Genomic DNA, 144,179 nt, shown 5'->3' with positions numbered 1-144,179 from the left:
TAATAAAAAAAAATATTTAAGGCAACATGACTTCAAATCTGTTAAGGCACTTATGCCTTCTTTTAGAAATGTGTTATTATAACTAAAACTTTTTTTTTCATCAGCTTTTATGGTAGAGTTACTTTATTGCTATACACTAGTGTGTTATTTTGGCATAAGATGTAAATTAGTATATTTTGCCTTGCAAGAGGATTCATATATGTTATGTTAAATGTCCAACAGGCAGATAAATAGTGCTACATTTTAGTATTCAAAGTTTAAATTAATTGAAAAAGGTAAGAAAAATATCCTGAACTTACTGAAACATTAATTCATCTTTTTTTTTTTTTTTTTTTTTTTTTTTTGAGACGGAGTCTCGCTCTGTCACCCAGGCTGGGGTGCAGTGGCCGGATCTCAGCTCACTGCAAGCCCCACCTCCCCGGGTTCACGCCATTCTCCTGCCTCACCCTCCCGAGTAGCTGGGACTACAGGCGCCCGCCACCTCGCCTGGCTAGTTTTTTGTATTTTTTAGTAGAGACGGGGTTTCACTGTGTTAGCCAGGATGGTCTCGATCTCCTGACCTCGTGATCCGCCCATCTCGGCCTCCCAAAGTGCTGGGATTACAGGCTTAGCCACCGCGCCCGGCCATTAATTCATCTTAAATAAATTCTAGATTTCTTTAACATTTTCTTACTGTTGGTTGACTTGGATATTATACAGCAATGTAAGTTGAAATGGTTAGGTATCATTAAGTAATTTAATCACACAATGATGCTATATTTCTTTTGCCAATATAAGGTGGAAATATTTTTAAAAGGTGCAGACAGGAATATTATTTATCTATCTATATTTTTATTTTAAAGTTTAGTTTTTGTTTATTTTAGTCTCTGATGTCTGGAAATGTATTCTCAAGAATCTTCTTCTACTCTTCCAAATATCTTCTTTTCATAATCCCATACCAGGTGGTCAGATCTAGCACCAGCCGGTTCATGGTTAGAGATATTAGTGATGGGGACAGGGGCAACATGTATCATGTTGAAGAAGATGCATTAGCTAAATCCTCAGTTTTACTTCACTGTACCATTTTCTTCCTAATTTTTAGTGAGGACTATGACTAGACAATGGTTTGTATAAAAAGACAATTAAATGTAATCACCAGAATAATTATTTTAAGTCTCATTTTATTATTATTATTTTAGAAATTAAGCCCTTAAATTACTGTCAGGATTTTAATTAGTCATTTTAATTTTTCCCATTTAGAGTGACAATGATCTCTCCCAGATAATTTGCCAGAATATTAATGATCCTCTAAAATTTTATGCATTGAATTTCTTCTTATATTTTGTTCCAAACGACCAGCCAAAATTCGGACCTGTGATACTGAATGTGAATGACAACTCCTGGAGATTTTATCAGCAAAGTGTAATCATACCATGCAAAGCGACTTTAACTTTCACCTGTAGGAGGTGTTACCTCATTAGGCTTTCTTTCATTAAAGGGGATCAGTACCATCTTACACATATTGGAGCAGTCACATCTCAAATAAATCTTTATAGTAACAGGAATTAACTTTAAAAGAAAGTTTTTTTTGGTTAAAGGTTTAACGCTTCTTCTTTTAGCAATTAGAGAGCTCCTTAAAAGGTTTCATTAAAGGAGCATCAGACATAATATGATAATATCATACACAATTAAATGAGAAATTAATCTATTATGTGTTAATCTTACAATACTTAAATAGCCACAGCATGTTCTTCTTTGAGTAAAGGTAGAACCATGTTCTAATTTATGCTCTTAAATCTGCTTATGCACTAAACTCTCCTATTGAATTAAAATAAAAATGTTTTTCAGGACTCATGACCAGAGATTCTGATTCAGTAATCAGGTAATGGAGACAAGGACTCTGGCCTTTTAACTGTCATTTTCCAGGAAAATGGAAGTGCAGGTTCAAGATTTGAAGGCTCTTTTCATCTTCAGTCCTTAAAATGAAAGATAAAATATAGATGGATAAATTTTGAAAGCCATAACCATATGCAATCAAGAGGGAAACATTTAATTGTTTGATAAACAGAGTGAAAACAAGGTAGTAAGCTGGAAAGAAGCGGTAGGGGTGCTGGGCTCTGGATCTTTAAACAGAATTGCTGACCAGGATCACATAAGGCAATAATGTTCATTGGAATAAGCAGGGATATTACACAAGTCTCATTGCAATTAACCTGGTACTGAAGTGGAACCCCCCATTCAAGAAAAGAAGGTGAAAAACAGTTGCTGTGAATAGTTCTCTGCTGCTACAGTTAATGGGAAAGTGCAGACTCAGGAAAGTGGAGAAAATAAACTCAGCCCCTCATCTAGGACCTGAAGCAAGTCACGTATTGGAAGAGAGACTTACTTGTTCAGGAATATCCCTACCGACACTATGAGGCAAGTTTTGGAGCCATCAAAGTATACTTGGGACTAGAGACCCAGTGAAAGATTGGGGCCAAAGGAAAGAATCACACAATCACAATTCATAGAAAAAAAAGAAGCAAAAACAGCAACGACCACAATAATGCAGTACTCAGGCTGACATACAACCCGAAATTCCAAATCATATGAAAAAAATCAGTAATAAGATAGGCTTTTGGGTGGATGTTGGTGTTGGTTGGGGGTGTGTGGTCTTTTGGAGGTGCCCTCTGCCATCTTCAGTACGTGGTTCCAAGTTCTGCCTATGCGTTGGCATTGCAGCCAGCAATAAGGAGGGGAGAGTGTGAGGGCATGGGTGCCAGGTGGCATGCATCAGTCCCATCCCCTAGACACCAGGGAAGATTTAGGTTCCTGATACATTTTACTGCAATGCATTCTGGGTGAGAAAAGGAATGAAGAACAAGTTGTGCTGGCTAGTCAGGGTTTTCTGCCAATATATGCCTTTCTATATGTTTGAAGATTATTATAACAGTATGGAGAAAATATGGAAAATATGGAGTGATTTAGACTAGGTTGATGATATGGTTTATGGGAGAGATACGAGCATTTTAAAATGATTTTGATTAAACGAAACAACACAAAAATCAATGTGCATGAATATGTGTAATATGATCACATATATGCATTTATATAACATAACAAAGTATACATATATACTTATGTTTAAATATTAAATATAAAACACACTAAAAATGTCATACTGATTTCAACATTGTATCAGATATAGTACCAATGGAGAAAAGGTATAAGAATTGAAAAGGGATAATCAAAGTTGTGGTATTTGCAGAAAAGTCATCTTCGTAAATATTCCAAGTTTACCCACAAACAAAGTATTAGTATGAATAAGAGAAATTAGCAAAACTTCTGGATACAAGATCATCTTATGAAAATTAATGATTAGCATTCCTAAACATAAGTGATGAATAATTTAAAAAATTATTAGTTCACGGTACCCTAATCACAACGGAAACAAACTCTGTTACAAAGAATAAATGTATGTAAATATTGATGACATTTTCATGTAAAAAATAATGAAAAAAATTTTGAAATCCATTTTTTAAAGGCTTGAATAAGTGAAGCAATATTTTCTTTTCCTATCTGGAAGTGATCATTTCCCTCTAAAGTAACATATAGATTCATATAAAAAATATCAACAGTATTTTTAGAGTGGAAAAAAGTTTTCTTAGATGTCTTTAAATTTGAAAGGACAAAAATAAGAAAATACTTTTCTGAAAAATAAAAAGGTGTAATTGCCTGACCAAATAAAGTTATTTTTTATAGAATTGCTTTGATTAAAATGATACGGAAATAGTACGGGTATAGTAAAGCACACTGAGAGAATATAGCAGTGAGCCCAGAAATGAAACCCTAAATGTAAGACAATACATTAGACGATAAATGTATCATTGAGAAAATAAATGGAAAACCACACTTGCTTCTCATGTAGGAAAAATTTTAAATTCCTCTCTCATATTTGTGCAAAAAGAAATTTAAGACATCTTCAAGACTTGATGGTAGAAGACAAACTTCAAACATTCAGGAAAATAGAGGAGAAAATATATTTAGCTTTTGGTTACAGTAGAATTTCTTAAGGCACAAAGAGAGGAAATCCAGAAGAGGAAGATTAGCCACACATTGGAAAAGTATATTGCAATGCATATAACGAACAAAGAAAAATAACCGATATTTTAAACATCTGCAGATTGTATTTTTAAAAGGAAAGCAAGCACTTGAAATTTAAAGTTTGCCAGTTTCTATTTATTTCAAAAATAGCTAATTGAACAAATGACCAAATAATAAACTTATGATCACTGAAAAATGTGGGTGATATTTGTAATCAGTACTTCTTAGTTAATTTATAGTGTGGACTAACAATTTGTTTCTATGACACAGTTCAGTTCAAACAGATGATAGAGAAACAATAGCTGAAATCTCTCTAAACTACATAAGGTTTTTATAGGACATTTATGTAAACCAAATATTAATAATAGGTATATGTCTATAAGAAAATTTAGGTGACGTTAAGAGAAATATTAATATACTCAGAATTCAATGTCATGGACTTGATAATATCTTGAAAAGTTAAAATACATTTCAAAATTGCTTCAACATGTTAGAAGCCAGATTCAATCAAAATGAGATGCTACACTGAGGTGAGATAGAACTTTGAGATGGGATACTAGAAAAGAACATGCTTAGAATATGAGACTATACATCTGGTTTACACCATGCTGAATTTGAGGTATTGTTAGGACACTCTAATAGAAATTTAGAACTGGAAGCTGGCTATCTGGGTGCATCAGAAAAAATATTTGGGTTGGAGATACACTTGTGAGCCTGTATTCTGAATTTGAAGATGTGGGCATGCCATGCATAGGTGAGATTTCTTATGGAAAGAGCCAAGAGTAAGAGAAATAAAGTTAGTAGAGAATAAAGTTAAGTCTCAAAATTGAGGAACCCTAAACCTTCTTCTTAACATGAGTACAACCAACAAACTTGAATTCCAATACTAGTAATCACTCTCTCTGCTATTTATTTTACAGAAATTGGTAATTTTGCACGTTCGGCTGTCACTAGTTTTTGTGACTCATTGCAAAGGTCCAATGTTGGTTCTATAAACACTATTTTAATATTGATTAATTCAGATACAAACCTGCAGGGGAAAACTCCATGATTTATTGAAGGAGTATGTGTTGTGTCATCTGCTTTTTTGAGAAAGTATCAAGACAGTTGGTCTCAGAGACTTACCCCAAAAGGCACCTTTCAAAATAAGTTGATTCAACATATGCCATAGCAACTTAACCAATGTTTTTGTCTTGCTACATCTAGAGACCACAGATATTCCAGTGTCCAGTGATTAACATAAAAAGCTTGAATTTTGTCCCAAAAATTCCAATTTCAAAGTCTTTAGTGTTCTGATTCTGTTTAAACTGATATAACAGGGATTTATTTTGTCTTTTGAAAATGATAACTCTAAGAAGATTCAATTAATCTATATATATTTTATCTACCACTCTAGATTTTTAAAATGTTCCAATAGTATTGCAATTCACATATGTTGTCTTCACTCATGCCATTGCCATCCTCTATAAAATATTAGAACTTACGGGAAAACATTTTCATAGTCTAATACTGGGTCTAGAATATTTGGTTTAGTAATCAACATTACTATTTTAATTTTTCTGTCTTTTTTCTGAGTTTTTTGGTGCCTAGTCTCTAATACAAATTCTTAGCGCAATTTAATTCTGCCCTGAAGTATTTTAAGGAGAAATATTACGACTGTCATGTTAACAGTGAAGAAACTGATGCCCAAAGACCAAATGGTTGTCTAAGATTTTTATGCTGAATTAGCTACTTAGTACCAGACTTAATAACCACTAAAAATAATCTTATTTTTCTTTTTTTTTCAATATTGGAATATATTAGCAAAACTTATCATAACTCATTGTCAAAATTTTTGTCTTTGTAATAATTTTATTGTGTTTGCTAGGAATGGAGGAAGGTTACAGATAATCTGTTAATTAAAAAAAGACCCATCAAGATTCTAAAGAATAAAATCTTAGAAGATGCCTTTAAAATCCATGATGACTCATTTTCTGAAGCATTGTGAAAGTGAAAGGTGGACCCATAACAGTAGCACTTTCACTTTAGGCAGGAATTTCCAGGCTGACACATTTCTTGTTATGTCCCTTATGCCAAAATGCCAAGTTGATAGGCTGGAAATAGGTCATGTATTATTTTCAAAAGTAGTTGAGGGGGCCAGGATTTTCTCTGCAAGCACTGGCTTTACAAAAGTACACTGAGAATTTTTACTTTCTTCATCCAAAATGTTAATATAAACAACAATGTGTGTACAGCTGTGTGTATGTGAAATACATGTGCAAGTCTAAGCGTAGAGCTCCAATATTCCTTCCTTGGTATTTTTTAAATGTCAGCCCTCATTAAAAAGGCAGAATTGAATGAAAGAATGGGTCACTATCTCACTGCAACCCTTCTTATCACTCCAAGCTATTTTATGCATATGTTCTAATATGTTTCTCTCCTTGAAGGGATTTTTTTTTTTTTTTTAAGAGATGAGGTCTTGCTATGCTGCTCAAGCTGGCCTCAAACTCCTGGGCTCAAGAGATCCTCCTCCCTCAGCCTCCTGAGTACCTGTAATTGTAAGCATGCACCACACACCTGGCTTCTGTCCATTAACATTTTAAAAAATATATTATTTCTACTGTAAGTCATCTATTATTTTTACATTTTTGAACAAGATATAAGACGATTCATACTTAAACCTATGACCTTCTATCTACTTAATTTATTATTCTTCAAATTCAAGAAAATCAATACTGGTACCCAGAAAAACAAGCAAGAGTCTAGTGACTTCCCCTCAGTAAAGGAAAACTAAGGAATGCCTGCTTATTTACCTTGATAAGAGACTTTTGCACAACTTTCTGAACTCATTGAATGGTTTAAAGTCAGCAGGCTCATTAGTTGAAATATTTCCAACCTGCCATCTGCCATCTTCAAATAACAACACAGGACCTGGTTCTGACAATTTCTGCGGGACCTACAAATGCATGCAGCCACCTCCAATTATATCTTACCTATTTAAATGCCCACTCTTCACATTGGGAAGCTTCAGAGAAGGAAAGAATAATGAGGCACATATAAGTAGGCATAAAAGAAAGAACAGATAAAAGCAGAGTGACACTATCAGAAGTGTGGTACATTGCATTTAGCATATACAAAAGACAAAAGACCATGAAAATGAAATGATGACAGAATAAGGCAGGGACAATGTATGCATTTATTCTGTGCTGCAAAGAGAGAATACCCTGTGGCCCATTTTGTGTTTCTAATGTCCACTCAGCAAAGTTTTCCTGTGAGCATCAAACTCCTATGGGAATGTTGCCAAGGAAGGATTGCAGAATCAGGACTCAGGCATAAAACATCGAGTCATGACTTAAGCGCCTGCATTACAAACTGGAGTCATTTTAGACCTACACCTACAGAAACTTATCAAGCACAATTGTTTTTGTTTTGTTTCTGTTGTTGACTCAATGGGTCTGAGAGGTGTGTGAGAGAGACAGAGACAGACACAGAGACAGAGAACATGTGTGTGTGGAGGTGTGCTTGTGTGTGTGCCTATGTGTTATGGAAAAAGCACTGATGTTGGTAGTCTGAGGCTTTTGCTTCCTGAAATAACTAGCAATAAATAAATTAGTTCATGTAGCCACTCTGAATAGTTTTACCAGGCAGACAAATTAAATATAAATATCTGAAGATAATGTGCACCAAGGTTCAATGTCTGGTGTGTCAGTTCTAATGTGTTTTTCCACACATGTAAGTGTTTTGGATTGTGAGACAGGGATTCTGCTTCATATTTTGATTTAAACACTCTAAAAAGGAAGTTAGCATTTTGATTTTCCTGTCATTTTGAAACAGCATTTTAATTTAGTTACATATCCATAACAATTTTTGAGTGTTCACATAATGTTCTATGGCTGTTCTAGGCAGTGAGGTTCCAAAGATGAAAAGACAAATTTCCTGTCTTCAAAGATCTCACAAGACAGTGAAAAAAGAGCTGGGACAGGGGAAAAGTGAAGTGTTCGCCAATGCTCACTTCAGTAAGGCAGGCCAAATTTTCATCCAATCAATGGAGATCTGTTATTTCAGTATTAGTACTTGAATGCTCAGGAAATATTTGTTCTAATTCTAATTCTAGCCACAAATTCCTGAGATAATTGTAATGTTCCCGTTTCAAAAGGCAAGAAAATGGAAATTTGGAGAGTTTCAGAGACCACATATTAGATTACTTGGTTGAAAAGGAAATAAATTTCAAACTGAGGAATTGTTTGCTTGGTTAGCTTTTGCCTGTTTGTTTGTTTTCCTTCAACTGCAGTGGCAAAAATGATCTCTGCAACTCCTTGACATGAATGAGGTTGAACTATCACTTGAGAATATCATCACCTTGCTTCTTTATTATGCATGGAAGGATTCCTCAATTCATGAGCAAAGATGATACTAATTTAGAAAGATAATCAGGAAAAATGGGAGCATAGAGAATGCATGAAGTGTCAAGACCATATGGATGTGGCTAAATAAGAGAAAGGAAAATGTTAAACAGTCAGTAGAATATTGAAGTAAAGAAATGTACAGCCAGATAAGATGAAAAGCTGTTAGTAGCAGACGTTGGGTGTTGGTTCGCTGTGTGACCTCACCCAAAGTTAGAACAATTTCTTCTTTTGACAATCTATGAAGTGAAGAAGTTCAAAATCAAACTCAAAGGCAGTCATATCTTGTCTTTTTCGCAGTTACATTTATCTGGACCACAAAGCAATGTGTCTGCAGCAGAAGAAATCAGATACCATCTAGAATAGCAGACTGAATCTTTGCAAAATAAGCTTTCCTCTTAAGACTTATTTAGGGAGGGTTATTCCATATCTGAAGTATTGAAGTCAAGCTATTTGGAGTGACAGTATTTCTATATTCCATGAAATACTTTCTCATGCAGAAAACAAAATGTGGAAGAGTGTGAGTGTGTGTGTGCAGGCACACGGACATTGCATCACATTTTCTTTTAAATAATATAGTTAGGACAACAACAAAGTTGTGAAATTGCGTGTCTTTGTGTGTAGTAGTTGTGTGGTAGTAGTAATAATAGTAGTAATGGCAAGTGTAGTAGTAGTAGCAGGTTTTCATCAAAGTCGAAATATTCAGTAGATTCTGAATAAAAAAGGTTCAAATGATGGAAAAGCCATGGATTTGGAATAAATGTATTAATGTTGCTTGTAATAAATAAATTTTTTTATTTTAAAATACATATTGTATTTAAAATTGTGTTATAAAAGTGTGAGAAAAGTAGTTTAAAATATTAATGAAATGATTGACATCCACTGTTTGCTCTGTACCTGGCACCATTCTAAGTACTTCACGTGTAGTGTTTAATTTTCACAGCAATCCTGTTTTCATTAACGTGAAAATGGAAGCACTGAGAGTTACTTGCCCAGGTCACACAGTTGCCATCTAGAACTGGTGTCTGGCAGTCTGATTTTAGACCTATGTCCTTAGCCACCATGTTTTCCAAACCCCCTCGTACTAAAACTCACCTATGGTTGACCAGTGATAACACTGCTAATGTTCCTTTATATATTTTACAGGAGTAGGTTTTGTGAACTGCTTTTAAAGATAACATCATCCCATGTCATTAAATATTGAATACTACTCCAGGAGTGCGTGAGAGAGTTATTCATTTTCTATCAGTGCTCAGACTACTTAGTTTTACCAGCTCAACATAGGAAACTATATAATATGATTTATGATTTAAAGACTGGCTTGCAAAAAGTAGAAACCTCTGTGACTATATTGTATATGTTCATTATAATCCCAATGACTATTAGTAATTTGTGTAGATAATACAACATAGATAATATAGACAGACTACTTATAAGAAGTAGAATGTGGTGTGCTACATAGTTTTCATGTATTCAGTGCTTCAAAGCTTTCAATTCTATCTGTAGCAACTTTAGTTATAGAAGTGTGTTTAAGAGCTTAAAACTTTGCAAACAGAATTCGAATCCCAGTTCTGTCACTTACTAGGGATAAACATATTATTAAGTATATTTACATGTTATTAAACATATTATTAAGTCTCAGTATTGCTATCTGTAAATTGAGTCTAATAATAACATTTACCACATAGAAGTAGTATGTAAGGATTGTGTAATTTGTCCATTTTTTCAACAAATATTTGTTGATCTCTCTTTGGTGCAAAGAACAGTCTAAGCACTGTCATGTATTAGGGAAAATAAAAATTCATCCCAGGACTCATTAAGTTTATACGCTATTGGGGTTAGAGAGCTAATAAACAAATGAATGTTTAATATTATATAAATAAAATATAGATGACATATATAATATACTTACCTTAGAGATTACCATGTGGCAAATGCAAAGTGTCATTGGTGCAAAATAATAATTATTATTACTTTATTTTATTGCACATGTAAGATATCTATGTGCTAAAGAAGCAACTGTGATAATAACAAAATAAAGTGAGAAAAAAATCAATGATATTTAGCTTTTGCCTTGCAAAGCACTTAAAATAGAGGCATTCTGAAAAGAATGCAGATTCTTGGGATTTATATATTGAATAAATTTGTTTCTTTTCATTTTATGAAGACAAAGCAGAGACTCCTAAACAGAGTTGGTCTCCACTGCTGCCCTTCCGACTTAAGCACTTGCATGCTGAAGTTTTGGTTTGCTTATTCTACTAAAAAACACTATTGATAGCATTGAAAAATCACTAATGAAGCTCCCTTCCCCAGGCCCATTAGCAAGTTACATTTCACAAATGAAATCAACAGCCTGGAAAAGGCAGTGCTGCATAGGAAATGCAGGCTGCCTGCCTCAACAACTTAGCATGGGGACTTCTTGGTTCCATATTTCTGCAATGCTTGTACGTGTAGCCCAAAATGAAAGGCTTCAGTGGCAAATGTTTATAGAAATTAGATATTTTATTATTCTACAATAGTAATTAGTGGTAGAAAAAAATTAAACAGTGAAGAAGGAATGAAAAATAAATGCTTGCCTGCCGCCTCTCTGAACTCACAGTCCCAATGGCCGGTATTAATTAACAACTGTCCTTAGTTTCCAGAAGCATCTTATTATAACTTTTTATTGAGCTTCATATATAGACAAAGTTTATATATATACACACATATGTAAATATATATATAGTTGTTTTTATATGGCTTGATATAAATCCTGGTTAGAAACTTCAATCTCATATGGCTCAAAAAATACTTTACTGTCAGTAGAAATACCATCTACAAAATAAGTGCACTGAGTTCTTAAAAATCGAGTAGCCTAATAAAAGAGTTGTTCAACTTAGAAAATGCATTGCCTGTTTCTCACATATCAACTCCTGCCTCGAATATTCAAGGGTAAAGTCCCAATTCTGTTTTAAAAAAAGAAGATTACTTTGAAAGATCATACAATTTGAGTTTATGAGCATAATTTAAAAATAGCTAAGCTCTTTATATACATCATTCCTAACTCTCACATCAATTTTGCAACATTATTTTCTCCACTTTAGCAATGACAGAATAAAGACTTGGGTTTTATGTAATGCCCAAGGTCACAGAACTTAGGAAATGGGCTTGCTTTTAAAATCAGATTATAGAACCCAAAAACTGACTCTTCATACACCAGAAGAACTTATCCTAAGGTCATCTTTAGCATTACTGTTCACATAACACTAAAGCCAGTAATTCTATTCTAGAAAGAGGGCCCACAGCCACACGTTAGATAGCACCTTAGCATTACTGTTCACATAACACTAAAGCCAGTAATTCTATTCTAGAAAGAGGGCCCACAGCCACACGTTAGATAGCACCTTTTCATAAGAGTGCTTACAAAATTCTGTGTACAAGACCGAAGTTGGTTCTGCTTGTATTGTATCCATAGTTGATAAAAATATACTCCACAATTTTTATGTTTTCCAAAAGATCGTTTGACACACGTTAAGTCTGAGAAGATTTCAAGATTGCAATAACAATGTGATTGAGAGGAGTGAGAGCCATGTGCAGAGTGGGAAGCAAGGCTGTTTCAAATAGATACCTATTCTTGATGAGCAAAATGCTAATGAACTGTGTCCTTGGAAGAAAAGATTTAAATTTGCGGGAATTTGTTTCTAAGAAATCCAAATATTCAAAATTAGCCATACTTCAGAAACAGAACTAAGAAGGAGACCAATATCATTCTATCCAGACCTTGGGATATGACCCGGGTGAAGGGAAATAGGTTGGGAAAATGGAATCATAGTTCTGCCACTTAGCAGCTGAATGAACTGTAAGCTTCAGTCACTTCTTCTCTACCAAATGGGGATTAAAATAGCATGTACTTCATAAAATAATGGAATAACGCAAGTTAACAATTGACCAGCACTTGAGCCATAATAAGTACTCCAGAAAAAATAATTCTCATTACTAGAATTGTGCTACTTTGCTTGAAAGTTTAAACTGTACTGTTGACCTAGCATAGATACAATAAAGACAGAACTGTTGGAGAAAATAAAAGTTGTTTCCTTTCCAAAGAAGCCAAAATCTCATCAGAACTCACCATCAAAAGAGAGAATTGTGTTATTGTAGACTAAGTAGGAATTAACTTTAGCCTAAACTGACTGAGACAAAACATAGCATCAGAAAACCCAACAATTGAAGATATCATTGAATTACTGGAGGCCATATTTGCTATCGTTGGAAACATAAAGACATCACTTATTTTTTTAAGTTTCTAAAATAAAATGTAAATGCAACAGCTATGCGACATTGAACTTTTATCTCTAGTTCTAGAGGCACAAGATGAATCAATTTCTTCTAGGACTGTGGATACCCAACAGGGAGCCTTTAGTCTTTCTATATATTCTATTTATTTCACTCATTCATTCCTTCAACAATATTCGTTGACCATATACCACATGTCAGATATTTCACCCAGTGCTGATATTTGAGTAATAAAACACAGTTCTTGCACTAATGAAGCTTAAAATCTAAAGAGTGGTTACAGACAATAACAAAATTTTCTATAATACTGTGGCACATAGAAAACATTAAAATAGGGTATATCTACCAAGCTAAGTGAATGTGTCACAAAAAGGGGAGAAATATGTGCCAAAGAGTGTCAGAGTGCATTAATAGCACCAATACTACTTGCATTCTGTACTTGCATACCGAGTGCTTTCAAGTATTATAGGGAGTAGGGTGTAAAAGCCTATGACATTATTTATTATATACAATTCTGCAGTTAAACAAATTAGTTTTTTAAATTATAGCTACAGATAATGAGACATGGCTAGGCTAAAACCCAAATAAAGCTGGTAGCATTATCCCTTATTCATAGTTTATGCTCATAGATATTTGAACTACTAGGTCAGTTTTTCTGCTGTTTGAAGGGAGGAAAACTATAATGTACCAGAACTCTTCCATTAATCGAAAGAAGACTCTGTACCAAGAACAGATAACTATAAAGCCTAAGCAAAGTTGGTTAAATAAGAGGATAGACTGCCAACATGAAAATATAGGCAAGTATCTTATTGATTAGGGTGGGGCTATAAATATTACTTGAATAGTTTAAAGAAGCTATGAATTTATTTTATACTGGTGTTTTTAGAATGCAGAATTTCTGGACAAAAGACACTGTCCCAAGACAATAAGAGAACAAGATACTTCACTGATTGTTTATATTATTATATTAAATTTAAGTAAAATTGATTTATTTTATAAAATTAATACTAATAGAAATACTAGGAAAACAATAATTATATTAACCACCAGGTGGAGCCCCATGAATTAAATGTATAGTAGTCAAAAAAAATTACTTAAGTTGGTCAAATTAGGAAAATTGATGACATTTTTCTTCTGAGCAATTTTTATTAATTTTTAAATTTGCAATATTTGGAGAAAGCATAAATTGTAAGTCCTGGCTTTTACTAAAGACAAGAAGCCAAATTGCTTGATTAGCATGAAACATTTTTGCAAACTGGATATTAAAATCAAAATATTTTTGCTTAAGTTACTTTATAATTTATCAAAGATACCTATTCCATTAATATTTTGATAACAGTATATAACTATAATTGAAATTGAGAACAGACAAGAAAAATCAGTGAAGCCTACCTATTAATCCACTTTGTACTGATTATTTTTCAAATGTTATTTTTTTCCCCTTTTGTTTGTACATGTTTATGTGTATGTTTTACCACAGAACCTGAAACTAAAAAAGATGAAAAGATGTCCAAAGCAGGTAAGAGTATTTTGTAAGATTTACATACAAGGAGATGTTCTGTTTGGTTGGAACAAAGCTAGTTTTACAGTTTTACAATCACGGCTGGATAAAACATTTAGACATCCAAAACATTAAAAAAAAAAAAAAAAAGTGATGCTACGTGCTGTATATTTTACAAGTAATAAGCAATAAAATTAAATGTATGCTAAAGTTAACAAAAATTCCTTGCTTTCTGGTAGCAGATTTTGGGTAAGTTTATCAAAGCGCTAGAACCATTAGCACATACACTGCTCTTTGTTTATTTACTGGGCAATTGAACACTGTTTAAGAAATGCTAAGAGGGCACCTTAAATGTCAGAGGCTCCATACAGAGTGTGACAAATGCCCACAATTTATTATTATCATGCATTGATTTTTATGAACCTATATTTACCTACTTTCAACCATTTTTGATCTCCAAAAAAGGAGTCCCACGCGGTCCAGCCTAACAAATTAAACACTTTTCTTTCCCACAATTAAATGTGCAAATATTTTATGGAGACGTAATCCATTGACCTATTGGCTATTAATTTGAAAGTTGAAGTACTTTTAAAATAGACTTTCTAAAAACAGGTTTGGCAAGGGAAGAAGTCAAGAGATGAGCAGGGCACTCAAGGCAAGTGATGAAGTTTGAGTGGAAGAGTAGCATAGAATAGGGGAAAATGTAAAAAAGGAAGACAGTAAATCCTAAGGAAAATTTCCATTATAGTCTTTCTATGGCTAATCCTAATTCAAGTATTTTATATCTATATAAGGAGATTTATATGTTTATATCTATCTGTATCTATATCTCTCTGTATAGTGAAAGTGATACTACATAAAAGCAGACATTCACGCTGTTGGTCTAAAAATTTTTGCATGTATTCATTTGCACAAATCTGAGTCTATATTTAAGCAATTGTTGTAATTAACCCATCTATGTATATGTTAAATATTAAATTATTAAAGTAACTTCTCTTAAGAGCACTGCCATTAGACCAAAATAAATTGTTTACGTTATTTTCTTATTTTTAATGAGTGAGCATACCCATTTGAAGTAATTTTATGTAATTTTAAAATATGCATTCCTTGGAAGATCAATGAAATGTTGAACAATTTTGAGGCCAGGCGTGGTGGCTCACACCTATAATCCCAGCACTTTGGGAGGCCGAGGCGGGTGGATCACAAGGTCAGGAGATTGAGACCATCCTGGCTAACATGGTGAAATCCTGTCTCTACTAAAAATACAAAAAAATTAGCTGGGTGTGGTGGCGGGCGCCTGTAGTCCCAGCTACTGGGGAAGCTGAGATAGGAGAATGGTGTGAACCCAGGAGGCGGAGCTTGAGTGAGCCGACATTGCGTTACTGCACTGCAGTCTGGGCAACACAGCAAAACTCCGTCTCAAAAAAAAAAAAAGAAAAAAGAAACAGAAAAGTTGAACAACTTTAAACTGCAGAAAGAAAACATAATAGACATAAAATGGTATATTGAGTGTTTACATCAAAAGTTACCACTGAACTTTAGATATATCTTCAGAAAAGGAAAAACTGTGTACAAAATAAGTGCATTACGTTGTCCTTTCCTATTTGCGTAACATTGTACTTATGCTTTATTTTACTGATGATATATAATAGAAAAAGTAACATGCACTAACAATTTCTTATTAATAGTTTACATTAAGTATTTATGTCTATTTTATTATTACTTAAAATTTATTTTAAGTTCAGGTGTACATGTGCAGGATGTGCAGGTTTGTTACATGGGCAAACGTGTGTAATGGGTTTTGTTGTAACAATTATTTCATCACCCAGGCATTAAGCCTAATATCCATTAGTTATTTTTTCTGATCCTCTTCCTCCTCCCACCCTCCACCCTCCAGTTGACCCCAGTGTGTGTTATTCTCCTCTATGTGTTCATATGTTCCCATCAATTAGTTCCCACTTATAAGTTTATCCTTAGTTTCCTAAGGATAATGGCCCCCCATTCCATCCATGTCACTGCAAACGATCTTATTCTTTTTCATGACTGCATAGTATTCCATGGTGTATGTGTACCAGATTTTATTTATCCAGTCTATCATTGATGGGCATTTGACTTGACTCTATGTCTTTGCTATTGTAGATAGTGTTGCAATGAACACATGTGTATATGTGTCTTTATAACAGAAGGATTTATATTGCTCTGTTAATTTTTTATTTTTTTTAATTATACTTTAAGTTCTAGGGTACATGTGCATAACGTGCAGGTTTGTTACATATGTATATTTGTGCCATGTTGGTGTGCTGCACCCATCAACTCGTCAGCACCCATCAATTCATCATTTATGTCATGTATAACTCCCCAGTGCAATCCCTCCCCCCTCCCCCCTCCCCATGATGGGCCCCAGTGTGTGATGTTCCCCTTCCTGAGTCCAAGTGATCTCATTGTTCAGTTCCCACCTATGAGTGAGAACATGCGGTGTTTGGTTTTCTCTTCTTGTGATAGTTTGCTAACAATGATGGTTTCCAGCTGCATCCATGTCCCTACAAAGGACTCAAACTCATCCTTTTTTATGGCTGCATAGTATTCCATGGTGTATATGTGCCACATTTTCTTAATCCAGTCTGTCACAGATGGACATTTGGGTTGATTCCAAGTCTTTGCTATTGTGAATAGTGCTGCAATAGACATACGTGTGCATGTGTCTTTGTAGTAGAATAATTTATAATCCTTTGGGTATATACCCAGTAGTGGGATGGCTGGGTCATATGGTACATCTAGTTCTAGATCCTTGAGGAATTGCCATACTGTTTTCCATAATGGTTGAACTAGTTTACAATCCCACCAACAGTGTAAAAGTGTTCCTATTTCTCCACATCCTCTCCAACACCTGTTGTTTCCTGACTTTTTAATGATTTCCATTCTAACTGGTGTGAGATGGTATCTCATTGTGGTTTTGATTTGCATTTCTCTGATGGCCAGTGATGATGAGCATTTTTTCATGTGTCTGTTGGCTGTATGAATGTCTTCTTTTGAGAAATGTCTGTTCATATCCTTTCCCCACTTTTTGATGGGGTTGTTTTTTTCTTGTATATTTGTTTGAGTTCTTTGTAGATTCTGGATATTAGCCCTTTGTCTGATGAGTAGATTGCAAAAATTTTCTCCCATTCTGTAGGTTGCCTGTTCACTCTGATGGTAGTTTCTTTTGCTGTGCAGAAGCTCTTTAGTTTAATTAGATCCCATTTGTCAATTTTGGCTTTTGCTGCCGTTGCTTTTGGTGTTTTAGACATGAAGTCCTTGCCCATGCCTATGTCCTGAATGGTACTACCTAGGTTTTCTTCTAGGGTTTTTATGGTATTAGGTCTAACATTTAAGTCTGTAACCCATCTTGAATTAATCTTCGTATAAGGAGTAAGGAAAGGATCCAGTTTCAGCTTTCTACTTATGGCTAGCCAAATTTTCCCAGCACCATTTATTAAATAGGGAATCCTTTCCCCATTTCTTGTTTCTCTCAGGTTTGTCAAAGATCAGATGGCTGTAGATGTGTGGTATTATTTCTGAGGACTCTGTTCTGTTCCATTGGTCTATATCTCTGTTTTGGTACCAGTACCATGCTGTTTTGGTGACTGTAGCCTTGTAGTATAGTTTGAAGTCAGATAGCGTGACGCCTCCAGCTTTGTCCTTTTGACTTAGGATTGTCTTGGCAATGCGGGCTCTTTTTTGCTTCCATATGAACTTTAAAGCTGTTTTTTCCAATTCTGTGAAGAAACTCATTGGTAGCTTGATGGGGATGGCATTGAATCTATAAATAACCTTGGGCAGTATGGCCATTTTCACGATATTGATTCTTCCTATCCATGAGCATGGTATGTTCTTCCATTTGTTTGTGTCCTCTTTTATTTCACTGAGCAGTGGTTTGTAGTTCTCCTTGAAGAGGTCCTTTACATCCCTTGGAAGTTGGATTCCTAGGTGTTTTATTCTCTTTGAAGCAATTGTGTATGGAAGTTCATTCCTGATTTGGCTCTCTGCTTGTCTGTTACTGGTGTATAAGAATGCTTGTGATTTTTGCACATTAATTTTGTATCCTGAGACTTTGCTGAAGTTTCTTATCAGCTTAAGGAGATTTTGGGCTGAGATGATGGGGTTTTCTAAATATACAATCATGTCATCTGCAAACAGGGACAATTTGACTTCTTCTTTTCCTAACTGAATACCCTTGATTTCTTTCTCTTGCCTGATTGCCCTAGCCAGAACTTTCAACACTATGTTGAATAGGAGTGGTGAGAGAGGGCATCCCTGTCTTGTGCCAGTTTTCAAAGGGAATTTTTCCAGTTTTTGCCCATTCAGTATGATATTAGCTGTGGGTTTGTCATAAATAGCTCTTATTATTTTGAGGTACGTTCCATCAATACCGAATTTATTGAGCGTTTTTAGCATGAAGGGCTGTTGAATTTTGTCAAAAGCCTTTTCTGCATCTATTGAGATAATCATGTGGTTCTTGTCTTTGGTTCTGTTTATATGCTGGATTATGTTTATTGATTTGCGAATGTTGAACCAGCCTTGCATCCCAGGGATGAAGCCCACTTGATCATGGTGGATAAGCTTTTTGATGTGCTGCTGAATCCGGTTTGCCAGTATTTTATTGAGGATTTTTGCATCGATGTTCATCAGGGATATTGGTCTAAAATTCTCTTTTTTTGTTGTGTCTCTGCCAGGCTTTGGTATCAAGATGATGTTGGCCTCATAAAATGAGTTAGGGAGGATTCCCTCTTTTTCTATTGATTGGAATAGTTTCAGAAGGAATGGTACCAGCTCCTCCTTGTACCTCTGGTAGAATTCAGCTGTGAATCCATCTGGTCCTGGACTTTTTTTGGTGGGTAGGCTATTAATTGTTGCCTCAATTTCAGAGCCTGCTATTGGTTTATTCAGGGATTCAACTTCTTCCTGGTTTAGTCTTGGGAGAGTGTAAGTGTCCAGGAAATTATCCATTTCTTCTAGATTTTCTAGTTGATTTGCGTAGAGGTGTTTATAGTGTTCTCTGATGGTAGTTTGCTCTGTTTATATATCCAGTAATGAGATTGCTGTGTTAAATGGTATGCCACGCTGGTCTTTGATGAATCAACACACTGTTTTCCACAATGGTTGAACTAACTTACAGTCCCACTAACTTTGTATACACGTTCCTTTTTCTCCACAACCTCACCAGCCTCTGTTATTTTTAGACTTTATTAAAGTCTTGGTTGGTGTAAGATGGTCTCACTGGAGTTTTGATTTGCGTTTCTTTAATAATCACTGATATTAAGCCTTTTTTCATATGTTTATTATTTGTTCATATGTTTCATTATTTGTTCATTATTTGTTCATATGTTTCACTATGTTTCATATGAACAAATAATGTTTCATATGTTTCATATGTTCATATGTTTCATATGTTTCATGTTTATGTCTTCTATTAAAAAGTGTGTTTTCATGTCATTTGCCCACTTTTTAATGAGGTTGTTTGTTTCTTGTAAATTTGTTTAAGTTCCTTATAGATGCTGGATGTTAGACCTATGTCAGACACATGGTTTGCAAAAATTTTCTTCCATTCTGTAGGTTGTCTGTTTACTCTGTTGATAGCTTCTTTTGCTGTGCAGAAGCTTGTTGGTTTAATTAGATCCCGTTTGTCAATTTTCGCTTTTGTTGCAATTGCTTTTGGCATCCTCATCATGAAATCTTTGCCAATGCCTATGTCCTGAATGGTATTGCCTGTGTTGTCTTCCAGGCTTTTTATAGTTTTAAGTTTTACATTTAAGTATTTAATCCATCTTGAGTTAACTTGCGCATATGGTCTAAGGAAGTGGTCCAGTTTCAATTTTCTGCGTATGGCTAGCCAGTTATCCCAGCACCATTTATTGAATAGGGAATCCTGTGAGTTTTGTCGATCAGATAGTTGTAGGTGTGGAGTCTTATTTTTGGGTTCTCTAATCTATTGGCTTATGTGTCTGTTCTTGTACTCTGGGACGCAGCTGCCAGAGGAAGGGGCAGGCAGTCGTCTTTGCCGTTTTGCGGTCTTCACTGGTGATACCTCCAGGTACTGGAAAATTTGAGGTGACTAGGGATTGGAGTGGACACCCAGCAAACTACAGAAACACTATGGCAAGGAAACCAGACTGTTAAAAGAAAAACAAAAACAAACAAACAAACAAACAATCTCCATTCAAAGGGCAGCAACCTCAAAGATTGAAGGTAGATAAGCCCACAAAGATGAGAAAGAATCAGTGCAAGAATGCTGAAAACTCAAAAAGTCAGAGTACCATCTTCCCTTAAGATGACTATATCACCTCTCCAGCAAGTGTTCAGAACTGAGCAGGGTCTGAGATGGCTGAAATGACAGAAGTAAACTTCAGAATGTGGATAAAATTGATCTTCACTAATCTAAAGGAGCACATTCTACTGCAATGCAAGGAAGCTAAAAATTATGGCAAAACATTGTAGGAGCTGACAGACAAAATAGCTAGTAGAGAGAATAACGTAAGTGACCTGATAGAACTGAAAAACACAATACAAGAATCTAAATGCAATCATAAGTATTAATAGCAGAATAGACTAAGCGGAGGAAAGAATATGTCTACTTTTATGTGATATTTGTTTTTAATTTACTATTAGGAAAGATAAATCAGCATTAAGGCATCTTTTATTATAAAATATGATCAATCAACTTATTGAAAACATGTATCATGCTAATGTCACTACCACATGTCTGGAGTTGTGCTCAGTGATGCAAAGTTTACAAACAAGGGGTAAGATATTATATCCATTCTCAAAGAGTGTCATCAGGGACATAGACATGAGCTATTGAAAGATGGCTACAAGGAAATGATGTTAGTGAAAAATTCCCTAGGAAGTTAGAGAGAGGAGCCATTCGTATATCCATTCCTAAGTAGCAGTAAGTGAAAAGTTAATGGAGATTATATATTTAAACTAGAAATTCAGGAATATACAGTTTACTCTTGAACAATGTGGTAATTAGGTGCATTAACTCCCCATGCAGTTGAAAATCCACATGTAACTTTTGACCTCTCTAGAACTCAACTACTAATAGCCTCCTGTTGACCAGAAGCCTTCCTGGTAATATAAACTTGATGCACAACTATTTTGTAGGTTATATGTATTATGTGCTATATTCCTACAATAAAGTGAACTAGAGAAGAGAAAATATTATTTAAAATATCATAAGGAAGATAAAATACATTTACTATTCATCAAGTGGAAGTGTATCATCATAAAGGTCTTCATCCATGTCTTCATGTTGAGTAGGCTGAAGAGGAGGAGGAAAAGGACGGGTTGCTCTTGCTGTCTCAGGGGTGGCAGAAGTCGAAGAGGTGGAATAAATGCAAATGGATCAGGAGAAGTGTAACTTTACATAAATGGATTGTAATTTCTATCTGTTTTGCTTTTTCATTTCTACAAAAACGTTTCTGGATAGTACCAATCCTTCTTCCAGTATTTACTGAAGCAGTGCTTCGTGTAAGGGTCCATGTTGTAAAATAAGTTAAAGCAGTCTTGAGTAACTGGAACCCCTCTGCCAGATTCTCTAATGTCAATGTGTTTCTGGTACTGTTTCTTCCAAATCTTCTACCTCTTTTTCTGGTACTAATTCAGAAGTAATCATCTTCATTAGATTATCTTCTATTAATTCCTCTGGCATGCTGTGTATTAGTGCTTTAATTTGTCCAAGACCTGAATGTTGAAATCCTTTACCTTCCACCTTTTTTGCCATATCTATTGTCTATTTCATGATTTTTTTGATTGACTCTGTCATAAATCCTGTGAAGTCGTGCACAACATCTAGATACAGTTTCCTCCAACAGAAACATTCTGATTCAAGCTTGATGACTTTCATAGCTTTTTCCTCTAACAAAGATGACATCTTCAATAATACAGTTCTTCCAGACTTTCATGATGTTCTCTCTTGTCAAGTTTCTCTTCTATAGCTGACAATCCTTTCCATAAAGAACCACGTATAATGAGCCTTAAAAGTTCTTATGACCTCCTGATCTAGAGACCGAATTAGAGACGTTCTGTTTGGGGGCAAGTATACCACTTCAACACCTTTGGTGTAGAACTCAGAGAGTTGTGGGTGGCCAATGGCATTATTCAATTATCAAGAGAACGTTAATAGGCAGTCTTTTACTGGTAAGGTACTTCCTGACTTCAGGGACAAAGAATTGATGGAGCCACTCCAGAAAAAAATGTTTCTGATATGACTTGGCTCTGTATCACCAACCAAATCTCATCTCAAATTGCAATCCTCATAATCCTCATGTGTTGAGGGAGGGACTGAAAGGGAGGTAATTGGATCATGGGGGCAATTTCCCCCATGCTACTCTAATGATAGTAAATAAGTTCTCATGATATCTGATGGTTTTATAAGTGTCTGGCAGTTCCTTTTTCACACTTGCTCTCTCTTGTCTGCTGTCATGTAAAATGTTCCTGCTTTCCTTTCTGCCATGATTGTCAGTTTCCTGAGGTCTCCCCAGCCATGCAAACTATGAGTCAATTAAACCTCTTTTCTTTATAAAATTACCCTGTCTCAGGTATTTATTTTAGCAGTATGAAAACAGACTAAAACAAGTTCTCATTGTCCAAGTCTTCTTTTTGTACAATCAAAAGATTTGGAACTGGTGTTTATGTTTTCCCTTCAGAACTTGGGAGTTAACATCTTTCTAGATAAGGTCAGTCCTGGTCGTAAACCCAACTGCATTTGCACAGAATAGTAGAGTTAACTTGTCCCTTTCTGCTTACATTCTGGGGCTCAATTCTCTTTCTTACTAATGAATGTCCTTTGTAGTATTATTCTTTTTCCAAAATGCATCACTTTCCTTCGTATTAAAAACCTGTTCAGGCAGAAATGCTTTCTTCTCAATGATTTTCTTAATGGTGTCTGTGAACTTTGCTGCCTTCTCTTGGTTGGCTGAACCTTCTTCTCCTTTTGTTGTGACATTTTAAAAGCCAAATCTCTTTCTAAAATTATCAAACCACCCATTGCTGGTATTAAATTATCCAACTTTACGTTCTTCACCTTTCTTTTTCTTTAAGTTGTCATATAATGACTTCATTTTTTCTTCAAATATGTTAGAGTCTATAGGAAAAACTTTCTTATAGCAATCCTGCACTCACATAAAAGCTGCATTTTCGAAATGAGATAAAAAAAGTATTTTGCAATAAATACAAGGTTTTCACTCCTGCTGGTGTAGTTGCAATGATGATTTCACAAATTTCCTTTTCTTTTTGAATAATTACCCTTATGCTGGATTTATGTACCTTGAAATGGTGGACAACCACAGCTGCAGACCTCAATCTACAGTACCTATCAAGCAATTCAAATTTTCCGGTAATGTTGTGACTTTTTATGCTTCTTTGGAGCATTTCCAGCATCACTAGTGGCACTTCATATCATATTGGTCCCATCATTTTAGTCAAGGTTTATGGTATTGCACTGAAAATGATAAATAAGAACTACAAAAAAATCACCTTTTACTGAAATATGCAATGTACTGGACAGACGAACTGCTCATGCAGAGATTAATGTCACACAGCATTTTAAGCAGATACTCACAAAACCTCAGTTCATCACAATAGTAGCAAGAGAGGCTACAAAATCACTACAGTAGTACAGTATGTATTATAGTTAATTTTATGCAGTTATCATTTAATACTGCATCTTTACATTTGTTTACCTTTCTCTTGACTGTGCATGGCACCTTGTATGATCTGGAAGTGTTTATAGTGGAAGTTTAGACAAATTTTATCTTTTTATAATTGATTTATATATTCTTATATTTTATGGTAACAAATGACAAAACAGACTAGCACCTACATGTATTTTATGCAGTTATGATAGACCTCTTTTTTATGTATTTTTATACAACACAGTTCATGTGTGTTTTTTTCAAATTGTTGCAAATCTCCCCCAAAACTTTTCAATGTATTTATTGGAAAAAAGAAAACAAAAAACTAGGTATAAGTGAACCTGCCCAGTTCAAACTTGTGTTGTTCAAGAGTCAACTGTGTAAGAGCAGCCGATATAAGATTACATTACTATAAAGTATGATGGAAACGGTGTTGTCTTTATACTAGTGATACATGAATTTGACTCCCTTTGCCCCTTGTTTAGGGGTGAAACTTTACTTAAATTACTTAATGTTTCTGAACATTAATTTTCTTATCTATTTAGTGAAGCTCATCATACTCACCTAGCATATGTGTTACATGATACAGAAGTGATGCTTTCTACTTAGTCCAGTTTCAGTATGATAGCTATATTTATGAGCTAGCCCAGAGACAGGAATAAGCACAGCATTGGTGGGAAAGGTGAGGACATTCCAGGAGTCACATGGCTAGCAGAAGGTGGCAAAGCGGCAGTAGTAGGATACAGCCAAAAGAAGGTGACTTTTTAAATTCAGGAATGGGGGCTTAGAAGACTAAAGTGAAATTTGGATTCCTGAGGCTGTAATTGAGAAGAAGGTGGAATTGTTAGTCTTATAATGGCATGCAGAGTGAAATTACATAGAAATAAATTAGAATCAGGAGTTAGAACCAAAATCTTTTATAAAAATCTATGTATTATAAAATAAAAGTAGGAGCAGCATAAAAGTGGCATAAAGAGAAAGTAATGACCTTGTGATATTTACATTAAATAAATGAACATTGATTACTTTCCAAAGTATTTAGAGCCATGACTAATGTTCAGTAAATTATTTTTTAAGTTTTAAAAAATCACTCAGCTTTGAAACCTATGTTCTCACTCATAGGTGGGAACTGAACAATGAGATCACTTGGACTCAGGAAGGGGAACATCACACATCGGGGCCTATCATGGGGAGGGGGGAGGGGGGAGGGATTGCATTGGGAGTTATACCTGATATAAATGACGAATTGATGGGTGCTGACGAGTTGATGGGTGCAGCACACAAACATGGCACAAGTATACATATGTAACAAACCTGCACGTTATGCACATGTACCCTAGAACTTAAAGTATAATAAAAAAAAAAAAAAAAGAGAGAGAGAAAAAAAAAGAAAACTACTAATGACATTTTGTTACATATTCCTTCAGGCCTGTGAGTACTTATGCTTTAAAAAGACAATCATTCTCTCTGTACTGTATTATAAAGCCTTTTGTAATCATAAAACTGTTTCATATGAAAATAGTAGATATTGATGACATTAGTTCTGTATAACTACAAGGTCTGAAGCATGAGAGGATGGAGGTGATTAACTGGAAGCTGCAAAGAGAATTCATGTAGGGTGAGTGCTCATGGAGTCCCTACATAGGGATTTTCTATAGATACTTGTAAGTTGGGAACATTCACTTTGAATTTCAGGCTGGGTTTTGTATTTATGAAGTGAGAGGTTTACAGTAGAAGACAAAGGAAAGAAAGAGTTCTTCAAAGCTGAGAAAAAGTAAAACTTACACACTGTTGATGGGAATGTAAACTAGCTCAGCCACTGTGGAAACTAGTTTAGAAATTTCTCAAAGAACTTGAAACAGAACTACCATTCAACCCAGCAATCCCATTACTGGGTATTTATCCAAAAGAAAATAAATCATTCTAAAAAAACAACACACATGCACTCATATGTTCATCACAGCACTATTCACAATAGCAAAGACATGGAAGCAAGCTAGGTGCCCATCCGTGGTGGATTGGATAAAGAAAATATGGTACAGCTACATGATGGAATACTATGCAACCATAAAAAGAATAAAATTATGTCCTTTGAAGCAGCATTGATACAGCTGGAGGTCATTATCCTAAGCAAATCAGTGGAGGAACAGAAAAGCAAATACTGCAAGTTCTCAGTTATAAGTGGGAGCTAAACATTAGATACTCATGGACATAAAGATGGCAAAAATACTTGTGACTACTACAGAGGGGAGAGAGAGGGGGGATAAAGGATTGAGAAACAAACTATTGGGTGCTATGCTCACTACCTTGGTGATGGGATCGTTTGTACCCCAAACCTCAGTATCATACAATATACCCAGATAACAACCCTGCACATGTACCCTTTAAATCTAAAATAAAAGTTGAAATTGCTTTTTAAAAAATGAGCATAAGAAAAGAGAAAATAACTGAGAACAACTTCTTGGAAAAGCAAAAGAGCTAGTGAAGAGAAGAAAGGTGTTACCAGAAAGATCAGGCAGTACAGTGTGCCAGCCTCCCAAAGCGTAGACACTTTCAGGAAAAAGTGGGAATGTCAGAAGTCAGCATCAATGTCTCAGAAAGGTCATGGGGGTATGATGAGTGAGACAAAGCCAATACATATGACCAAAAACCCTGTCATCCTGTTAATGTTTGGAGAGCATTTTCAGTAGAGTGGTGGAAACAGAAATTAGTTTATAGGAATTTTTAAAAAGTATAAATCATAAGTGAAGAAAATGCACAAACTACTTTTGTGAGGAGTTTGTTGTCAAAGGGAGGCCAAAAATGATATTCTTGTATGTAGAATCAAAGAAATATTTTTACTGTCTTCATGTTTATGATAGGGTGAAGTATTCCATGAAGAGGAGGAGCAAGGAGCCAACACATAGAGATATTAATTAAGAAAGAACTGTCCCAGTTATAAGAAGTGTTGGAATACATACTCTAGGTGGAGGACATTTTTTTAATTAAGAGGAAGAAAAAATTTCCCCAGAGTTTTGTGGAAATAATGAAAAGATAAATTAAATTATAGCTGAGTATTTATGAAGAAGTACTGCTTGGTAATCTTTTCTTCTAAATCCTCTCCTGTAAAGGTGACCAATAACATATTTGCTGCCAAATCCGGAGTGTGGTTTTCTTGCTTTTTATGATCTCTCAGCGATATTAGACAATGTTTATCACCTCTTATTTCTCAGAAAAAGAAAAAATCCTTTCTTTGGCAAAGCTAAATCATTTAACCTATAACTGTTAAAAATAAAACAACAAGAAATGACTATGCTTTTAAATACTGGAGCAACAGTACAACATTTATTTATTTTTAGTATAGCATATTATTGGACACTAAATTTCTTTTTTTCTTTACCCCTTTATAAAAATAATGGCAAACATGAAATGCATTTGAAGTATAAATACAGATATAAAGACAAATTTCTAAATTTCATGTTTTCTTTGGGAAGAAAGAATTGCAATTCATGGCATACTTGCAGACTCAGTGGTCTTTGATTATGTCCAAAGAACAAAGACAAGATTAGAGGATTTATTAAGAAAAGAGAAATTTTATGTATTGCTTTTTGAGAAAGTTTTGCTAGCTCCCATGGGTGAGTGACACATGTGAACAAAATTCATTCTAGAGTTGCAGCAAGTTATCTCAGAAGCTATAGATAAAACTGGTTTCAGGTTACAACAAGCAATTCCAGTAGTCAAGTATGTGCAGAGAATTACATTCTTGGAGCCCTGTTTTGTGCCCTAAGTGTTTTCTCCCCTTGGCTTTTCTAGACTTTGTTCCAGTTGATTATGACAAGAATGTCCCAATTTAGAATATCAGCTTTCACATTTCCCCCCTTTGATCAACATCCTTATCTGAAAGCATCACTAATCAATTATTTTACAGTTAGGCTTAATTGTCCCTTGGTGCCAAGATGAACCTGTCCCACTTGTCTCTGTCCCATGTCTGGGGAAATGTTTGGAGTCATCAGAGACTCAGACCACATTAAAGTAACAAATGGGCCAGAAAGAAAATTGTTCTCAGGGCAGATTTGGCTGGAGCCCAGCATCATATTCCATTTTATCTGTCCATAGGCAGACATCAACAATCATCTTGAGATATTGCACTAATATTATACTGTTGGAAGAGTGGCTTTACAAAGGTTTGACAGGCAATAGGAACAAAGCTGAAAAATTATCATAGAAAAAAACAATCAGCAACATATAATAAATCCGGCTTGAATAATAGCTTGAAAGCTTAAACCTAATTCTGAACCAGCAAAACATATCTAAAAGTCTAACATATTCTGGTCAGACTTGTTATAGCCACTGAGTAATAGTTTATGACTGGGTTGAATTGAAACAGAGAATACCAACTTTACCAAAAAGATTGCCAGTACAATTTGAACAGAAAGTTGTGAAAGGGATATTGTCAGAGCTGCTCACAATATGGATTAAAAGGATTTTTAGGTCAAGATATATCAAGTTACCAACAGAATCTACTGACTGAAATTTTAATTATGCCATTATCTAGTCAAATGAAAAAGGCAGTCTTGAGAGGTGTAAGAGTCTCATAATAATATGGAATCTTGTTTCAAAATCTCGAGGAAGGTTGTTTCATGTGGAAAAGAGCAACTTTTTGTCCTAGGTTGTAGTTGGAATGTCTTTGGTCATGGCATCAGGTGGTTTTGTGAACTTTCTGGGTTTCATATACCAGACATGAGAGTTGTTCTTTAAAACTTGCCTAGCATTACTTTATAGGGCTTTAAGGACAGAGCAGATTTCATTTTGCCACTTTTATGGAAGAAAGTTGAATTGGAGGAACCTAGAACAATTTAAGACCTAGTCTAGCCTATAGATAGATAACAATATCTCAAAAATGATATATATATATATATAGTTATAATCTAATAACAGGTATACTGTAGCTTTTCTTTGTAAATGTATTTTTAATTGATCATATAGAAACCCTGGATTTAAAAATCTCTTGAAGCTAGGAAGCCAAACCAAGGCCGACTTTAGCGTTTACTTACTGTGTTGGGGTCTGCATGTTTCCTAAACAAAGGAATGAACACACAAGACAACACAGGACAAGACAAACATGGCGGCCGCCCCGAACGGCATGCTGTGCTTTATTTTATATAGTCGTTTGTGGAATGTTGCCAAGTCACAAGACACATCGTTGTTTTTCTGACCTTTTCCTGACTTTCTGGATTTTCAAGATGTTTATACATAAACCAGTCCCCAGGGTCTGCTGTTTGCAGCTGGCTCCTTTGTCCTCCCTATTTGCAGGGAAGGACCACCCTGCTTCGTTTGCAAGAGCAGGACTTATCGGGAACGTCTCGTTTGCGAGCACGTAGTCCTCTACATACTGTCTTAAGGTTCCTGGGCCTTCCAGGAAGTGACAGTTTTTATTTACTTATTGTAAGAACGAGAACTCTTGAGGTCGGGAATTTTAGGCATATTTTCAAATGTGACATTTTAATCGAAGCCTTGGCACCTTGGTAGTATAAGCAATGTTTTCAATTGTGTTTTGCTGTAAAGAGAGAGCAGATTTTATTGGACTTTTGTAAATAACCATATTGCCATAAAAATATTTGCAAATAGTTTTTAAATTTTTGGAGAAATTAAATAAGAAGAAATATGTTTTTATCTTTGTTTACATAACTCTGTTTTACCAAATTGCTTAAGAAAGACTTTTTTTGAAATCTGGAAAACAAAGCATTTAAGTAAAGGACCAATAATATTTTAAATAACAGTCATAAAATCTTTATCTCTACCAGTTATTTAATCTTATGTAATCAGCTTATTTTCAGCTTGATCTCTATTAGCATTTTCATGGATCCATCGGTTTCTTCATGGACAATTTTATTTGGTCCATTGATTTAAAATTATCAGAAACCTGTGTTTAATGCTGTGCACCAAAAACACAGTTTGTTTGTTTGTTTGTTTGTTTTTGTCAAACAATCTTCAAATAAACTAAAAAAGTTAACACAAGAGAAAAAAATATGTTTATAAAAAAGACTTCCACAAGTAATATGCCATCATTTATCTAACTTATATCTTAAGAAAATTAGGCCTGGCGCGGTGGCTCACACCTTTAATCCCAGCACTTTGGGAGGTCAAGGCTGGTGGATCAGGAGGTCAGGAGATCGAGACCATACTGGTCAACATGGTAAAACCCTGTCTCTACTAAAATACAAAAAAAATTAGCCGGGCATGGTGGAGCATGCCTGTAGTCCCAGCTACTCGGGAGGCTGAGGGAGGGGAATCCCTTGAACTCAGGAAGTGGAGATTGCAGTGAGCTGCGATTGTGCCACTGCACTCCAGTCTGACAACAGAGCAAGACTATGTCTCAAAAAAAAAAAAAAAAAAAAAAGAAAGAAAAGAAAATTAATATTCATATACAAAATTTTCACAGTTCTGTAACTGCATTTCTAACTTCCTAATCAACTTCTTTATATGGTTATTCTGTCTGCAAAACACTTTCCTTAAAATTGAACTCAACATCTCTTCCATTATCTTTTTCTTTTACTCCTTATTTCATGGAAGTCATGACTTGCCATTCAGTTACATTGGCTTAAACTTCTGAGTCATTTACACCTCTTCTTTCTGTTTTGGAACCCAGGATCCAAATAGGCATGAAGTTATGTGTCTCCCGGATTTGGTTCTCTCCATTTTTTCTCTCTTCTAGTTAAAACCTGTATTTTTCTGATTATTATTTATCTCTTCCCTGAATAAATATAAAAACTCATTAACTTATCTTGTTTCCATTTTCTCTTTAAAGATCCACCACAAGCCTATGCTACTTATCTTTACAAAATGGACATCTGTAGGGAACAGTGCTAGGTTACTGTCATTCATTGTCGTTATATTATACTACCCTCACATATTTATTTCCATAGTTTCTACTTGTCTAATCCACCACAACCATCACCAGAAGCCCACATAGACGTTTAAAAACCATCACCAGTTCTGTGAATTTTTCTCTTCTCAATGTCTTTTGAATCTTCCCCTTTCACTTAATTGCTCACTAAAAACATCCTATTTATTCATCTTACCTACAAACTCATCAACAAACTATCCCGTCTACCCGTGACTCTCTAGCGGTAAACATGTCTTTATCCTTGGTTTGTTTGCACGTGTTTTCTTTTAATGTATCATGTGGCATTCATGTCGTTTGTTGCATAGATTTCTTCTAAGTTTGTGTCTTAGCTCCTGTATTATCTCTTCTGTGGGTTATGTCTTTGATAGCTAAGGCAGAAAAAATCTTTCAAAATCCACTATAGCCACAGCAGGTCCAACATTATCTTTATGGAAAGGAAATGATTGGTTAACAATTTTTTAAAATCTATTTTTGACACATTTCTTGACTTTACGATGTATACCGCATGCAAAGGCAGTTTTCTGTGTGTAAAAGACCAATGAAGGCAGAATGGTATAGAGAGAGGAGCTCTAGGACAATTGATATGGAGTGGTTTACATCATCATTTAACTTCTAAGTGATTTGACATCATCATTTAACTTCTAAGTTTCAGCTTCTTTAAAATGGAATTACTGGCAGTACATTCCATGCCAGTCTATCAAGTTTATTGTAAGAATTTAGTGATGTAATGCATATCTAAATGTGACATAATGAAAATGCCTAAAAGAACTATAAACATATATAAATAAAATATATCAATAAAGCAAGTGACAAATATTAAAGGTTATAGTCTATACAGTTACTATTCAAAGTGTGGTCCACAGAATAACATCAGCATCGCCTGGCTACTTGATAGAAATATAGAAATTTATTATCTCAAATTTATATATAAAATCAAGTTTCTCTCTTGCCACAAACTTGGCTAATTCAAAATGGACATGTTTGGTCCTATTTTTGTTGATCTTTCCATGTTTTATTCCCTTGTTCCATTATCCCTATCTGTTAAATGATCATGCACCAAGCTACTGTGTGGTTGCTTGCTAACTAAGTGAGGTCCTCGCCCATCCTAAGCACGGGTTAGCATCATTCACCTACTCACTTGATGGGTGATTTCTGGACTTTGGTCATCCTAAAAATGACTGAAGAAGACAACTGTTCCTTAACTCTGACACTGCATATGCAAAGGATCACTGGCTTACCTGTGTGTTTATGTGAGCTTAAAATAAATAAATAAACCCATATTTAGCTAGAACATGTATATCAAGGGGAAACTGTCTTTGTATTTTACCAATTGGCTGAAAATTTTACATAATGGGTGAATGACTTAGTCAAAGCAAAACAGTATGCATTGATACGTATCAGTCAGCAGAGTCTCTTTGGCTCATATCACTTTAGAAACTTCTAATTGATTACTCTATTTAGTTTATATCTGTCATCTGTAGGTTAAATATATTATATGTATTTGAAAGTTACCATAGTGATCCTGCAAGTGAAATATATATATATATTTATAACAATGTGTAGAATCATATATTTATATATTATATGTAAAATTAAATTTTTATCATGTATTAGGCTTTGCTAACCTTTAAAGATGCATAGGTGAATAACTTAAACACTCAAGAAATGTATCAATGCAAAGATCACTAAACAGTTAATATCTGTGATGACTGATAATAAATACTACATAAATATACATGGAGACCCTGGTGAATTTTTCATTGATGAGTCGGCAGTAAATCAGCAGTAAATCAGCATTTCTATCATTAACAAAATGGTTTATTGAATAACCACCAGATATTTGCCATTATTATATATATGTGTGTGTGTGTATATACGTATGTATGTATATATGTGTATGTGTGTATATATACATATATATGGACATATGTGTAATGGGAGTTGGTTTATTACAAGAAAACTTACAATAGATGTACAATAAATTGGGAAAGCTGTAATGGTTTTAACCACGTTAGTTCAAGGACATTTATTGGGTGCCTACTAAGCCAGATCCTGGAAAATTTAAAAATAGCTAATGTTAGTGGAGCAATCAATCAATTAATTAAGAGGATTCATTTACATGCATGTATAAATTTATTTTATCATGTAAAATCATAAATTGACACTTAGGTTTCATTATCTGGCCCAAGTTACAGGCAGGGAAGCAGACACACAAAGGTCAATTGGATATCCGGGTTACAAAATTGATAGATGACCTGGCTTCTTTCAGCTTATCAACGACCTTACTCGCATGGCCTTACTCACTTCAAGGACATGAGAGAAAGATTTACAATGTCACAGATAGTTATCTTTTACTTCAGTTTAACCTTTAAAGCAGTGTATATTCCTCTTGTCAACATACCCTCCATATTATTTTGCTACAAAAGGTAGAACTTGAAAAATACTACTACAATTTTGTTCTCAATATAAACAGATAAATGGGATAGGGGGAAAGGGGGAAAATTTGGAATTGTGGGCTATTTTGAATTGGATACCTAAAGCAAAGCTTAGATAACAAATGTAGCTGCTATCAGGACAGTATACTATATATTCCTTGGAGCAGAAACGCTTGTGGTTCATTTCATGTATTTCCTGTGCTGGAAACAGTTGCTGGCACATAGTAAGAACCCAGTTAATGTCTTTGAATGATCAAGGGCAATAAGATATGTAAGTTATGTAGTAAAATGGACCTGGAAGCCTCTTTCTTAATTCGTTAAATAGGGAAAGTGACTTCGTGGAGATTACTGTAAGTGGTAAGATATTGCTTTTAAAATGCTTACAGTGGTTCTGGACACAAAATAAACATCTAATATTTTAGTTATAAATTATACTAATAAGTACATGAGACAACAACTTTCTAGAATTAAACATTGCTATATCTTTCAAAATCTGAATAGAACACAATCATTGACTGTTTTGCTTGCAAAACTAAAATCAATTTTTATTTCATGTCACTTGAGTGCTATAGTCTTGAATCTTCTTTTGATTGAATTTATCTTCAGGCTCTTAGAAGAACTATTTTTTAGCCAATTCAGTCAATCAAGTATAGTCTCATTAATAGCTTCTGAACCAGTCTATGACAGGTATAGTTTTCTCAACTGGTTTAAAATCTCAGAGAAATTCATTCTCTGTGGATCCTCCAGAAATATACACATCCTCTCTTTCAAGAGAAAAAAGACAGAATGACGATAACTTCATTAAAATTACTAAAGATTACTTATGCATATACTGTAAATAAAGTGTTATTGGCCACTATTCAGATAGTTAACTTGTTAATCTTCAATTGTCTGTAATTTAGACTCCTCCAAAAGCCATAATTTGAATTTTTCGAGCTTTCTTCAGACTGATTTTCTTGCTTATTTACTTTATGGGAATTAAAAAATAATGCTCTGTTCTTTTCTTTTAAAAATAAATTACTGAAAATCTTCCTTCCCAATTTCAACCCAAACTAAACTTTAACTCAGGAAGGTGGTAGTAATGAAATTTAAGCTGCATCTTTCAGAGTGGTAAAAGCCATTCATTGGAGAAGTCCTTATTACTTACCACATAGGAAGCAGATGCTGTGGTTCTTCTAAATTAAAAGAAAAACTTGGAAGCTTTTTACACACTTGACTATTAAGAAGTCAACTCTATTAGAAAGCATTCTGTTTCTAGGCTAATTTGTAAGTTCCTCTGATAGAACGTTCAGAAATTTAAAAGAAATAAATTGTCTCCATGTGAACATATTGCTTAGTTTATATCTTCTTTGCAATTCTAAAATATATTGGTTTCATTAATTATTTTAACCTATTCTCAATCTCCTTTATTCATTCTCTCATCCAACCATGCTTATATACTATTTTTAATGCTCAATTATATTATCTAGCTTTTAAAACAAAGCTCTTAGCTCATTCTTTTTCTATTTTCCCATTTAGTGGATTAATATAATAGAATTTATGTATGGAAAATTTTCTCAAGTCTGTGATGAAGTACTTCACATTGGTGAGATGCTTAAAGAGGCCTGATATTTAATAATTAAATAATATTCCAGAGGAAAGTGTGTCAGATGCCTCTTATGGGCACCTATGTGACGTCTTTCCTTTTCTTTTACTTGCTGCTCAAATTTGACACTTAATAACCCAAAGCATCTTAAGAAAGAAAAATAGGAGTATTTATTTGCATGTAGTGGACAAGTAAAGACGTAATAACTACCCATCTCTTCTAGTCTCATTTCCTTCGTCTCAGAACAAAACATTCTCAAGCCCAGGTGCTGATATTGAAGTGACAAATAGCAAACTTGAGAGAAATAATGGTTCCTTTAAGGGCCATGCTTGACTACTTTAGCCATGTCCGTCAAGATTCAGACATTTTACTGTGCTCTCCTTCTCACAAACCGTTCACCCCCTTCCCATGCCCTAACCAATGTCCTGACATTCCAAACAAGAATAGGATCTCCCAGGTCATATATCATAGTAGGAGCCCATTTCTTATTGTCTAATTTTTTTTCCCAAGACCCACTTAAATGATCAGGGTATGATGGGGAGGTGATTAGGGTGACAGAGTTTAGTAAATCTTAATAAATAAAACATGCTGTGCCAGAGAGTACTAATCAATAGAAAATTATCTCCAATGCATTTTCTATTCCAGACCAAAGCTATCCAATAGTCACACCTAAACATGGCATAATTTTCTCCATTTGTTAGGTGAAGTAATTATAATCAACATTAATGAGAAATCTCATATATAAACTTATACATGTTTTATTTTCACATATCCCAAAGCAAGATGACCATGATATAATTTTGAAAAATCTCCTATGCAGAGAGAAAAAGTAGTATTTCCTTTAATTGTATGTTTCAGTGAAGGGCTGCAGAGTAATTCTCTTTTTCTGTAACTCCTTCCCTAATATTTTAGGAACATTTTGATGAATTGTTAGCAGAAGTGTATTTGGAGTGTATGTTTCTCAGTAAAGAAATTCTCCATTTTATGTGGTGTTGTCACTTGTTTATTAAAGACAATTACGGTTTATTATGTGTGACAATGCACAAGTGCTAAGAATACAAAGATGATAGCTGCAGTCCCCTGCCTAGTGAATTTCATGCCTTATTTGGGGGACACAAATGAGTAAATGATTGTAAATTATTGCAAATACAATGTAAAGGGATGGCGACTTACATAAGATGTTGAGAGTACAAATTATCTCTAACCCTTGGTGGAAGGAGGTCAGGAAAGGCTTCCAGAGAAAGATGAAGAGTGAGCTGAGTCTTAGTAAATGGGCATGGTTTAGTGAAAAGTAGCAAAAAAGAGAAAGGACACTTGAAAAGGAAAAATGATATATGTGAAGCCATAATGAAGGCAGAAACGGAGCAAGAAATAACCAAGTGGGGTCATACTCAAGGTATCTTTACAACATAGAATCAACAGGACTCTATGGACAATAGAGATGACTAGTTTCATTAATTATTAGAACCTAATAATCCCGTTTTTCTTTTTTTTTAACTAACCATGCTTATGTACTATCTGTAATGCTCAATATATTATCTAGTGTTTAAAACAATGCTCTTAGCTCAAATTAGTTTTTTTTTTTTCAATTTCATGGATTAATGTAATGTTTATATATAAAAATATTTCTCAAGTCTGTGATGAACTTATTCACACTTGTGAGTATGGAGAGGAATCTTAGAAGACTTCTAACCTTCTGGTTGGAAGAGTAGGGGAAGTATGGCATCATTTACTAATATAGGAAATGTGTGGATGAAGAAATAGTACATCATGAATTCAATTTTGGATTTAAGTTTGAATTTACTGAGGTATATCCACTTTGTTTCAGAAGGTTAGACATGTGATTCAATAGTGGAAAAAGTTCGTTTACCCCTTGATATTCTATTCTTCTCCATATTTTCAAGGGAAATTTGTGATGTCTGGAATGGATATGCCCTTTGCATGGCCTTTGAAGGAAATATACCTAGCATGACCTTTCAACCAAATCTTATTTCTGTGGCTATGCTCAGAATTAAACTCATCCATAAGAATTCAGTTTCAATTGATAGGTAAGCCTGATTGGCAAAAAATTCTTGGGAGACGGAAGGGCTTAGCACATACTAAATGTTTACTGAATGAATTATTGGATAATTAAATAATCATTGTATAATATCAGTGTTATACTAAGATCCACATTTTTAAAAAAACTTCAAAGTAGTGTTTCTGATTAATCACATCTACTTCTCTGTTGGTTCTCTATTAACTTCCTCTAATCTTTCATGCTTGATCATGGTGCGAACAAAAATTTGCTGCTTAACAGTCTCTTTAACATCACTTTAATCACCTTTGAACATCAAGAGGCAGGACCCAAAGGGTTTCTCATTAGTCATTTGAGGCAAAATATGAGATAACTGTCTGAGATGAAAAGCGAGAACAGAATGGTCAACAGTAAGATGCTTGAATAACAAGTAAAAATATTTCATAGAAATTATTGTAGTCCAGCCTCAAAAAAAACTTCAAAAATAATGGGTGCTTAGAAAACTTAGCATAATGCATAGTCAGTGCATACCAACTAGGATGAAAACGTCGTATTAACCACAGACCTTGCTACAGATGACCTTGGTTAAAGAACTTTCCAAACACTGTCTTATCTTGCCCAGTATTGCTGCTTTTAAAAATAAAAAACACCATAAATATTATTTTTACTTCTTATCTATCAGGCCACTTTTCTATCTATCCTAACGTGAAGCAAAATTTTTCCAGAAATTTATTCTAATTGTCAGATACAATTCTTGCTTACCAAATGACTTTTAGAAGACTAAAGGGAAATTTTCAAAGTGTTTACCATTTCTTTCCCTGATGTTCAGCACTGTGTAAATAATATTAACATACATCATTATCCATGAAATCCCTAAAAACATTTTTCCAAAATTAGATACGTAAAACTATGTTATTTTATTCAAGTAACTTTGTACAGCACATTTGATAAACGAGACTGCCTTTATATGAGAATACTTCTATAAGTAAGGAAGAAAAAAGAATATTTGTTTACTCTAATTCATATACAGTCAATTTAAATGGTAAAATGCCTGTCAGATGGCTCTCTCTGGCTAAGATGGAAATCTGCAGCAGAGTCAACCTGTGCTCTGTTCTAAGTAGTAGTAGGCATAGATATATCTGCATCAGAATCACTGGTCTTAAAAACAAGATTTGTTAATATGCCCTTAAAGTTAATCATGCTCCCACAGCAGAAAATCTATCAGGAGTCGAGTATTTAACATTTATATTTCCATTTTAATCTTGATAATTAAAAGTTTTGTGAATCTCAGAAAACGTGTCTCTGAGTAATAATGGCTTCTAGTAAAATGTGATAAAATTTCTAAACTGATTGAAGCATCCCATTAAAGTCCTTATGATATTTTCTTGCATCCCCCTAATGGTTCTCATGCTGAATATATGTGGTTAAAAGTTTAGATATTAATCTTCAAGTCAATTTAAATGGTAAAATGCCTGTCAGATGGCTCTCTCTGGCTAAGATGGAAATCTGCAGCAGAGTCAACCTGTGCTCTGTTCTAAGTAGTAGTAGGCATAGATATATCTGCATCAGAATCACTGGTCTTAAAAACAAGATTTGTTAATATGCCCTTAAAGTTAAACATGCTCCCACAGCAGAAAATCTATCAGGAGTCGAGTAAATAGATTTCTTAAAGAGCAATAAACCCAGGAGAAAATAGTGCTACAACATTTCAGGTTGATCTTTATCTGAACTGCATCTCCCCATTAAACAATTTAGTCTTGAGATTTAAATTAATAACATTTTTAAAGTTTTAATTTGTCATTCATTCATTTTTTTTTCTGTTTGAGACAGTCTTACTCCATCACCCGGGATGGAATGCAGTAGCACGATCTCGTTTCACTGCAACCTCCACCTCCTGATTCAAGCCATTCTAGTGTCTCAGTCTCCAGAGTAGCTGAGATTATAGGCATGTGTCACTACACCTGGCTAATTTTTTGTATTTTTAGTATAGATGGAGTTTCACTATGTTGGCCAGGTTGGTCTCAAACTCCTGGTCTTGAGTGATCCACCTACCTTGGTCTTCCAAAGAGCTGGGATTATAGGCGTGAGCTGCCACATTAATTGATAAATAATAATTGTGTATATATATATATGAGGTACAATGTGATGTTCTGATTTATGGATGCATTGTAGAAAGAATCAATTGACTTAATTGAGATATCTGTCACCTCACCAATTTTTCATTGTTTTGTAATTAGAATATAAAAAATATTTTCTTTTGGCAATTTTAAAATATATAATATATTATAGATGCAGGGCAGGCGAGCCCCAAAGTGAAACTTAGCCTGCAAGTGTTCTTGACTTTGCTCAGGAAAAAATTCAAGGGCAAGCCAGAGGTACATAAAAATAGCCTTATTGAAGAGGCAGCTTTACAGCTCTGGGGGTGTTAAGCTCTGTGATTGCTCCTGCCGAGCAGGGCTAGTCCATAGGCATAGAGTAGCATCTCAGGGCAGTTTTGTAGTCAGATTTATACCCACTTTTAATTTCATGCAGATTAAGGAGCAGTTTATGCAGAAATTTCTAGGGGAGGGGTAGTCATCGTTGAGTCACATGGAAAGGGGCAGTAACTCCTGGGTGTTGTCATGGCAAGGGTTAATTTACATGGCACACTGGTGGGCATGTCTGATTGAAAGCTGCTTTTGCCCTGGCCCTGTTTTAGCTAGTCTTTAATCTGGTCCAGTGTCTGAACTCTGCCTCTGGAGTCAAAGTCCTGCCTCCTTCCTCATTTCCTGCCCCCTCAAAGATTAGGTACTCCTCCTTAATCTTAAGCGGACTGCAGAAGGGTGCTTCTTGCTGAGTTTATGGGAGTAGGCCCTGCCTAGCACTGGAGGAGTAAAAATCTCTAGATACCTGCTGTAAGGGGCCCCGAAGCAGGACACTTTCATTCTCCAGGTCAGTAGATGGGATTGGTTGGAAGTCTTGTACCAGTACTGTTTTTACTTGGAATCATGGTAATCTAAAACAGGGGTCCCCAAAACAGGGATTCCCAATCCCCAGGCCATTGACTGTTACTAGTCTGTGGCCTATTAGGCCTGCACAGAAGGATGTGAGCAGTGGGCAAGCCAGTGAGCATTATTGCCTGCTCTGCACTTCCTGTTATATTAACAGCAGCATTAAATCTCATAGGAGTGCAAACCCTATTGTGAACTGCATGTGCAAGGGATCTAGGTTACATGCTCCTTATGAGAATCTAATGCCTGATGATCTGAGGTCAGAATAGTTTCATCCTGAAACCATTCCCCCTGTCCATATCCCCCACCCCAGGCTGTGGAAAAATTGTCTTCCATGAAACCAGTCCCTGGTATCAAAAAGGTTGGGGCCCACTGATGTTGAAGACACAAACTTTACTAGGAGGTTAAATAAGCGAGGACCAAAATTAGTAACAAGATAGCAACCAAGTTGCTAGGAGAGGTAAAAACCAGGTAAGACTTGGGAAGGCACTTTTGATAGTTGGCCAGATATAACTGGGGTCAGTGCCCTGGTCATATCTGTGTAACCAGGTAGCTTTCTCATAGACCTTTTGAAGGTTAATCTCAACTTGTCCACAGTTGTTAACATATGTGCAGCAGGTTTTATTATTAACTGTGCAGAATCCACCGTGTTCAGCTGGTAAATAATCCAACACTAGTCTATTATCAAAAACTACATTTGTCAAAGGGTCTAAGGACACTTGAATTCCCTTTAATGCCTGACCTGTGTTGGGGGCTAAGGTTTCCAGGATTTGAGTCAAGCTCCTTAGGATCGACTTATGGTAGACAAAGCCTCCCCAGGGTGCTGCTAGTGCTATCACTGCCTTGATTCCTGCCAGAATCAACCCTATTGCTGGCTTACTTCTGGTATTCTTGGGTCTTATGAAATAATAGACAGTGACTGCTGGGGGAAAAACACTGGCCAATGTACATTCACCTCTGCTCCAAGTTTTTGATGTACAAGGGAAAGCTACTCCTAAGACAGCAGGTGACTCCCTAGGGAGTTCCTAAAGGTGACAGTGTTTGACTTCTTCCCATTCATGACCAGAAACAAAAATGAGCCCGCAGGGGGCACAAACTGAAGCCCTACAGGGTGTGATGTTTATCCTTTGCTTCCAAGTTGGGTCTATAGAGATATTTTTTTTCCATGTTCCAATGGGGGCAGCAGGACAATCTTTATTTTTCAGAAGGGGGGTACTCCTACTTTTCCAGACTAGGCAGTGATTTTTCCCTTGTATATTGTGATCTGGCAGGATGCACCATATATGGTCTCCTAACTTACAAGTGGAATCCCATTTACCTTACTGCAGCCTTGGGAACTTGCCAACTGTAGTTGAATCAAAGAATCACAAGGAAGCTTCTGCTGTTGCGTCATTAACACAACAGTGGGTGTAAATGATAGACTCATTTGTGCACTGGAGATATAGATACACAATTTTTCAGGTCCAGGTAATCGTGGCAGGAGGATTCAGGTACAATCCATTAATTGAGGAGAGTTCTATTTACCAAGTAGGGATTTAAATATTTCAGCATTACTGTGGTTAGTTAGGTCTGAGGTAAAAACCAGGTGAGACGTGGGAAGTGAGACTTGTAGTGAGTGATTTTCCAGATAAGCCATAAGATACACCTCTCTATCCTGGGAATGTTGATGACAAATCCAGCAACTGTGAAGATGATTTCCTGATGCAATAATTGTTGAAATATTTACTGTAGAGTTATGTTCCCACCCATACTGGATCATAGTAACTAGGAGAGCAAACAGGATAAACAGTGACATCGTGATTCACCTGGGCCTTAACATGGCCTCTATACCCAACAAAGACAAAAGAGATGTTTCCCAAGAGATTGGTTAAAGTGATACAAAAAAAGTATTCGAATCAGGAATAAGAGAAAAATTAAAGCTCTCATTCTCATCCACAGCATCATGTTACCACTTCTGGCTGAGATGTTGATTCTTCAAATAGCAGAGGTCCCCCAAAAGTTCACAGATATAGGTGTTGGTGTCCCCACTTTATACCTGTGACTCCTAAGACATAGGTTAATCCTGGACAGATGTACTCAGCTAGGTATTCCCTGAAGCTTAACAGCAGTGAGGGTACTCAGTGACACCTGATAAGGGCCCTTCCATTTTGGTTGTAGTTGATCTTCAGGGATTCTTCTTTCCAAGCTTTAGCAAAAGTAAGTCTCCTGGTTAAACAGGGGAGCTATTTTTCCTTTCTGAAGAAGGGTAGTATTTTATTTTTATAGTGGAGAGCCTTTTGAACCTGACCTAAATTCCAAAAGGGAGAATGAAAGTTTGTGTAGCTAATTACTATAAGCTAAGACCACAGCAGCTAAACTTGTCCATAGACAAGTCATTTTTATGAACTCATTTCCTGGCTCCTAGTCTCTGGCTCCCACACTGCTTAAAAGGGGTTCAAGGCCCAATAAGTGCCCACCCACTTCCACTCTGATCCAGGCCAGAACATCCAACTGGCTACAAGTCCCCTGACTCCAAATGCCTCAGTCACAGGAGTCCCACTGAGGGACATGATGGGCCCAGGGCAGGCAGCACATGACCTTGTCATCAGCAAAGGACAAAATAAAATTTGGCCATTGATGCTGCCTCTAGCAGACCATGACAAAAAGGGATAATACAAAACAAAAATCAAGATCCATGGGCTAAAGGGAATGGAGCTGAGCAGGTACCTACTAGCCCCAAAACCTTTCTAAGCAACTTAAGAGTTAAAAACCAAAAGCCAAAATGAGATTATACATTGAGGAAAACCAACAGCATAGAATTAGCTATATTTGGATAAAACACTGCTCCCACAGATATCTAGGATAAAACACTTTACCGTCAGACCACAACAGCAATCATAAACAGAAGAGAAAAATTAAGAGGAGCTCACAAAAAAGCTGAAGGAGAGAGTTACATGAATTTGCATAGCTTTCAAAAGAAATACATTGTAGAATTGAAAATAAAAATTTCTGATAATTTAGCAAAGTAATACCTTTAGAAAATTTGGGTTTAATACATAGGCCATTTTTGGAAAGTTTTTTACAAATAGTTTTCTTTAATCGTAGCAAGTTTTTAATTATACACAAAGTTCCCTTTATAAATTCCCCTTTATGAATCATACCAAAAATTACACAGACTATCTACAACATGCTTGAACTTTCTGACTTGTCCTATACTACCTCTATCTTAAATAGCCAGTCATTTTACTCTAGGACAAAAATTGACTATACAAGATCCCTCTTCGTATAAAATTACTCTTTTATTATATACTTTCTTGCAAAAGAAAATACATTTTTTTGATAGAGTCTCACTGTACCACCCAGACAGGAGTGTAGTTGTGCAGTCTTGGCTCAGTGAAACCTCTGCCTCTTGAGTTCAAATGATTATCCTGCCTCAGCCCCCCAAGTAGCTGGAATTACAGATGTGTGCCACCATGTCTGGCTAATTTTTGTATTTTTAGTAGAAACAGAGTTTCACCATGTTGGCCAGGCTGGTCTCCGACTCCTGACCTTAAGTGATCTGCCTACCTCAGCCTACCAAAGTGCTGAGATTGTAGTTGTGATCCACTGCACCAAACCAGAAAGGACATTTTCTATCCATAACATTCTTTACATCTCTCTTTTTTACTCACTGGTTCCCTCATATTTTGAACCTCCCTTTTAATAACTTCCAAATCAGACAAAAAATTTTTTTTCCAAATAAAGGATATATTTCTTTGGCACATTTTATATAAACCTAGAAAGGAAGAAATCCTGAACTGCCAAGAAGACATTGACATTCTATAGATGAGGATTGTTGTATCATTTTAAGACTTTAAACCACACAATAAGCTCATTATTTAAGCATTGATTCCATTCTTCCACTTTTAACAATTTTATCTAGACCACTTCTAAGAAACAAGATACCATGCAAAACTCATCACCATTTAAAGCCATTTTAACCATTTTAAAGCCTATGAACATCAGGGATTTACTTAGATAAAAATTCTAATATTAAATTTTAGAAGGCATAATATTCTCTTCAAACTAATAAGCTTTGACTAGTCTTATTTAATTCATGAGTGCTCTTTTATTTATAAGCCAATTTCAAAGCATGCTAGACACAACAAATATCACAGTGCCTGTAGATAGAGTTAAAGAAACACACTAGATAAAATGACCTATACAAGACAACTGGATTCAAATTATTTACAAAATTGGGATCCATCTGCCTGACTAAATTTTGTTTGCCTCAATAGGTGTGGAAAATAGAAAGAGACAGGGAAGGGGATTCCATAGCATTAAATAAAGAAGGGAAGGAGTGAACTGCATTACTCAAGGGAATATCCTGGAGTCCCTAAGCCACCAGAGAGCTCACCCAGTGGTGGAGACACTAAAGAAAAATGTTCAGGCAGCTGTTTATCTGCCACTGTGAGAAACTCTCCACTGGGTCTAGGGTCCAAGACTCCCAGTAAACTTACCTGAGCAAGACAGCTTGCAGCTTACTGCGGACAGTGAGAGAGTTTGCTCTAGAGTTGATGGAGAATTTTTTTCTTTTTTTCTCTCACCAGGGATAGTCAAAACATTCTTATTGTCAATGGACCCCTTGCTCGTAGCAGGCACATTGATTCTGGCTCTGGGGCCCCCAAGTTGATAGCTCTTGTCTGGGCATTGTAGACACTGACTTCACTACCTTTACTCAAGATGGGTAACTCTGAGGGAAAAGGGGCTATCCCATAGGCAGAGAGTAGCAGCTCAGGGCAGTTTTGCAGTCATATTTATACCCACTTTCAATTGCGTAAAGATTAAGGGGCGGATTATGCAGACATTTCTATGAAAGGGGTAGTAATCACTGGGACATTATCATGGTAAGGGACAGTAACTCCTGAGTGTTGTCATGGCAATGGTAAATTGACATGATCTGCTAGTGGAAGTGTCTGATTGAAAGTTGCTTTCACTGAGGCCCTGTTTTAGCTAGGCCTCAATCTGAGCGCCACCTCCAGAGTTGAGTTCTGCCTCCCACCTCATCGTTATTGACTGTGATCACCATGAGTGCAATAGATTACTAAAAGTTATTCCTCCAGTTTAACTGAAACTTTGTATCCTTCTATCAACATCACCTCTTTTCCCATCTCTCGCTCTTGTCTCTACCCTCTGATAACCACCTTCGTATTATCAGTTTCTATGAGATTGACTTATATAGATTCCACATATAATCATGCAGTATTTGTCTTTCTGTGCCTGGCTTATTTCACTTAACAGAATGTTCTTCATTTCCACTGATGTTGCAAATGACAGAATTTTCTTGTTTTTTTTAAAGGCTGTATAGTATCCTATTTTGTGTATGTCTGTGTATATATATTATATATAATATATAACATATATTTATATATACATACTATATGTATATACACACACACACACACACACGCACACACCACATTTTTAAATACATATATTTGTTGATGGACACTTAGTATCTTGCCTACTGTGACTAATGCTGAAATGAACATAGGAGTTCAAATATCTCTCCAACATCCTGATTTCAATTCCTTTGGATATAACAGAAGTGAAATTGCTGAAAACTAGCTGAAAATTGCTGAATATGGTAATTCTAGTTTTTTGAGGAGCCTTCATGCTATTTTCCAAAGTGCCTGTACTAATTTATGTTTTCACCAACAGTGTAGAAGGGATTCCTTTTCTCCTCATTGTCATCAACACTTATCATTCATCTTTTTGATAATACTCATTCAAACAGGTGTGAGGTGTTATCTTATTGTGGTTTAATTTACATTTCCCACATGATTAGAAATGTCAAGCATCTTTTCACATATCTGTTGGCCATTCATATATTTGCTTTTGAGAAATGTCTGTTCACATGCTTTGTCTATTTTAAAATAAGGTTGTTTTCTGTTATTGAGATGTTCGAGTTCCTCAAATCTCTTTGCTTTTAGTCCTCTATCAGAAGTATGATTTGTCAAGGTTACCTACCATTCCATAGGTTGTCTCTTCATTTTTTTTTTTTTTTTTTTTTGAGACGGAGTCTCACTCTGTTGCCGGGGCTGGAGTGCAGTGGCCGGATCTCAGCTCACTGCAAGCTCTGCCTCCTGGGTTTACACCATTCTCCTGCCTCAGCCTCCCAAGTAGCTGGCACTACAGGCACCCGCCACCTCGCCCGGTTAGTTTTTTGTATTTTTTAATAGAGACGGGGTTTCACCGTGTTAGCCAGGATGGTCTCGATCTCCTGACCTTGTGATCTGCCCGTCTCGGCCTCCCAAAGTGCTGGGATTACAGGCTTGAGCCACCGCGCCCGGCCGTCTCTTCATTTTTATTGTTCCATTTGCTGTGCAGAAGCTTTTTAGTTTCATGTAATCCCATTAGTCTGTTTTTCATTTTGTTCCCTGTACTTTTGGAGTCCTATCCGAGAAATAACTCCTTTGACCAGTGGAGTTCTTCCTCTGTGTTTTATTTCAGTAGCTTCATAATTTCAGGTCTTATCTTAAGTCTTCTGTAATTTTGAGTTGATTTTATGTATACACTGTGAAATAAGAGCCCAGTTTCATTGTCTGCATGTGAATATCCAGTTTTCCTGACACCATTTATTAAAGAGATGGTTCTTTTCCTATTGTGTGTTTTTGGAACCTTCGTCAAAAATCAATTAACTAAATACATGGGCTTAATTTTGGTCTTTCTATCTTGTTTCATTTCTTGATGTATCTGTTTTATGCCAGTACCATGCTGTATTAATTACAATAGCTTAACAGTATATTTTGAAAGCAGGGAGGGTAATGTCTCTAGCTTTGTTCTTTTATCTCAAGATTGCTTTGGCTATTTGGAAACTTTTCTGGTTCTATAAAAATTTTAGGATTCTTTTTTCTATTTTGTAGAAACTTATATTGAAACTTTGATAGAAATTGCATTGAATATTTAAATTAAAATTTAGCATAAATATATCAGTTTAGATCTAGATGAGATTTTTGATATCATCTAATTCAACTTTCTTCATTTCTTTTTTTTTTTTTTTTTTTTGGAAATAGAAGAACCAAGCAGGTTAAGTGGTCATGACAAGGTTTCATAGCAAATGAGTGTCCAAATGAGAACCAGAATCCAAGACTTAAGAACTCTTATCTCTTCCTTGTCCCAGTGTACTACACAATAAGTAACTTCTGATTGTAATGGTTCAAAATTTTATTACTTTGAATAAATGTTACTTTCAAAATTCGTTTAATATAGTGCAGATAAGCTATTTTTATAGCCATAATTTTAAACTGCTATGACTGTTATTATTCATGTGTATGATATTTTAGGATAGTTTTGACTCTTGATTTTTCACTTTTAATTGTTTGCTAATTCATTGAATATGGCCTTTATATTTTTATTTTTAAAATTAATCTATGCATAATAGGGGTAAAAATGGGAAACACACCATTGACATTTTATTTGCTTTTAATGCAATTAAAGAAATTTGGAAAATACAGAAAATATGATAACTATAATAAAAAAGGCTAAAATCCCTATCATTACAATAAACATATATGGGTCTATGTGTATACTTTTATACTGCTACTTACTATTTGAAACATATTCTATCATATAGAGCCCATTACTACCTCCATGAGAACATCAAGGCTACTATTTGATTTTATTTGTTAAAATATTTTTTCTTACGAATAAATTTGATTTCATACCATATCTTTTATAAACCTCAATCACAAATGCCTAATTTGAATATTACTGTCATTGAGATTGAAAAGTTGACACACCATGATCAACACAAGCATGCTCTGCTTTTAGGTTTATCTACTGATGTCTTAGTAGACTGAAAGCTTTCTCTTTGACTCTAATTAAGCCTTATTTGCTGAAACATAATATATACAGTTAGATGGGACTCAGAATTGTGACAAACAGCCATACCTTTATGTTACATGAATGCTGTTTAAAACAAAAGCAACTGCGGTTATCAAACAGTGGTTCTCAAACTTCAACATGCATCAGGTACACTTGGAAGATTAAATTTACATTTCTGATAAGTTCTTAGGTGATATTGTTGTTTGAGAACCACTGCCTTACAGAATTCTCCCCCAGTAATCTACTTTTGGGCTTACTATTGCCACCTAAATATAGACCTTAGGGAGGACATAGACTTAGACCATGGGTAAACAGACATATACACACACTGTATTCATTAATATGATATGTGCTTAACTGCAAAATGTCTTCAGATTTGAAATGGGTCCAGTATCTTCTTAACTGAATATATAAATTCATGAAACTGGACATGTAAAAGAATTAAGAGATGTTTATATTTTAATGGTGAGATTTCATTATTAGGACCTCTTTGCACTCTTCTTTCTGTGCTTCTTATCCGTTAATTAACAAATCCTAATAAATTATCCTTGTATGCACTATATGGGGTGAATGATGATTTTATCCCTTCAGGGGAATAATTTGTACATCTAAGTGGTCATCAGAATCATTTGAGGATATTAAATGACAAATCGCTGGGCCCCACCTCCAGAGTTTCTGATTTAGTAGGTCTGGAATGGAGTCCGAGGAGCTACATTTCTAGCAACTCCCCAGGTGCTGCTGCTGCTGCTGCTCTGGAAAGTACACTTTGAGGACCATTGCACTAGAACTTAGACTGACAAGCACTTCTCAGTGAGAAAACACAGACACACAACACTGCCTCACATGCTGAAGAGTTTGTGAAACCTGATGTTTGTGGGTTTTTTTTTTTTTTTAATTCCTACGTATTTTATTTTACTTTTTCATAGGTTTTTGGGGAACAGGTGGTATTTGGTTACATGAATAAGTTCTTCAGTTGTGATTTGTGAGATTTGGGTGCACTTATCACCCGAGCAGTATACATTGAATCCAGTTTGTAGTCTTTTATCCCTCACCCCACTCCCACCCTTTCAACTGGGTCCCCAAAATGCATTGTATCATTCTTATGCCATTGCATCCTCATAGCTTAGCTCTCACTTATGAGTGAGAACATACAATGTTTGGCTTTCCAATCCTGAGTTACTTCATTTAGAATAATAGTCTCCAGTTCCATCCAGGTTGCTTTGAATGTCATTAATTCGTTCCTTTTTATGTCTGAGTAGTATTCCACTATGCCCAGCCTATACCGCAATTTCTTCATCAACTCATTGACCGACGGGCATTTGGGGTGATTCCATGTTTTTGCAATTGTGAATTGCGCTGCTATAAACATTTCTGTGGAATTATCCTTTAAGTATAATGATTTCTTTTCCTCTGCACAGATACCCAGTGGTGCAATTAAAGGATCAAATTGTAGTCCTACTTTTAGTTCTTTAAAAAATCTCCACACTGTTTTCCAAAGTGGTTATGAAGCTTACATTTCCACCAGCAGTGTAGAAGTGTTCCCTTTTCACTGCAGCCATGACAACATCTATTATTTTTTAATATTCTTGCAGAAGTAAGGGGGTATCACATTGTGGTTTTGATTTTCATTTTCCTGATCGTTAGTGATGTTGAGCATGTTTTCACATTTTCGCTGGCCATTTATATATCTTCTTTTGAGAGTTATTTGTTCATATCCTTAGCCCACTTTTTGATGGGATTTATTTTTCTTGCTAATTTGTTTGAGTTCGTCGTAGATTCTGGATGTTATTTCTTTGTCAGATGTACAGATTGTGAAGATTTTCTCCCACTCTGTGGGCTGTCTGCTTACTCTGCTGACTGTTCCTTTTGCTCTGCAGAATTTCTTCGGTTTAATTAAGTCCCACCGATTTATCTTAGTTTTTATTGCATTTGCTTTTGGATTCTTGGTCATGAATTATTTTCCTAAGCCAATGTCTAGAAGAGTTTTTCTGATATTATCTTCTAGTTTCAGGTCTTAGATTTAAGTCATTGATGCATCTTGAGTTGATTTCTGTGGAAGGTAAGAAACGAGGATCCAGTTTCATTCTCCTACACGTGGCTTGCCAATTATCCCAGCACCATTTGTTGAATAGAGTGTCCTTTCCCCACTTTATGTTTTTCTTTGCTTTGTCAAAAGCAAACTGTAAGTGTATGGCTTTAGTTTGGGGGTTCTCTATTCTTTTCCATTGGTCTTTGTGCCTATTTTTATACCAGTACAACATTGTTTTTGTGACTATGGCCTTATAATATAGCTTGAAATCATGTAATGTGATGCCTCCAGATTTATTGTTTTTTGCTTAGTCTTGCTTTGGCTATGTGGCTCTGCTATGGTTCCATATGAATTTTAGGATTTTTTTCTAGTTCTGTGAAAACTAACGATGGTATTTTGATGGGAATTGAATTGAATTTGTGGATTGCTTTTGGCAGTGTCGTCATTTTCATATGTTGATTCGACCCTGGTCATTTTCACAATACTCATTCTGTCCATCCATGAGCATGTATTTCCATTTGTTTGTGTCATCTATGATTGCTTTCAGCAGTGTTTTGTAGTTTTCCTTGTAGAGCTCTTTCACTTCTTTGGTTAGGTGTATTTCTAAGTATATTAACTTTTTTGCAGCTGTTGTAAAAGAGGTTATGTTCTTGATTTCATTCTCAGCTTGATCACTGTTGGTATATAGCAGAGCTACTGATTTGTGTACATTAATTTTGTTTCCTCAAATTTTGCTGAATTCATTTATCAGTTCTAGGGGCTTTTGGGAGAAGTCTTTAGGGTTTTCTGGGTGTACAATTTTATCATCGGCAAACAGCAACAGTTTGACTTCCTCTTTACCAATTTGAATGTCCTTTATTTCTTTATCTTGTTTGATTGATCTGGCTAGAATTTCCAGTACTATGTCGAAAAGAAGTGGTGAGAGTGGGCATCCTTGTCCTATTCTAATTCTCAGAGGGAATGCTTTCAACTTTTTCCCATTCAGTGTTACGTTGGCTGTGGGTTTGTAGTAGATGGCTTTTATTACATTTAGGAATTTCCCTTGTATGCCAATTTTGCTGAGGGTTTTAATCATAAAGTGATGCTGCATTTTGTCAAATGCTTTTTCTGTGTCTATTCAGATGATCATGTGATTTTTGCTTTTAATTCGGTTTATGTGGTATATAATATTTATTGACTTGCATATGTTAAACCATCCCTGCATCCCTGGTATGAAACACACGTGATCATGGTGGATTATCTTTTTGATATGCTGTTAGATTTGGTTAGCTAGTATTTTGGTAAGGATTTTTTGTTCATCAGGAATATTGATCTGTAGTATTCTTTTTTGTTATGTCCCTTTCTTGTTTGTATTGGGGTGATGCTGGCTTCATACAATGATTTAGGGTGGCTTTCCTCTTTATCTTGTGGAATAGTGTCAACAGAATCAGTACCAATTCTCCTTTAAATGCCTGATAGAATTCTGCTGTGAATCTTTCTGGTCCTGTAATTTTTTTATTATCATTTCAATCTCACTGCTGCTTGTTATTGATCTGTTGGAGGTTTCTAATTGTCCCTGATTTAAGCTAGGTGGGTTGCATATTTCCAGGAATTTATTCATCTCATCTAGGTTTTCTAGCTTATGTGTTTGAAGGTGTTCATAGTAGTCTTGAATAATCTTTCATATTTTTGTGGTGTCAGTTGTAATATCTCCCATTTTGTATCTAATTGAGCTTATTTGGATCTTCTGTCTTCTTTCCTTGGTTAATTTTATTTATCTTTTCAAAGAACCATCTTTTTGTTTCATTTATCTTTTATACGTTTTTTGTTTGTTTCAATTTCGTAATTTCGTTTAGTTCTGTTCTGATGTTGGTTATTTCTTTTCTTCTGCTGGGTTTGGGTTTGGTTTGTTCTTGTTTCTATAGTTCCTTGAAGTCTGACCTTAGATTGTCTATTTGTGCTCTTTCAGACTTTCTGATATAGGCATTTAAGGCTATGAGCTTTCCTCTTAGCACCGCCTTTGCTGTTTCACAGAGTTTTTAATAACTTGTTTCACTATTATCATTGAATTCAAAGAATTTTTAAATGTCCATCTTGATTTATTGTTGACCCAATGATCATTCAGAAGCATGTTATTTAATTTCCATGTATTTTCATGGTTTTGAAGGTTCCTTTTAGAAATGAATTCCAATTTTATTCCACTGTGGTCTGAAAGAGTACTTGTTATCATTTCAGTTTTCTGAAATTTTTAAAGACTGGTTTTGTGGCTTATCAAAAAAGCAATTCTAGATGATTTCCAGGATCTTTTAAGTTTTAAAATGTTTTCATTTTGCATTATAAAATTTATAAGGTCCTACTGCTCTTATATCAAATTATTATCTTGTATTAAACTTTAATGGACTTATTTAATGAGTCTTTATAAGATTACCTAAGTAAAAATTTTTCCAGTGAAGACCTGTATGTGTATTGTATGCCCCAAATAATATTACACTTATAAATTTTACAAAAGTCAAATTTTATGATAATGACCTACATTGTCTTGACAAAATTAAAATATAATAAATCTCTGTTGAGGAACGGGACTAATTTCCTCATTTGATCTAATAGTAAAGCAGTTTCTGTGATATAATTAACCAAATTATATATTTGGAAAGTTTACTTTTTTCTACTTTTACAATGAAAATTCTAAACCACATAATATGTAGGCTTTAGGGCACTCTTGATTGGTTTTTTCTATATTTCTCTTACATTGTAGAAGTAGTTATAAAGTTTAATGTAAATATAAGACAGAAAATTTCTTTATGAATGAATTAATATAGTAATTTGAAAAATATCTGTTAAAATATGTTAAATCTATTTACAGACATGTGGATCAGAAATTACTTCACCGTTGATCACTGCTTAACAATCATCTTAGGAAGAAATTTTGTATAAAACAGATTATGTAAAAGCCTTTATTGACATTATTCAATAATGACTGCAGAGCTAGAATTATTAACAGGCTAAACTATATAGACCTAGGTTCATTGTAGACCTCTGACTATTGATACATATATAAATTCTGGAACTGAGCCTGTAGATGCATCACTCCCATCCTCCAGTATCTGCCTCTGTTGTCACACGGTGTTCTCTCTGTGTGTCTTCATATTACATTCCCTCTATGTTTGTCCATCTCTGTATCTCTTTTCCTCTTTTGATCAGAACACTAGTCATATTGGATTAGGGCCCAGCCTAATGATCTCATATTAGCTTAATTATAACTACGAATACTCTATTTCCACACAAGGTCACATTCATAAGGTACTGGGCGTCTCGACTGCCACATATATTTTGGGAGACAGAAGTCAGCTTCTAACAGATAGTATAAAGAGAAAGCAGAATAACTAGAAAGATGTTATGTGAATGCTGATGAGGCTGATATAGGACATGGCATGTGGACAACTAACTTGAAACCCAAATTTTATAATTAGACAGCTTTGTGGGAATAGGCAGTTGTCCTGTATTTATCACAACTTGGTTTTATAAATAGCAGAACTGTTAAGTCAACGTTATCTTAATCTAGTTGGGCTTTAAGAGCACAACTGAACACATATATTTTCACACAATTGTATGTGTGTTTTAGGGTTTTTTGGTGTTTCCATTCATGTTTCTTAGAGGCTTGTGTCAATACATGTGTTAGATTCTCAGAAAGAAATATGACTATTTGTCCTTTCCAATACCACTGGAGAGAATCTCTGTAACCTTGATTTTATCCTTACATTTAGCCAGATCACATAGTTATGTCCCTAAATCACATTTATTGGGCTCAAAGTGACTTTCCTCTTATTGAACTGTGTTTTGTATAGCATCTCTGGTGCATGTTGAGAACAATAGGTGGAGTTCTGTAAAAACCATTATATATTAAGGTAAAAATATTGCTGAGGCTGTTATTTACATTATACAGTCTTTTGTTCTAAGAACCCAGGAAACAAATTTATCTCAGTTATCATTGCCAGTGATTACTCTGCTTCTCTTAAACAAAGTATTTATATCTTAAGAACATCGTAAATTGTTTAACATTTGTGCTTTTTGTTTTCGCCTGAATATCAGAAAGATGAGAGGTAAATTTGCAACCCAAGTCAAATAAACTATGCCGTAACTGTCACACGTATTTTGTGTTCTAATACTCTACCTTACACTGACCTGTGATCACTAACTGTCTTGGCCTTTCCAGACTCCCAGCTCCATCTTATAAGTTCAGCTATTTGCCTAGGCTGAGTTGCTAGGCAACTCATTGCTGCACTAAGGCCTTGTAACTTTCTCCAAGCACTAAACAGAAGCAATCACAGGGTACATCTGATTTGTTTCCCATCACTAAAGTATCACTGTTCTTTGTTGTCTGACGTTCAATATCTTTAAAACCATTGTTTTATATATTTTGTCTGTTTTCCTTAGTTTCCAGTATGAGGACTAATTAGACCCCTGTTATGTTATCTTTGCTAAAAGAAAAAGTCACTAGGATAGGTTTGAAATTAAAAGAAGGCAGTATTAATATTTATCCCATTACAGTAGAGCATACATATTATGTTTACCTTTCCCAAAAGTCAAGTGAACAAGAATTTAAAAAGAAAGGGAAAGTGATCAATGTGGTCAAATGTGTTCATTAGTCTTGGAAAGTAACAGAAAATTGGTGACCAGAAAGACTAATACATAGAATGGTGGAGCTAGAAACTAGATTATAGTGAGTTAATGATGAATTGGGAGTGAGAAGTAGAAAAAACAAGTAAAGATGATATTCCTTAAAAAGTTGAGTTGAACAGTGATGGACAGGTACTAGATGGCATTTGCAAGAAAACAGAATCAGAGAAAAGTGTTGACTATTCAAATATTTGTTGATGCAAAAAAGAGAGAAAATTAAAACTGACTATGAATAAAGCAGAGGCTGACAAAATGGCCCACAGACTGGCCACTAATTTTTATAAAGCTTTATTGGAACACAGTCTCTCATATTTATTTACATTATTATCTATAGCTACTTCTATATCCACACAAATAAAGAATTGTGAGAGATCATATGGCCTAAAACTTGAAAATATATACTATCTAACTGTTACAGAAAAATTTTGTCGATCTTGCACTGAAGAACTTAGCCTTAAGTTACATATTCTATAGAATTTTGACAAAAAAAGGATAGGTGGAGTCTATATTGTTTGATTTTTATTTTCAAATATATAATATTATATCATATTAAATAAAGTCAATTTAATAAGAATCGCATGACTCAGCCTTTAACAATTTTTAAAAATTTTTTCTAGGCAAAGAAGTCAAGCCTAAACCTCCACGTATGTTATATGCATGCTAAAAAACAAATACATACATATGTAGACACATACATAAAATAGATCTTAAATGCATGCTGTTATTTATCTTGATTTCATGTTCAATATTTTGCTTATAGTCAAAGGCTTGTTTTGTACAGACAATGTACTCATTCTCTTCCATGTATTTCTGAGAAAATGCTATGCCAAAATTTGCCTTCGTCCTTTATTCACTGGAAGTATCTTTCCTCACATTGTCCTTAAAAATCTCAGCTCACATTTCCATTATTTTCCCAAAAATTTTTTTTTTTTTTTTTTTTTTTTTGAGATAGAGTCTCACTCTGTTGGCCAGGCAGTGGGCAATGGTGTGATCTCCGCTTACAACAACCTCTGCCTCCCAGGCTCAAGTGATTCTTGTGCCTCAGCTTCCCCAGTAGCTGGGATTACAGGCACCCACCAACAAACCTGGCTGGCCTCCCAGAGTACTAAGATTATAGGCATGAGTCAACATGCCTAGCCCTCGAAATATTTCTTATTGGGATCAATAGTGAGGAATTTGTTGTTACGTACTAGTTTGCCACAATCATAAGAAGACAGTTAATATGACATTAACTTTTCAAAGTTAATATGAGATTGAAACCAATGAATAACATAGAAAATAATTATATAAAAATAAATATACATGAATACAGGAAATGAATATCTTTCTATAATCATTTTTACTAATGTTCATCTATATTTTTAGAACTACAAGGAAATAAAGAAGAGAAGCCAGGTATGTATATTTTATTTATAGACATATATGCTTTCTATGTTTATAATAAATAGCACAATATCTCTTTGCAAATGTCATGTCCTAGTACAAATATTGTATCAAATTTTATCCTTGACCAACTTAAAAAAACTAATAAAATATATATTTCTCTATGTTACCCACTTCTAGAAAAAACTCTATTTGCGTAGGTGAAATCTCTGAGAAATTTACATGGTTCAGAAGAAGTAACTGACTAATTGAATTGACTCCCACAAAACCAAAATTTTCTCTGATTATTGTAGGACACAGACATTCAATCAGCAAAACATCTGTTCTCATCCTTCTCTCTTTTGAGGCTTTTCAGTCAGATGCACATTTCTGAAGGCTACAGTAGGCAGTAGAAACTTTTTCAAAAGAACACTCAACTGTCTGGTTCTGAGCACAGTTAAAATTTTGTTTAATGTTTCATAATTGTATTATTGTTTTAGGGCTACTGTAGTAAAATTCCACAAACTGGGTGGCTTAAAACAACAGAAATTTATTCTCTCATAGTTCTGGAGGGTAGCAGTCCAAAATGAAGGTGTCACAAGGGACCTGCTTTCCATGAAATCTGTAGAGAATTCTTCCTTGCATCTTCTGGTGTTTTCCAGCAATCCTTCATGTTCCTTGGCTTGTAGAAGCATCACTTTTAATCTCTGCCTCCATCATCACTTGGAAACCTTCTCCCTTTGTGTCTCTATCTCTGCAAACCCTTCTCCTCTAATAAGTGCACCAGCCATATTGGATTAAGTATCCACCCTACTGCCTTATGACAACATCTTAACTAATTACATCTGCAATAACCCTATTTACAAACAAGGTCATATTTTAAGGTACTGGAGGTTAGGTTGTAAGCATACCTTTTGGAAAGACGCAATTAAATCCATAACAGTCCATTCTCTGGCTGGCCCAAAGTTTATGTCTTCCATAGGTGCAAAATATGTTCCCCCCATCCCAACATTTCTAAAAGTCGTAACCATTCTAGCATGGTTCTAAGTCCAAAATTTCTTCTAAATATCAATCAATAGTTCCAAATCTCATTATCTAAAGCATCTAAATCAGTTATATATGAAACTTGGAGTATGATTCTTCCTTCAGCAAAATTCCTCTTCTCTGTGAACCTGTGAAAACATGAAACAAATTATTTACTCCCAAAATAAAATGATGAGACGGGTATAGGATGGACATTCCTATTTTAAAGGGAAGAAATTACAATAAAATAAAAAGAGGTCCTGATTCCTAAAGCAAATCCAAAACCTAGCATATTTCAAAGCCTGAGAATATTCTCTCTGGCTCAGTGCTCTGTACTCTGGACCTGGTGGAACAGTGGCCCTGCCCTTTTAGGTCAGCGAGCCGAGAGCCCTGCCTTGTCTGCCACAGGAGGTCCCATCGATCCAAGCGTTTGAATTCATAGCTCTTCTCTTACAGTCATTATCCCTTCATTTTATCATGCCTCTGTCCCTTTTTGTCCAGGCTGGCATTGTTTTTGCTTCTTTAAAATTCTCAAAAACCTGACTAGTATCACAATTAATTCATGGGGCGTCTAAACTATTAGATAAGAGGGTCCTCCACAGATCTTTCCTGGATAACCACATCTCTATTTCTGTCTTCTGCTGAAGTGGCTCCATGAGTCATACATCTAATCTCTTTAGCAAAAGTTTGTCCAGCCATCCTTGGCCCTATCTCCGTGTCACACTGTCTAGATAGGCTGAGAATTTTTCAAATCAGTAAGTGCCAGTTCTTACTTGATAACACTTTCTTCTTCAATTTATGTGTATCTTTCCTTTCACATTTTATTATAAACAACAAGGAAAAATCAACCTGCACCTTCCATACTTTGCTTGAAAATGTTCTTAGCTAAATTTTTAAGTATTCACTTATGATCTCCACCTTTGACCTAACAGAAGAACACAATTTATCCAAGTTTTCTGCTACTGTATAACAAATATTACCTTTCCTTCAGTGGCCAATAATATATTCCTCATTTTCTTGAGACCTCATCTTTAAAATTCATTTATCTAGCGACATTCTATTCCTACTTCTAATATACATCTATATGATTTGAATGTGTTTTCTCAAAATTTAAGTGTTACCTGTGTAATAAATAGAATAAATTGTATTGAGAGCTGGAGCCTTGAAGAGGTGATTAGGCCATGAGAACTCCTCCTTTGTGAATGGGAACAAGGCCCATATAAAAGAGGTTTCATGCGTTGTTCAACTAGCCTGCTGTCTTCTCCTTTTGCCTTTGCCCTGTAAGGACACAGCATTCCTTCTCTCTGGAGGACACAGTAGCAAGGTACCATCTTCGAACCAGAGACCAAACCTGCTAATACCTTAATCCTGAACTTCACAGTCTCTAGAAGTATAAGAAATACATTTCTGTTCCATGTAAATTACCCAGTCTGTGATATTCTATTATAGCAGCACCAAATGGACTAAGTCAGAAAGGCACCATTTAAAATGACAAGAGCTTTTTCTATAGCTCTCTTGAATTCTTTCTGAGCCCTCATCAGAATAACCTTTAATGTCAATATTTCTGCCAATAGTCTCTTAAAAACAACCTGGGCTTTCTATATTAAGTGTCTCAAAATTCTTCGAACCTCTACCCATTACCCAATTTCAAAACCACTTTTACGTGTATAAGTATTTGTTTCAGCAGCACCTATGTTCCTAAGCCAAAATTGACTAGTTTCCTTGGATGGCTACAATAAAATATCACAAATTGTGTGGCTTAAAACTATAGAAATTTTTCTCTTTCACAATTTTGGAGGTTAGAAGTCAAAAATCAAGGTGTTGACAAAGCAACACTTCCTTTTAAACCGTAGAGGAGAATATTTCTTTGCTTCTGCTAGCTTCTGGTGTTTTCTAGCAATCCTCGGTGTTTCTTGGTGTGAAGATATATGACTTCAATCTCTGCCTCTATTATCACATGGTCATCTTCTCTCTTTGTGTCTCTCTCTTTCTGTCTCTTCTCCTCTTCTTATAAGGACAATAGTCATATTGGATTAAGAACCTACCCTTCTCTAGCATGACCTCGTCTTATCTTAACTAATTACGTAGGTAGCAACTCTATCCAAATAAGGTTACATGCTGAGGTACTGGGGGTCAGGACTCAACAGATTGTTTAGGAGAACACATTTGAGCCATAACACTAGATGTCTAAATTGCTAACTCACGTAAGTACCCAATTAGATCTATTTCAAAGAGTCTCTTCCAACTCTTGTTGTTAAAATAATTTGTCTTATGTTGACTTTGGAACCATTTCCTGCAACAATCATCTTAGAAAAAAGTAGAAAATTTAGATTTAAAAGAACTAGCTATACCAACAACTTGACAGACAAGTGCAAAGCATGTTTTTCTTTTGTGTTTAATAGTCCACCATTGGCAAACCAGCGTAAAACTGGAATAAATTTTAGTTTTTTTTTTTTTTTTTTTTTGAGACGGAGTCTCGCTCTGTCACCTAAGCTGGAGGGCAGTGGCATGATCTCAGCTCACTGAAATCTCTGCCTCCTGGGTTCAAGCAATTCTCCTGCCTCAGCCTCCCAATTATGATAACCAAAAAAGTTATTTCTAAAAATTAATTTGTATTCCAGTTTATGTTTTCAGGTTTTACATTTTCTGCCTTTTCTCTCCCTCAGAGCCCCAAATTAAAAAAGAAGCAAAACCAGGTAACACGAGCTTTATTTTATATAGATTCAGAGTTGACATTACCTTTATTGTATTAAGTACTAAAAGAGGCTTACATCTCACTAGGGAGACATGCACAGAGTCTCCAAGTTCCTCATTACTTTGTCCACTCCGTTGCTCAACATGATTTTATAGCACTGGATTAGGTGAGAATGGAAATATTCCCTAGACAAAAGCATCTAGAAAATGGCCTTAAATAAATCTCAACAGAGACTGCAGGTTTCTTTAGACATTTCTAAGGTTTTTATGAAATTAATAATAATCATGTTTAACTTATGGCTTTATTTCGATAATTCTGGTGGCTTTGTTTTCATAATTCTGAAGTATTTCCAGTAATATACCAGAATCATAAAATCATAAAGTTATAGACTATTGTGGTTTGAAGGGAATGAGAGCAAGAATTTATTAAGCATCTATTGTGAGCTAAGGACCAGCATAGGATTTTTACTTTCATCATATCATTATGAGAAACAGACAGCATGGCAATTATTATCTATACTCAATATCTGAAGAAGCAGTTCAATAGATCAAGTTCAGAAAATAAGTTATTATTCCAGGATTTTCAAGTTAATCTATTTTGAAGCTAGGGGTCTGCCCCACATCTGATTTTCACCAAACCCTGGGTGCTCCCATTAAGAGATTGTCCCTAAAATGCTATCATTTTATTAGAAGGTTGATGTAAAAAAAAGGATGACCTTTCCAAGTCTGTATTGTTATTTAGTGTTTAAGTCGTACCTCTGGTACCAACTAGCTATTGACCTGAGGCAAGTTCAAAAAAACCCTCAGGCTCTATGGTAGCTATTTCTTCATTATAAAAGGTTACTTAGCAAGATTCTTCAACATCAACAAATCAAGAATCAAAATCTAGACATATATTCGATAGTACCTCAGCCCCTGAATTCTCACCAGAACTTACCTGGCAGCTGATTATAAGCTTGGATATAGTTGCTCTTGTGATATATTTATAATATATCAAGGCTCATAGCAGCCTTGTTACATTACAAATATTATTATGATTTATTATTATTTTATTATTTATTTTCTTGATTATATTTATTTGCTGTAAGTGGGTATGTTTTACCAGATAAAAGCATTTTGTATGTTTGCCAGTTTTACTTTAACCAGAAACCCAATGCTATTTAAAACTAGTTATGCCTAGTTCTATTTACAATAACCAATTATATTTGTTGTTGGTAAATACTCCATTTTGCAGGTAATTTAATCTAATATGTTATTTATTTATTCTTTTTAGCTGTATCTGAAAAAGTTCAAATACACAGTATGTATGTTAATTTTATCTTTTATGCTTATGTAGAATTTTTTACAAGAAATTTTGAAATGTTTTCAAAATCATGTATTTTCAATCTGTACTTTTATATTCATGTTTTATTACAGCCTATGCTTTGAAAACTATAGTTTCAAAAATTTTGTAAATAAGAATTCTTGGCATATTGTTTTCATGAACTAAAACCTTCAAGTTTTACATAGAAACAAGGATGATATGAAGGTTTCAGAATATTTTTCTCTATGGGCACATTTGCTAATATTTGCTAGTTATTTTCCCAGCTTCCCAATACCTAAAAAGATTTTCTTTTTATTATTTTCAGAACAAGACATAGTGAAACCAGAAAAGACTGTTTCTCATGGTAAACCAGGTATTTTGCAGGTGGTATTTGTAGTCTCATATTGTCTCTCAATGGTTTAATTTTAGCAGAAGTAAGAGTTTAGAGGCAAGTCTAAAGTTATTTGGACAATTCAGCTTCTGGACCATCTCCAATTTTAGTCATCTTCAGAATGTTTTTTTTTTTTTTTTTTTTTTTTTGTACTAAGAACTTAACCAGTGAGATGTAACTAGACAACTACTCTTCCCTTCCCATCAGAGAGTTAGCTTTAGCTTTGCACAAAAACCATAGTCACCCAACACTTAGATGAATGGGCTCTATGCTTGCTGTTTTATTCTGATTTGGGCACGGCATTCTGACCAAACTTGTAATTCAGATTGGCTTATTCAAATACGATCATTTTAGACTCTCCAAGTCCTAAAAATGCTGAAGAAATCAACATTTCTCCCTGCTTCTTTTCCTGACTCTTTCTTTTCTTCACCCTTCCTTCACTTTCTTCTTTTCTTTTTATTCCTGGTCTTGCATTTTGTAGAAAGTAGAAGTAAGCTAATGTGTTCTGCTTGTAAAAAAAAAAGATACATAATTTATCAAAACAAGGTTATGAATTAATTTTTATTTAAGAATAGAAACAAGTTTTTATTTCAGCTAATTAAATATGAATTTAATTTTGAGGCCACCCAAGCCCCAATTATTCTGTAGAATATTATTTTTCATTCCAGGCTGAATTATGTACCCAATGTTGTGAATATAGTTAGGCCAGAATCTTTGAAAAGTGAAAAACATACTTTCTCTAAGCAAATCTTAGGAAATCCTTTGCTTACTTTTATAAATTGTACTTTAAAAAATCTGTACACAATGGGTTTTAGTCTGTTTGATTTGTTTTCCATATGCTATAAAAAAACTATTAGACACCAACAGCAGAAAATATAGGAATAAGGAAAGCAGGGCTGAAGTGTGGAGAGGTGAGAAGAGCTGTCTGTATTGAGGAAAGCCGAAAGTTAGAAACAACTTTTAGAAGCTCCTCGTTACATGAAACACTGTTATTTTCTTATGTCCCAAATATTAGTCAATTTGAGGTGAAATAAAGAGAAGTGACAGACTTTAGTCTCTGAGCATACATGAAATGCATTGTCTTGTAGGAACGACTCTTTTACTTCAGTTACACCATCATGGTCTTTAAATTCTGTCATCCAGTGAAAATTTCTACTTAGGATATTTGATCAGTCAATTTCATACCCAGTGCGAAATGCTTGAGAAGTTTAATTTCATGTAGTATCAGGGCAATAATCTCTTTACTTTGACCCAAACATCTTTGACTATGAAAAATCACTGAGAACAGAGGACATCCAGCAAATGTATCAACTTTGTTCTTCCCCAGCTTCACACTGTAAAAAATTTGGGTTCTCCGCCTATTCCTGGGTTCCCAGGGAGGTATCGGCACAAGAAGATCAAAAATTGCTTCTTCCTATTCTAACTTAATAACAGAAAGGGAACATGTATTTTATAAGGCAGTACCTATGGGCAGATAAATACACTGAAATACAGTGAAAGTGAAAAATAGAGTTCATACTGGCACGTTAGGGAGCAGTTTAAGTTAGGAAAACTTCTATAGCAAGATAGCTGCAAAGGACATTTCAGCTGGACAGATTTTCTTTGTGCTTTCATCCAATTTGAATAGAAGATATTATTTGCTTGTTTTGTTGAGGCAACAAGTTTTCCTTGGCATTGGTACTATTTCAAAAAGAATACAAAAATCATGGTTAAAATACGTCACTGATGTATTCAAATTCCCTACTTGTGTTAACGTTTTTTCCTATCACAGAAGAAAAACTTCTCAAGCAGGTAAAAGCTGTCACAATAGAAAAAACAGGTAAATAAGGTATTTTATACCCTTTTTATGTCTTATATGATATGTGGTGCATGCATATGTGTGCATGCAGACACACACACACACACCTTCACTGAAGTGTGCAGACTTTTAGTACCATAATTTCTAACATTCTGAATTCTTGAGAATAACTAAAATGTGTTCAATATAATTTTTTATTAAAAAATAATAACTAGAGTAGCATAACTTTAAGTGTGATTGACCTAAGCTTATGTGTAATTCATGGGAAAATCTATATAATGCATTATCATGTATACGTAGGTGTTTAATCTTATTTTTAAACCACATTTCCTCCTGCTGTTTATAAATGAGCTGGAATAATTTACTTCCATGAAAGCTCCATAGAGAGGTATATGGTTATATAACTTTAAAGTCTGCCTTAAAGAATCATCAACAGAACATAAAATGTTAAACTGAAAGCACTCCGTGTCTCATTAGTTCATATGAAAAAGAAAAGACACATACTCTTGCATTTCAGAAGTTTTTCCTGTAAGGAAAAAGAAAACTTATGAGTCTTGAAATCAATTCACATCTGAGTGACTAAACCTCCTCATTTGATTCCAAGACAGAAATCCTACCCACCTCAGCCATGAAGAGAACCTTGTCTCTTACTAATAATCATTCCAAAAGAAAAACTCTGTGAAACATTTTTTTTTCTCCTGAGATAATCAGATAATAAGGATTTAAATAGTTTCTTGGAGGAAAAATATAATAGAAATCAGGAGAGATCTAATTATTTATAGAAATTATAGACTAGTTTATCAGCAGAAAGAAAGAAATCTCATTAGGCCATTTTCACATTACTTTATATGACCATTGTCCTTTATTCCAACTACTGCCTAAGTTTATAATTTTAGTAAATGTTTGCTTAATTTGTACCCTGAGGTATTAATATGACCACCTGAGTATCTTATTCAGTTGTATGGATGTTTGGGAATTATGAAGAAGCTAGCTCAATGTATTTGTGACTCAAATATATAGATTATTTTAAATTTTATGTGCATAACATGTCTTACTAGTTTTTTGCAGTTCAATTAATGTATTTGCTGACAGTAAAATATTAGTGGTCAAAGAAAACAGGTTAAGCTTAACCTAAGAAGGGGACCTAAAGCTAAGAATAAGTAAATACAAATACTAAACAGTTTTTCCATGGTTTGTACTCATCAATATGCCATGTGCTTCCCTCCATTCTCCACAGCCAAGCCCAAGCCAGCAAGTAAGAGATGAATAGAATAACACCTGAGAAATATCGCTTGACCATTTCAGCTTTAACAATTTGCTTAGTTTTTTTTTAAGAAAAATGTTATTTTCAGTGTTGCCTGTGGCTAAATAACTATTAATGATAAGTTAATGTGATTGCTATGTAATTGTTATTCGTGGTAAATTAATGTTATTGCTATGGCATTGATTTAACATTCTTGTGTTTCACTACTAATTAATGACTATAACTATACAAAAGTAAAAGTGTGTCACTATTGTTCATTAAAAGAGGGAATCCTTATAGGCTATGAAATACCACTCACAGTAAGTTCAAGTAGGTGGGAAATCTTTTAATCACACGTAATGAATAACAAAAGAAAATGAAATGATATACAATTGTCAGTGTTATGAACCATATACTGTTTTTAATCTCTTTACTTTAAGCTGCATTAATTAAACTGTAGGTAAACTTTGGCATTTAGAAATCCATTTAATTATAAACATTTTGCCATTGGTCCATTATAATTATGAAATGTCCTCATGAATGTGAACTTTGAAGATCCTTCGTTTCACTGTACAGGTGTAACACAGAAAGTATAGTGATGGAGAGTTTAAAGATGACTTTTGGACTCAGGAAGGCATGAATATTTACCCACTGTGGTAGTAAATATATTCAATATTGTGTCAAAATTGTGGTATTGGTCATTGAATGGTGTACATTTGTGGAACACAAGCTTAGACAAATGCATGAATGGCTTTTGATCAAATATATTCTGGCTCTTGCATGCAAAATAGCTTCACAAGGTCCAAAGGTAAATGTGTGACACAGCTTAGGAATACATATACATGGTTTAGGATATATAGCACAAAGGCATGGCTCTAATCAGAACATATTCACATCCTAGAACCTGTGAATTGTATTTTGAATATATGTTTTATATTATTATTGTTCCCTCGATTTATTTTTGATGTTGTTATAACAGTTTAATACCTTGAATATTGACTTCTTCATTTTCTTTTATTTTGAATGCTTATTTACTATAACATTTATGCAAATTCAGTTCATGGAAGTTTATTCTTGAAAGGTATCAGTTCCTAATTTACAAATATCTGTTTAGTCTGATGACACCTGGGGTCCCACATCTTCCCACCTACTTCACTGTTGGTGCATGATTTGGGGGAAAAATAGTAATTTTAGAGAAACTCCAAATTCAGGAGTGAGGGAAAGAAAGGACATGTAAACATCAAGAACAGCTCAGAAGAACTGATCCTAGAGGTCATTAGAGGTAATACTTGGTCTGTTCCAGAGTCCTACTCAACTGACAGATATTCTCAATCCCATTCAAGATATTCCACCTATATGGTTGACTTTAAATTCTACTTTTGATGAAAGAGAATGATCTCTTTAAAATTTTCAATTCAAATATTTTTCAGAGAACTAAGAGGGATGTCAATTACTCATACATTTTTATTTCATTTTGTCATATCCTAGAATAGTTGAGATTCAGCTATGAGAGTTTTAAGAAAACCTGGAAAGGGAGGGTGGTAAGGGTCAAAAAAATACAAAATGTGTTACTCTCTGGAATACAACAGATATAGTTTAAATTTTCAATAAGAAACTAGTGTTCAGCAGTGCATTGGTTCTTACTGGCAAGAAGGTAGCTAGGCAGAGAGGAAAAAAGAGGAATTGGTAAAATGCCAAAGACAAATAACATCCACTAAAAATGTCCCTAAAGAATGACTCAACTTTCAGCAAATAAAACAGTATTCTTATTCTCCTCTTTGCCATATTCTATCCTCTTATACAACACAGCCCCCAAAGAGATAAAACCCTGATACTGTCTTTCAGCCAAATGTAGAAAAAAGTCTTTCCCTGGGTGTCCTGAGAATGAACCTAACCTAACCATGTTTATAATGTGTTTTTATGGCAATATGCTTTCTTTGTTTCAAATTACACGAAAACAGCTTTGGGGTATGCCTCTTGGGTAAACTGAGGATCACTTGCAAATATGTAAATAAGAAATATTTGCTGAAGAATCCACAGATTGCCAGTGAAATTTGATTTCTTTCTCTAGAAAAAGCTGAACATCAAGAAAGAGAACCTCCGTCTATAAAAACAGGTGTTTTACCATTTTTGGTTTATATTCTGTCTTAGGTTCACTATTTTTATTATATTCAAAAATTAAAGTAATGCATACAAGTGATTTTCACTGTGTTTCCTGGTGATGTGTGGTCCTGTTGTTTTGTAGTATAATCTAGTTTATCTGACCTAAGGGCAATATTGATGTCAATCAAACATGGATTGCCAAACATGCAATAATGACAGTCAAAATTAACAAAATAGATTTGCTTTTATGATTCACAAGGTCCTTCCAAAATATTCAGTATTTCACTGTTGTCAATATTAATATAATTTACCATAGTAATGAAGTTGATTAACTGTTGATAGTTTTAAAATATCCTATCAAATTACATAGGTTAAATTTCACAAATTGTGAATTTCAGCTTGATATATCCTCTTAAAAGAGAAGTTACCCCATTCTAAAAGTTAGCTTAATTATTTTAAAATGTCATTCAGTTTTTACAATATGTAATACTTCACATGGTTCAAACACTGAGCCACATAGGAACCTAACTGCAAAAATCTCTCTCTCTTTTGTTAAATTCTACCAGTTCTCATTTCAAAAATATCTGATAATTTCCATAGGTAATCACTGTTATTTCCTAATGTATCCTTCTAGCATTATCTATCTACCTGTACAAATATATATATATAAAAATGTATGCCTCTTTTATTTTTCTTACACAAATATTGACATGCCATAAATTATCCTGTCATTAACTTTGTCTATTTCAGAATATATCTTGAAACTTTTTTTATATCAGCACATAAAAGATTTTATAAAAACACTATTTTATTGTATATTTGTACACAGTTTACTTAATTAGACTCTAATTGACATATGTTAAAGTTGTTTTAAAGATCTCCCTTAATTTAATTAACAATATGTCTAGTTTTTTTACTTTTATGGGAAAAATTCTTTAAAGTAGAATTTTTTTTTTTAGTAATAGGGTATATTAAATGTAATTTGTATAGATATTCCTAATTGCTTTCTACAAAAATGTATCAATTTGTATTCCCTCCGTTAACATATTAGTTATTTGACTTAATTTTAGATGATTCAAACTTGCAATCATAGCTAAATCTTTTCTACTATTTATGGAGAAATAGAACTTTAGATGCAAGATGACATAGTTAATGCTTTTAGTTAATATATTTTAGAACACATGTTATATTGGAATAAAATAGAATGTCTTTACGATTTTTTTTACCTACCACCCATTCATTCTTGAGATTTTATAAAGGAGCTTTATTGTTCAACATACTGGATTGGGAGAGTTGGTATAAATTAATAGTAATAATTAATATTGAGTATAAATTAATATTAAAATGTATTCTAAAAGTATTGTGGCAGAATATATATTTTGTGTCATTTCAGAAACAGTAAGAAGTTCAGATTTTTGTGAGCATTCATTAATATTGTATCAAATCAAATATGAGATTTACAGGAATAAAAAAGAGACCAAAAAAGATTCCACACTTTCAGGCTTTACTGTTCTGTGGGAAACTCTTTGGGAGAATGATTTAAAAATTACTAAAAATGCATTCCCTACTGTTCATTGTTGATATATTTAGTCTTATTTTTACTGTAAAAAGCAAAAATGGGAAATATAAAGGGCTGATATATCACCAATAGATAGAAAATTATCACTCATTTTCTTTTTTTCTTTTTTCCTTTTTAGACAAACCAAAACCAACTCCAAGTAAGTGTACCATTTTAGAATTTTAAGAATGTCCTATTTCATTGCTTTAATTTCACAATTTCTTTGAGTTGTATATGGAGTTTAAAATGTATAGTGTGTTTGTTAATGTAATAGTCGTTATACTATTATCATATAAGTGAGTCTGGTTGACAAAGGATATTGTGTGTACAGGCATACCGTGGAGACAAAAAGCACAACCAAAGGAAAATGGGGAGAGCAAGAAGCCATAGACCAATAAGCACATGAAGGGATGTTTAGTGACTCAAAAAATGCAATTCAAGGATAATTAGATGTCATTGTACTGGCATAACTTGGCTGTATTGCAGGTTTCATTCAGACCACCACAATAAATCACACAATTTTTAGTTTTCCCAGTGCACAGAAAAGTTATGTTTACACTATAGTCTATTAAGTGTGCAAGAGGATTATGACTAAAAAATGTACATAGCTTAATTTAAAAGTATTTTTCTGCTAAAAATGTTAGTGATCATCTGAACCTTCAGCAAGTTGTAATACTTTTAGTGGTGAAAGGTATTGTCTCGATGTTCATGGGTGCTGATTGATGAAGTTGGTGGTTTCTGAAGGTTAGGGTAGCTGTAGTAATTTCTGAAAATAAGACAACAATAAAGTTTGGCACATTGACTCTTTCACAGGAGATTTCTCTGTAGTTCATATGGCTATTTGACAGCATTTTACTCACAGTAGAACTTCTTTCAAAATTGGAGTCAATTATCTCAAACTTGGCTTCTGCTTTATCAACTAAGTTTACAGAATATTCTAAATCCTTTGTTGTGATTTCGACTATGTTCACGTCTTCACCAGGAGTAGTTTCCATCTCAAGTATCCACTTTCTTTTTTCATCCATGATAAATAACTCCTCGTCTGTTCAAGTTTGATCATGAAATTGAAGCAATTCAGTCACCACTTCTAATTATTTTGTTGCTTCCACCACATCTGCAGTTACTTCTACTGAATCCTTGAAGCTCTCAAAGTCATTCATAAGAGTTGGAATCAATTTCTTTCAAACTCTTATTGGTACTGACATTTGGACTCCCTCTCATGAGTCAAAAATGTTCTTAATGGCATCTAGAGAGGTGATTCCTTTCCAGAAGGCTTTCAATCTACTTTGCACAGATTCATTAGATGAGTCACTATATATGACACCTACAGCCTTATGAAATGTATTTACTAAGTTATAAGACTTGAATGTCAAAATTACTCCTTGGTCCCATGGGCTACAGAATGGATGCTGTCTTCACAGGCATGAAAACAATATTAATCTCCTTGTACAGCTTCATTAGAGCTCTTGATTGACCAGGTGCATTGTCAATGAGCCATAATATTTGAAAGGAATCTTTTTTCTTAGCATTAGGGCATTAGGTCTCAACAATGGGCTTAAAACTGTCCGTAAATCATGCTGTAAATGGATGTGCTGTCATCTAGATTTTGTTATTCCAGTGATACACCACAGGCAGAGTAGATTTAGCGTAATTCTTAAAGGACCTAGAATTTTCAGAATGGTCAATAAGCATTGGCTTCAAATTCAAGTCACCAGCTTCATTAACCTCCAACAAGAGAATCAGTGTCTTTTGAAGATTGGGAGTCAGATATTGACTTTTCTCTCTAGCTATGAAAATTCTAGGTGACATTTTCTTTCAATAAAAGGCTATTTGTTAAGTTGTTGTTGTTGTTGTTCGTTTAAAGACAGGGTCTCACTCTGTCACCAGGCTGGAGTACAGTGGGGGATCATAGCTCACTACAGCCTCAAATTCCTGGGCTCGAGTGATCCTCCCTAGAAGGTTATTTTGTCTACCTTGAAAGCTTATTGTTTATTGTAGCCACCTTGGTCAATTATCTTAGCTAGATCTGTATAACTTTCTGCAGCTTCTAAATCAGCATTTGCTGTTTCACATTGCACTTTTACGTTATGCAGGTGGCTTCATTCCTTCAATTTCATGAACCAACCTCTGCTAGCTTCCAACTTGCCTTCTGCAGCTTCCTCACTTCTCTCAGCCTTCATAGCATTGAAGAGAGTTAGGGCCTTGCTATAGATTAGGTTTTGGCTTAAGGGAAGGTTGTAGCTGTTTTGATCTTCTATTCAGCCCACTAAAACTTTCTTTGTCTCCGCAATAAGGCTGTTTCCCTTTGTTAGCATTTATGTCTTCACTGGAGTAACATTTAATTTCCTTCAGGAACATTTTCTTTGCATTCACAGCTTGGCTAACTCTTTGGTATGTGAGGCCTCACTTTCAGCCTATCCCAGCTTTCAACATGCCTTTCTCACTAAACTTAATCATTTCTAGTTTTTGGTTTAAAGTGAGTGATGTGCAAGTCTTTCTTTCTTGTCAATACTTAAGAGGCCATTTTAGGTTCCTAACTGGTCTAATTTCAAAGCTATTGACTCTCAGGAAATAGAGGACTAAAGGAAAGTGAGAGGGACTGGTGAATGGCAGTCTGAATACACACATTCATTAAGTTTTACCACCTTATATGGGCGTGGTGTGTGGCACACCAAAACAATTACAATAGTAATATCAAAAATCACTGATCACAGACAACCATACAGATATAATAATAATGAAAAATTTGAAATATTGTGAGAATCACCAAAATGAGACAGAAATGAGAAGGAAGCAAATGCCATTGGAAAAATTACACCAATAGGCTTAATCATATGGGGTTGCCACAAACATTTAACTTGTAAAAAATGTGATACCTGAGAATTGCAATTAAGTGAAGCACAATAAAATGAGTAGGCTTGTATTCCACTTATTAATCCTTGAACATGTATTTATTGAGCACCTATTAGGTATATGATACTGGACCAGGATGTATGAGGGAATGCCTATCTTGTTTTCTGTTGATGTACCTGGTTTGCTAACACATTCACCATGATAACTAATACCTGTGCAAAAAACAAAACAAAACAACAACAACAAAAAACCCAGTAATTGTATCTCTCTCATCTACTTTCAATTGTTTGTTTAGATGTATTGAATAAACACAGTATGAAGAACCCTTTAACAGTTATTGTGTGGGTTAAGAAAAATTAAGAGCACATGTGTCCTCAATTTATTTAATGTTAACACATTAGCTTTTTATTTTCTAATTTTTTTAAAGCCCTGAGGTACATTTTATTTTGTAATTCAAAATCACTGAGGTTTCCTGGACATTTTAATCAATAATAAAAATGCAACAGTAAACAATAAAACTGTTTATTCAATCCTATTAGAATACTCAGACTGTAACCTGGATTAAAAATTGGGTACTTCAATCCAAAGTGTATCTGGATGTTGTATTTATATGCTTTCATACCCAAAACTAACCTGTCTTCTTGACAACACATGACAGATTACTTAATAATGCAGCTACAGTTTACTTCATAATGGATTCAATGCCAATTTTAAACATTAAGTACAGCCTTGAGGCTGGAGAAATTCTCTAGTATAATTTGTATTATTGCTACTAATGTGAATACTAGTACCAAAATTAAGGGTTGAAAGCCAAAACTAGAATGCTAATATAAAACATCATTATAAAGCCATTTAAAAATACTATATTTTCATGCAATATTATGTGTTGTATACCTTCACTGTTAAAAAATATTTTTTTTTGAATTTTGAAAATAGCTACCCAAAATAGTTATGTAAGACTAATAAAACTGATATCACGTTTATAGAAAACATTGACATTTTACGAGAGATATTTCTTAAACTATCAGAGAATTTTTATTTTCTGGAAATGTTATTATTTGAAATTATTTGTGATACAAAGTTTTTTTAAAAAACACTTGCCAGGTTATACTTAGAAATATTAATCTGTAAATTTACTGAAGGAACAAGAAGAAAGCATGGTTCTGTATGAGCATAGGCAAAAGGCAAATACAATTTTATGTCTCCTATCACTTATCAGACTGTAATCAACATGAACTGAGTTTGTTTTTGTTATACTTTTAATCTCATCCCATGACCACACTCAACTGCATTTCTGACAGCATCTTATAAATGAAGCTGCTTTAATAAATATTATATGAATGAATGTTTGCATGCATCAATGAAGATTAAAAATTTGTGTAACAGATTTATAATTTGTAATTAATAAAACCAGCCATAGAATTTAGAATTGATTAATTATATCATGTATGTTTTTCAATTTTTTACATTTCATTTTATTTTATTTTTAACTTGATAGGTACTTAGAAGTTGATATATTTATGGGTACATGAAATATTTTGATATAGGCAAGTAAATGGGGTATCCATCACATTAGCATTTATCATATTTTTTGTGTTACAAACATTCTAATATTTTAGTTATTTTAAAATGCACACTAAATTATTGTCGACTGTAATCATCCTGTTGTTCTATCAAGTACTAGATCTTATTTATTCTATCTAACCAATTCTATAATATTTAAATATACCATTTTAGATTAATTGAATATTTGTTCTATTTTTAAAATAGATGTCTAGTTATAGTTATCAGAAATATTAAGCATCAGTACATTTCCTTGCCATTTTGAGTATATGTGCCTATTGTAATTTGGGAGGAAATATCAGAAGATAAGTTTCAATTGTCTGCTACTGAATAAAAACCTGTACTTTTTCTTTTATTTTTTTTCCTTTATTTCTACATTCTTTTTTTTTTTTTTTTTTAAAGGAGCAACATCAGAAGTCACAGAATCAGGTAAATATTTACTTTTTCAGAGGAGATAAGATAGAGTTGTGGAAATGGTATGTAAATTTAAGTTTCTAGCTGTGCAACATTTAGAAAATCCCTTAGGTCCTCAAATTCCAGATATTCTGTTCTACAGAACAGCATAATGACTTCCCAACAGGCTTGTTGTAAGGAGTAAATGATGCAATATGTCCATTTTTACCACATACAAACTTATAAATCACCGATTAAATATTGTTTTTCTTCTCACTTTTGTCTAAAAGGTGTAGCAAGAAAATTATCAATTTACCAAGACTGCTTTGAAAACTGGATCCATATTTTGCTTAGAAATATTATGTTACATTTTTATTGCTTTAATTCATTAGTTTACTTATGAATCCATCATGCCAGGCAAATTCTTATTTCCTAAAGGTAAACATTTAACATGCAGTTTTTCCTGTTGTTTCTAGTTTAAACTTTTAACAAAGGCATGGCTTATTCTAGCTTCTCTTCAAAGCATAAAAGAAAAGGGGAGGAGGTGGGCAAGAGGGTCATATCTGTAAGTAAACCGAGCTACTCAGGAGGGTGAGGAGGGATGATCCCTTGAGCCCAGGAATTTGAGGGTATATAGAAAGACTCTGTCTCAAAAAATGAAGAAGAGGAGCAGGAGGAGGAAAAGGAGGAGGAAGAAATTCATGTTTTTTGAAATGATGATTTCTTGCCCCCCCCCCCCCCAGGGAAGAAGAAAACTGAAATATCTGAAAAAGAAAGGAAAGGTAAAGCTGACATTTTAAGATATATACATCCAAGTAGCCATATAAACAGGAACAAAAATACAAAATTATACAGATTACATGATTTAAAAACAGTTGATGAAAACGAAGACACTGATTTTATAGCACATATCATAATTACAGTTCATCATGCAAAACATATAGGTATTGCATTTTTATTAAATATCTAAAAGGATCAGGAGCGTAAAGCCAAAAGCAGACTCTACCTGTTACTACTAAATTAAAGCTACAGACTTCTTTTCATATTACTACTGAACTGTGAAAACTGCCTACACAATATTCACTGCCTCATCTTAAGAAGACTTGTTAATAAATATATTACTCTGATACAGAGAAAGTGGGAAAGATCTAAAATCAATACTCTAACATCACAATGAAAAGAACTACAGAAGCAAGAGCAAACAAATTCAAAAGCTAGCAGAAGACAATAAATAACTAAGATCAGAGCAGAACTGAAGGAGTGAGAGACACAAAAAACCCTGTAAAAAAATCAGTGAATCCAAGAGTTGTTTTTCTGAAAAGATTAACAAAATAGATATACCTTTAACCAGACTAATAAAGAAGAAAAGAGAGAAGAATCAAATAGACACAGTAAAAAATGATAAAGGGGATATCACCCCTGATTCCACAGAAATACAAACTACCATCAGAGAATACTATAAACACCTCTACGTAAATAAACTAGAAAATCTAGAAGAAATGGATAAATTTCTGGATACACACACCCTCCCAGAACTGAACCAGAAGACGTCAAATCCCTGAATAGAACAATAACAAGTTCTGAAATTGAGGCAGTAATTAATAGGCAGTAATTAATAGCCTACCAACCAACCAAAAAAAAAAAAAAAAAAAAAAAAAGCCCAGGACCAGACAGATTCACAGACAAATTCTACATTCTACTAGAGGTACAAAGAGGAGCAGGTACCATTCCTTCTAAAATGATTTCAAACAATACAAAAAGAGGGACTCCTCTTCACTCATTTTATGAGGCCAGCACCATCCTGATACCAAAACCTGGCAGAGACATAACAAAAAAAGAAAATTTCAGGCCAATATTCTTGATGACCATTGATGCGAAAATCCTCAATAAAATTCTGGCAATACGAATCCAGCAGCACATTAAACAGTTTATCCACCACAATCAAGTCAGCTTCATCCCTGAGATGCAAGGTTGGTTCAACATACACATATCAATAAATGTAATCCATCACATAAACAGAACGACAGAAAACACATGATTATGTCAATAGATATAGAAAAGGCCTTTGGCAAAATTCAACATCCCTTCATGCTAAAAACACTCAATAAACTAGGCATTGATGGAATTTTTATCAAAATAATAAGAGCTTCTTGTGACAAACCCACATCCAATAGCATACTGAATGGGAAAAAGCTGGAAGCATTCCCTTTGAAACCCAACAAAAGACAAGGATGCCCTCTCTCACCACTCCTATTCAACATAGTATTGGAAGTTCCAGCCAGAGCAATCAGGCAAGAGAAAGAAATAAAAGTATTGAAATAGGAAGAGAGGAAGTCAAATTGTCACTGTTTGCAGATGACATGATTGTATATTTAGAAAATCCCATCGTCACAGCCCCAAAACTCCTTGAGCTGATAAGCAGCTTCAGCAAAGTCTCAGGATACAAACTCAATGTGCAAAAATCACAAGCATTCTTATACACCAATAATAGACAAACAGAGAGCCAAATCATGAGTGAACTCCCATTCACAATTGCTACAAAGAGAATAAAATACCTAGCAATACAACTTACAAGGGATGTGAAGAACCTTTTCAATGAAAACTACAAAACACTGCTCAAGGACATAAGAGAGGACACAAACAAATGGAAAAACACTCCATGCTCATGGATAGGTAGAATCAATATCATGAAGACGGCCATACTGCCTAAAGTAATTTATAGATTCGACGCTATTGCCATAAAGCTACCATTTACTTTCTTCACAGAATTAGAAAAAAACTACTTTAAATTTCATATAGAACCAAAAAAAGAGTCCACATACCCAAGACAATCCTAAGCAAAAAGAACAAAGCTGGAGGCATCACACTATCTGACTTCAAACTATACTACAAGGCTACAGGAACCAAAACAGCATGGTACTGGTACCAAAACAGAAATATAGACCAATGAGAACAGAGGCCTCAGAAATAACAGCACACATCTACAACCATCTGATCTTTGACAAACTTGACAAAAACAAGCAATGGGGAAAGTGAGGATTCACTGTTTAATAAATGGTGTTGGGAAAATTGGCTTGCCATATGCAGAAAACAGAAACTGGACACCTTCCTTATGCCTTATACAAAAATTAACTCAAGATGCATTAAAGATTTAAACGTGCTGAACGTGGTTGCTTATGCTTGTAATCCCAGCACTTTGGGAGGCTGGGGTGGGCAGATCACGAGGTCAAGAGATCGAGACCATCCTGGTCAACATGGTGAAAGTCTGTCTCTACCAAAAATACAAAAATTAGCCTGGCATGGTGGCACATGCCAGTGGTCCGGCTACTTGGGAGGCTGAGGCAGGAGAATCGCTTGAACCTGAGAGGCAGAGGTTGCAGTGAGCCAAGATTGTGCCACTGCACTCTAGCTTGGTGCCAGAGTGAGACTCTGTCTAAAAAATAAAAAATAAAATAAAAAAGAAAGCAAAGAAAAAGATTTAAATGTAAGACCTAAAACCATAAAAACCCTAGAAGAAAACCTAGGGAATACCATTCAGGACATAGGCATGGGCAAAGACTTCATGACTTAAACACCTAAAGCATTTGCAACAAAAGCCAAAATTAACAAATGGTATCTAATTAAACTAAAGAGCTTCTGCACAGCAAAAGGAACTATCATTAGAGTGAACAGGCAACTTACAGAATGGGTGAAAAATTTTGCAGTCTATTTATATGACAAAGGGATAATATCTGGAATCTAAAAGGAACTTAAAGAAATTTACGGGAAAAAAACACACAACCCCATCAAAAAGTGGACGAAGGATATGAACAGACACTTTGCAAAAGAAGGCAAACGTATTTAAAAAAGTTCATCATCACCAGTCATTGAAGAAATGCAAATCAAAACCACAATGAAATACCATCTCACACCAGTTAGAATGACAATCATTAAAAAGTCAGAAAACAACAGATGCTGGAAATGATGTGGAGAAATAGGAATGCTTTTACAATGTTGGTGAGAGTGTAAATTAGTTCAACCATTGCGGAAGACAGTATGGCAGTTCCTCAAGGATCTAGAACCAGAAATAGCATGTGACCGATGCTTGGAAGCAACCCACGTGTCCATCAGTGACAGACTGGATAAAGAAAATGTGGCACATATGCACCATGGAATACTATGCAGCCATAAAAAAGAATGAGTTTATGTCCTTTGCAGGGACATGGGCGAAGCTGGAAACCATCATTCTCAGCAAACTAACATGGAACTGAAAACCAAACACTGCATATTCTCACTCGTAAGTGGGAGTTGAGCAATGAGAACATATGGGCACAGGGAGGGGAACATCACACCCTGGGGCCTCTCTGGGAGTGGGGGTTAAGGGAAGGGATAGCATTAGGAGAGGTACCTAATGTAGACGACGCGTTGATGGATGCAGCAAACCACCATGACACATGTATACCTATTTAAAATCCTGCATGTTCTGCACGTGTATCTCAGAACTTAAAGTATAATTAAAAATAAAAAAGTAAATCAATTACCCTGTTACTATTTCTTCTACACAGAAAAAGCAGACATGAAGCATCTTAAAGAAGAAAAAGGTAATTTTTTAAAAGAATAAAAAAATAGAATGCAAAGCCCTGAAGCTAAAATATTTTAAGTCAAAATGTATTTATACCATATGAAAAAAAAATTTTAAAAATGTATGTGATGAGTGCTAGCATGAGTAAAAGAAGAAATGTGGTAATTGTTGGATATCTAGTAACAGCAGTGTCAAAGAAGCAATGGATGTAAGCCAACCCACGCAAATAAGCATTGATTTGTTCTGCCACTGATGAGCAAGGTATAAAATGAATCGCAGTGTTGCCATTTTTCTTAGCATTGGGTTTATTTATTTAGAAAACTACACCATATAATATGACAATTACTGATTTGAGTGTAATTATCATAAAGCTTACAAAGGTCTTAATTATCAAAGAGATAGTTTATTAGATCAGTAGGAAAGCATTCTTAGGCATATCAGAATTATTGTCAATGACAAAATAACTCATTTTGTTTATCTCCAAATCCAGTTAATCAGAATGACCCATTTTTCATAGATTCTAGTTAATTTTGTTCCTACATTCATGTTATACCTCTGATTATAAAACAATGTCTAGTGCTAACATTTATTTTTGTTAGGTACCAGTTAGATAGAAAAAATTTTTGAAAACCACCTTGAGAAAATGTTTATAACACTTAAATTATCTTCATTCTTTAAAGCTCAGCATTGATGTGAGACAATTTTTATGGAAAATTACTTTAAAAATTTAATTTTAATTTACATTTTCCTTATTAACAGTCTCAACAAGAAAAGAAAGTCTTCAGTTACACAATATGACAAAAGGTAATCTTTAATTACATAAGTACTATGTTGGTATGAAAATATCTGAATTATTTTGTTGCTTAATATTAATATTAAATTATCTTGAAACAAAGAAATCTAAAAGATACAAACTTCTCTTAACAGCAGAGTAAGTGGACAGGTAGAAAATCTAGCAGAAGGCTTACATTTCAATAGAAAATAAAAAATGTGAAGAAATTAAAACTATCAGCAACATTAACATGAACAAAATATTCTGTTACACACCAGAAGAAAAAGTTCTCAATTACAAAAGTCTTTTTTAGCATGAACAATGTCAAAAGTAATATGGTAGTAAAAATAAATATTACTGGGATTTATTTTCATCTATGATTAAATAACATATAGTTAAGATCATGATTTTTTTTTATTACTTATAAATTAGACCTTTAGGCCGGGCGCAGTGGCTCAAGCCTGTAATCCCAGCACTTTGGGAGGCCGAGACGGGCGGATCACGAGGTCAGGAGGTGGAGACCATCCTGGCTAACACGGTGAAACCCCATCTCTACTAAAAACTGCAAAAAACTAGCCGGGTGAGGTGGCGGCGCCTGTAGTCCCAGCTACTCGGGAGGCTGAGGCAGGAGAATGAAGTGAACCCGGGAGGCGGAGCTTGCAGTGAGCTGAGATCCGGCCACAGCACTCCAGCCTGGGTGACAGAGCGAGACTCCGTCTCAAAAATAAATAAATAAATAAATAAATAAATAAATAAATAAATAAATAAATAAGACCTTTAAATTAATTCAACCTAGACACAAAATAGGAAATGCCAGCATGCACAATGGAGACATTTGTTTCTTAAAAAGAGAATGATCTATTTTGCTGATATTATTATCATAAAACTATAAATAAGGTTTATACTAAAATATGTAGCCTTGGCAACATAATTTTAGGCAAATTCAATTACTTTAAAAAAGTGCTTTAAATTCTAAGTTGCTAGGTAAGCATAACATAACTAAGACAACTATTTCCATTCATAGCAAATACATAGATCTCTAGTAGGCGGAGAGAAAGCTTTGTTTTTCACTGACTCCCTTTTACTGCTCACTGTGGTGTGTATCCCTGAAATGACTAGATATATCTAGACATACCACTTACACATAAAATTATTAATGTATTCATAATTATCACTAATATTAAGAGGTAAAACTTTCAATAAAAAGGAAAATTACATCTGTAGAATAATATAAGGACACAATTTTTATATTGAAACAGTCTTTTAAATATTGTTTAATATCCTTTGAGATAATCAGCCAGAATGATGAGAAAAATAAATTAATTAGAAAATGTATGGTTATACATTTTCCTATTGTTAGTTTACTTAATCCTTAGGAAAGCCCAATTATCATGCCCAATTTGAAGATGAGATAAGTGCAATGTAAGAAAATCTGACATATCAAGAGCATTTATATGGTACAGACAAGATTTGGCTCCAAGTTTGTTATGTTTCCAAACACTATAATGGTTAAGGCCATCTATTCACACTTCAGTATTCTATTATGCTGCTGCAAACACAAGAGAAAGTTTTCTGCCAATCAGAGCAGCCCAGGGATAGAGTATATCCCACTTTTCCCCCAAGGGAGTGATGTATTGGAGAGATGATTTGAGGAAACCTCTGTAACTCAGCTGTACAAGGGATTCAGACTTCTGATTCAGATTTCTTACTCTGTTCTGTGAATCTATCATTTTAAAGTCTTCATATTGTGATTACATACAAAAGCACAAGTCCAACGCAGAGATCATTGAGAGCAAGCATATTCTTATTCATTCCTTCATTTAACAGTTCATTATGTATCAGTGAAAGTCTATTTTTTCCCTAAATTTCTACCTTCCTAACTAATGCTACTATTTTTAAAGAAAAAAATAATAACATGTTAGTCTTAGTGAAGTAGTTTTCCAAATTATTTATTTTATAATTTTATGCATGAAGCATAGTACTCTAGTGATACAGAAAATATCTATCCAAGCTGAAAATGTTTTTAATAGGAATAACCTAATTTTAATAAAATTTTAATCCTGAGGTTTATGTTAGACACTACAAATCTCACAATAAACCATATAATACAGATTGCTTAAAAGCTATATTTTCTAGCCTGGCTCTTTAAATGAGACTAATATTAGAATGGAAATGTTACTAGTCTTTTTCAAGAAGTTAGAATGTCTGCTCTAGTATTTGGGATAATAATTTCACCTTAGTTATTTTGTCCTACATACAGCTTAATAAGAAAGCACATTTCTTTGAAAAATAATAACCTCTCATTGAAATAAATAAATTATTATGAAAAAGTAAACTTACTTACTTCGCATGTTGTTTTTTAAGATTTATTTTATAGTTTGGTAATTATCTTATTTTTTGAAAGAAAAATAATTCTAAATGATATATTTCATGAAGTCTGGGAATTTTAAAGAAAATATTTAGCTGTTACAAAATACAAAGTAATTTTATTCAAGTTAGGTATAATAATAGTTGAGCCAAAACTCTTAATTTTACAAAGATCCTGATTTTAGTCAGAATATTTAAAAAGCATAAATATTTTGTGACACTTTGATGAATAGCTTTTTTGATAGCTGACATATTTTCTTAGATAAAATAGATTAAACAAGATATTCAAAGAATCAGCCAGGCATGGTAGCTCACACCTGTAATACCAGCTACTTGGGAGGCAGAGGGGGGAGGATTGCTTGAGCACAGGAATTTGAGGCTGCAGTGAGCTATGATTGTACCACTTCATGTCACCTTGGGCAACTGAGACCCCATCTCTAAATAAAAATTTTAAAAAATTAAAAATTATGATAAAACAAAGACTCATGTTGACAGGCAATAGAGGACTGTATTTCTTCATTGATTCTTATATAATAAGCAAGAAACAAAATAGTTAGATATTTCTATAAAGTCCACTGATTTATAATTTCCTTGCATTTTATCTCAGTTAAACAAAACTTATTTATATTCTCTTTTTAGCAGAAAAACCTGCAAGAGTATCAAGTAAGTACAGTTTGTATTAATGCCAAGTTCTCTTTGATACATAGTATCAATTTCAAGATGAGATTAATAAAATATTTATATTTTTGATGTGTTCAGTTTTAGTTTATTCTAAACTAAATCCTCTGACAGGAATTTATTAGCTTTTATTGCTACTTATGTTGAAACTTAAAAAAAAGAACTATGCTATTTGAAATTACAACTTGTAACAGAAATACCTTATTATTTTCTCAAGCCTGAAAATAAAAGTGATTTCCATTTAAATAAATAAATACTTTCAGTGATTAAAGTCAAGTGAAATAAAATAATTTTGTATCTGCCTTAAACTGTCAATCACTAGAAATTTATTAAAGACCACATATGGTCAAAAAGTGATGCTTTTGCTGCTGTTTTCTAATGTTCATTAACCTAAATAACATTGTATACCTCAGAAGCCTAAACTGTAATTTAATTGTATAGCTATAATTTAACTGTAAACCTAAATTGTAATATAATTGTATATCTAAGAAATCTAAATATAACTGTATATTTAAGAAAAGCATCATAGTTAGGAATGGATGTATCTTCTATAGTATAAACCACAGCTCCCAGAATAGATTCTCTAGAATATCAGGATCCAGGTATAGATAGAAATTCTCTGTATATAGGATATAACTGTAAATATTCTTACAAGTTCCTGAAATTCAAGAAAATAACAATTTACCCTTTTTTACTTCCATATTTATAGAAAAGTTATTCTAAATAAGTGCCACCCAACGCAGATATAAAATGTGACATATATGTAATTTTAATTTTCTAGTTGACATGAAATAAGTGAAAATAATTTTAGTAATATTTTATTTTATGTAACTTATTTTATACACATATTTCAATATATAATCAATATAGAAATGTATTTATCCTCTACGTTCATATTTTGTATTGAGATTTTGAAATCTTATGTGTATTTCACACTTACAGCACATTTTATCTTGCGCTAGTCACATTTCAATTCCCCAAAGTCCCAGGTAGTCAGTGGCTACAGAATCGGATAGAGAAGGTCCAACTGAGTGCTTATACTGTACCTAATGCTAATATTGAAGACAATAAAAATGAATCATTAAAATATGACACTTACCACATATGTCATTCAAAGGTCTTTGATTTCAGGTGATCATAGACATGCTTCAGGAATTTAAAAAAGGAAAGATATTGTAAGGACCCAAAATTGTCTAACTGATGGCAAGGGCAAAATGTACAGATAAAAGCAAAGGCCCTTGGAAGCTACCCTATTCCACACCATTCCCCTACAGCCAAAGGTAATGAGAGCAGACTTCGTAAAGGAGGTAATGCCAAGATTTTTGCCTTGAAGAATGGTTAGGATTTGGATAGCTAGAGAAAAGGGTAGAAATGGCTAACAGAGAAAAAGAGCATCAGAAGTATTGGCTGAAGTTGAGGGGTAGTGTTAGAAAAAAGTGGGAAGTAAGCACATTTAGGGTGAAACTATCAGGTGGAGAACATGTAAGGCCAAAAGATTTTAGAATGTGCCACAGAAAGCTGTGGGTTACTTCCTCCCAGAAGGAAGTAAAAAGTCAAGAAATTATTGGGACACCTAACTTCATAGTAATAGCAGTTGTAGTAATAAGAGTAAGATTATGAGCAGTAACTGAAAAGGGAAAGATATGAGAAAGAAAAATATATCATTTAAAATATATCATTTATAGGGACCATATTAAAATAAATGGTCAGAGACATCATGGAATGATTCTGTTTAAAAGGTGGTTTTCTGAGTATGTGAAGCTTATTTTCTCTATAGCACACATTGTTTTTATTATGCTTTTCAGGAGCAAGCATCAAAAAACTGCCTTAGGTATTTATAAAGAAGAGCGTACTATATATATTTGAAACTAAACAAGTATCATTCTTTATCTGAATCCTTTTACAGCATTATGCATATGTGTATTTTGTTAGCGTTGGTGGTAGTAGTGGGTTTTGGGGCTCAGAACTTTTTTTCGGTCATTTCTTTCTGTTTAAAGGAGTTTCATGAAATAGCTATGCTTCGTGGCCATCACTCTCTTCCCCTTGCATATTCTAACTCCACTCTAGTGCTTGCACATCTTATCTAGCAGGGACCAGGTCCTATAACTTTTACAGCCATGAGCATGTCATGTCTTTTGCTTGTGTTCTTTTCAATTTCTTTAATCAGTGTTTGTGGTTTTCCTCGTAGAGATCTTCTCTTTCTTGATTATGTTTATTCCTAGGTATTTTTCTTATAGCTGTTATAAATGGGATTACCTTCTTGATTTCTTCTTCAGCTAGTTCATTATTGGTGTATGGAAATGCTACTCACTTTTATGTTGATTTTGTATTCTGCTATTTTACCGAATTTATTTATCAAATCTAGAAGTTTTTTTGGTCGAGTCTTTGGGGTTTTCTAGATGTAAGATCATATCATCAGCAAAGCGGAATAGTTTGAATTCTTTTCCAATGTGGATGCCTTTTATTTCTTTTTCTTATTTGATTGTTCACTAGGAAATTCTATTTATTTCTTTCTCTTGTTTTGATTGTTCTGGCTAGGACAGTCTATTCTCCCCCCTTTTGAAGTCATCACGTCTATTATTTCTATTTTTATGTCCATGTGTACACATTGTTTAGCTCCCACTTACAAGTGAGAACACGTGATAAATTTGATTTTTTGTTTCATTGTTATTTCATGTATTATGATGGGTTTCAACTCCATCCATGTTGCTGTGAAATACATGATTTTACTCTTTTTGTGGCTTTATAGTATTCCGTGGTATATAAATACTACATGTTCTTTATCTCATTATCCCTTAATGAGCACTTAGGTTGATTCCATGACTTTGCGATTGTGAATAGTGCTGCAATAAACATAGAAGTGCAGGTATCTTTTTAATATAATTGTTGCTTTTCCTTTGGGTAGATATGCAGTAGTGGGATTGCTGGGTCAAATGTTAATTCTAATTTAGTTCTTTGAGAAATCTCCATAATGTTTACCATAGGAATTGAACCAATTTACATTACAACCAACAGTGTATAAGCCTTCCTTTTCTCCACAACCTTGTCAACATCTGTTTTTGTTTTTTTGTTTTTTTTTTTGTTTTTTATTTTTGTTTTCCTTTTTTTTTTTTTTTTTTTTTTTTTTACTTTTTAATAATAGGCTTTCTGACTGGTGTAAGATGGTATCTTATTATGGTTTTAATTTCTGTCATAATTAGTAATGCTCACTATGTTTTCATATGTTTGTTGGATGCTTGTATGTATTCTTTTGCGAGATGTCTGTTCATTTGCCCTCTTTTCAAATGGGTTGTCCTTTATTCTGTTGATAAGATGTATCAGGTTTATTGATTTTCACATGTTGAGCCATCCTTGCATCCCTGGGATGAATACTTCTTGGTCATGGTGTATTATCTTTTCGATATGATGTTGGATTCATTATGCTAGTGTTTTGTTGAGTATTTTGGCATCTATATTCAACAGAGATACTCGTTGGGAGTTTTATTTTTTTGTATGTCCTTGTCTGGTTTTGGTATCAGGATAATACTGACTTTGTGGATTGAGTTAGGGAGAGTTCTCTCCTCATTAACTTCTTGGAATAGTTCTAAAACTGGTATGAAGTTTTTCTTTCTATGTTTCATAGAATTTGACTGTGAATCCATTTAGTCCTGGAATTTTTTGGAATGACTGACTAAATTTTGCTCCGGTTGATCTGTTCAGGTCCTATTTCTTCCTGATTCAATCTTGGTGAGTTTTATGTTTTCAGAAGTTTATCAGTATCCAATAGGTTTTCCAGTTACTTAGTATGTAGTTGTGCATATGATTCTCTGATGATCTTTTGTATTTCTGTGGTATCTGTTGTACTGTCTCCTTTTTCCTCTGAGTTTATTTGGGTCGTATTTCTTTTTTTCTCTCTCTCTTTTTTTTTTTTTTTTTTTTTTTATTATACTTTAAGTTCTCTTATATTTCTGCTCAGGCTAGCTGGCTGTTTTGATTTTATTATTTCAGCACACAATTTTATTGACCTTTTGTTTATTTTTATTTCAGTCTTTAATCCATCTTGAGTTAATTTTTGTATAAGGTGTAAGGAAGGGGTCCAGTTTCAGTTTTCTGCATATGACTAGCCAGTTTTCCCAATAGCACTTATTAAATAGGGAATCCTTTCCCTATTGTTTGTTTCTGTCAGATTTGTCAAAGAGCAGATGGTTGTAGATGTGTGGTGTTATTTCTGTGGTCTTTGTTCTGTTCCATTGATCTATATACTGTTTTGGTACCAGTACCATGCTGTTTTGTTTACTGTAGCTTTGTAATATAGTTTGAGGTCAGGTAGCATGATGCCTCCAGCTTTGTTCCTTTTGCTTAGGATTGTCTTGACTATATAGGCTGTTTTCTGGTTCCATATGAAATCTAAAGTAGTTTTTTCTAATTCTGTGAAGAGAGTCAAAGGTAGCTTGACAGGAATAGCATTGAATCTATAAATTACTTTGGGTAGCAGGGTCAGTTTAATGATATTGATTCTTCCCCTCTGTGATCATGGAATGTTTTTCCACTGGTTTATTCCTCTCTTATTTTCATAAGCAATGGTTTGTAGTTCTCCTTGAAGAAGTCCTTCACATTCCTTTTTAGTTGTATTCCTAAGTATTTTATTCTCTTTGCAGCAATTGTGAATGGGAGTTCACTGATGATTTGGCTCTCTGTTATTGGTGTATAGGAATGCTTGTGATTTTTGCACATTGATTTTGTATCCTGAGACTTTGCTGAAGTTGTTTATTAGCTAATGTAGTTTTTGGGCTGACACAATGGGGTTTTCTAAATATGTAATCATATCATCTGTAAATAGAGACAATTTTACTTCCTTTCTTCCTATTTCAATACCCTTTATTTCTTTCTCTTGCCTAATTGCCCTGGTCAGAACTTCCAATACTATGTCAAATAGGAGTGGTGAGAGAGGGCATCCTTGCTTCCAGCTTTTGCCCATCTGGTGTGCTATTGGCTGTGGGTTTGTCATAAATAGCTCTTATTATTTTGAGATACATTCCATCAATACCTAGTTTATTGAGTGTTTTTAGCATGAGGGGGTGTTGAATTTAATCGAAGGACTTTTCTGCATTTATTGAGATAATCATGTGGTTTTTGTCATTGGTTCTGTTTATGTGATGGATTACGTTTATTGATTTGTGCATGTTGAACCAGCCTTGTACCCCAGGGATGAAGTCAACTTGATTGTGGTGGATAAGCTTTTTGATGTGCTGCTAGATTCGGTTTGTCAGTATTTTAGTGAGAATTTTTGCATCAATGTTCATCAGGAATATTGGCCTGAAATTTTCTTTTTTTGTTATGTCTCTGCCAGGTTTTGGTATCAGGATGATGCTGGCCTCATAAAATGAGTTAGGGACGAGTCCTTCTTATCCTATTGTTTGGAATAGTTTCAGAAGGTATGGTACCAGCTCCTTTTTGTACCTCTGGTAGAATTTGGCTGTGAATCCATCTGCTCCTGGGCCTTTTTTGGTTGATAGGCTATTAATTAGTGCCTCCATTTCAGAACATTTTATTGGTCTATTCAGGGATTTGACTTCTTTCTGGTTTGGTCTTGAGAGGGTGTATGTGTCCTGGAATTTATCCATTTCTTCTAGATTTTCTAGTTTATTTGCATAGAAGTGTTTATAGTATTCTCTGACGGTAGTTTGTATTTCTGTGGGATCAGAGGTGATATCCCCTTTATCATTTTTTATTGTGTCTATTTGATTCTTCTTTCTTTTCTTCTCTATTAGCCTGGCTAGTGGTCTCTTTTGTTAATCATTTTATAAAAAAGCTCCTAGATTCATTGATGTTTTGAAGGGATTTTCCTGTCTCTATCTCCTCCAGTTCTCCTCAGATCTTGGTTATTTCTTGTCTTCTGCTAGATTTTGAATTTGTTTGCTCTTGTTTCTCTGGTTCTTTTAATTGTGATGTTAGGGTGTCAATTTTGAATCTTTCCTGCTTTCTCATGTGGGCATTTAGTGCTATGAATTTCTCTCTAAACACTGCTTTATCTGTGTTCCAGAGATTCTGGTACATTGTGTCTTTGTTCTCATCGGTGTCAAAGAACTCATTTATTTCTGCCTTAATTTCGTTACGTACCCGGTAGTCATTCAAGAACAGGTTGTTCAGTTTCCATGTAGTTTTGCGGTTTTGAGTGAGTTTCTTAATCCTGAATTATAATTTAATTGCACTGTGATCTGAGTGACTGTTACAATTTCCATTATTTTGCATTTGCTGAGGAGTGTTTTACTTCCAATTATGTGGTCAGTTTTAGAGTAAGTACTATGTGGTGCTGAGAAGAATACATATTTATTTGATTTGGGTGGAGAGTTCTGTTGATGTCTGTTAGGTCCTCTTGGGTCAGAGCTGAGTTCAAGTCCTGAATATCCTTGTTAATTTTCTGTCTGTTTGTCCTGTCTAGTATTGAAAGCGGGATATTAAAGTCTCCCACTATTACTGTGTGGGATACTAAGTCTCTTTGTAGGTCTCTAAGAACTTGCTTTATCAATCTGGGTGCTCTTGTATTGGGTGCGTATGTATTTAAGGTAGCGCTTCTTGTTGCACTGATCCCTTTACCATTATGCAATGCCTTCCTTTGTCTCTTTTCATCTTTCTTCGTTTAAAGTCTGTTTTATCAGAGACTAGGATTGCTACCTCTGCTTTTTTTTTCTTTCCATTTGCTTGATAAATGTTCCTGCATCCCTTTATTTTGAGCCTATGTATGTCTTTCCATGTATGATGTGTCTCCTGAATGTAGCACACTGATGGGTCTTGACTCTTTATCCAATTTACCAGTCTTTGTTTTTTAATTGGGGCATTTAGCCCATTTACATTTAAGGTTAACATTGCTCCTTGTGGATTTGATCCTGTCATTATGATGCTAGCTGGCTATTTTGCACATTAGTTGATGCAGTTTCTTCATAGTGTTGACAGTCTTCACATTTTGGTATGTTTTTGCAGTGGCTGGTACCAGTTTTTGCTTTTCATTTTTAGTGCTTCCTTCAGGAGGTCTTGTAAGGCAGGCCTGGTGGTGACAAAAATCCCTCAGCATTTGCTTGTCTGTAAAGGGTTTTATTTCTCCTTTGCTTATGAAGCTTAGTTTGGCTGGATATGAAATTCTGGTTGAAAATTGTTTTCTTCAAGAATGTTAAATATTGGCCCCCTCTCTCTTATGGCTTATAGGATTTCTGCAGAGAGATCTACTGTTAGTCTGATGGGCTTCCCTTTGTTGGTGACCTGACCTTTCTCTCTGGCTGTCCTTAAGATTTTTTCCTTCATTTCAACCTTGGTGAATCTGCTGGCTACGTGTCCTGGAGTTGCTCTTCTTAAGGAATATCTTTGTGGTGTTCTCTGTATTTCCTCAATTTTAATGTTGGCCTGTCTTGCTAGGTTCGGGAAGTTCTCCTGGATAATATCATGAAGTGTGTTTTCCAACTTGGTTCCATTCTCCCCATCCCTTTCAGGTACTCCAATTAAACATAGGTTTGGTCTTTTCACATAGTCCTATATTTCTTGGAGGTTTTGTTCATTCTTTTTTATTCTTTTTTCTCTAATCTTGAATTCACACTTTATTTCATTAAGTTGATCTTTAATCTCTGTTATCTTTTCTTCCTCTTGATCAGTTCAACTATTGATACCTGTGTATGCTTCAGGAAATTCTTGTGCTGTGTTTTTCAGCTCCATCAGTTATTTATGTTCTTCTCTAAAGTGGTTATTCTAGTTGGCAGTTACTGTAATCTTTTCTCAAGGCTCTTAGTTTCCTTGCATTTGGTCAGAACATGCTCCTTTAGCTTGGAAGAGTTTGTTATTACCCACCTTCTGAAGCCGACTTCTGTCAATTCGTCAAACTCATTTTCCATCCGGTTTTGTTCCCTTGTTGCCGAGGAGTTGTGATCCTTTGGAGGAGAAGAGACATTTGGTTTTCGGAATTTTCAGCATTTTTGCACTGGCTTTTTCTCATCTTTATGGATTTATCTAACTTTGATCTTTGATGTTGGTGACCTTTTGATGGGGTTTTTGCATGGGCGTCCCTTTTGTTGATGTTGATGTTGTTGCTTTCTGTTAGTCAGTTTTCTCTCTAACTGGAGAAACTTGAATATTCTGTAGTTGTTGACAAAAGGTTCTATAAATTCCTGCTAGTTTTCTCCTGTGACTGGATGTCCAAGTGTCTTGCTAGACTTGAAGTGTTTCCATCTATTATTTCATGAAACAGGTTTTCTAACCCTTTCCAACCCTCTTTGATATTGGGGACGTTGATAATTTGAATATTCTGTCACTTTATGTCATCCTAACTGTAACAAAAAAAAATTGCTCATCATTAAGTTATTTTTCTTTATTTTTGGCTTACTGGATTATTTCCAAAGACCTGTTTTCAAGTTCTGAGATTCTTTCTTTTACTTAATTTAGCCTATTCAAAAAGGTTTCCAGTGTGTTTTGTATTTTATCAACGAATTCCTTAGTTTCAGAATTTCAATTTGGTTCTGTTTTAAAATAGCTATCTCTTTTTTAAATTTCTGATTCATATCCTAATTTGTTTATCTGACTTCTCTGTATTGTTTTTCAGATTTGTCTTGTATCTAACTGAACTTCTTTAAAATCAGTATTTTGGTATTTTTATGTGGGATTTTGTGATTTTCTTTTCCATTGGGATCTATTGGTAGATAATTATTGTATTCCTTTGTAGGTGTCATATTTTCTTGTTTTTTTTTTTTTCTGTATCCTTATGTTGCTATCTGTGTATCTGGTGTAACAGTTGTTTCCTCCAATTTTATGGATTTGCTTTAATAGGAGAGGACTTTTTCCTAAAGTTGTGTATGTGTTGTTGATTTGGATAGGGTACTTTAGCTTTGACTTTGGGTGTCTGAAAATGGCCTGCTTTCTCCCTCTCTCGTTAGTGGCCATGGTGATGTTAGCCCCAGAGCAGAACACAGTTCTCTGGGGCAGTGCTCTGAGACTAGGGACAGCTGTGGGCCTGCCACTAAGTATGATGGGGCCACTCTCAATAGAGTGGCACAGGCAGGCAACTAGGGGCACGTAGTTTTCTTGCACCTTGGTCCTGCAGCAACCTGCAGCAGCAACAGTGGAATTTGTCTTCAGGGCACATGAAAGTGTCAGGCCTTCCTTCTCCCTCCTTGACTTTGTGGTGACAGTGGCAGCATTGACTCCAGGGCAGGACACAGTCCTTTTGGAGCTGAGCTCTCAGAATGATGTCATGCTGTAGCTGCTCAGGGCTTGGAAGCCTGTGGGACTCAATATGAGTTCATTCTTTGGAGCAATGCCTTTGTATAATTTTCAGGCAGCTCTCCATGTTAGTCTTCAGGCCTGCAAGAGTTGAGGAACTCTCCCATATCCAGTACTGTTAGTCTGTGGTTGAAATGTGGAGCCCTTGGAAACACTTACTTACACTTTCCCCATGTTCCAGAACTTCTCCTGGCTCCCAGCCAATCATAGCCAGACAGACTGCTACACTTTGTTTTCCTTCTTTGCTTTTGGTGCTTCCTATCACTTCTCTGTTGAATTCCAGTGTAATCTCTTGGACCATCTATTCAAAGTCTTACTATCTACTTGATATTTTTGTTTCTTTCCATGGAAGAGGCTCGTATTGGCTGAATCTAGACAGCCATCTTGCTCCCAGCCTCTTGCTTTCTAATTTCTAAATATTCATTTGATTTTTATTCTGTATCTTTATTTTTGTAGATATGGTAAATATATGATAAATAGTGTGCTTTCCATGGAGTTTGGAGGAAGACATTGGGAGGAGGATATGTGAGATTGTGTTATATTTAGTACTTATTATCTTAAAAATTAAAAGCAAAAAAACCCACATTCTTAAAATTTAAATAACACCACTATCTATTCCTGATATTAACATGATAAATTTTTTGAAAACGTTTTCTCTAAAAAAGCAAAAATACATCCTAAAATATTATTTTCCAGGAACTTGCCCAAAGGCAAAATGTGAAATAAAACCAAGGGATGATAAAATACATTCTTAAAAGGCAAACAATGCTGAGGGAAGGTTTTTCAACCAGATGAGTCGTAAGGCTACAGGGGGTCTATTTTTGATATACCCAAAATAGATTTGGGTATATCAAAGAAAAAGATTTTATAGGTGTGCATAGTTATTTTCTTGCTATTGTCCAGGAGTCAACATTTAAATAAAGCTAGGTTGGTTAGATCCTCAAAATGAGTAATTCAAATGAAATAATGTAGTAGGAACATTTCTTGAGATTATTGTATGTGGAGATTTAACTTTGCCATCTTTCCTGTAATTTTTTTTTCTTGAATAGGGGAGTATTTTTGCCATTAGCACTTCATCAAAATTACCTGAATGCACCAAGTTTTGAGATCATTATAATCTTTGAGATACAATTTTGATATTAGTCCAAGATAATAAATTTAACTTTGACATCTCCATAATAATAAATTTAGTGTTTTCTAGAAGTTTATTACTTTACAATGAAGTTTCAACCAAGCCTTCTGGAAAAGTACTTAGGATTTCCATGTTTTAAACAACTGTCTTTCTTACTTTTGTGATTTTTCAAAAGCTTTATAACTTTTAATATTCTGATGTAGATTTTTGGCTCTACATTTTTTCTTTCCTTTATAAATATGCTAAGTAAATAAGGTAGTTGTTTCAATATTAGAGTATAATAGATATTTTAGATGTCAGAATTAAGCACTTTGAAAATTAGTCTGAAATTTAAGCATAAGATAAAATTAAATACAGATTTCATAGATATAAAAGTTGATAATCTTTTTCTGAATTTACATGTTATTGTATCTTATGTCTGTAAAGAAAACTCTGCAATTAATATCTAGTATGAATTCTTTTAATGACTATAATTAACCATAACTAAGGCATATTATTTGTTATAATATATATAATGATGAATAAATAAAAGTGTAAGCTATTTTTATTGATTATATTTTCCCAAATTGAAAATATTCAATAATTTCAGAAAACTAGAATTTCCCAATGTCATTCCCATTTGAAGAAATATTTCAATTTGTCAAATAATAATGTTACTATTAATGAGTAAATAAATTATAAAATGATAATTCAGTGGCAGAAAACAACTAATTTTCTTAAACACAGAAATTCTTAAACACAAACAGAATATCCTTCATTTTATGCTGATAGCATCTTTAGTTTCCTTTTTTACATAATTAAATTAATGATATTTTCTAACATAATCAAATTCAACCTAAAAGCTACTTCAGAGTAAATTCACCTCAAAAATCAAGTAATTTATGTTATCTCAGACTAATTAAATTGTCTGAGATAAAATGACATATCAACATTTTAACTTTTAAATAAATTAATCAATTTTATCGCTTCAGAACATATGCCAGTCCCATATATAGCACTGCACAAGAAAATTTAATAGTCTAATTCGGATGTAGTTACAGAAGAAGTCTGTAAACATTGTTTACTTAACTTTACAAAATGAGTGTGAATAATATTATTCATGCCCGATTATGTTTTGAATTCATTTGTCTAAAATTAGATCTAAATGTTTCCAAAAAATAAACTGAATTGTTGACACTAAAATGGCTATTAAGTCTCTTTTTCAACTTTGTTAATATTATTTATGAAAAAAAAATCCATTGCTATCAATATATAACTGTATGTATGGCTTTTTTTCTTACATTGTTTCAGCAAGTAAGATTGATTATATATTGCAATCAAAAACAGAAAGAGAAAAAAAGACCTTCCCATTTCTAAACTAATTTATTGGAAAATAAAGTTTTGGGAGAGAGAGATCATCATTTTCTTTTATTACTTTCATTTATATACAAATTAATATCAAAAATTTGAATTTCCTATCCTTCTTACAAATGTAAATTATTCCAGTGTATTTTGTTCTTTAAAAATATTTTATTATGTAGTTTCTGGTATATACAAAGTAACATATAGTTGAAAACTGGATACTACAAATACTGTGACTTCACTATTTCAACCCTGGATTCCTATCAGAAGTAACTACTACAATGAGTTTCATTTTTATGATTCCCTTGATTACTTTTTCCTAATTTTATGACATGTGTTGGTCTCTCATCTCTGTGTGTGTATAGCACATTGTAGATCATACTCTCAAATTGTTTACTTAATGTTATGCTTCTTAGGTTTATCAGTATTTTTAGGTAGTTACATTTTACTTATTTTCACTGCCATATAGTATATTACTTTGTGAACATACACATTTAATCAGTTCTACTCTTGAAGGACATTTGCATTGTTTCCCATTGATTTGAGGTTTTTCTGTTTCCTTTATAAATATCAAATATGTATGCTTATTTTATTAATCTATTTCCTTTCTACTTTTACATATGTACATAACAGCTATAAATTTTCCTTTAAGCACTACTTCAGCAGCATCCCGCAAACTTTTATAGGTAGTATTTTCATTACAATTCAATGTTAAGCATATTTAATTTCCATTCCAATTAATTTTAACTAGTTTATTATATCAATTTTATTTATAGAATATATTTTTAAATTTCCAAAACTATGAGAATTGCTGAAGTTATTCTTTTTTAACCAAACTCCAATTTAATTGTGTAGTAATCACAGGAAGAATCTTGTCTTTGAAATGTGTTCAGTGTTTATCTTGTGAACTAACCTATTAGTTTCAGTGAATACTGTATATGTGATTGAGAAGATTGTGTCTTTCCTAATGGTTGAAAGCACATTTCTGTAGCCATTAAATCAAGCTAAATTGTGTTTTTAATTACCCTGTATCTTTTTGACTTTTTGTATATTTGAAGTATCAATAACTGAAGAAACTATATTGTCATCTCCTTCTATGATGAGAAATTATCAGTTTATCCCTGTAGTTCAATCAATTTTTATATCAGGTGTTATTTCATGTTATACATAAGTTTATATCAATTTTGTGTCTTTCTGATATATTGAACATTTATCTTTATATGATGACTTCTATATCCCTTACAATGCACTTTTTAAAAAGAGGATATGGCTGGGCGTTGTGGCTCATGCCTGTAATCCCACCCCTTTGGGAGGCCAAGGTGGGTGGATCACGAGGTCAGGAAATCGAGACCATCCTGGCCAATAAGGTGAAATCCTGTCTCTACTAAAATACAAAAAATTACCCAGGCATGGTGGTGCACGCCTGTAGTCCCAGCTACTTGGGAGGCTGAGGCAGGAGAATCGCTTGAATCCAGGAGGTGGAGTTTGCAGTGAGCTGAGATCGCGCCACTGCACTCCAGCCTGGCCACAGAGCGAGACTCTGTGTCAAAAACAAAACAAAACAAGAGTATTATGCAGTATGTCTGATATTAATATAATTATTCTTCTTTCTTTCCTTTCCTTTTCTTTTCCTTCCTTCCCTCCTTCCCTCCCTCCCTCCCTCCCTCTCTCTCTCTCTCTCTCTCTCTCTCTCTCTTTCTTTCTTTCTTTCTTTTTCTTTCTTGTTTTGAGATGGAGTCTTGCTCTGTCACCCAGGCTAGAGTGCAGTGGCGTGATCTTGGCTCACTGCAGACTCCACCTCCCGGGTTCAAGAGATTCTCCTGCCTCAGCTACCTGAGTAGCTGAGATTACAGGTGCTCGCCACCGCACCTGGCTAATTTTTTGTATGTTTTAGTAGAGACGGCATTTCACCATCTTGGCCAGGCTGGTCTCGAACTCCTGACCTCATGATCCACCCTCCTCGTACTCCCAAAGTGCTGGGATTACAGGCATCAGCCACCTCTCCCGGTCTAATTATTCTAGCTTTCTTTTGGTTAATATTTTATCTGAATGTATTTTCAATTAAACCTTTATGTCCTTTCGTGACATTATGTTTTATATATGTGTCTATCAAAAAATATTGAGCTAAATATTATTTTACATTATATAACACAATGATCTTTAGTTTTAATCTGATGAATGTAGACTATTTACATTTATCGTGATTATTAACATCTTAGGTCTGGTTCTCACTGTCTTACTTGTTGCTTTCTCTTTCTCATGCTCTCTCAATGCTTCTTTATCATCTTTCTTGACTTTCATAAATTGAGGGTTTTTTCCTTTTATATGTTTGCATTATTCCATTTTGCAGAGACCTTACCTTATTTCTATTCCTTTAGTGATTGTCCTTACATTTTTACTATACCCACCCACCTAACAAAGTATAAAATTGCTATTTGAAAACCCCTTCTAAACAAGAGAGGAATATGAAAACATTTAAATTCCAACACATCTAATCTTGACTTACATGGTAATTTTGTTCAAAATCCTGAATATGTGAATTTTATTAGTATTATTTATTTAATCAGTATGTGCCTATATTTAGTTATATGTTGACCAGTTTGTTTACCATTTCTTTTGCATTTTTGACTTTCTTTTGATAGCATACTTTTTCTAGTAGTGCCTTCTTTGAAATTGCCTTGGGTAGAGTTCTGTTAGTAGAAAACATTCTCGGTTTTTACTTATTTGACAGCTTTCCTACATCATTTCATTCCTGAAAACCTTTTTTTTTTTTCCTTTCTGTCACATAATCCAGGGCACAGGAATTTATCGTTTTCTTGTACCTGCTTGAGGAATCCATAACCATCGTTTCTTCAAAATATTGTCTCTTTTCCATTTTCTCCTTTATGCCACAGCAAAAAAGCAAGAAAAAAAATTAATACATTTGGAAAGGAAAAAACAAAACCATGCCTATTCACATGATTGTCTGTGTAGCAAATCTAAAACCTGTATAAACACAAAAACTGGAATTAGTAAGTGAGTTTTAAAAGGTAGTAGGGTGTCCGGGCGCAGTGTCTCACGCCTGTAATCCCAGCACTTTGGGAGGCTGAGGTGGGCGGATCACAAGGTCAGGAGATTGAGACCACCCTGGCTAACGCGGTGAAACCCCGTCTCTACTAAAAATACAAAAAATTAGCCTGGCGTGGTGGCAGGCGCCTGTAGTCCCAGCTACTCGGGAAGTTGAGGTAGGAGAATGGCGCGAACCCAGGAGGTGGAGTTTACAGTGAGCTGAGATCGCCCCAGTGCACTCCAGCCTGGGTGACACAGCCAGACTAAATCTAAAAAAAAAAAAAAAAAAAAAAAGTAGTAGTAGGGTATAAAGTTAATACAGAAAACTGATTATTTTCCACATGCAACATGCGATTGGAAACAAAATTTAAAAAAATTAGTACAGGTTACCCAATGTGAAATACTTATGTATAAATAAAAATGTATATATGATCTATATGTTGAAAATCACAAGATGATGATATAAATTATTAAAGAAAATCTAAAATAGCAGAGATATATCATATTCATAAATTGGAAGATTCAATATAGCAAGGAGGTCAATTCTCCCCAAATTGGTCTATAATTTAATGCAATTACAGTTAAAATCTCAGAATTTCTTAATATATAAAATCTCTTTTACAATAGCAAAAACATTTTTTAAAAAGAACAAATTTGGAATAATCATATTACCTAATTTTAAATGTTACTGTACACTTACAGTAATGACAAGATGTAGCATTAAAAATCCAAGAAATAGAACCACATAACATAACCATTTGATTTGTAATAAAAGTTCTGAAGCAATTTAGGGGAGAATAAGTAACCTTTTTAACCAATGGCACTAAAACAATTGGACATCTATGTATTTTTTGAAAACAAACTGTTATCTTAACCTCACATGGTATGCAAAAATTAATCAAAAAGGAATATCTCTAAATATAAAACATGACATTATCAAACTTTTAGGAGAAAATATCTTTGAGACCTAACATTAGACAAAGAGTTATAAGATATGACACCAAAAGGACTATTTGTAAAAGAAAAATAATAAATTGTATACCATCTGAAAATCAAAAATATATGCACCATGGAAGAATAAAGACTACATATCCAACAAAGGCCTTGTGTTTTTTACAAATTGGGTGAAATAAAATGTTAGTTAAAATTAATTTTAAAAAATGAACAAAAGATTTTAACATATACTTCACCAAAGAGGATGTGTGAGTGGCAAATAAAAACCAGAAAAGATATTTGACATTGTTAGCTATTAGAGAATTGCGAACTAAGCCACTATTGTATAACAGCACACATGTATTAGAAAAAGTAAACTTTTTAAAAACATGGAAAAACAGAAACAAGTGCTGGCAAGCATTTGAAACAACCAGAACTTTCATACATTGCTGTTGGGAAGGCAAAATGGTACTGGCACTATAGAAAACTGAGCCTTTCTTATAAAGAGAAACACATGCTTATGTTATGACCCAACCATCTTACTCCTGAAGGATGAGAGAAATAAAAATTTATGTTCTCACAAAAACGTGAACATAAATGTTTATTGCAGCTATATTCACAATCGCCAAATCTGGAAATAACCCAATGTCCAACAGGCAAATGGATATAGAAGCTGTAGTACATCCACACAACAGAATATTTCTCAGGAATAAAAATTCATATGTGCAATAGTTATATGAATTCAAATGCATTATTTCTTCTGAAGCTAAGCTCCAAAAGTTAAATACTGGAAGTTTTCATGCATATGAGATTCTTCCATTGGGTTACAGCTCAGTAGTTGTGCAAGGTTAGGGACAGAGGGAGAGTGTCACTGTAAAGGAGGAGAACAAAGGTATTTTTTGGAGGTGATTGTGGTTGTAGTCACACACATCTATATGTGTCTTAAAATTCATAGAAGTTTGCACCAAAAAAATTCGATTTACTGTGTGATTATTTTAAAAAATAAACTTTAAAAAATAAAATAAATAATGCGCAAAACTTGTGACAGATAGCTTTTTGAGATTTCCTAGCTGGGTTACTTTTTCTCACTTACCTGACCTTATCTTTTTCTTTGTCTTTACTGACCCTGTCCTGCTCACCTTTTATTCCACTCCCAGCAGTTCCTTACCATTTGTGGGAATCCATCCTGAAAGTGAGCCCTGGCTTCTCAGTTTCCCAAGGTCTCAGGGTATCTGAGGGTTCCAGCACTTTCAGCTCTCAATGCTTACCTGCTATTGGACTTGACAAAGTCCCTCAAAACTTTAGCTGATGATCTCATCAGTCTGACTTCCTTTGGGAAATACCTATTGGCTATCTGAGAGACTGATCCCCATCTCTCAGACTCCCCATGGTTTCCCTCTGCTTCCTCTTCCACTGAATTTGATTCCTTGTAGAGTTTTGACTAATTTGTCTCAATACATAGATATCTTAGGGTTCATCTAATTTGTTATAAATATTGTTCATGGTTTTTGCTGTCTACCTATTCTATCCATTTTGGGGGAAGAAATATGAAGGAAATTTAAGTTCTATACTGCTATTATGGTCTCACTAGGACAGTTTTATCATTGTCCCACTCTCCCTGGCTTAATAAAGGATCTCAGCCTCTACACCCCCATTTTGCTCCTTGCACACTTAATTACTGAGTTTCAGTTTCAATATAAGCACTTATCCTAATGTGGCTCCACTTTTCATGTATCAGCAGGGTTAGTTTTGTTTTGTTTTGTTTTGTTTTTTTAATTTCCCTGGGACAGAAGGGACAATTCCATTTGAAGATTTCCCTTACCTCGTCTAAACCCAGTCCTTCCACAAAACGTATTAGTTTTTGTTGCTGTGAGTGAGCACTTTAGTGTATTCAGTCTATCATGTTTTCAGAAGTATTAGTGTCTATTTTTAAGATTTTATCCACAAATCTTCTTTTAACCAAGATTATTGCCTTTCTTTTTCTAAATTAAAAAACAAGACATCTTACGTCCCAGTTCTAGACAATTGTGTAAAACTAATTATATCATTAAAAATTTAGCAAGTACTTCATCATAGAATTCTAAATTTAATCTTTATTAAAGCAAAACCATCCTCAGCTAATACAGACATATGCAAACTGAAAAAAAAAGTCTTCTTGTAATGAATGGATCAAAGCTTATTTCAGGCTACACATGGGTGTATATATATTTGATATATGTGTGTTTATAAACATATATCTACATCCTATACATATATGCACACACACATATATGATTTAAAAGTGATTGTTTTTATAAAATGACTTCTCTTTTGTTAGAGGTCACATGCTGAAATGGAATGGCAACATTACTGTAGTTTTTGCTAAACAAATTAGCACTAAATTCGTAATAGACATACATATACAAATGGTATCATAGGGTAGTAGCTGATACCACGGAAACTAGCTTCAGAAGTACTGGTTACCATCATGACTTAAAAGCTGAATAACTTGAAAAAAATTCAATACTTTTATTTTAAAATTCTGAATAACAATATTCATCTCATAAATTTTGGGTAGATTAAGATAAAATAGTAGAGTGCATAAATAGGGATTGGTATATAATAAGTTAATATTAATTGGTAACTATAAGAATGAGGATGATGATGATGATCATGTAATGACAATGGGTTACTCCCCTAACTAGGGACAGATTTCAGTTATTAAACTTTTGTGTCAAAACGCATGCAATTATTAAATGAAAAAATAAAAAGAAAGCATGTATCTCTTATTTTTGCCTGGATTTAAAACAATATCACTTTTTAGATCAAGGGTGATTAAGTTCATGATGATTTTGTTTTAGGAGAAAAAAATGGAACCATTACTTTTGACTGAAGCCTCCTTAATAGGTACCAGTGATCATACTCAGCACTCTGATCACCCTTTTTGCTAGACTCCAGAGAAAGGTTGTGTATAAAGCACATTTGGTGAAACATTTGTCACTGTTCATTATTAGACTTTGGTTCCCAGCACTGTGGCCTCATTAATTTAAGGGTGATGTTAAGTTGTTCTGACATTGCCCTCAAGAGAGCCATGTTTATCCTGGGAGTGATGGGACAGACACTAAGAAAGGGTAGCATACATTTATTGAACACTCCTGGCTTTACTGTGTGCTGCCTACAAAATCCCAAATGGGAACTTTCCCTGCACAGTTTATTATTCCCTAGACTCAATTTTAATAATTTTCAGTGAGTTATCAGTGTAGCAGTTCATATTCTTTAAAACTCATGATTACTTTAAGTTATAGCACATATAGAAGGAGCTTCTCACACCTGAGGACTAAAATAAACTGGCCGTCTAATGTGGCTTTGAACTACCGTGGGTTATTAAGATTTCTTAGGAAAATGTAAACTCTTAGAATGTAATATTCTGTTAAACTGGTTACACACAATTCGGCCAGTTAGTTGAGAAAATAATTTGGAGCTTTGGGTATCTCTGCAGAAACAGAGAAAGGCAGTGAATTTGATAAAGGAAGAGGGCTGAGGAAGAATACAAAAATTCATGCTAAGCTTTTTTTTTGCATCTATGACTAAGGATCCCACATGTTTACTTATGAGGATTTCTTGTAACTGCAGAAGTCAAAATAGACTGCTGGTAGAGATGAACATAGAGTAACTGTGCTGGTACGTATACATGTATTATTTAGGTGGCTTTGATTTATTTATAGTGTTTGCTAAGAGCATGCAGAGCAGACTGGACACTACACAGAAAAATTTTAGGTTTAAAACTGAGAAAGACAAAATTAATCTATGCCATAAATGTGGGTTCTTCAAAATTTGCCTTCTCCCCAAATTAAAATCTCTTTTTACTCTTTTGCATATTCCCTATCACCAGATTCCCATTCTTATATCAAGAAGCATTGCTTCTCCTAAGATTTACTATTCTGTATTCCTTTTTGATTCCATCCTCTCTTGCTTTCTCCCTCAATCATGCCTCTGTAGTTGTCACTGTAAGAGTTTCTCCTACCTCTGCCTATGAATATTCCTTTGTACAAAATTTTCCTTGCCCTTTCTGCTTCCCAGAGCTGTTGTCCTTTTGCTCCACTTGCGTTTGCAGCCACTTCTGAACTAGATCTCCCAGCAATTTCTCTCCACTCTTTCAGCTTTAATTCCATGCAACCTGGATATCTGTCCCCATTTCTGCCCCAACATGCTCCCCAAATAGCTAACTTCAAGTTCAACACTGAGCTCCAAATTGTAAAGTTGAATTACCTTTTGCTCACTTCTCCCCTATCGTTAACCTCTCTGATGTCTTCCACGTTGTAGGTCACCTGCCCTTTTTGAAATGTTTTCCTCTCTTGGCTTTCATAATATAGGATTCTTTTTTTTTTTTTTTTACTCAGTCTATTTGCTCAGTACTGGGCTTCTGCTGTTTTTCCCCGGAGGCTGAATTCTTCCAACCTCAGCTCTCTTTCCTACTCTTTTGCACTATTCCTCATTGGGGCCATCCAGTTTTGTTATCTACATTATCTACCTCTTTGTGGATAAGACCCTAAATTCTTCTGAAGCTTAACCTATTTTTTCAGCTCTGGTCACATATTCAATTCCTAACTTCACCCTTTGTCTGCACAAGTTTACAACTGATCTTCCTATCATAAACTTCTTCTTTCCCTTATCCCTCCACCCTCTCCATATCCCAAGAGGAGATTCTTCTCTTGCCATCTGACTTCTACTCTTTAGTCACTTAGACATAAAACTTTGAATTCTACTTTGACTAATCGGTATGTCTTGTCCCTGACCTTAATTTTGTTTTAAGTCATGTAGGCTTTTACTGTTTCTCCTCTAAACCATTGCATTCACTCCCCAACAGCCCCTTTTCTGACTTGTCATTCTTCCTTTTTATGTCCACTGACATTAAATTTTCCGAACTTTAAAATGATTGGGCCATGTATGTGAGAAACACTGACTATTTCTTCATAGTAAATTTGGAATAAATTCTACATTTCTAAGCCCAGGAGTCTAGGGACTCTAGAATCCAGGTATAAACTACATTTAAAAAAATTTTTGGTGTCATCATTTTCTATACATATTGTAGGTATTAACCCAATTGAACATTCTATGTTCCTAATACTGCTGCCTCCTAAATTTGATCCTATCATTCTCTTTTCCTGAACAATTCTTCATACCTCTAACTATACAATTCATTACAACTGTTCAAAGTCCATGACCAGTGGAAGAGAATCCATCAAATCTCCTTTGATCAAAGTAAGAGGAAGTCACCATTTCACTCTTGAAACTACTTCGCAGTTATACTATCAATTGTCATATACTATACTATCTCGTACTTCAGAATCCCTTCTATTTGGTTGGATACTTTTTCATTTTCTCTACATGTGACTGTAAATTACATCTAAGTAGCATCTGTTACCTTTTGGTTCCTTCAGGGCACTGAGCAAAGTGCTTTGCAAGTAAAGATAGTACAAGTTAGTGGAAAGAGTGAGGGTCTTGATGTTGAGGAAAGTTAGCTTCATGCCTTTCAACACTTTTTAAAATGTGTTGCTTTAGGGAAGTTCTTTTCAAAACTTTGGGTCTCAAAGTTCTCTTGTAAAATCAGATATTTTCCCCCATAATTCATAGAGGTATTGATGAGACTTTGGTTAAAACACATATGTAAAATCTTGTACCTAGTAGAGTATCTGGCACAGAAAAATATCTCATTGTAGTTCTTATAGTTGTTGCTGGAAAAATAACTTTATCTTAAATGAATAAATCATAGGAAACCTTCAAGGTAATATTCACTTTGACTGTAAAGCTAGACTGAAATTTTTAAAAATCTGCTTAAGATTCTACTTTTTGTATTATAAACACACAGCCTACATCACAAAATATACATTATGAATTAATCTTTTATATGAAGAAGAAACTGAGATTCCAACTATCTATGAAAAATGCTGTGAATATGCGTCTAGTAAAATGTTTTGCAAATATATAAGGGTGCTGATTGTATTCCAGTTATCCAAATTTAGAAGTGGTGGTTTTCATAACTGATACCTATCCCTCTTTCCCTAACATCCAATTTTTTTTTTTTTTTTTTTTTTTTGAGATGGGGTCTTGCTCTGTCACCTAGGCAAAAGTGCAGTGGAGAGATTATAACTCACTTGCAACCTCAAACTCTGCAGCTCCAGTGATCCTCTTGCCTAAGCCTCATAAAGTGTTGAGATTACAGGAGTGAGCTACTGCATCGAGTCTCACAACTTTTATTGTTATTGTATATTTCAATTCAATTCAAAATGTTTCTGCGAATGCAAAATTAGCATTATTTAATTAGCAGACAATTGCCATTGTATATTCATTTTCCACAAAATATGTACAGTAAGGTGGAAATACAACCAGGCTTTTTCTCTGTAATAACTCTTACTTTGAGGAGTCCCATTTTGCCCTGTTTGTGCTCTTGCTTATATTTTGCATTATTTTATGTGTATTTCTGTGCCAGAGAAACAACATATCTCTCTTCTCAAGAAGTAACCTTTACTTTTCTCTTTTTTAAAAAATAGTTTGACATGACACTGGTTTAAATGCCTAGCAAACTTATTTTTTAATAAACATTTCTTCCTTTTGACAAGTTTATTTTAAATTATTTCCATGTGTAGTATGCTGGCTAGTTATTTATTTAGAAGAGCCTTTTTTCAGAGGTTTCTCTAAAACCTTACATGACTTGAAACCAAATTTGGGTCAAGGACAAAGGATAGTGATTAGGCAAAGTAGAATTCAAAGTTTTATGTCTAACTGACTAAAATCAGATGGATTGCTGTAGATTACTGAAGTCCCTGAGATCCTTTCAAGCATTCCATGAAGTCAAAACATGTTACATATTGAACCTAAGTCGCTATTTATGTTTGCCTGCTCCTGTACCTTCTTCAGAACCTAAATAACTTATGAGTATATCATTGCTCTAAGAGAATATGTGTTTGAGATTGTTGTGTTTAGAAAATGGCTGCTTTAATTTCTATTGTGGCAACTATCAATATATATAATTCATAAAAAATGTTTTGGAGTCCTTAATATTTTAAGATTATAAAGGAATTCTGTGAAGAAAGAAGTGAAAGCCACTGCTCTAGAGAATAAAACGTAGAACCAAGATACGATTTCTTGCTGAGAGTAAGAAATCTGCATTTTAGTATAAAATTTGCAAATTCACTATCAAGCCCACGTAATTAAAAATACATGTAATTATATACCATACCTACCATTTGGTACTGAGGCTAGCCTCTACATTTTCTCATATACTTGGAATTTTTATCAGCCAATTTTAATTAGAGTCCATATTTATTAGAGTCCATACACACACAGTCTCCTAAATATCAACAGATTAAGTCTTTAAATCATCTCTGTCTTCAACCTTATAGAACCAAGGCCACCCTTGACTCCAAAGATATGAAGACTTAACACCTGAACCCTGTTAAAAATCCCATTGGCTATGAAACTTTTTTGACCCATGGCTGCAGAGCAGTATTGGAGATAAGTAAAAACTTTCAGGCATAAAAGAGAGGTAATTTCTTACTTTTTCAGGCATTTCACTTGATCACAGAATAACACTTTTCTTAAGTGTTGAAACAGACAGTTATATGAGATGAGGCAAATCATGGATTTTGGACAAAGGAGAAATTCCTTCAGTAAACCAAAAGATGCGAGGACTGCTTGCTCAAACAAAATCCAGGACTTTCTATTGTAATCATTCTAATTTTTAATAAACTAATAGCTATTTAAGAAACCCTGTGTCAGTAGGCCAATTTAATAAGTATTAAAGAGTTATACAAAACCTAGTCCCTGATTAAAATGACAGCCATACAGACAAGATGGCCCATTTTTTCATGACTCTTTTAGAGTGCAGACAACTGCTTGGATGGGAGGATGGATTCACTGCTATCTCTGATTCCTCTGGAATCTGTTTCTATGTAAGTGAAGAATGAAATCTACAATTTGAAAGTCAAGATAGTACATTTTTATTCTTCAATGTTAGAAATAACAGTAGCTTACACTACTTATAATGTTTAGGCAAGCAGAAATAAAATATTATGCTTACCAAAGAAAACTAAGTAACTTTTCATCGCCACTGAGGGAGAATAGATTGTTGGAAGTGCAGAGGGACACACTTAGCACCCCTTCTCATTCTAAGGGGGTTAGTGGAATGCCTCTGCCTTCATTTCTGTTCTGCACAAGTGTGTGGCTCATGCATGACTTGACTCTGTCAGAGTCTGCCAGCAGGTGTATTAGGCAACGTAATGCACGGGTACTAGAATCAGAGAGAAGTGGATTTAGAATGTCATCCTCCAGAGGCAGTGATATGGTTTGGCTGTGTCCCCACCCAGATCTCATCTTGAATTATATCTCCATATCCCCACGTGTTGTGGAAGGGACCTGGTGGGAGGTAATTGAATCAAAGGGGCAGTCCCTCCATGCTATTCTCATGATAGTGAGTACGTTCTCAGGAGATCTGAGGGCTTTATAAGGGGTTATCCCCTTTGCTCAGTTCTCATTCTTCTTCTCCCTGTCACCATGTGAAGAAGGACATGTTGACTTCCATTTCTGCCGTGGTTGTAAGTTTCCTGAGGCCTCTTCAGCCAGGCTGAAATGTGAGTCAGTTAAATCTCTTTCCTTGATAAATTGCCCATCTTTATGGTGTATGAAAACAGACTAATACAGGCAGAATGGCTTAGTGATTAGCAGCACCATCTCTGGAACCAGAATGCCATAGTCTTAAAAACCAGTTCCTTCACTTCTTATAGCTCTGAGACATTGAATCTCTCTGATTTTTAATTGTACCACCTATAAAATAGGAACAATAAGAGTATATTCCTCACAGATTCTCTGAGGAGATGAAAAGTGTTAACATTTATAAAGTGCTTAGAACAGTGGCTGGCACATAGCAGGTATAGTATTTGTGGGATAAATTTCAATCCTCTTTCAAGAGGCCCTGATGTAGGCAGATTTGGATTATATTCTTGTTCTGGCTCTGCCACTCATGAGTTTGTGACCTTGGGCAGCATTTAACCCCTCTCTTCTCCATTTGTACAGTAGATTCAATATAAGAGTCCTCACCTCGGAGGTTGCAGTGAGCCAAGATTGTACCATTGCACTCCACCCTGGGTGACAGAGTGAGATCCTATCTCAAAAAAAAAAAAAGAAAAAAGTCCTTGCCTCATATGGTTGTTGTCAGGATCAAACGTGTTAACACATATGAAATAACTTAATAGGGCCCAGCACGTAGAAAGTCTTAAGAAATATTGACTATTTTGCCATAATTACAAGTGATGATGTCACAGTTTACCCAGTTTTACCTGTTAACTTGATGCATATCACTTCTAACCTTTTCAGACATCTTGCCAACTCTGTCTTGTTTCCTACTAAGCATTTGCAACTTCGTGACTGGCCTAGCACCATGGTTCAACCCATAGAAAATTGAACTTTTCATTATACCCAGCAAATATCAATGTCCCCTAGGGATTTCGTTGTAGTTGGGAGTGGCACCACTGTCTTTCTCCAAACTCAGATAACATATCCTAATATTCCTTATAGTACTAATCTCTTGTGCTTACTTGTATTTAATTCTATTTCATTCTTTTGGCAAAGTCTTTTTTGTATTTAATTCCATCAGTGACTCTTACTTGGAGAATGTATTGTTTCTGTGCTATTAGAACACTTTCCAAATTGCATTCTCTGCATTCACTTTCTCATGCTCTAGTTTTATTTATTTCTACCAGTTACATCTCTAAAACATTATTGATCTCTTGAGTAACTTGGATTAGCTGTGAACTTCAGTTGAGGGTACTTAACCTGTTGTATAAGATGTTCCATATGATAATCTTATCCAACTTTTCGAGAACATTCCCTTTACTCCCTGAATATCTCTGTCCTTTGCTGCCTGTAGCCTTTTTTCTTATTGTTGCCCTCACTTTAATTTTGGCATCTCCTTCTCCAAAATATTACAAGTCCCATTTCAAATTTTATTTCCTTCATTAAACATTTTCTTGACTGTCTGTCCCACAAAAGCAGGTCACTCTTTAAAATTTCATTGGCACATTTGACATTCCTTTCACTGCCATGATTCTACCTTTTCAGAGTCAAATATTTGTCTTGTCAAAACTACCACTCACTCAACGTACAAGTTGTAAGAATACGTGGACAGTAAGTGCCTTATTCCTTTCTTGAGTTTTATTCCTAGTTCAGTAAACTTTTGCTGCTAAGTCACTTCCACAGAAATTGCATCTCTATAGCAGCTGTCCTAGACTTGCCGCCGACTTTCTTGTGCTTCTGTCTTCTGAGCAATTGACATGTGACTCAGCTCTTGCCAGATTTTATCACTTATAGCCAGTTGATGCTGGATCACATTACAGAATTTGAAGACACGGAGGTCTTCATTCCTTCCACTTGTATTTATTTTTCTAGTGGTAATAAATGGACCCAAAGAATAAGTTTCAAGTGTACTATAATCTACAAAAATAAAATATATGTTCCTTGTGGACACGGATTTTGCCACATTTTATTTTTGTACAGATCTTTCATAGAAATTAGTAAGACCTTATTACACAATTAAGATATTATTTGATTTGTTTAGGAACTGAAATCATTTTTAAAATATACATATTAAGTTATTTCACAACATCATATAACAGTTTGTGCTGTTCCATTATTTATAGCTGTTGGTTAAGCAGTTCAAGACCATGGTCATTTTATCCAGTATTTAATCTAATTAAACATATGTTTAAATATTATTTAAAACTGATCAGATCTAAACTTTAATAATATATATTAAAAATATTCTAGTAATTTTCTTTCTTTTTCTGTTATGTTCTTCTACATAATAGCATTTTTCTATAAAGGTCATATTGCCTTCCTATGAGAGGAAATTTGCATGCTGACCCTATCTTACCCCTTTTTCATTTATTAGTGAATAGTTGGTATGCAAAATCTAAATTAATAATACAAAACTGACCTTCTTTCAGATAATTTCAAATGTTAAAAATTAAAGCATCATTCCATTATATTGCATTAGAATTACCTCAGACTTAAAACTACTTCCACATTATTCCAATATGTGCTTGTAAGTTGAATGCAGAAAAGACCAAGTGATTTACACAATATAACTTAAGAGTCATTGTATATGTATGTGAGCTTTAGTTCAAATGTAGTATCTTCCTTTCCCCACTAATTTATTGAGGTATAAGTGACAAATAAAAATTATATATATATTTGATATACAGTATGATATTTTGATATACAAATACATTATGAAATAATTACCAACATCAAGCTAATTACCATGGCCATCACCTCACATAGTTACCACCATTCTGTGTGAGTGTGTATGTGTGTGTTTGTGTGTGTGTGTGTGTGTGGTGAGAACATTTAAGATCTACTCTCTTAGAAAGTTTCAAGCATACAATATACTTGATATATATTTGGATATATACCCAGAGGTGAAGTTGCTGGATCATATGATAGCTGCCTCTTAAATATGTTAGGATGACTATTGTCTAGTGGTGAAATAAATAAATAAATAAACAAACAAATTTTTGAGGAACCTCCATACTACTTTCCATAATGGCAATACTAATTTACATTCCCATCAACAGTGTACCCTTTTCTCTTAAATCCTCACCAACACATCTCATTTGACTTTTTGATAATCACTATTCTAACAGATATGAGGTGATATCTCATTGTGGTTTTATTTCATTTCATGATAATTAATAACATAGGGCATCTTTTCACATGCCTGTTGGTCATTTGTATATCTCTTTAGAAAAGTGTCTGTTCAGGTCCTTTGCCCATTTATTTGTTTTTTTGCTATTGAGTTGTATCAATGTCTTGTATATTTTAGGTATTAACCTCCTTTGGATAAATAGCTTGCAAATATTTTCTCCCATTTCATAATTTGCCTTTTCATTTAGTTCATTTTTTCTTTTGCTGTACATAAACATTTTAGTGTGATGTAGTTCCAATTGTTTATTTTTGCTTTTGTTGCCTATACTTTTAGTGTCAGATTCATAAAATCATTGCCAAGACCAATGTTAAGAAGCTCTTCCCCTACGTTTACTTTTATTTTATTTTATTTTTTTTTAAATGTTCATTTTTTATTGATAAAAGTGTTTCAGGTTTTACATTTAAGTCTTTAAATCCATTTTGAATTAAATTGGGGTGGTGAAAGATAAAGGTCCACTTTCATTGTTTTGCATATAGATATCCGATTTTCCCAACAGCATATACTGAAGAGACTATCTTTCCCCCATTGTTTATTCTTGGTACATTTTTCAAAGATTAGTTGACCCATGCATATGCATGGGTTTGTTTCTGGGCTTTTTAGAATTGTCGAAAAGGCTCAAATCTAATCCATCTGCTAATAAATTGTGTGGGTAGACACCGATCTCTTTAGCCTGTATGTGTGAATCCATTTACCTTAACTTTCCTAAATTCTATAAGTGATTATGATTTTTAAAAGGAGCTTTAGGAGTCAGAGGAGGAGGGAAACCTGAGGGTGGGTGTTGGAGGTCACCGCAGGCCTTTTCCCTAAGTAACCTTTGCCAGCCTGATTATGACAGTGCAGCACTCATCATTTTCTCCACATCCTCTCCCCATGTCAGAGAAGTGCCTTTTTGGTCATAAAGCTGTTATTTATGGAGACTGTAGGTGCTGAGTTTGTAGATTCAGGGATCTTATGTCTCTTAAAAACTTTTAAATACAATACTTCCTCCTTGAGAAAACTGAAAAATTGACTGTGATTCTATGTGTCTTTTTTCTGTACTCTGGAAGATGTTGAAGATGTAACAGCTTCAAAGAAAGCTAAAGGTGAGTTTGCTGTCTTTGGATCATTTACAAGTTTTCTCTCAAATCTATAAGGTTTTTATCTGTCTTTATTTTTTTTCCTAGCTATTCTTGATCTAGTCCTCAGCTTTTCTAGGCAACGTTTACATGGTAGGCTTATTTTTAAAACAAACAGCTTTTTAACTTTATTTGGAATATATACATCTTTTCACATATTAAAGACTCTAGTTGGGTATTGATTTATTTTCAATTATCAGATGCATTTATTGGCCAAACTACAGGAATAATACTTCAAAATCACTATTCCATCAAGAATTACAAGAATGCCATGATTTTATCAAGAAGACTTGAGACGAGTCACCTATATTAGCATCACCATCAGGAAGAAAGGAAGGAAGGAAGGAAGGAAGGAAGGAAGGAAGGAAGGAAGGAAGGAGGGAGGGAGGGAGGGAGGGAGGGAGGGAGGGAGGGAGGGAGGGAGGGAGGGAGGGAGGGAAGGAGGGTGGGAGGGAGGGAGGGAGGGAAGGAAGGAAGGAAGGAAGGAAGGAAGGAAGGGAGGCAGGGAGGGAGGCAGGGAGGGAGGGAGGGAGGGAAGGAAGAAGGGAGGGAGGGAGGGAGAAATGGAAGGTAAGACTCAACCCCTGCACTCTTCCAGCCCAAGCCAGAGGACAGGCAGTCAGGAAAACCTGCAATCTCCAGATATATGACCTTCACAAAGTTTTTCCAGGACAAAGTTTCTCCATCTGTAGAGTGAGGGCTTCAGCTAACTTGATTTTTGTTCTGAAAGGTTCTTGATTTCTTCGTTATGGTCTGGTATAAAAAAAGGTATTATCTTAAAAAGAAAGAACTTTTATTTTAGGTTTAGGGGTACATGTGTAGGCTTGTTATATAGGTAAACTCATGTCATGGGGATTTGTTGTACAGATCAATCCTACTCTCCATTAGTTATGTTTTCTGATCCTCTTTCTCCTTCCACTCTCAAACCTGGCATAGGCCTCAGTGTCTGTTGCTCCACTCTTTGTGTTCATGTTTTCTCATTATTTAGCCCCCACTTATAAGTGAGAACATGCAATATATGGATTTCTGTTCCTGCATTAGTTTGCTAAGGATAATGACCTCCAGCTCTATCCATGTTCCTACAAAGGACACGATCTTGTTCTTTTTTATGGTAGCACAGTATTCCATGGTATATATGTACCACATTTTCTTTATCCAGTCTACCATGGATTGGCATTTAGATTGATTCCATGTCTTTGCTATTGTGAATAGTGCCACAATGAATGTATATACGCATGTGTCTTTATGATAGAATGATTTATATTCTTCTGTGTATCTACCCAGCAATGGAATTGCTGATTTGAATGATAGTTCTGTATTTAGCTCTTTGAGGAATCACCACACTGTCATTAATGTGGATATTCAGCTATCCACAATAGTTGAACTAATACACACACCCACCAACAGTCTGTAAGTGTTCCCTTCTCTCTGCAAGCTCACCAACATATGTCATTTTTTGACTTTTTCATCATAGTCATGCTTACTGGTGTGAGATGTTATCTTATTGTGGTTTTGGTTTGCATTTCTCTAATGAGTAGTGATGTTGAGCTTTTTTTCATACATTTGTTGATTGAATGTATGTCTTCATTTGAAAAGTATCTGTTCGTGTCCTTTGACCACTTTGTAACGAGGTGGTTTGCTTTTTTCTTGCAAATTTGTTTAAGTGCTTTATAGATCCTGGGTATTAGACCTTTGTCAGGTACATAGTTTGCATATAAAAAATAAATATTTTCTCTTCCACTTCTAAATTTGTCTGTGGGCAATAAGAATTTGCCTAAGCATTGTTCTAGCCAACAAAGTATACATTCTTTGCCATTGCCCAAAATTAACTACAATGTGGAAAATAGTGCTTTGAGAAAAGATATATATGTGTATTATATATACATGTCTTTATATTATATATATATATATAAAAATTGAATTAAGAATAGCCACCCTAATAGGTTTTTTACTCATAGACCAGTGCTTCTAAAACTTTAATGTTTGTACATATCAACTGTAGGTCTCCTTAGAATTAAATGTCTGAGTTAAAACCTAAAAATCTGCATTTATGTAAATGAATCAAGTGATGCTGAAATTACTGGTACATAGATCACACTCTGAGGGGAACAGCTCTAGAACCAACTGAAAAATTGATAAGATCTATAAACCTAACTTTCTATGAAACACACACACTAACATACATATACACACAAACACACACACACACGCTCTCTCTCTCTCTCTCACAACTTCTTATTATTTCAGTGTTTTACAGAAAAATCCCCAAAACCCCATTCATGGATACCAGTTAAGAACTTCTAATTAGAGGAAAGGAATTCAAAAGAGTAGTTCCAAGTTATCCAACGCTACATAAACTTGTGATGTATATTGCTACAGCAAAAATAAGTAGTCAGTGAATCAGATGTAAAAAAGGAAGAATGCAGGATACTGGGCTGCTGCTTTACTTTCATGGCAAGGATGATCATGAAAAACATATGTCCCTCCAAATTTGGAATTATTTTGACTAAAATGGTCATCTTTAGCTAGATTTTACCCTTACCAAATTGTAACTCTGAGCATCAAAGATCTCTTCTCAGGAAAGGGATGCATGTCAACTATCCTCATTAATGAATATGTGACACATCAGGGCCAGTTTTCTTATTTAAACAATTGTTTGTAGCATGCCATTTTTTTCATGGGCTCCCTTTCTATCTCTGGCTCTTGTCTATCAAATTTTATACTGAAAATATTAATAGAATCTGTGTACAAATCTGGGGTATACTATAAAAAGAGTAACTCCTGTTTCTTTCACAGTGTGCTCCTGTTTAGACATTCTCAGTCCCATACATATTTATATAAAAGCTGTAAATGTACAAGTTATTTTCTTTGATTTTTTTTATCCAGTAGAAGAAACTGAAGATGTGTCTTCAACAAAGAAGCAGAAAAGTAAGCTTATAATGAGATTAAAAGTAATAAATCATTCTGTATTAAAGATGCTACATCTGTGTAAAAATGTTAGACTCTCTTAAGACCAGTATTCGAAGAAGAAAATTTTTAGCATAGACATGAAGAATAACATTAAAGTAGGTCATTTATATTTTAAAGAGAAGCGTATCACTTTTGTGTTAGGCAAGAGGCACATAGTTGGAAGAGTTACAAGTAATGATTGAAGTGGCATTTATCGCAAATCCTTCTTCATATTTTTGATCCTTAGTACTATGGCTGAATCTATGCTTAAATGTGTGTTACCATCTGCTTTATAATAGGACAGCTGAAGTAATAAGCCAAATTTTTTATATCAGGTAGAAAAAAATGAAGAAATAGGTTTTAGCAATTCAATTGCTTGGAAACTCACTTCTAAGATTCAAGATTCTTTTTGATTTTTCTAGATATATAGTAGATTCTAAATATTCAATCTTTGGGATCATTTCTTTTGGAATCTAATCAATCTTCATATGCAGTTACAAAATTCAATGCCCAAGTTTCTCATTATTTCGGTTCTTCCAAATTAGACATTTTTGTTCATATGGTAAAGCAATAAATTTTGAATCTACATACGCATTAACGTCATTGCAGAACAGTGTAAAGGAAGCAATTTTGAAATAGGTATAACTGAAGTTTCTTTCACAGAATGCTTTTAAAGTAAAGAGCTAGATATTTGTCTGAAGCAATGATGTTTCTTGATTCTCCAGTGCTTCTTGGATGTATTTGTGCAGGAAATTACTAAAATGCACCTTACAATAGCAAGTGCCTCCTGCTCGGTACTAATAGGTGATTCATTAGACAGATACTGAATGCCTACTCTGTTCCAAGTACTTCTTTGGATACTGGAACTAATGCAGTAGATAAGAGACTTATTATAATCCTTCATATAATAAGGTTGTGAGAAATATAGGGAAATAAGCAGAGTCTTATGAAACTTTTGAGTAATATTACAAAATCCATAAGAAAAAGAATTATAGGTCAATCTGGACATATTTTCACTTTATATAGCAACACTTTCCCAATTATTAACCTACCGGTAATAATTTGTGGCTATGTCACATAAACATTTGAAATCTCATATTTATAAATAACTATTAGAATATAATTCAATGAGACAGATGAATTGTGTCAATGCCAGTTTCCTGGTTGGAATGTTGTTCTATGGTTTTACAATATGTCACCACTGAGGGAAACTAGGTGAAGGCATGTGGGATCTTTCTGTATTAACTCTTACAATTACATGTGAATCTACAATTATTTCGAAGTAAAAATTTTAATTAAAAACAAAACACAAGTACTTTTAGTAAAATGGTGTCAAATATTCTAACTTCATTTGGGGGATCTATTGCATCAAAATGATATTTGCTATCTTCATCTTACAGTAAGGCAGTTCTATGGCCTGATATTCTTGAACCTTTAAATGTAAGCTCTGATATTTGCAGTCATAATAATATTTTATCAGCTTATTCAACATCAGTGAAATAAATGTGTCAGAACAGTGTCCACTTCTGATAAGCAGCTGGAAGGCAGCCTGTCATCGATGGGCCCTTCTACTTTTAGCACTGGGTTGCTATTCCTCCTCGTGCAGGGCCGGCTTTACTACTGTCACTCTTGTAGCCTGCCTAACTCCCAAGCCCCCATAACCGCCACAAACTTGAAGAGAGGAGAGTTGTATTATTGCTTTGGTTTGAAGATAGAAGAAAAGAGAAATCATTCCAGATGAGATCCATTGGAAAAGAAAACTAAATTCAAGATTCTTCAAACTATTGTCATCCCTCAAACCCCAGTGACCCATGGAAATGGAATCGGAATACTGCCTGGTTGCATCTCCAGCTTCCTTTTTCCTATCCTTTGCTTTATTCTACTTCATAAACCCCTAGTCTCATATAGATTGGGCCATCTTCCTTATCTCCCACACACCACTAGCTTTAATTATCATTTTTCTTTCCTGGCCTTCTGCAAAAGTCTATGGCTGGGTGACAGAATGCCAATGGATAGGAGAGAAAACACTGGAAGTCTGGCACCCAAAATTGTGAGGAGATGCTAAACTTGCCATCTTTTACCAAAGCTGCTACCTGAGAGCACCGACTTACTGAGTCCAGAGTCCTTACTTGCACCACATTCCCTTAACTTTCCTGTTTTGCTTTCTACTCAGAGCTGCTACCTGGCTGCTACCTTGGTTGCTTAAAGAGCAATCAAACCACCTTAGGAAAGCTCTTGCCTCTAAAGTAAGGGCAAACAAAACTTTTAGATGTTGGCAACCACCTCTCTGTGATGTTATAAAACATGCGTGCGCACGCACGCGCGCGCACACACACACACACACACAGTCTGTTGCTTTGCATATTGATAAGCTCGTGTTTTGAAACCTGTGACTATGTCTCTATGACTGCTATGTACATCAACAGATGTCTATATGATCAGAACTTTGAGTTTCTCTGCCAAATCATTTTTATTATCACTTATTAAAGGCTTATTATGTACCAGGAAGAATTTTAAGAGCAGATGTAACTCGTTTAACTGTCATAATATTTCTGTGAGGTTTTCGTTGTTTTGATTTTATACATGAAGACTCCAAGACACAATGAGGTTTAGTAGCTTGCCAACAGCTACAGAGGCTGATGGCAAAATCTGTGACCTTATCTGCCGCACTGTACTGCCTCACTGTGCTTTTTCAAAAGCTCATGTTCTGAATGTTTTAACGAATTGTCATACTCTCTTCCTTAGGTCCCATCAGTTTCTTCCAGTGTGTCTACTTGGATGGATACAATGGCTATGGATTTCAGTTTCCTTTCACTCCTGCACCCCGCCCTGGAGAGAGCTCTGGCCAAGCAAATTCTCCAGGACAGAAGCAACAAGGACAGTAAACACACATGTATGACCCTTACAAGTGCTTTAAGATTTTAAAAATGAGATATTTTGTCCACAATGGTTCCGGCAATTAAGATTATGCAACCCAGAGAATTTCTGTGAAAACGTTTTGCTCTTTGGCCTGGTGTGGGCAGAAAAGGTGGCCAAATGGATTGAGTGATGAGCAGGCATGTTTAAGGGTCTAAGTTTCAAGAATCTGTTATGTGTGTTTGCTGTGGTGCCTGTATTTATCTTATTTCCAATCACTATAAGGTTGTACACAAACTAATTTAAAGTTTACTTAATAATAGTGTCTTTAAAATAATTGACACAATTACAAAATGGAATTCCTGGCTTCAGTTAGCTATTTTTTTTTAATGACAACATAGAATGTGTTCTAAGTTTAAAAGATGGGGAAGCTTATATAAAAGTGACTTTTTTGCATCATATGGGTATCTAAACTTAATTTACCCAATAAGTTGATGCTTAATGATTTTATTTTATTTATGTCTATTTCTATTTTAGTTGTGGCTTTGCTCTAAGAATGGGTAACAGTTGTACTACAAACTGCTATAAATTTCCTGTGATACTCTTTTAGAGCTCAAAATATCTCTGAGCTTTAGACATGGTAAGATGGAGAATAAATGCTTGATAAATCTTTAAGATATGTCTTGAATGATAATTAGGACATTCAGTCCAGTGGCAATACACCACTCAGTTAGGCAGGTGTGATGAATCATTTGTTTAAAATATTAGCAAATGAGATGTAGAATTCTGAAATTTCTTCAGACTGTGTCCTAATAAAAATGTCACCTGTGTGAAATTTTAGATCAATCACTAAATTTGGGTGACAGATGTAAAAATATTTTCATTTCACTTTAATATATTCTTTCTGTGAAATAAAATGTTTTCTTTTTCATAATGGCAAAATATGAATGCCATCAAAGTTTAAGGAATTCATTTTAGCCTTAAATATCTTCATGAGATGTCTTACTTGTATTTTAGGTAACTGGTCATCAGTGCCAATGACATGGATAACATTTTTTAATCTACACAACAGTGCTTCACTGGGAATGACTGTTACGTTTTGGTCATATTCCTAGTAATATAAATACTCGTGTTCTTTACCACATTGTTTTTATCAACTCTAAAAGTCATGTCTCTGTGACTTTTATCATGTTTACAGTTGCGACTGAACTTAAGACAAATTAACTCAGGAAATAAATTGAGTTATCCTTTCTAGCGTTGTAATTATCATCATCAAGGCCTGAGATAGCCAGAGCCAATACTAGCCGAGTGATTTATTTTCAAGGATTGCCACTAACTATGGTTCTTTAGGACCAAGATATAAAACAGTTTTACTAAAAATCATTAGGCTAGGTGTCAGTAATACGTTCATTACTAATAATGGATATTTGGCCTCCACCAGAAGCTGGTGGACCTCATTCACGCCACGAAAGCCAGTGTTACATGAACCAGATTAGTGACTCTATGGGGAATGTGGGACATCCTGGAAGTGCATAATTTCAGGAAAGACCAGACAGTACCATCTTGCAAAGCCCCTTCAGGTGACAATCTAAACTTGTGGGTAGGAGAGTGGATAAAGTTTATTGCTCAGCTGCTCCTCCAGCCTGCTCAATTTACTGAGTAAAGAAATAGCAAATGCGATGGATGTTTTAGATTTCATAGAGCAGAATGGTTTGTCCATTCTTTCATTCAATGACTGTTTATTGAATACTTACTCTTTTAGGGCACTGTGTTAGGTGCTGGATTGTATAAGAAAAATATAATAAGTTATATTCCCAGTGTTATTCTGACGTAGTGAATGACCTGAAAAATTACTAAACATACTATGTTTGTTTCTCCATGAGTAAAATAGGGACATAGCAACAAACAGTCTAATATCTCATAGAAATATCATGGAGACAAATGAAATATTTTAATATAAACATGATATTAAAGTAAATTTCTGAAGTAATGCTTTTGGATATGGCACTAATTTTTCCTCTGACTGTTTTACTGTTTCCTTCACTCTCAATATAAAAACTATTTAATGAGATAAAACACGACATATTTTATTGTAATTAGAATTTAGACAAATCAGCTATAATGTAAATGATGCTAATAATAATTACGTTTGATCTGATTAAAGTTACAATGATCATGGCACTTTAAAAATATTATCTACACTGTAATTTGTTTGTATGTTACCATCAAATAAAATAGTTATAGCTCTTTCAAGTTTGATGCCTTGCATTTTAAAAGGAAAAGATAAAAGGTTGATTAAGAATCTTTGTCTTTAATGGTTCATTCATAATTCAAGTTATACTGGTCAGGAATATGTAAGCATTTCATAATTGTTTTAGTTATTTTGCACAATTGGTATACACTACTCCCATTACATCCCTGCTTTTACCCACTCTTCATCCCCTCTTAATAAATAAAGATCTGAAAATAAGAATTGATTTTTCCTAAGGTTTTTTATTTATATTTAGTTTTCTTAAAGCCTGATAAATCATTATTCAAATGGGGCAAGTTTTTCTTTTCTTTAATGAACCCTAGCAAAAGCACCTGTATATGATGGCTCATTCTGGAATATCTTTTCAAAACTTCTCAACTTCTTGCAGAAATATTTTAGAAACTGGTATTGAGATACTGTGTATTTTAGAGATTTAACTTGCACCCTTGAGTAATTTTTCTGGAGAAAAAAGCAAAGGAGACAACAAATATTGCTGATAGAAAACTCAATGACCATATAAGCCAAGTGGCACATACAGAAAATGAAACTAATCCTTAGAGAAACTTGAAAATTTGCCCAAAGTAACTGACTACTTCAAAACCAGGCCTAGAACCTTGATGCACTAACTCCCAATTGTTCTTCAGTTTTCAGGGTGTTATTACAAATATTGGCTTATTTTTCCAGTATCCCCAAATCCATCTTGCAAATTATAATCGATATAGAGATGTAACACTCTATAGAAAGACTTGTCTTTTTTCCTACTTGAAAGCTGAAAAGTGCCTTAAGAGTGTGTTGCATTCACTTGCTTTAGAGTAAAGAAAATAAATGTCAGAGAGGTGGCAGGCCCGGAGGCACATTGTTAGTTAGCAGCAGAACCAATGGGATTGAGAGCGCAAACCTTTTTCTAATCCTATTCATATCCTTCCTGCCCTTTGTGACTCCATATGATATCATCACCATCATAAAAGCTTCCCTTTGTTATTTGCAAACTAATTAAGAAATAGAAACTCAGCACGACTTCCCAGGAGCTGGCCTCCTTGCAACATTCTTTGCTCTATTCCTTTCAGGATTATATCAGCACTACCCTGTACCTTTCCTTTCCCCCTTATTAATCATATATGTCCATGAAACATTAGGTATTACTGTAGATGCTTTCCTTTGTGTGTAAAAAGAGACCTTTATTTTCCCAAACTATTTAACTATTGAAAATCATTAGTCATTAAAAAAAAAAAGTGCCCCAAATATGAAGAAAGCAAAAACAACTTTTTAAAATTCAGCTTTCCGAAGATTCAGGTTAATAAAATAAGAAGACAAATAATAGTAAAACATACTTGAACTCTAAAGAAGAGCTCAGAATAATTGATGAAGTGAATTATTACATATTAGTATTTGAGTCATACAAGTTCCATTAAGAAAAACATGTTAGCAAAGCAGTGATAGCAAAAAGAAGGAAATTCTTAGTTTCTCATATAGCCACATCCAGCTCCAGGCCGTTTGCCCTCTGCAATATCATCATTTCACTTATCTATGCTTCTTATTGAACTATTAGCATGAGTTAAGTACTTGTGTTAAGTCATTAGTACTATTTTTTACCCACCATATCCCAAATTCTCTTAAATAACAATGGTAGGTCAGTAGAATACTCCATGCCTCTGAATAGCTCTGCCAGGCCAGATGTCTTTTCAGAAAAATCGTGCTGTGGTGGAGAGCCCACCGGATGAGGGATCCACAAACCCAAGGTCAGACTTTAACTCTAGGAGTAACTCTGGTCATTAATCTTCTCTGTCCTTCAATGCCTCATCTCCAAATGAAAATAGAAGTGCTACAGCAGCAAAAGGACTTTCATCTTTGGTGAGGAATATTATGGAAAAGTACCTTGTAAAGTGGTATTATTGCTAAGATCTTTCAAATTTCCTTCCAGTTTTGTTATTAAATGATCCAAATGCAACCTGCATTGAAGACCTAGTGTTGCCAATTGGCATTAGCCAAAGCAGCAAATAAAAATCAGAGCTACACGAGCCAAATACAAAAATGGGAACATTACCACTGACAAAAACAATTTTGCATTTAAAAAATTTAGTTTTGTGTCATTTTCACAATTACTATAAATCAATGACAGCAGGATGGCCTTCAACTGACCGAATCAGAACACATGGAACATATAAGAGGCCTGTGGAAAAGTGGTACTCTGAATGACAGCTGAGATGGAAAAGTGACTCATGTACCCCAAGACACCACCAAGGATTGAGCACTCACTAAAATATCTGAAGGTATTCCAGCAATCTAAGTTAGCAAAGGTAGTGTTAAAATAAACACTAAAGGAAGCATCTCAAAACATTAAAACATTTAGTATATGGTGTTTGCTTAGGAAAGAAGCATCTCTCTCTCTCTCTCTCTCTCTCTGTGTGTGTGTGTGTGTGTGTGTGTGTGTGTCTCAGTGCACTCACACACACAACTCAGTGAGAAACCATTTAATATATTTGATGTAATCATGGGCACAGTTGAAATTATCTAAATGGATGATCTGAATGGAAGGTACGTTCCTCACAAAGGAAGCAATGCTTTATAGAAAAGGGAAACATAACTGCATTCTAGCAATTTTGAGGAGCAATGTAGCAAGCAAACAAATTATTTTCATCTTTGAAACGTATATGTATCAAAGAATATTTTTAAAATTAGGAATGTTAACTTTATTCAAAATCAAAATGGCATTATAAATGGACATGGAAAGTGTCGTTTAACTTCATCTCTGTTGCCTTGGTTTCCATTCACTCCTATACTTTCTAAGGCTAAGCATGTTTATAGGGTCTCATGAAAATACAAATGGAAACAAAAATATATTTTTATTGTTTATTTTTCTTACACAAATGTTACATATTACAAGCATTATTCAGTGCCTTCTTTTCTTAACAATGTATCCTAGATTATCTGTATACAGGTATATACAAAGTTTCCTCATTTATACCCACAGACATAGATACAGATACAGATAGATCTCATACCCACAGTATAGTGCACACATCTCAAGTGTAGAGCTAGATGCATCTATGAAGTCACAACTGAAATCAAAATTGGAACATTAACACCACCTCAGAAGCCTCATTCATGTTTCACCTGGTCAATACCTGCTGGGGAACCACTGTTATGATATCTATCATTGAAGAACTGTTTCAATTGTTTTGACTTTCATATGAATGAAATAGGAAATAACATCTTTTTTGTACCCAGTTTCTTTTCTCAACATTACACCTTTGAGACTCATTCATTTTGTTACACGCTTTCATTGTCTTATATCATCCATGTATGCATATAACAACAAATTTATTTACACATTCTACTATGTGTGGTAATTCACAGTGTCTCAAGTTTTTGTCTATTAAAAATAGCACTGCTTTAAACAGTCTGGTTAGTGACTTTTACTGCGTTTATATGTGTGCAGAGTAGGGGAGGACATTATACATATAAGTAGAATTGCTGGCTTATCAAGTATGAGAATGTTCATCTTTAGTAGATAATATCAAACAATTTTCTAACTGCTTGATATGGTTTGGATGTTTTGTTCCCTCCAAATCTCATGTTGAAATGTGACCTCCAGTGTTGGAGATGGGCTTAGTGGGAGGTGTTTGGGTCTTGGGGGCGGATCCCTTATGAATGTCTTGGTGCTGTCCTCACAATAATGAGCAAGTTCTCATTCTTAGTTCACACTAGATCTGGTTGTTTAAAAGACCCTGGTGCCTCCTCCCTCCCTCTCTTGCTCACTTTGTCACCATGTGACACACCTGTTTCCCCCTTTCCCTTCCACCATGACTGAAAGTTTCCTGGGTCTCACCAGAAGCTAAGCAGATGCTGGTGCCATGGTTGGACAGCCCACAGAACTGTGAGCCAAATAAACCTATTTTCCTTATAAATTACTCAGTGTCAAGTATTCCTTTATAGCAATGCAAATGGATTAATACATTGGTTGTACCAATGTACACTCTATTAACTGAGTATAAGTGTTCCAGCTGCTCCAGATCCTTGCCAACACTTGCTATTGTAAGTTTTGTTAATTTTAACTTCTGGTGGGTATGAAGTGGAACATCATTGATCTTATAAATTGAATTTTCCTGATGACTAGTGATATCGAGACACTTGTGTTCTGTTTATTGATTATTTGGATATCCTCTTTTATGTAGACTCAGATTAAGCTTTTTGGACTTTTGTTAATTAGATTTTTGTCTTTTTAAAAATACAGTCATGGACCCTTAATGATGAGAATACATTCTAAGAAATGAATCATTAGGTGATTGTGTCATTCTGTAAACATCATAGAATGTGCTACTTACAGGAATCCAGATGGTAAGGCCTACTATCCACCTAGGCTATATGATATGGCCTATTTTTCTTAGGCTACAAACCTAAACAGCATATTACTGTACTGAATACTGTAGGCAATTGTAACACAATGGAAAGTATTTGATAGAGTTTGACTGTGCCCCCACCCAAATCTCATCTCGAATTATAGCTCCCATAATTCCCTTGTGTTGTGGGAAGGACCCAGTGGGAGGTAATTAAATCATGAGGGCGGTTCCCCCCATACTATTCTCATGGTATTGAATAAGTCTCATGAGAACTGAAGGTTTTATAAGGGGAAACCCCTTTCCCTTGGCACTTATTCTCTTCTCTTGTCTGCTGCCATGTGAGACATGTCTTTTCTCTTCCACCATGATTGTGAGGCCTCCCCAGCCATGTAGAACTGTGAGTTTATTAAATCCCTCTCTTTTGTCAATTGCCCAGTCCTTGAGTATGTCTTTATCAGCAGTGTGAAAACAAACAAACACAGTATGTATGTATCTAAACATATCTGAGCATAGACAAGATATAGTAAAATACACCATTATAATCTTATGGGACCACTATTGTATATGAAGTCTGTCATTGACTAAAATATTGTTATGTGATGCATAACTGCATAGGAATTTTTAATACATTTTCATTACAAATCTTTAATTAGCTATATCTGTTATAAATGTGTTCTCTTACTCTGTGGCTTGCAACTTTACTCTCTTAAATCCATCTTTATCAGAAACTTAAATTGTAAAGTAGCCCAATTTTTAATTCCTTTATAAATAGTGCTTATTACGCCCAACTTAAGAAATTCTTACTTATCTTAATGCCATAAAGATATTTTCCTCTATGAACTTATAGAGGTTTTGTTTTACCTTTCACATTTAGGTCTGCAATCTGGGTAGGATTCATTTTATGTATATAATGTGAAGTAGGAGTCAAAGTTGACTTTTCCTATGTGGATATAGAGATAATTTAGCACCATTTACTAAAAAGACTTTTTTTTCCCACTATGTTGTAAGGGTTCCTTCATTGTAAAAGAGATAAATGTTATATATGTGAGTATGCTTCTCAATTTTCTTTTCAGTTCCAATGTGCCAATACCACGTGGGTTAATTGTGGCAACATTATAGTAAATGCTAACAACAGTAGTATTACTCATCCCAATCTGTCTTCTTCGTAATGGTTTTCACTGTCCATTATTTCTAATATTCTCTCTTGCGCATTGCTTTTACTTCGTTGATATTTGCATTTAAAAATAAACTTCAGTTTGTCATTTTCCCGGGCTTCCTAAAACAGATGATTAGATTATTAATTCTTATTCTTGATTTTTTCCAACATCTGCATTGAAGTGTATATGGTGTGTGCGTGTATATAATATTTTACTCTTAAGTCTGCCTTAACATTTAACAAATTTTGTGTCATATTTTATCATAAAATTCAAAATATTTTCTTATTTTCATTTTTTTTTTTTTTTTTTTTTTTGGTTCCATGGGTTACTTAAAGCATATTGTTGAACTACAAACAATTATAAATTTGCTGGCTATTTTTTCTGTTTGACTTCTAGGTTAATTCCACTATGTGTTTTCAATTATTTGAGATATGCTGATGCATTCTTCATGGCCCAGAATACGATTAATTTAAAAATAAGTATTGCATACTCCTTGGCTGATTAACACAATATCTGCATTGCAAGGAATCTATTTCTATTGTTTGGTCTTGATCCTTTTTCTTTCCTGTATTTGGTCCTATTTCATACATGACTTTTTTAAATCCTGAAACACTGTAGAGCCCTGGTTTCAGAATATTTAATGTTTTACTGGCAGACCATGAGCAGATTGCTTTGATACAGTTGAGTTTGAGATTCTAGCTGTATTAAGGCTAGTTTATTTCCCAGCCTTAGAGCAGTTACTTATAGGGTATTGCCTTTCTGTGTTCTCAACGAAAGCTGGGTTGTTGACAAGGTCATCTCCACTCTACTGGGACCTGAACTTCATTCTGTATTACTACAGATTGCTGAATGCTGTACTCCAATCTTTAGCCTCCTAGATTGTCCATTTTATTTGATTTCTTGTGTCTTACTCTACATATGGAAGATTAGGAGTAAGCAAATGCCTTTGAGGAAAAATTGCATGGTAGATGTGTTGTCCAGGAATTGCATTCTCTGTAGTCTTGAACCCCTCAAGTGTCGACCACCTTCGCGGCCAGAACTCCAACTTCTGTCTTGCCAGCTCATAGAGGCCACTGAAAGATTTAGCTTGGCCTCCATTCCTTATTATGTAACTTGTCAAATCCCTCCAACGTACAAAACAGATGAATATGGAACTCACCACAGTATGTTTCCTTTCTTCTCTAGAATTTTGGACCCTTGAGTCTTGGCTACTATACTTGATTTTTTGATTCCTTGAAATGGATTTTTTTTTCCAACTAGCTTTAGTAATTGTTTTCAGCAAGAGGATTAGTTTGATAAAAGTACTGCATCATGCTTGTAAGTAAAACTAGTGCTCATATTTTGTTTACAATTGTATAGGATTTCAATGTATGGATATACCATCATTTATTGAACTAGTCCTCAGTTATACACTTAGGTCATTTTCAATTATTTTGCTATTATTGACAATGTTGCAATGAATAATAGTATCTTGGATACTATCACATGTATACACACACACACACACACACACATAAGGCCAAACTCATTGAAGGGGCATTTTCAATTCAAAAATATATGCATTTGTAATTTTACAAGCCGTGATTGTTTGCCAGTAGCATCCCCAGTTATTGCTCCTTTTAAGGTCCCAAAGTTGCTCACAATAGTTAGCATTCTGATGAGGTTTTCTCCCTCTGTGAATGAATGTTCACTGTTGGATTTTGAGATCTTCCAATTTAGGGTCCTGCCACATTCTGTATTTCTGAGCACTGTTTGTGACTGCCCATGTAGGTTTCATTGGTCTCATTTATTTTGGCTGCGTATATACATAGTTTTGACTCTATGTTTTGCTTCCAAGTTTTGGTGAAGATACATGCTTTTGGATCATTTTGTTTTGTTTTGTTTTCTTTGTTGTTTCATGTAGTTTCGAGAAAGTGTCAACATTTAGATTTCAGCAGCTGGCATATTTCCATTAAAATGAGAAATACATTCCTTTAAAAAATTAAATTGAATATTTTAATAACTGAACATTTGACAACTATAAATGGCAGTACTACCAGTCTAGTGATAAGTTTTTGCATGACTGAAACAAAATATATTGCACAAGCTTTTATAAATATAAATGTTTGTTTCTTTTAAAATAAAGTTTTGATGTGGTTGAGGAAATTACCCATATTTTTTTAAGAATATGGAAGAATTTTAATGTGTAATATTTACTTACAGAAATGTAAGACTGCTAGGCAAAGATTTTCTAGTAGGTCATTTTGAATAACAGGAAATCTGATGTCTGCTTTCAGAGCTCTGGAAATAACGCAAATTTTTAATCTCATCATGAGCCCCATAAAATGTACTTTAAAGAAATCAAAAGGTCATGATTCACACCATTAACACCCTCAGCTTTATAATTGTACCTTTGATGTGAAAGAGTCTTTAGTACTTCTTAGTTCAAAAGAATCTTTGCCTAAAGTCTATAAAAATGTTCCTTCACATCTCATTTTATTTAGTTTTGTTAGAGTTTGCAAGTCCTTGTCTAGGGAGGAGGAAATTTATCATATGCATATCTAAAGTGACTTAGCCAGGGCCTAGGACAAGATGGCTGCATGCCTGTAATCTCAGCTCTTTAACAGGCCAGGGGGCAGGAGGATTGTTTGAGCCAAGGAATTGAAGACAAGCCTGGGCAACGAAGGGGAAAATCTGTCTCTACAATAAATAAATAAATACATAAATAGCCAGGCATAGTGGCCCACATTTGTGATCCAAGCTTCTCAGAAAGCTGTGGTGGGAGGATCACTTGAGCCCAGGAGTTCGAGTCTGTAGTGAGCTATGATCGCACCACTGAACTCCAGCCTGAGCAAAGAACGAGAGTCTCAAAATAATAATAAATAAAATAAAATAAAGTAAAATAAAATAAAATAAACAAAATGACTTAGCTAGACTGCTTAGCTCTGCTACAAGCTGTTAAATACAAAAAGACTTAAAATAACTTCAGTTCATGGTGTTGATATCCATTTTACTGAAATTTGCTTTTGGAAGCCCAGTTACAGATTTTTTTTTTCATCATTGACTACGAATTATTAGGTGGCTGAGGAGGAATTGGTGATTTCTGTTTGCCTCACTATTGATTTTCTATCACTTTTTACTATAGGATAATGCTAAAACTGTGTAAAAATTAACATATGTAATGTTATAATTGTTCAGAGCTCATTTTGAAGAATGATATAGAAATTGTACTTTATGTCTTGTGTGAAGTGGTCACAAATAACATATTTAATGTGAAATGAGCTATCTACTACAGAAAATAGGACTGCAACACAGTATGTTTTCTGTAATTTCAGTGGCACTACTTTTAGTCAAGAATTGGGCAGTTTGGGGAAATAGAGAAAATAATCTTGAAACATACTGAAAGATTTTTATTGTTCGATTAACAGAACAATTCCTAGATATACAAAGATGTTTTTAAAATAAAACTCTAACCAGATTAGAGTAAAGATATCAGGATCTTTTGGTAGATTAACTGCTAGAATACAGACAGCCCTCAATTCGTGACTTTTCAACTTTACAGGGTATGAAAGCATCACAGTCTTAATGCAATGCACAGTATTCAATACATTACAATAATTCAGTACATTACATGCTGGGTTTGGCCAATGAGATTAATTTTAAAAAGTGAAAAAGAAATTACATGAGAGATTCAATACTTTATTATAAAATAGACTTTGTGTTAGATGGTTTTGCCCACTGTAGGCTAATACATCATGAGCACATTTTAGGTAAGCCATGATGTTCCGTAGGTCAGGTGTATTAAATACATTTTTGACTTATGATATGTACTGGGTTTATCAGTATGCAAACCCATTGTAAATTGAGGAGCATCTGTATAATAGTAATCAAATTGATAATTAAAGCTCCTGAGTGAGAGTTAACAAGAAGATAGATGCTGGTATTTATGGAACATCAATTTAATAAATGGCAAAAATTAGTACCTTTTGTTTTCTTTCAGAAACAATTGGCCACATATTTTTAAAAATAATATTTTAAAATTCTTTATATTTAATATTTTATAAAATAATACAAATTTTTAAAAAATAGTTACTAGTGTAATATGAATACTCTTAAATGTCTAGAGAAAAGCCTACACATGTAAGTAGAAAGCTTGTATATGTAATCATAGAAATTTTGAACTTGAAGAGACAATCCTGCAATTTGACAAATAGGATAACTAAAGACTAGAGCACCTCACTGACTTACCCAAATCACAAACTTGTTAAAAGCAGAACTTATATATTATTTAGATAACATATAGACAGCAAATTTAAAAAAAAGTCATGTCTAGTTTTACTTTCTTGATGATACTGATTGAATAACATGATAATGGGGAAGGGCCGTTTACTACATTTTATGAATTATTTCATTAAAGCTATATATTTATGCCATATTTAACATGTCTACTGCTTTCTAATTTTTTTCAATTTCTTTTAAGTTTTCTAGTCTGTTTTATTCAATAATTTTCAATGGTGTGTTCTCTATTTTCATCTTTAAGACAGCAATTCCTTGATGTGTAGTATTTTTCTACTGACCTCAAGTTGTACGTTTTTCTTTAATAATCTTTCAAACAGGGAACCTCAATCAAATGGTGTTTGCAGTAGAGGGAGTATGAGGACAATAGGGATGTTATAAATAAATACTGTCATGGATTTTATTTTATTTTGTTTTTGGTTATTTTAGTCATTCTAATAGGTCTGTAGTGATATCTTATTGTGGTTTTGATCTGAATTTCTTTAATAATTAATGATGTTGAACATCTTTTCATATGCTTATTTGTTATTTATATATCTTCTTTAGTGAAATGTCTATTCAAATATGTTGCACCTTTTAAAATGGTTTTTTTTTCTTACTGATTCTTAAACATTATGTACACATTATGTATTCAAGTCCTTTACCAGATAAGTGCTTTGCAAATATTTTCTCCTTGTCTGTGGCTTGTCGTTTATCTTATTGATGTTGCTTTTCAAAGAGCAAATACTTTGATGTAGTCCAATTTATCAATAATTTTTATAGACTGTGATTTTGTGGTCTTATCTAAAACATTCTTGCCTGACTCAAGACCATAAGGTTATTCCATTATGTTGTTCTCTAGAAGTTTTACAGCTTTGAGTTTTATATTTAGGATTGTGATCTATTTTGAATTAATTCTTCATATGGTGCAAGGTGTAGGTCAGGGTTCATTTTTTTTGCAAATAAATACCAATTCTTCTATTCCATTTGTTAAAAACTAAATTTTCCACATAGAATTGGTTGGTATAACATTTTCCATAATCAGTTGGTCATATATATACATATATTCATATATATGTTTGTATATGGGTCTATTTCAGAAACATTTTCTCTCTTCCACTGATATCTATATTATATTAACACTGTGCTGGATTTGATTTTGCAAATATGTTGCCAAGAAACTTTTTTTGGCTGGGCGCAGTGGCTCTCACCTGTAATCCCAGCACTTTGGGAGGCCAAGGCAGACGGATCACGAGGTCAGGAGACCGAGACCATCCTGGCTAACACGGTGAAACCCCGTCTCTACTAAAAATACAAAAAAATTAGCCAGGCGTGGTGGCCGCAGTCTGTAGTCCCAGCTACTCGGGAGGCTGAGGCAGGAGAATGAACCCGGGAGGCAGGGCTTGCAGTGAGCGGAGACAGCGCCACTGCACTACAGCCTGGGCGACAGAGCGAGACTCCATCTCGGAAAAAAAGAAAAAGAAAAAGAAAAAAAAAAGAAATTTTTCTTGTAAATTGGTGACAGATATTGATTTTTAGTTTTCTTTTCCTGTAATGTTCTTGCTTGATTTTGGTCTTGGGGTAATGCTGGCTTCATAATGTCAGTAGAAAGGTGAGTCCTTCTATTTTCTGGAAGACTTATACAGAATTGGTAATATTTCTTCCTTCAATGTCTTGTAGAACTCAAAAATAAAGTCACTTAGGCTGGGAGTTTTTGTTATTATTGTCGGAAGGCTTTTAACTACAAATTCATGTTTCAGCGATATAGAACTATTTAGGTTATCAATTTCCTCTTGCATGACTTTAGTAGTTTGTATCTTCTAAGCATTTATCCATTGTATCTGAGTCATTAAATTTTTGGACATAAAATTGTAACATTATTTCCTTGTCCTTTTAATGACTGTATAATTAGTAGTGATGATCCATCTTTTATTCCTAATATTGATAATTTGTATCCTGTCTCTGTTTCTCTCTTTCAGTCTGGCTAAAATTTTTTTTTTTTTTTTTTTTTTTTTTTTTTTTTTTACTTTTCAAAAAACAGCTTTGGGGCTTATTGATTTACTCTATTGTTTTCAGTAATCATTTCTACTGTCACCTTGTCTCGGTCCATTCAGGCTGTTAACAAATTTTTTTCTTCACAGTTCTTGAGGCTGGGAAATCCAAGATCAAGGTGCCAAGGTGAGACTTTCTTAACAATCTTGCCCCTCATTCTGAAGTAGAAATTTTTTCTTTTACATTTAACCCAACACAGCCTGTCTTCATCTTTGGCTTGGGAAAGGCAGCTTTCTGCCCTTCCTTCATTGTCTTAAAGTTTTTCCTCAGGGACAAAAAGACTTGGTGGAGCTCTATGCCTGTCCTGATTTCCCTGATCCAGGGCTACCTTTCTGAGAAAAGCTTTGTTTACTCTCCTGCTGTGCCTCAATCTTTTTCAAAAGCACCAAGTGAGGTCCATAAATAAGAACTCTGGGGAGGAAGGTGAACTCTCTTTGTGTTTGTGTTTGTGACTTTTAAGTTTTAAATACTTTCATCTAGCCCATATTTATTTTTAAGGCATTAATGGAAATTTTTTTCTTTCTTTCTGGTATTGAAACCATTTTTTCTCCTGCTGTTCTAGTAAGCCGAGAATTACATCTGGTCTTTACTTGAAGGTACCCATGTTTCCTGAGGTTGCATGCTAGTTTTCACAGGTCAGCTACAGCTCTTTGATGAGTATGAGAAAAGTTATAATTCTGTAGATGTTCTGATCTTTTTCTTATTGTTAGGGTCAGAGTAACATTCTCCTAGCTTTGTACATCTTAATAGAAGACAAAATTCTTCATACTTTATTTACGTAATTGCTAATCCAAGTTATACATTAGAAGAAAGTAAATTAATTTTTCTGGAAAAAGATTCTGAAGTATTTAACTTGATAATGGAGCACAGTTGGAATTGTTATCCCCCTTAGATCATGTTGACAGAACTATTAAGGGTTAAATGATCCTGAAGTTCTATTTTTCAAATAAATGCATTTATAACAAATATCCCTGAAATATAAAGAAATTCTTATAAGTATTCTTCTGTAAGTGAAACCTTTCTCTAGTCTGTGAAATTATTCATATGCATTCATATGAAGATGAAGATTATAGAAAATGGATTTGGATTTTGATGTGGTTTGACTGTGTTCCCACCCAAATTTCATCTTGAATTGTAGCTCCCATAATTCCCAAGTATTGTGCAAGGGACCCAGTGGGGGATAATTAAATCATGGGGGTGGTTTCTCCCATACTGTTCTCATGGTAGTAAATAAGTCTCATGAGTTCTGATCGTTTTTTATGGGGAAACATCTTTTACTTTGTTCTCATTCCCTGTTGTCTGCCACCATTTAAGATATGCCTTTTGCCTTCCACCATGATTGTGAGGCCTTCCCAGTCACATGGAACTGTTATTCCATTAAACCTCTTTTTCTTTATAAATTACCCAGTCTCAGGTATATCTTTATCAGCAGTGTGAAAACAGACTAATACAGACTTCCTTTAAAACCCCTTTATTCTGAGGTCTAAACTCCGCATGTCTGACCTCCATCTGTGTTGCCTGCTGGGGTGTTTCCTGTTTTTTTGTTTGTTTGCTTCATTTTCTTCCTATTTGCCTTTATTTGGTAATGTTTCTAATCTAGGAAAAACTTTGCTTTCTCAATACATTGTTAGCATAAAACTTGGTCCTTTATTGCCTCTTGAGTCTTGCCTTTGGCATTGATTTTCTGCCCTCTGTTGTCTCTTATTTTTTGAATGCAGTCACATACCCCAATTTTTTTATTTGTCCAAACGATCTTTGAAAATATGTCTTAATAATTTTGCATGTAGAGGTTACTTGAAGTACACATCCAATGCTTTGGTAGAGAACAATGCTATGCTCTTAAGAAGCATTATAAAGACATTATGCTGCTATGCATTTCATGTTAACATTATGTCCCTTGACAAGCTTATACAACCAAGGCAGAGCCCTAAGCAATATGGTGGAAGGAAAAAGTCTTTGTTTCTGTCTCCATCTTTAAAAATGAAGGTCCCAGTGGCTTCATATTATCTGCTGCTAGATATGAGGTTCATACCTCAGTGGTACAATTTATAATTAAAAATAGTAAAGACATCTGCCATTATTGACAATCCCCCTATGTCTCACCCTTTTCTCCACTCACTCAAGCTGTTCTAGAAAAACACCTTTCTCCTATTTGGTCTGATGCAATTGGAAACATAACTGATTAGAAATGCATCGCTAATTGAATGCTATAAATTAACTATGACACTGAGGGCATAGCTATTGCAGATGAAATTTTATGGCCGTTATCATTTTAAGCACAGTTTTGAATTCACAAATTTCTATTACTGTAGTTGATTTTGTCTTTTCAAGAAATTTATATACATAGAGTTATATGGTGCATAGTTTTTTGGCTATTTTTTTTCCACTAAGAGTAACGTTTTTGATCATTGTTCCAAAACTCTGCAGGGACACTGTGGAGAAATTCACAAGGACACCACATATTTTAGATTTTTGAGGGAAACATAGTCATATCTGCCAAATGCTGTGTGGACTCATAGCTTAAGGCAATATACAATTTCAGCATTAAATTGTGCTTCATTCCTTTTGATAACATGAATTCTTTGTGAAGCTGCATTTTCAGTAATTGCTTCAATAAAAAATATGCAATACGTGAAAATGATTGTGAAACAGGAAAGGATGGTGGTGGTAGTTTCCAATCTAATCCTGTGTAGAAAGTTATATGATGCTTAATTGATACACAAATCCAAATGGGAAATAATTGCTGTTTTTAAAAAATAAAATAAAAATTATATAAAATATAAATATGTAATATCATTTTTCTTTCTATTAATATGTTACTTTTAAACAGCTACTGAATTGTTAATACATAAATAATTGTAAATTGTTTGGATTTAAATATTTAATCAAATTAAGTAGCTTAATATATTTCTTTTGGTCTAACAATATGACAAACACTGCAGGCTCTGTGAACCAAGAAAATTTGGGAAGCTTTGGTTTTTCAGAGATTCCTCCATAATTACAGAAAATCAAACATTGCATGCTCTCACTCATAAGTGGGAGTTGAACAACAAGAACACATGAACACAGGGAGGGGAACATCACATACTGAGGCCTGTCAGGGGGTGGGGGGCAAGGGGGGGGAAAGCCTTAGGACAAATACGTAATGCATGCAGGGCTTAAAACTTAGATGACAGGTTGATAGGTGCAGCAAACCACCATGGCACATGTGTATCTATGTAACAAAGCTGCACGTTCTGCACATGTATCCCAGAATTTAAAGTTAAAAAAAAGATTCATCCATAATATTGTATCAGCAGTTCATTCTTTTCTATTGCTGAGTAATAGTTCATTCCATAGTTTGGTTATACTGCAATTTGTTTGTCTAATCATCTTTGAGGTACAATTGGCATGTATAAAGTTTTTGGTTATTACGAATTAAGATGTTAGAAACATTCATGTTCAAGGCTTTGGTGGGTATGTTTTCATTTCTCTTGGGTTAACTCTTAGGGGTAGAATTCTTGGGTTACAAGTGAAGTGTGTGCTTATCTTTATAAAAAATAGGCCATCAGAGAAATGCAAATCAAAACCACAATGAGATACCATCTCACACCAGTTAGAATGGCAATCATTAAAAAGTCAGGAAACAACAGGTGTTGGAGAGGATGTGGAGAAATAGGAACACTTTTACACTGTTGGTGGGATTGTAAACTAGTTCAACCATTATGGAAAACAGTATGGCAATTCCTCAAGGATCTAGATCTAGATGTACCATATGACCCAGCCATCCCACTACTGGGTATATACCCAAAGGATTATAAATCATGCTGCTATAAAGACACATGCACATGTATGTTTATTGCGGCACTATTCACAATAGCAAAGACTTGGAATCAACCCAAATGTCCATCTGTGACAGACTGGATTAAGAAAATGTGGCACATATATACCATGGAATATTATGCAGCCATAAAAAAGGATGAGTTTGCGTCCTTTGTAGGGACATGGATGCAGCTGGAAACCATCATTCTTAGTAAACTATCACAAGAAGAGAAAACCAAACACCGCATGTTCTCACTCATAGGTGGGAACTGAACGATGAGATCACTTGGACTTGGGAAGGGGAACATCACACATCAGGGCCTATCATGGCGGTGGGGGGAGGGATTGCACTGGGAGTTATACCTGATATAAATGACAAATTGATGGGTGCTGACGAGTTGATGGGTGCAGCACACCAACATGGCACAAGTATACATATGTAACAAACCTGCACGTTATGCACATGTACCCTAGAACTTAAAGTATAATAAAAAAATAAATAAATAAATAAAAAATAGCCAGTGAGTTTCCATCTCTTTTTATTTATTTTTCCTCTGAATAACTTTAAGTGCAGTTTGGCTGGTGATATGGTTAGGTTTTGTGTCCCCACCCACATCTCGTCTTGAATTGTAATCCCCAGGTCTTGAGAGAGAGAGACCTAGTGGGAGGTGATTGGATCATGGGGGCAGTTTTCCCCATGCTGCTCTCATAATAGTGAGGGAGTTTATGTTATCCTGTTCTCACACTGCTAATAAAGACATTCCCAAGACTGGGTAATTTATAAGTAAAAAGAGGTTCAATGGACTCAGAGTTCCATGTGACTGGGGAGGCCTCACCATCATGGCAGAAGGCAAAGCAGGAGCAAAGTCACATCTTACATGGTCACAGGCAAAGAGAACTTGTGCAGGGAACTCCCATTTATAAATCCATCAGATATCATGAGACTTATTCACTATCAGTAGAAGAGTATGGGGGAAACCACCCCCATGATTCAATTATCTCCACCTGGCCCTGCCCTGACACGTGGGGATTACTACAATTCAAAGTGAGATTTGGGTGGGGACACAGCCAAACCATATCAGAGTTCTCACAAGACCTGATGGTTTTATAAATGGCAGTTTCTCCTGACCAATACACACACTTCTCTCTCCTGCTGCCATGTGAAGAAGGTCCTTGCTTCCCCTTCACCTTTCACCACAATTGTAAGTTTCATGAGGCCTTCAAAGCCACGTGGAACTGTGAGTCAGTTAAACCTCTTTCCTTTGTAAATTACCCAGTCTTAGATAATATCTTCATAGCAGTGTGAAAATAGACTAATACAGCAGGCAACAAATTATTTCAGCTTATTTATGTCTCAAATATTCTCTCTGCTTTGATTTATAAAGGATTTATTCACTGAATATAAAATTCCAATTGTATTTTTCTTTAAGTATTTTAAATATATCATTTCATTGTCCTTTGACTTGTATTATTTCTAATGAGAAATCTTCAGACTCTCTAGTCTTTGGTGTTTGTATGTGATGTGACTTTCTATATTTAAGATTTTCTTGCTAACATTTGTTTCAGCAATATGATTTTTATGTATCTTGGTGTAAATTTCTTTGTTTTTCTCTTGCTTCAGCTTTGTTGAGGATATTTATCTGTGGGTTTATAATTTTGATTAATTTTTAAAACATAGTCACTTGTTATTCAAATATTTAATTGCCCTTCATCCTTTTTGGGCTTCAATTACATGTATATTAGACTGCTGAACTCACTATGGCTCTGCTCATATCTTTTAAGCCTTTTTTCTTACTATACTTCAGTTTGAAAATTTGTACCATTGTTACGCTTACAAGCTCACTGACCATTTCTTCTATACTATGTAATCTGCTGATATGCAGACCCAGTTAAATTTTTATTTCTAATATTTCATTTTATTTTATCTATTTTTACCTCATTATGTTCATAATTTAAAAAAATTTTAACATATTTATAATAGCTATTTTAAGGTTTTTCCTGCTAATTTCTTCATCACTGTCATTTCTGGACTTGTTTCTATTGACTGATCTTCCTGTTATGGGACACAGTTTTATGTTTCTTTGCATGTTTAGTAATATTTAATTAATGCTGAACATTTTTTATTATGCAGTGGAATGTTGGAATTTTTGTTTTCCATTGGAGAGTGTTCAACTTCTTCTGGTAATAATCAAGCCAAATATGAATCAGCTTTTTTCTTTAAGCCTTATTTTCACCTTCATTATCCAGTACTTTAATATTTTATTCTCTGTGGTCTCCACTGAATGATCTGTTTTCAGTGAGAAGTCTCCACTTTGGTTGGTTAGAATTAACTGTGAGAACTCAGGGAATTATTCAGGTGAAAATGCCCCAGTCATTATTTACCTTGCATCTTAGATTTTCACCCTAGGTAAGCATGAATTAGTATTCAGCATCTGACTCCATGTGTATTTCTGAAACCCTCTTTTTATCGCTCTCCTCTCCAATACTCTGCTGTACAAATTCCTGACATATCGGCCTGTCTGAATCTTCTCTTTTTATACCTAATGCACCGTGCCTGCCATGTCCTGCCTTGGTTCCCCTCTGTGCACCACAACTTGAAAAGTTTCTTCAGACAGAATTATGTGGCAATCATTGCTCCTATAGTTTTATTTTCTTTCTTTCAATGAATCCATATTCTATTCTGCTTCTCATTCAGTTTGTACAGGCAATTTGTGCTATTTATATTCATCAGGTTTCTAATCGTTTATGGTGCAAGAACAAGTACTATATCAGTTATTCTATCATGGTTGGAAGTAAAAATCTGCACTCCCTTTCACATTTTTATAGAGAGTGTCAGCATCACCAGCTTTTGGGGGCTTAAATTTGTATTGTCACAGCCATATAAAGCCATATCAGGAGAGAACTGACCGAGTGAACAAGGTCACAAAAAAAAAGTGGTATGAGTGTTGGGTGTAAGAAGACATAAGGTTTAGGCAAGTGGCCAAGGTACCCTGTTGTTTTAGGCTGAACCTTTGTAAACCATTAAAGCATGAGAGTGAAATGAGAAGTATTAATGGATTCTCATTTACACTATTCCCTAAAGTACTAATGCTCTGTAAAACTGAGGCTGAAAGCAAAAATGGAAGAAAATATATTAAAATATGTTTCATAGGAAACAAATCTAAATTTAGAAATAAAGTCATTTGTGGGTAGCTATTTGTGTCCTTAGATACATTTATTCTTCATTATAAGTATATTCACTTAATGGGAAAAGCCTAATTATGAAGAGTGTATAGCTATTAGAAGGCGAAAGAAAAGTAAAGTGGCTTTCGTTATAATTTGATACATAATAAAAATTAAAATTCATTGGTTTGAATATAAAATTTTGTAGAAATACTTTCTAATTGGTTATTTTTTTCAATGCATTCACTGCAATTTTAACTCAGAGATAATACATTAAGCAATGAGATACTTTTATGGTTGCTCACTAAACAGAAGTTTGCCCACGGGGAAAATGATTTGATTAACCATTCAGAAGTGTGTGTTGGATAGGATCCAAACATGAACATAGGTCAACAGTTCCACGATGAAGAAGGCTGTGAATCTCAAAAAACAGGCTCTTCTGGAGTATATTAAGTGAAGGCAACAGTTAACATAATGCTGGCTTCTGGCGAAGCACCAGCCTGAGCTCTCTCAGGAAAAATGCAGAGGGTAGGTCCTTACTCAGCCAATAAGACAGCAAATAAGTGTCTTTGTATTAGGACCCCTCCAGGTCCCACCACGGTTTCATTTGTTTGAGTTCTAACTATCAAGTGCATTAACACTGAGCAAAGTCCTTCCTTATAAGAACTCTCTTCCAGAATATTCCTAAATGTATTCCCATTAGAATCATTAGCAATGCTTGTATTAAATATAAAAGTGAAGAATTTCTCATATTTATATTTTGATATAAATATCTCTGGATCCATATCTGGGACAAGCCTATATTTAAGTCTAATTTGGAGTCACTTTTGAGGAAAAAAGGTCAGCTTTTTTTAAGTAGGTTATTTGTGTTTCTTTTACATCTTCCCCCATCTCACTTGGTAAATGTCTTCATGCTGTTTTATCTGCTGCCACCACCTGATCTGATGTATCGTTGTTCATAGACCATAACCAGAAATTCCACTTTACTCCTTTCTTTTCCTCTAGTGAAATGTACCCATTTGTACTTGCAGACCTGAGATGGGTTAAGCCCCATTATTGGCTTTTTTCCCACTTAGAAATTTGTAGCCCAATTACTTCAGAAAACTTTATAATATAAATCACTTGGCTTTAAAGTCAGGCTGACTTAGGTTTGCATCCTGGTTCTGAATCTTATTTACCTTTTGCCTTGGGGAAATTTACTTAACCTCTTTAAAAAGCAGTTTCCTTATATAAAACAGGTATATTAATAAGAGTTATGCCTCACGGGGCAGCTGGGAAGATTAATTTATAAAATACATGGATGACTTATTCTATGGACTCAATAAAGGATAGTTTCTTTTATTCCTACCCTCTATTTCTTCTTTTTGGTCTTAATTTCCTAGCAACCGCCCTGCCTTGTCTTTCAGTGTCTAGGTCAATCAATTGTTACTTGATCCATTGATATTCTTTGGCCATATGATTCTTGAGGAGCGCTCTGACTTTAGCCAGTCAATATCCAGTATGACCTTGCAGGTTCCTATATCTGCCGATTCCTCTGCTTTCACCATCCCATCTTTATATTCTCAAGCCCATCTTGCTTTCCCGCCTGTGCCCTCCACAATTATTTTCTTCATTTTGAGGGACCTGAAAAAAAAAAAATGTTAAGGACATTTTCTCTCTTGGGGGTTATTTATTATTTTTGTTTTGTTTTTGTCCCCAGATGTAAGATATAAGAACGCCACCAAAAATCAACCTCAGGAAGAATAAATTGTTTTGATGAAGATAGCTTGCCCATGTCCCAGAAATCACGCTTCCGAGGCTATGCCTGTGCTGCTTCTTCCCAAAGTGGCCTTGTCTAGAGGAAACAGATCATGGAATCTAGCAACCACTTCCAACACAGTGCTCAGGAGAGTTTAAGCTTTGGCAGAAGGGAGAGCCTCCTGATGTGAAAAAACAAGACGATGTGGAAAGGGAGCAGCAGACACATATCCATACTAGACCACATAGATATTTTCCAAAACAAATATGTAGTCCAAAATGTCTTCCTATAATGCGTTCTTATCTGGACTTTAACTTTCATAGCAGCATGTAGTAATCAACTTTTACTTAAGTTGGAGAATAATGCTCAAAATGTCTCTGAGAATCAATTCATTCCCACCCATCTATCTTTCCGTCTTAGAGTTGCTGTACTTGCTCTTAATGTTCCCTTTCATTTAATTTCTGGAGATACTACATTCTCTTGTCTCTGCTGCCCTTTCTAACAGGCAGGTGCCTCCACAAAGCATTTTATCTACTGATGTTTTTAAGAGAAGATAATTCAATCAGCATGTGTAATTTTCTGCTCCCTTACAATCCATTGCCCCTGATGCCATCTTCTAGGAACACCTTTCTCCCTATTTGGTTCAATTTCTTCAGAGATGTGGGGAAACTCTGTTATGCTAATGATGAATCAGATAAGTGGTTTACTTAAATTAAATTAGCAAATAATTACATCCAATTACTCTGCAACCATTCTGAACTTAACAAGAAAAATCATTATCGGTACAGAAAAGATAAGGCCTGCTCTTGCCCTTCTTGGGAGAATACCTCATCTGTGCCCATATTTCCCTTCAAAAGGATTAATGGTTGACTGGTTAATGTTAACTTCCCTAAATTGAAAACTGGTATAATAAGAGAGCTAGTGACTAAGCCTGTCTCTCAAATAGAAGGCTATAAAGTTATAGCCCTAGCTGGGCAGCTTTAACTATGAGAGTGATGCCCTAAAATAGCTACTCTGTCACATTTACTTGTAAAAGTCAAGCTTTGTCATTATTTTTAAAGATATCATTACACATTTTGAGCATTATTTTTAAATTGCCAGGGAATAAATTACACAGATTATACAACGTAATGTTGGTCTTCCTATAAGAATTCTAGGCAACAATCTCACACTAATTCATTTATAAACATTTGGTGATCATTAATTGCATGCCAGACCCATAGCACAGACACTAGGGGTTAAGATACCACAATGAATAAGTTATGGTTTTTGGCTCAAGCATGTCAGGTCAAGAAGAAGAGACAGATCTGTAAGCAAATAGGAAACAATGATATCATGCTTATAAAATGGTCACACACCACACACACCCTGTTAAGGGAGCCCAGAGGATGATGTGCTTCATTCTGACCTGTGTGACACAGAAGGATGAAGTGGGGATATTTAAGGGCAGACCCAGTGGCAGTAAGGTGGGAGACACGACAGTAGAAGGCAATTCAGGAGAAGGGGAGAATTACCAGAAAAGGCCTAGGGTTGTGAAAATCATAATGTGATGGTGTTTTGAAGGAGCAGTCTTACTGTTGTGTGAGAGGGCTATGTGAAAGGACAGGTGGAGTAGTGAGGAAATGAAGAACATGAAGTAGTTAATCAAAGATGCTTCTAAGCAGTCAGTTTTGGTGCCTGAGTGTGAAATTCATGATAAAGAAAATATTGATTGCCATTAAATTTCAGAAAAAGACTACATAATATCACTCAGAATGTTTAACCAAGGAATCAATGACACTTACGAAACGAGAGCTAAACTAACTCTTTTATCTACTGAAGCATATATAAATCAGTTGCTTTTGATTCTACGTGATGTTTCCTTAAATATTTCCTGACACAATTCCTGACATAGTTGGAGACAACTATGTCATCATTTATTTCTTTCAAATGATATCTCATGGAAATTGTTTCTGGGCATTCAAACATTCTCCTATCCCCACACTCAGAACTGAATTGACTTGGAAGAATGAATAAAAGCAACCTAACTAAGGTGTAATTTATGTAAATGCTATCTTCACAGGCATATTTACGCACAATACTAATTTATCAGTGCCATTATTTTACACTGTTGGGCCATTTACTGTTTTCAGCTAAATACATCAAAGCCTTGAGTTTTCCATTGTCCGTCTTAATACTTTTCAATGAAGTCTTAAGAAGAAAATTGTGTCCACAGATATTGATTCTGAAGCCAGAAATCTGTCTGTGTCTATGTGTTTTCCCTTATCATCTCCCTTTCCTTTTGAGCCACTACCTTTCAAACCAAGTTCTGACAATTCTGTCTTCTCAATGTCCGTCCATTTCTCTCCATCTCCACTTCTATTTCCTTAGTTCAGATCACCAGCATCCATCACTGAGTAACTATAGCAATGTTCTAAGTGATCTCTGTGCCTGTTGTCTTGTCATTTCAGTCCATTTCCTACACTGTCATCAAAGTTTCATGTGAAAATCTAATTATGTTATTCTACTGCTATTCTTCTTGGTGTCTACCCATAGAAGAGAGTCTAAACTCATTATAGCATTGCCACAGTTCACTGTCTGTGTTCAGCTTTTCTCTGTAGACTCATGTGTCACAGCTAACTCTCTGTAGCCATTCCCTCTCACTCCACATTTTTGCAGTGCTAGAATATGTATAGTTCCCCTTACACTCCTACCAACATAGAGTAACTTCTCAAACTGTAAAGTCTTCCCACAGATTTCCTGCCTTAGCTTCCAATTATCCTTTAGGAATCAGTTTCATGTTAAATTTTCATGGAAACTTTGCTTTACCACCCAAGAATGAGTAAATGAATTCTCCAGTGCAGTCCTATAGCAACCTATGGCACTTAGTTCCCTGGATATGCCATTCTCACTGGATTCTGAATTTCTGAGAACTGAGGCTACATTTTATTCATAAAAGTATATAAAGGTTAGGGTTAAGGTTAGGGTTAGGCAAACAAATCCAATTTATTGGCAAAGGGTGGTTTATTGGGGGAACTTACAGACAGGAGAGTGGTCTTGGGTGGCCACAGGATAACTAGAGTTGTACACTATTACTCCCCAGACCCAGAAGAAATCATCTGCTTCAGTTCACTTTTCAACTGATGCAGGCCCTGGTGGAACTACAGAGGAAAAGTTGATGTACCAGTATGTATGTGCTCTATAGAGACAATTAAAGGCAACCCTTCAGAACAGGCAAGAAAGCTATGTGTTTCATCGCCTATAATTTGTACAGTAACATCAAGGTTGACATGTTCTCACACTAAGGACAGTACATAAAATAAGAATCAGGAGGCATTCATGGGACTGGGGCTAATCAGATGTCAACATGGCAGATCATCATCCAAGATGGAATCACCTTTGTCTCCACAAACAGGAATTTCTCACAATTTTGGAGGCTGGAAATGTGAGATCAAAGTGCCAGCAGGGTTGGTGTCTCCTTAGCCCTCTTTTCAGCTTGCAGATGGCGGCCTTCTCGCTGTGTTGGCACACGACCTTTTCTCTGAGCATACACACACACCTGGTGTACCTGTCTCTTCTTAGAAGGTCAACACAGATATTGGGTTTGAGCTTCACTCTTATGACTTTATTCAACTTTAATTATATTTTAAAAAGCCCTATCTACAAATGCAGTTACATTCTAAGGCACTGGGGCTCAAGCCTCCGACATATGAATTTTGTACAGAAGGCACAATTCAGCCCATAATAGTGGTATGAAATGAAATGAGAAAGCATAGGCTATAAAATGTTATTTCCAGAAAATCTTGAAGATATGATACCTTAAGTATAAAAACTAAACAATAAGAGATAAATATATAACTTCACATATGGGGAATATTATACTTTATCCAGTGCAGATAGAGGAAAAAATCAGAATATCTTGGGCATTTCCCCACACCTAAGAGGATATTCTAGCCCTGCTAGAAGTTTTAGATAAGATTGGATCATATTAGGTAGTTTTCCTTCTTAAACATCATTTTCGTTTCCTCCATATTGAGTATAATTATTATTACACACAAACAGAACTTTAGATATTTCTAAGCTTTGTATATCTACAAATCAACTATTTTTCCATATTGGATTTTAAAAGTTATTAAAAACCAATATTATCTAGAATCTCTATGTAGCTTTTACATTGCATTCTATCACATACATGGGCTCAGACCTAAGGTACTCATGAATCTCAACTTCCTGAGCTATTTGGGAGTGAGGATGGCATGAAGGCCAAGTAAGGATGGAAGAACAGTACTGATAATATCCATGGCCAAAGCTGGTTAGTGATTTTGAGTGCCAGTATCTGAAATGATCCAGTCGGCTGGGAAGGTTGTAGCCTTGTGACCAGAGGTAATTAGCATTAAGCTGTCAGTAGCAACACAGAGATCTGCATTTCCTCACTGTACAACTCTAGTTTGCATCACTAATACAGGAAATGAGACCCACATCCATAAGAGAGGGCTGCTAAGTTCCAGGAGCAGCACAGGATTCTACCTTGATGGGCTGCTTCTCCTGAACATCCCATATCACAGAAAGTATGTGGAATGCACTGGCAGGGACCAACTATTACAGGGCAGATGTTAGAGAAACCCTGAGATTTCCTAGGCCTAGAGAAATGTCAATAATTCCAGATCTGACCCCTTGAGAGACCTAAGATGCTATCATGAGTTAAATTGTTTCCTCTCCAAAAAAGAGACACATTGGAGTCCTTACCCCCAGTATCTCAGAGTGTAACCTTATTTGGAGATAGGGACTTTACAGAGCTAACCAACTGAAATACAATCACTGGGCATACCCTAATTTAATATGACTGGTGTCCTTATGAAATGGAGAATTTGGACACAAAAACAGAAATATACAGAGAGAAGATGATGTGAGGGCACGCACACACAGAATGTCACTATCCACAGGTCAAGGAGAGAAGGCTGGGAGAGATCCTCTCCTCACGGCCCGCAGAAGGAACCAGCTATGAAGGCACTTCGATTTCAAACTTCCAGCCTCCAAAATCATGAGAAATAAATTTCTGTTGCTTAAGCTATGCAGCCTGTGGCAGCCCTCGTAAACTAACACAGATGGGGAAAAAGTTTCTCACCTTGAAAAGTTCATCTTATATTTACAAATCATGTATTATAAAGAAAACACTTAACTGCCAAATCTCATTTTGAGACACTGTATACATTTATATAAAAACATGATTATTTTGATGATCAATGATCACTTATCAGGCTGTGTATGTTTGCTTTACTCAGTGTAATTTAATAATCAATATCCTGCATTTTTTGGTGTATCTTTATCCTGCTTTTTCTCTTCATGGCAGTTATCAGCATTCAACTTAGGCTTATAGTTTGCTTTTTCTTCACTGGAATACAAGCTTCTTGAGAACAGGATATTTGTTTTATTTTTCCTAACTAATATCTAGAACAGGCACCAGCACTCAATATATGTTAAATGAATAAGTATATTTAAGATTGAACCACTAGTCTCCAAATGTTGGTCCATTACTATTAAATCAGTATCACACCAAAGCTCATCAAGATACTGCAGCTTTCTTTTAGTGTTGCTACAGACATGATGAGGCTGACTGTAAAATCAATAAACAAAAATAGAATTCTGTTGAAAAGAACATAATGCTTATGATAACAATAATGATAAATCTAAGTCACAGCAAGTATTTTTAATTGCTCATGTTTTAATTTTTGGTAATAGAATTTGCAAGCATTGCCATCCCCTCAAATATTCCTCCTTCACTTTAACAATAAGTGTGTTTGTGTTAAGTATTATTCAATGTCTACATTGTTTTTTAAAATATTTTTAAATTTTGCATTAAGTTCTAGGATACATGTGCTGAACATGCAAGTTTGTTACATAAGTGTACATGTGGCGTGGTGGTTTGCTGCATCTATCAAACCATCATCTGGGTTTTAAGTTCCGCATGCTCTAGGTATTCATCCTAATGCTCTTCCTCTCCTTGCCCCATAACCCCCGACAGGCTCCAGTGTGTGATGTTCCCCTCCCTCTGTCCAAGTGTTCTCATTGTTCAGTTCCCACTATGAGGGAGAATATGT

At 34.7% G+C, this 144,179-nt stretch overlaps 1 protein-coding gene across 1 annotated transcript; it reads left to right on the top strand.

The window, feature by feature from the left end:
- The first annotated feature begins 55,709 nt into the window (after positions 1–55,709).
- On the top strand, positions 55,710–117,820 carry LOC104671782 (triadin). The gene is made up of 15 exons (XM_030929026.1): positions 55,710–55,726; positions 59,383–59,412; positions 60,684–60,710; positions 61,039–61,086; positions 62,876–62,923; positions 64,140–64,157; positions 66,217–66,261; positions 67,946–67,966; positions 72,625–72,651; positions 77,160–77,195; positions 77,936–77,980; positions 80,955–80,978; positions 109,474–109,509; positions 112,429–112,470; positions 115,237–117,820. Exons 10-15 carry the CDS (start codon positions 77,171–77,173, stop codon positions 115,374–115,376), a joined length of 312 nt encoding a protein of 103 aa, XP_030784886.1. The 5' UTR covers positions 55,710–55,726; positions 59,383–59,412; positions 60,684–60,710; positions 61,039–61,086; positions 62,876–62,923; positions 64,140–64,157; positions 66,217–66,261; positions 67,946–67,966; positions 72,625–72,651; positions 77,160–77,170; the 3' UTR covers positions 115,377–117,820.
- Positions 117,821–144,179: the final 26,359 nt, after the last annotated feature.

This window comes from Rhinopithecus roxellana, chromosome 4, assembly GCF_007565055.1.
Source record: "Rhinopithecus roxellana isolate Shanxi Qingling chromosome 4, ASM756505v1, whole genome shotgun sequence".
In the NCBI taxonomy this organism is placed as follows: Eukaryota; Metazoa; Chordata; class Mammalia; order Primates; family Cercopithecidae; genus Rhinopithecus; species Rhinopithecus roxellana.
This window is presented reverse-complemented; position numbering and strand designations above follow the sequence as displayed.

What these genes read in the sequence shown, in the direction of transcription:
- LOC104671782 (XM_030929026.1), top strand. Translation starts at nt 77,171, where the DNA reads ATGAAGCATCTTAAAGAAGAAAAAG. An exon ending in AGCTTCAAAGAAAGCTAAAG is followed by an intron (nt 109,510 to 112,428) that starts GTGAGTTTGCTG and finishes TTTTTTATCCAG; the next exon opens with TAGAAGAAACTGAAGATGTG. An exon ending in TTCAACAAAGAAGCAGAAAA is followed by an intron (nt 112,471 to 115,236) that starts GTAAGCTTATAA and finishes TCTCTTCCTTAG; the next exon opens with GTCCCATCAGTTTCTTCCAG.